Source organism: Dermacentor andersoni, chromosome 4 (genome assembly GCF_023375885.2).
Source record: "Dermacentor andersoni chromosome 4, qqDerAnde1_hic_scaffold, whole genome shotgun sequence".
Classification (NCBI taxonomy): Eukaryota; Metazoa; Arthropoda; class Arachnida; order Ixodida; family Ixodidae; genus Dermacentor; species Dermacentor andersoni.
The window spans coordinates 186,888,360-187,032,538 of record NC_092817.1 but is presented as its reverse complement, the minus strand read 5'-3'; the positions used below and the strand labels follow the sequence as shown (position 1 = coordinate 187,032,538).

The following is a 144,179-nucleotide window of genomic DNA, read 5'->3' as shown; positions in this document are numbered from 1 at the left end:
GCGTCTGACCGCCGACGTCGCCCGTTACGTCAAGACATGCCGAGACTGTCAGCGACGCAAGACACCACTGACAAGGCCAGCAGGATTACTACAGCCGATCGAACCTCCTCGTCGACCATTCCAGCAGATTGGGATGGATTTGTTGGGGCCGTTTCCGACGTCAACATGCGGGAATAAGTGGATCGTCGTGGCGACGGACTACCTTACCCGCTTCGCTGAAAGTAAAGCTCCACCAAAAGGCAGCGCAGCCGAAGTGGCGAAATTTTTGGTCGAGCACATCCTGTTGCGACATGGTGCCCCAGAAGTCCTCATCACCGACAGAGGAACGGCTTTTACAGCAGAGCTCACCCAAGCCATTCTGCAATACAGCCAGACAAGCCACAGGAGGACAACTGCCTACCACCCGCAGACGAATGGTCTCACGGAGCGCCTGAACAAGACCCTCGCCGACATGCTAGCAATATACGTCGACGTCGAACACAAGACGTGGGATGCCGTCCAGCCGTACGTAACATTCGCTTACAACACCGCGGTGCAAGAAACAGCACAGATCACGCCGTTTAAGCTGGTTTACGGCAGGAACCCGACGACGACGCTCGACGCCATGCTGCCGCACGTCACTGACGAGGAGAATATTGACGTCGCTAGCTATCTCCAGCGCGCCGAAGAATCCCGACAGCTCGCCCGCCTGCGGATCAAGACCAAGCAGCGTACCGACAGCCGACACTACAACCTCCGACGACGCTTCGTCGAGTACAAGCCCGGCGACCGCGTTTGGGTATGGACCCCGCTACGCCGACGAGGACTGAGTGAGAAACTATTGTGACGCTATTTCGGACCCTACAAGGTCATCCGACGTATTGGCGCACTGGACTATGAGGTCGTGCCAGACGGCATTTCGCAGTCACAGCGGCGCCGCTCACGTTCTGAAGTGGTCCACGTGGTGTGCCATAAACACTTTTACGGACGCTGACGGATTTCCTGATTTTGTTGTTTCTTCGCTACAAGTGCTTTTCTTTATTACTTTCGTTTGTTTGCAGCATCGGGTCGACGCTTTTTAAGAGGGGGGTATTGACACGTGTACTTATATTTATCGGGCGACCAGTTTCGCCGCCTAACAAATCTTATCGCACAGCCCGGGACGCGCCTGCATGTATCCGAAGTTTCTGGAGAGTTATCGATGCTTCTATCCGCTGTCTGTTGTCGCCGAACCTTGTGTTATCTGATTTCATCGCATGACGCGAATGGTGTAGAACTTTGTGGAAGGCACGCGGGTCCCAACGATTAGTCTGGAACATTCGATGACTGCTGTATAAAAGCCGACGCGCTGAACCCGCTGATCAGATTTTCGACGATCGCCGACCATGTTCGCCGCTATCGTTGTGCTATAAGTGTAGCCGGTTTTGTGGGCACAGGTTCGCCCAATAAAAGTTAGTTTTGTCGTTTACAGTATTGCTACTGTGTTCTTCACATGTCACTCCACGTGACAATATGCGGATTTACACCTACGGTCTTCTCGCACCTACCGTACCACGTGCATAGACGTAGCACGCCCATCCCTAAAGGGTGTTTCAGCTTAGTCGGGCCGCACTTTAAAAGAATGCAAGCAAAGAATGTTCGCTGTCCTTTTGGACAGCAGAAACTATTCCTTTTACTATAATTTTAGGTCATTATTTACCAAAAGTTAATTACGCTACAGTAAAGTAATAATTTAAACGTCAATATTTCAATGGAGTAGTTGTTCATCCTTCTGGGAATTTTTTTTTCGGGCTGCAAAGAAAGTACGCGAGGTTTGAAAAATTAACACGGGGAATACGCGCTTGCTCATGACGTCGAACATAAAGGAAGTTAAGGAAGTTAAGCTATGCAAAGGGGGAAAGCAGCTGGGGAGGATCAGGTAACAGCAGATTTGTTGAAGGATGGTGGGCAGATTGTTCTAGAAAAACTGGCCACCCTGTATACGCAATGCCTCATGACCTCAAGCGTACTGGAATCTTGGAAGAACGCTAACATAATCCTAATCTATAAGAAAGGGGACGCCAAGGAGTTGAAAAATTGGAGACTTATCAGCGTACTGTCCGTTGCCTAAAAAGTATTTACTAAGGTTATCGCAAATAGGATCAGGAACACCTTAGACTTCTCTCAACCAAGGGACCAGGCAGGATTCCGTAAAGGTTACTCAACAATAGACCATATTCGCACTATCAATCAGGGGATAGAGAAATGTACGGAATATAACCAACCCTTATATATAGGTTTCACTGATTACGAGAAAGCGTTTTATTCCGCCGAAACCTCCGCAGTCATGCAGGCATTACGGAATCACGGTGCAGACGAGCCATTTGTAAACATACTGAAAGATATCTATAGCGGCTCCACAGCTACCGCAGTCCTCACCAAAGAATGCAACAAAATCCCAATAAAGAAAGGTGTCAGGCAGGGAGATACGATCTCTCCAATGCTATTCACAGATTGTTTACAGGAGGTATTCAGACACCTGGATTGGGAAGAATTGGGGATAAGGGTTAAGGGAGAATACCTTAGTGACTTGCGACTCTCTGATGATATTGCCTTGCTTAGTAACTCAGGGGACCAATTGCAATGCATGCTCACTGACCTGGGGAGGCAAACAGAAGGGTGGGTCTAACAATTAATCTGCAGAAAAATAAAGTAATGTTTAACAGTCTCGGAAGAGCACAGCAGTTTACGACAGGAAGCGAGGCACTGGAACTGGTATGGGAATACATCTACTGACCGCGGATCCGGATCATGAGACTGAAATAATCAGAAGAATAAGTATTGGCTCGGGTGCGTTTTGCAAGCACTCTCAGATATGAACAGCAGGTTGCCATTATCCCTCAAGCGAAATGTGTATAACAGCTGTGTCTTCCCAGTACTAACGTACGGGGCAGAAATCTGCAGAAAGTTAGGTGGGCGGATGAGATTAAGAAGTTTGCAGGGACAACATGGCCACAATTAGTACATGACCGGGGTAGTTGGAGAAGTATATGAGAAGCCTTTGCCCTGCAGTGGGCCGAACCAGGCTGATGGTGATGACAGTTGCAATTCATCCTGTGTTTTTAGGCAGGTGTGCTTGACCATGTCGCTATTTTGTTTTCTCTCACAGAAAACTGCGCAGTGCACAAACACGTGTATGGCGGCGTCTTCTACGTGGACTCAATTCCAAAGACCGAGTCGGGCAAAACAAACCGTCCTGCTCTCCTCCAGAAATGTTGCATATAATAAAGTAGTTTGCCAGCCACACTGCTGTAACGCCTGGGCCATGGGGTACATATCAGCTAGACCACTAATACTGATTTTTTTGTTGTATTTAGTTGCATAATTATTTCTAACTTGTAAAGACTAAAACGAACACTCAGGCTGTAAGAGAAGCCGTAGCTAAGGGCTCGCAACAGTTTTGATGGCGTCAGCTTCTTTAACGAACGCATGAACCTAAGCCTACCAGGATTTTTGCGTTTCGTCCTGGTCTAAATGGGTCCGCTACGACGGTAAATCAAACCCAGGATGAGAACATTATAGCTAGAGAACCAGAGTGGTGGGTATTCAAACGAAATAGCAATTACTCTGAAAACAAAGCAAATTATTTCACATCTTTATGAGAGCATGCAGCGCTTAAACCAGAATAAAATATCGGCATATGCCCCGTACTGCGTGGGTACAAGCGGGAAATTGTACACATTTATTATAGACAGCGTGTGTGTCTTCTTTTATATATTTTGTACTCGTTAACAGCCCAATTAGTTGCTCGGCCTCAGCAACATAGATTGAGCAGTCGAACTATAGCAGTTGCGAGTACCACGATACATATTATGTACAAGGCGATGAACGCTGTCACAGGAAGCTGTCATGATTTCACTCATTGTGACGTTGCACAAAAGTTACTTGCAGATGACCTTGCAAGTAAAACTGGCGCAATCACTCTTCTTGCTGTCGCCTCAAAACAAAGTTCTGTTCTAGGAACATTTCGTTTCTTATTTGCACAGGAGACCTTTTGCCATTTATAATGAAACGCTTGAATCTAATTGAGCGGTTTTACGTCCTAAAACCACGATTTCATTATGAGGCACGCCTAGTGGAGGACTACGGATTAATGTTGACCGCCAGGGAATGTCTAACGTGAACCCGATGAGCGGGGCACGGGCGATTTTGCATTTCTCCCCTATAGAAATGCTGCCGCCGCGGCCTGGATTTGATCCCGCGACCTCGTTTCAGCAAAGTCTATGACGCAACTCCATAGCCGCTAAGCTACCGCGCCGGCTATAATGAAGAGTTCCTCAACCATTTCAAATAACAGTACCCACCGCAACACAGCTAGTTTCGCAGCCTGTAGCACCTGCCCATGTATCCCAAACACATTCAGTGGTCAATGGTTACCGCATGCGTTTCCGGTGCACCTGGAATGGGCGTTGGTATTCAACATATGGCTCCAGTATACGCTTCATTTTCCTGGTTGGATTGGTGAATGCAAGATTTATGTTTACTTTAATTGATATTTAGTTTTCTTCTAATTGATTTAGCAATGAATTTTTCTGCACTATCTATTTTCTCTTTGTAACCTCACACAATGTGGGAGAGAAGACTTCCATGCTTCTGTATGGTATATCGTGGCTGTACCGAGTAACCTTACTCGTGCTTGTACAGCGGAAAGAATAAAAATGACCCAGATCTTTCTGAATGGTAACACAGCTGAAAGCCCTGGAGAAAAAGAAGACGCGCCCCGTGTGTCTTATGCGTTGCTATCGTCCCTGTGTCTCGCTCTGCGTTCTCTGAAACGCACTAGCCAGAACTGCCATCCTGTATCCTACGTAAGTGTACCCTAAGAGCAAATATTTCCGTTATTCCTGAACACTAACAGTTTGTCAGAGATATTGTGAACTGTTCTATTTAAAAGTGAGAACATTCCACAAATGGCGCATTAGAACGTGACTAGCCTATGAATTAACCGCACAAAGCCGGAACACAGCCGGAACACAGTTCCGCACAAAATGACACTCAAACTTGTTTTTCTTAGCTGTGGCCATGTATAAGTACGATGGTGAAAAGAAAGCATGAAATGTTATTTTAGCAAAAAAAAAAAACAACCTTGATCATGATAATCATCATCAACCTATCAAATTGACCACCAAGTGATCTTCAGTTACCCCTATCTTGTGGCAGCAGCTCATAACATTTTCTGCCTGCAAGCTTCACAATTTTCACAATTCTCTGCCGTTCTCGACAGCCCTTCTCTTCGCTTGTCACCCATTTTGTAACTGTAATAGACCATCTGGAACCTGCGTAGGCGTTAAATGCTAGCCCTGGTCCATTCATTCCTCTTATTGTCAACTAGGGTATTGGCTAACCCTGTTTTCCCTCTATTGTACACCACTGTGTTCCTGTCTCTAAACGTTAGGCTTAAAATTTTTCGTTCCGTTAGTTCCGCGATTCTTACCTACTCAATTTCTTTATTACTTTATTACTGTCTCAGTTTCTCCCATATCTGTTAATCGAAAATCAAGAAGGGAACCGACAAATAGAGTAGCACACTTTGGCATAAAGGTTAGAAACAGCTATAAGGTGCCTCGGAAATACTGGACTACGTTTCAATAGGTGGGCCTACATACGTCAATGGCGGCCTTGTCAGACTCTGCAGGTCACTTTTACCAGGTAAGCAGGATGACGTCACATGTTTTCGTTGTGCCCGGAAGCAGGCTTTAAAGGAAGAGACGGTAAAGAAAGTAAGCGCCGTCGTCTGACGTGTCTAGGCATGGTTTCTAAGGTGAGGGGAAAGAGCGGGAGAGTGAGAACGCGACCAGAGAAAAATAATGAGCCGGTTTGGCTGCGCCAACCATCGAATATTGTGCGAAAGCACATTTTATTCCGCCAACTTGCGCATTGCTAGGCCCGACGACGATCAGGATTCGTTTTCCATACTTATTTCACACGCACGTGGGCGTACTTGCACACAAGGCGAGGCGCAAGGGAAGAGTGACTAAGCAGCGCGGCACATGTGCATGTTTTGTAGGAAGTGGGTAAATATCCATCACGTCACGCCTGGCATTGCGCGGGACCGCTGTCCAAGGAGAATGGAAGCAGAGCTGGCCGTTTCGCCCGCACAGAAGGCGAGGCTGAGACGCCCAGGGCTGTATTGAGGGGCTTATACACTGTTGCGTACTCCAGGGTACCCTATCGTACTGCTGCCTAGTTGTAGCGACGCCTGCCTATCGAAGCTCGACCGACCTTACTATTGGGTAGCGTGGGGTTGTCGGCGAGCTGCAGGCATCCGGTAGACTATGGCAACCAGGCAAGGAGGAGACGATTTCTAGTGCGAAAATAGCATGGTTTATTCAAAGGTTGGTGAAAGATGATAAGAAGAGAATGAAGTGATCTAAAAAAGTACATTTCGGAGCCCCTTAAATAGGCTCTTTACAATCGTGGGAGGGATCTTGCTTCCGTCGACGTCACATGACCGGCACAGAGTCTGATTCGCGGAAAGAGGGCCCCTCCTCCACCGGTTATACCAAGCCTCTGGTTACACCGAGCCTGCTGCAAGGAGGAGGGCGTCCCGCCTCCGGTTATACCAAGCCTCAGGTCTGGGAATTGCAGACGCTTGTCCTTCTCTTTTGGGCGCTGCTGGTTCGCGGAAGTTCCCCTGTAGAGCTTGACAGTTCGAGGAAAGGGTCCCTCTAAAGTCGCACGCACACACACACACCCACACACAGACGCACTCACACAAGAGAAGCCTTGAACCACTGCGGGGCTTCCGCCAGACCGGCAGACACTCGAGAGGACCATGGAGAATTAAGAAGTCACGCTTCGTTTAGACGAGGCATGGTGGGTGAAAGTCCTTTCTGCACGAGGTGCCAGACGCCAACCGTAACAGGAGAAGTCACGCTTCAATTCGACGAGGCATGGTGGGTGAACATCTTTTCTGCACGAGGTACTTACTAGATGCCAACCGTAACAGGAGAAGTCACGCTTCATTTCGACGAAGCATGGTGGGTGAAAGCCCTTTCTGCACGAGGTGATAGATGCCAACCTTAACAGCATCTCCGGCGGGGAAGGCAGATCCCGACGCGTAGGGACCAGCAGCCGCTGTGCGAGGGATCGGCGTTTCAGTAGCAGAATTCCCCTCAGAGGTGACGAACCCTTAGTTCGTAGCTGGTAGATTCCTGGGGGTGCTCATCATTCCTAGTCGGCGCTCTTACGACGTTTCTCCCTCGTCCGGTCCGGTGAAAGTGGTCTTACAAGCAGGTCTCGCGACTTTTCGTCTCCTGCGTGGGCAAGCAATCACCCCAGAACAGTGCCGGACCCACAACCACAAAGCAGCGAGCACAAGGTCCCCCTCCTCTAAAATACACCAGGCTCTTAAAAAAAAAAAGAAAACCCGCTGCACCTTTCCCATTCCTTACGCGCGGCCTCCCCCCCCTCCCCCCCTGAACACTAAAAACAGCCATTTCTTGGAAGCGTTAAGACGTGGTTGTTAAAATCAGCTAACAATCGACTACACTTCGGAAAAAAACGTATGAAAATGCCACAGAAACCCGGGTGAGCATGAGGCTGTCGTTACTCTAGGGGCAAAGACTCAAAGCGTCGGCATTGCCGTGAAGCTTACCCTTCTTGTAGCGAATATCGAAGGTGTACTGTTGAAGAACCATGCTCCAGCACAAAAGATGGCCGTTTTTCGTCGACATGGACTGCAGCCAGGTGATGGGACAGCGGTCAGTGTCTATGGTGAACCTTGAGCCAGCGGTATAGGAAGCTAGCTTCTGCACCGCCCATAACGCAGGCGCATCCTTTTTCTGATGCACTGTATGCTTTGTCACCAACTGAAATCTTTCTACTGGCGTACAGTACAGGGTGTTCATTCTCGTCATCTTTCTTGTGACAGAGCACACCCCATAACCCTGTCGCTGGCATCACACTGAAGCATGAATGGCTTAGAGTAGGCGGGCTCGTTCAACACTGGTTGACTCGTTAGTGCTTTCTTCAGTATACTAAAAGCCTTTTCTTTTGCATCATCCCACTTTACCATTCTTGGTTCTGTATTTCTGAGAGCATCCGTTAAAGAACTTGAAATCTCGGAAGAACGAGGGATATATCTTTGATAATAACCCGCCAAGCCAAGGAATGACCTGAAGTACCGCTAGGTGCGTAGTTGCGGGAAGTTGTCTATTGCGGTCAGTTTAATCTCGGAAGGCCGACGATGACCTTGCCCTATTACATGACCTAGATAAGCTACCTCCGCGCGCCCTAATTGGCATTTGGGAGCCTTAGCAGTTAAGTTGGCCTCTCGTAGACGACACAGTACAGTTCGCAGGTGTTGCATATGGTCCGCACATGAAGAAGAAAAGATTGCTATGTCATCGAGATACGGAAGTGCAAAGTCCTCCATTCCTCGTAGCACCTGGTCCATAAGGCTAGAGAAGCAATATGGGGCATTCTACAATCCAAAGCTCAGGACTTTCGGACGAAAGGTTCCCATCGGGGAAATAAACGCTGCAAGCCTGAATGCCCTCTCGGTCAACGGCACCTGCCAGTACCCTCTGACTAAATCGAGCGTACATATGAAATAAGCACTGCTCACTTTCTCAAGCCTTTCCTCGATATGCGGTCATGGATAAGACTGGTCCTGCGGGATTAAATTGAACTTGCGGTAGTCGATACATGGTCGCGGCTCCTTTCCTGGGACCTCAACCAAAATAAGAGGCGAGGTATAATCACTTCTCCTGGTTTGATTACACCTAACTCTAACATCTTGTTCATTTCAGCGGCTATAACTTGTCGCTGATGAGGTGAAACACGATAAGCTTTCGAACGAACTGGGTCCGGTGAGGTTAACTTAATATCGTGAACAATCGCAGTGGTCCTGCCCGGTGTGTCTGAAAATACGTCTTTAAATTCAAACACGAGTTCCCTCAGTTTGGCACTTTGATGGGGATTCAACTCCGCCTGTTCTACTAACTTGTCAATAGTCTCGTGAATTTCTTTTGCCTCCGTCACCGCTGTTAACTCTGGAACGTCGACAGGCACCTCCTCAGGTTGGTTAAGGGACATGTTCACAATGGCTTCCCTCTGCCGGTAAGGTTTAAGTTGATTGCTATGGTACACTTGTGGTGTCCTTCGTTTTCCTGGTACCGTGATTACGTACTTAGTTTCAGATAATTTCTGAATTATGTCAACCGGTCCTTCCCATTGAACCTCTAGTTGGTTTTTCAACGAGGGTTTCAAGATCATTACCTTTTCCCCAACTTCAAAGCGTCGCGTGCGAGTCGCCCTGTCATAGTAATGCGTAGCATTGCTTTGTGCCTTAGGCATTTCCTCCTCAGCAAGCATTGTGGCAGGGCTTACGTTCAATAACTTTCTCCCGCATTCTGCCTCTCGAGTCATTTCAGGCTCCGGGCTTGCCTGACCTCTTCCTTAGCTGGTGCACTTTCTGCATTATCCCCTATAGGGCTGTCCTGTTTGGTGCTGGTTGACGAATCCTCCGTCAAACCAGTTTCTCCCACCACTGGACGTTCGTACACGGCCTTGGCCGCGAGCTCCCTTGCTTTGGAACGAGTTACGGCTTGCACTGTTCCCTCACTAAACCCGATTCCCTTGCGTCGTAGCAAATCCTCTAATTTGTTCGGAAACAAATACGGATACTGCGGCGAGAGATGTGCCGAGACGGTGGCTTCAGTGGCTAGTACTCAAAAAGGGCCTTCGATACGAATCTTGGCCTCAGGGAGACAAACATTGGAGGCCTCTACGGCTTGTCTTATCGAAGCACATTCTCCTGTGAATTGGCCTTCCTTTACGTACGATGGATGCACCACGTCCATTGTGGCTGCCGAGTCGCGAAGCACTCTACATGGTTTGCCGTTTACCACGAGGTCTCGAATGTATGGTTCTAGCAAGCTCAGATTTTCTATGTTACTACTTAGTGACATCAATACTAGTTTGGGATTTCTGCACCCCACGGGGAGGAGGAGGAGTAGGAGGGAGGAGAGAAAGAGATAAGTAGAAGGCAGGGAGTTTACCCGAATAACGTCCGGTTGGCTACCCTACACCGGGGGATCGGGAAAGGGGGAGAACAAAGATAACAGGAAGAGAAAGGTGGGAAGGAAAGAAGGAAATTGCGGTGAGTTCGCTGACGTGTGTGGCCTTACAGAAATTGCATTAATAGTCACGGATGGTCGTACCCCACGGCGACATGCCCCGTTTGCTGGCAGTTGTAGCAAACGAGTGGTTTCCTTGCCTCGAAAGTTTTTTTCCTTCTGCCTTTCTGCACTCCGTTTGAGTGGTTCCTTCTCTCTCTCGCTGCTATCGTTACTAGTTTTCACCGAATCTGACCTTTCCATTGTTTTATACCGACTCCACTTTGACTATTGCTTTGGCTTGTCGGGTCTGTATTTATTCATCTCCTTCTTAGGAGCTTCGTTGCCTTGGTGCGCACGGCGAATTACGTACTCCTCAGCGAGATCTGCCTCTCTCGTGATAGTGTCTATGCCTTGCCTATCCTGAACCCAATACTTGATGTTTACTGGCAGCCGGCGGTAGAACTGTTCTAAAGCAACGCACTGCATTGTCTTTTCGGAGTCGCCGAGTGCACCCTCTTCTCTGAGCCATTTCTTCAGGTTTATCTCCAAGGTGTATGCAAAATTTGAGTATGACTCGCTTTTGGTCTTCTCGACTTCCCTGAATTTTCACCTGAATGCTTCCACTGATAATCTATTCTTTTTAAGCAGATTTGCTTTGACTTCATCGAAGTCCTCTGCTTCTTCTTTCCCCCTGCGGGCAATGATATCAGCTACCTCACGTGGCAGTAACATAAGCAAGCGTTGCGGCCACGTGTTTCTCGCGAATTTTGCCTTCTCACACGTGTGCTCAAGCTGTACCAGAAAAAGACGTATGTACCCTCCTATTGCATAGGGTGCCATGAAGTCTGTCATTCTGCGCTTGCTTTCACGTGCCTCTGTGTTAGGTCTTTCAGTATTTTGAGCTTTCTGGAGCTCAATCTAGGCATTTAATTTCGAGCTCGCGCTCTTCTTTGGCCTCACGTGCTGCCCGCTTGCGCTCCTCTTTGCCCTCACCTGCTGCACGTTCGCGTTCCTCCTTTTCTTCTAGGTGCTTACGTTCTTCCTCTTTCTCCGAAATGCTCTCTAAGCATTCTTTCAGTTCATCGTCGTCTGCTCCGGTCGCTTCGATCCCCTCAATGATCTCCGGCTTTCTCTTTGATTCGGCAATTTGGAGGCACAGCACTTTGGCCAAGGTCAACAATTCCGGCTTCTTTAGTGCCTTCAATTTCATGGCTGCCCTTAGTGCTGCTAACTCTTCACTATATAACAACCTTCACGTACTCAAAACTTCCGTCAACGGTTAAAGTAAAATCACTGCACTGTACCTTCCAAAAAATATGTAAAGCCTAGTGATATCTTAGTGAAGAAAAGCCGTGTACACACCATATGCAGTCATTAATCCAGACACCTTCCTTCCGAACGTTGTCACCAGGACGAAGAGGCTACGATCTCGTAGTTGTCGTCCAAGCTGGGGTCTTCAGGGTTGCGTATCCCAATCGCTGCCAGCCAGTTTGTTGCGTACTCCAGGGTAGCGTATCGTACTGCTGCCGAGTTGTAGCGACGCCTGCCTATCAAAGCTCGACCGACGTTACTAATGGGTAGCGTGGCGTTGTCGGCGGGCTGTAGGCATCCGGTAGACCATGGCGACCAGGCAAGGACGAGACGATTTCTAAGGCGAAACTTGCACGGTTTATTCAAAGGTTGGTGAAAGATAATGAGAAAAGAATGAAGTGATCTAAAAAAGTACATTTCGGAGCCACTTAAATAGGCTCTTTACAATCGTGGGAGGGATCTTGCTTCCGTCGACGTCACATGACCGGCACAGAGTCTGATTCGCGGAAAGAGGGCCCCTCCTCCTCCGGTTATACCAAGCCTCTGGTTACACCGAGTCTGCTGCAAGGAGGAGGGCGTCCCGTCTCCGGTTATACCAAGCCTCAGGTCTGGGAATTGCAGACGCTTGTCCTTCTCTTTTGGGCGTTGCTGGTTCGCAGAAGTTCCCCTGTAGAGCTTGACAGTTCGAGGAAAGGATCCCTCTAAAGTCACACACACAAAAGAGGCCTGTAAACACTGCGGGGCTTCCGCCAGACCGGCAGACACTCGAGATGACCATGGCGAATTAAGAGTCACGCTTCGTTTCGACGAGGCATGGTGCGTGAAAGTCCTTTATTCACGAGGTGCTAGACGCCAACCGTAACAACACATAGACGTTTTCCAGGTTGGTAGGCTGCTAGTGCTTTCGCACATAGAAAAATAAAGGGACGAAAAAAGGAGAGAGGGCGGCTTGGGATGATTTTGGGGGGAAGGAGAGGATGAGAAGCCTTCAGAGAACTGAACAGAAACGGTAGGTTCTGTCGCTGGCATGCGTTCGTCCTTTTAGAGGTCGCGGTATGTCGGTCAGTGCGGGAACAATAAAAACATTTGGCTGAAGGCTTAGCTTGGTTAAGCCTGAAAGATTGCGAAAGCAATACCCTTGGCTACGCCTTGGTTCGGCTGATGGTGTGGACATGGTTGCCCTTTGTTAAACTTATGGCTATACATCATCCGACATAGCGCAAGGCAGCGCGCCGACCACTGCGAGGAGCCGAGCTGTAGCCCCATTTATCCTCCTAGCGTGACGTCACACCAGCGTGCGCCCTCTCTCGGTAGCGCCGCAGCAGCGGCGCGCAAGGCTTCGCCTCCACCATCGATGCCGCGAGCTGGGCCCCCATGTCTCGGTCTGGCGTGACGTCACACCAGCGAGCGCCCTCTTTCGGTAGCGCCGCCGCAGTGGCGCGCAAGGCTTCGCCTCCACCATCGATGTCGCGAGCTGGGGCCCCGTCTCTCGGTCTGGCGTGACGTCACACCAGCGAGCGCCCTCTCTCGGTAGCGCCGCCGCAGCGGCGCGCAAGGCTTCGCCTCCACCATCGATGCCGCGAGCTGGGGCCCCGTCTCTAGGTCTGGCGTGACGTCACATCGTCACGTAACGCGCAGCTGTGTAAGGAGGCGCAATGACCACCGATGGGCCGAAAGTGCGAGCAGTATTGCTTTCGCAATAAAAAATGACCGCCGTTCCACTACTGTGAAGAGGGGCGCAAGCTAAGCGCAGGATCCGCGGCGCTTCGTTGTCATAACGCCTCAGCTTCGCGCTCGCTAACGGCGAGGCAGGCACGTCGATGATGAGCTGTTACGATGATGAGCGTTCATGAACCCGGCGGCGTTCATGAAACGCCGCCTGTTCTTTGGGCCAACGCACGACGCGCGGCCTGCTCCCGCTGCCGTATCTTCAACGCAGCTTGCTCTTCGGCAGAACGAACCAAACGCGGCCATATATCTGACTGCCGTGCCTGAACTGGCGGGAAACATCGGGCGCGAAGCGAACGAACACGCGACCACACCTTATCTCTCCTCCGGAAGGAGGGGAAACCTGTGATGGTCCCGTGCCTTGCGCTGTGTCTACTTCATGCCTAAAAAACCCCATCTTAAAGGACTTGCGTGACGAAGTAACAGTGGATGAATCGGTTAGCGTGGTGGTCGCGCAACCCCAAGATGTGCGGTTCGAATCCGCAGCACGCCAAGCAATTCTTATTTTCGCGCAGTTTCAGTTTTTTCGTACGGTAACACCAACACCGATTCCGACACGGGCCAGGCAATACAAGCTTGGCTCGAGAAAGAACGTGCACTGATGAGGGCGAAATGCGAAAACACCTGTGTACTTAGGTTTATGTGCACGTTAAGAAATCCCAAGTGGTCGAAATTTTCTTAGTCCTCCACTACGGCGTGCCTCATAATAAGAAATTGGTTTTGGCATGTTAAACCGAGTAATTAAATTTTTTTTAAAGAACGTGCATTGAAAGAATAACCCCACTAGCGCAGCAGCTGTGTTCCGGGAATTTCCATTTTAAGGTATTAAGGTAGCGACATGCAATCTGCGGGACAAGGACAGCGGTTGGCTGGAAGGTAGCAGCTTGCTCTTCCAAGGGACGTTACCTTCCGTATTTTGGCGTAGGCGTTGCAGAGGTATACACAAGTAGCGCGACCCGGTTTGGTGGAGGTGTAGAAAAAGACATGCGGAAACTTGGAACTTTGGAACGCGTCGGTGGCGGTCTGAAAAAAAAAATGAAGAAAATGGAAGAAAATGGCAGGGTGGAAACAGAAAAATAAGCGGGAGGGAAAGTGCAAATAGCAAGAGGACTCGTGTGATTCATATAAGCGTAGAATTGTGGGAGAAAATATTTAATTGAATGGTAGGAGAGGGACAGGGAAGACAGAGGAACGGAGCAATATGTGAGTATAGAGGGGCCCTGAAGCACCCCTAGGGCTTGTCGAAAAAACACAGTCCACCGATAGCATACGATGCTGTTAGCATGTTTCCCTCTCCTAGGACACGTAACTGCCTTCCCTGAAACGGTGCTTTCTGCAGCTGCCGGCAGGCGGCAAGACAAGACTATGCTTGCGCCGTCACGGCAACCGCTCGTATCCCCATAAGTGCAGGCAAATTTGCACTTTCTTCTTCAAGGCCAGGCAATTAAGTGTGCCGAGCGTAGTACTAAACGACGTAGACGGCGAAAATGTGACTTTTCTGCAACATTCGAGCAAGAAGAGCGCAGCGGTGAGCACAAAACCTTCTTTCAAACGTAGACAGCGAAATGTACAGGACCCTTTATTTCCTGCGGCAAAATATTCCTGAAATAGTCGATTTCAACTCGAGAATTGAGAATTTCAGGTTTAGGTTTCACCTTTTAGCGTGTCTCTGCGTCCCCGTACCAAATTCACTGCCGTCGGGTGTATGTATTCCAACTTGTGTATGAGAATTCCATATATTTCCTATCGCGCTGTAAACGGAAATTTGTTCGCAGAATACAAAGGCTTGCTTGATCGAGTATATATGGCGGTATTCTATGAAGTTGCTGGCAACTGCCCTAGGCAAATCGTTTTTTGTATCTGCGCGATGGCCATTAAGTCTTGTATGAATTATTTGTTCAACCTGATCTATGTAGCATCTCAAATGTTCATCAGGTTACAGGTAAGGATGACATTTTAGATCTTATTTTAACTTCAGGTCCTCATAACGCCGCCTGTATGAATTGCAACACCGGTTTTAGAGACTAATTGCTCCTGCCTGCTACATTCGAGATGCCTGCCTGTATACCTAACGTTGCACAGAAACATATTTTCAACTATCATGTTGCAAACATCAACGATAATATACTCCGCCTTGAAAGCATTTGCAAAACTTTCCTTCCATCATTCTCTAGACCAGTCACGGAACATTGGTCTGTTTTCAAGCCAAACCTGAGTTAGTTAAGGTACATGTAATACGTATCTCGCTTAAGGAGATACGTATTTCGCTTAAGGTACATGTAATACGTATCTCGCGTGGGTGACACGTGACAGCGATTCACAAAATCCGCTGAGGACAAATATATCAGTCGACATGCGCTATTCTGGCGCCATCTCATAGCCACCGTCAATGCACTACGCCTTTCATCTTACGCTTTTGCCATACCCTCATGCGCTTTCCGCTTCATTGTTCCGCTGTACCTTCCTTTCCGCTTTCCTCCTCGCGCTTCTTCCCTGTTGCCAAATTTTTCTTTCCCCGCTGCGCACCGCCTTCGCTCTCATCTATCGCTGTGCTCATTCGGGTGACGCGTGACAGCGATTCACAAAATCCGCCGAGGACAAATATATCAGTGGACATGCGCTATTCTGGCGCCATCTCATAGCCACCGTCAATGCACTACGCCTTTCATCTTACGCTTTTGCCATACCCTCATGCGCTTTCCGCTTCATTGTTCCGCTGTACCTTCCTTTACGCTTTCCTCCTCGCGCTTCTTCTCTGTTGCCAAATTTTTCATCCCCCGCTGCGCACCGCCTTCGCTCTCATCTTTCGCTGTGCTCATTCGCTCGGCTACGCCGGGAAGGCCGACGCTCCCGGCAGGAAGGGGTGTTTAAGGCTGCGCTCTAAAGTAAAAATAAAGGGCGTTTAAAGGGGGCAAAGCACATGTCCAAACCTCAATCTGGGGTGACGCACCAAGCTGCGGGAAAAGACTACCTTCAATCGCTTATAAATATTGATACATGCATATTGCGTGTTTCTTGTGGACGACGCACGCGGGCGCCCCGGCGAAGACGACGAACGCGCTCTGGCTCTGGAGCTGTCGGCTGAACTAGCCAGTGCTGCAGTTATCCTTTGTAAATATATTTTGTAAATAGTCTCCAGTTCCTAATCCTTCGTTCGCGTAACAATATTATTCCCATAATGTGCTGGAAATCGACCTCTCCTACTGACACTGCCGCGAACATTTCATCGGTGAATGATGAGGGATCGATCACAAGTTACTCTGGGAAATTGTGCCGCCTTTTTCAATAATTATCTTACCAGTCTCTTTACGTAGGAACACCACTCCAGCATGCCACCTACTGAAGTAGCCTATTCGACGTACATCGATCCCATAGTCATGAACCCTACCGGTATCTCAGCATTGATTAACAATCTCAAGGTATCAACATTGTGCAGTAATCGACAATATTAATGCTAAGATTATTGAGCAGACCGTCACAGTCTTTAGTACAATACTTGCGCACACCTTCAGCAATCATTATGATGGGATGAGGCGCTAATTGAACAAAATATTGGTCGAATCATACACATATTCAAACGAGGCAACAACAAATGTCTGTAGTAAGTATCGTCTCATATAATAAGAGTTTACCGTGCAAGCTACTTGAACATGTGATTGCCTACAATATCGCTGTGCACGTCACTCCTTGCCGTCTATTATGTAAACTTTCGTCAGTAAAATTAAATTCGCTAACTTTATCCTGGATGAGAAGCTTTCCTTCCGTAAACAGTACGCCGTTACTAATTGTTTTTTATATCCTGAGAGCAATGTCGTCTCCGGTGTACCCCACGGTAGTGCTTTAGTTGCCTTGCGATTTTTTGAGATTATTGACCTGCTCAGTAATCTCATAATTCTTTTAACATGTGACTCTTCGCGGACGTCTGTGTAACATTTTATAAAATTTTTGGACAGCTTATTCTCTCGGTCTCCACAGCACGTAGATCTCGTAATTGGCGGGCACGCTGGAAAATGACTCTTAACGACGATAAATGTAAGCTAGTGACCTTTATCCGTAAACTATATTTTTCATTTTTCAACTTCTATCTAAATAACTGCCACATAACTGGACTGGTGCATCTGTATGTGCTCACAGAGGAAGCAGAGTTGCACCAACTTTTTTCTTTCGCCCCCTCGCATCGCTACTCGCCGAGCGCTATCTCATGACATCAAATGACGTCATATCTTCTGCCACGCTGGAGGGGAGCGAAGTTTACGGATGCGACGCCGAATTTTAGAGGGCCGCTCTGAGGCGTCAGTTCCCGCGGCGAGTGGCGGCGTCAGCGGCCGGGCGCACGAGCACAGCGAAAGATGAAAGATCGAATGCAGAGAGGCAGATGAAAGACGCGTGCCGCGAACGGCGGAGACCCATGAGAGCGGCCAATTCAGTGACGTCCGCAGGGGAAAATAGGGTCATGCGGACCCGCCTGACCACTTGGTGCGTACACGTATGTGTTCACAGTCGGATCGCTCGTTTCGTGCTATCATCTGCGCGCGTGCGCTCTCGCTCGCGCTTGTTTGATTGGCTTGGTTTGGTCTCGTTCGCGCTTGTTTCGATCCTCATGGTTTGCGATCGTTTTGTAATCTGACTGAATTCGTGACGCGAATTTTGTAGTACCTTCTGGAAGTCATGCGGCACCAGCGATTGCACTAGAACCTTCGACGAGTCATGTATAAAAGCTGACTCTGCTACATGTGTCTCTCAAATTCTTCGCCTTAATATATCGCGAAAGGAAAGCACCTATAAAGGTGCACTAAGATTTCGCATAGGGATTACCGTAATCGTCGATGTTTTCTTTTGTTATCTTTAACGCCATCAATATCGCAACCTCTTGCAGACTTGTCCGCATCTTAAGTACTCTACTCAAGTTACTCCAGCCTACATTCTTGTCATATTATCTTGGTATCTTGTGAATACTGTGAAGGTGAAGTATTTTTGCTGTAAATTAAATACATTTCAGAGTACCTTGTCCTTATTATTTCAAATACATCGAAGGAAAATACAATGCGTTTAGCGAAATAACACGGCATAAGAGACACCTGGCCGCTACACGCACGAATCATTTTTCCATGAAAAGCAGGTGCCCACACTCGTTCCACCAAGGGGTCAGGTACCCCATGGCGTATACGCGTGGAATGGTTCCATGAAGACCCCACTACCCCGTAGTTCCCACCACCCCACTTTCCCTTAACTGCCTCCTAATTTTCTTTTCCCCAGTGTTGCTTCCCGCCACGTGATCATATATCTATGTTGTCCCCGTGATAGCGCAGGCGTAAGAATGTACTGCTACACATGTCCCTGCCTCCTGGTGGGCATGAGATCTCGCACTGAGCATGATTACCGTGCCGCTCATAGGAACAAGGGAGGACATTGTGACCGAAATTACGCTGGCAAAGCTCGACAACAACTTGGCAGAGTTAGTTGAGCATAGTTTGCAGGCAGGCGTGAATAACTTGCAGCAGTTGCGCCGCCGACGTTGAACAGCGCCGTGGAAATATTTACCGTCTGTGTGTCGCGCAGGCATTTCCAGCCATACAATACTACTTGCTCCAGTCGCGCCGAAATGGCGCCAATATTGCGCAGTGTCTGGCGGTGGTTGTGGAATGTTCGGAACCTAAAGAGTCTCATAGTAAGAAGGAGAGACAACAATAAGTTATATTTAGAATTCGTGCCAAGATGATGGTGAGGGTACAGGCAAAACTCGGTAGGTTTTGGCTACTGATGTTGAAACTGCCTCATGCTATCGTGGGTTCGTCATCAGACAACCTCCGCCAAATCTTTTCTACAGTTCTCACTTTATTACCAAACCCGGCGAAACAAGGACGTAATTATCTTAGCTTGTAGCATCATCTTAGCTAGTAAACCTTGCAGTGGTATGTGTGTCACCAGCAGCAGGTATGGGCGTCTCCGAAATATGTGTCTCTTTTTCAACATTTTCTGCGTCCGCATTTTCAACCTCGGCTTGCAACGGCGGGTAGGCCCAGGGCTAACACCGCAAGTCACTCACTACCGCCATGGAAATCGTCACCGGTGAGACAATATCGCCGGAAGACGCGAAAGACCAGGGCTGGATCGCGGCATATAACCGCAAACCACGCAAAGACAAGGCCAGTCAACTATGTAACATGAGAGAGAGAGAGAAAAAACATTTATTCGAACCATCGAGGTGGTTGCTCTTGACGTCGAGTGGGTGGTGTCCTCATTCCAGGACTCCACTGGCCATGGCTGCTCGACGTACTTGCTGGACGAGAGCTTCTTGTCCCGCCAGGGTATCGCCGGTCAGCTGTACCTCCCACCGCTCAAATGACGTGCTAGGCGTCTTTAAGTGTTGAGGTTTGCCCCCGCACCCCCACGAGATGTGGAAGAGTGTAGGGCGCGTGTCGCCGCAGCAGGGGCAGATGCCGTTACAAGATGCCGTTGCAAGTGGCCGTTATATGGCAACTTGCAGTTGCCATGTAACATGACAACTGCAAGTTGCAGCCAGTAGCTATACAGCTGTCTAATGGTCGCTAAAAATTTCTATAGAACCGCGAAGAAAATGAGTGAAAAACGTTGGAAGGGTATTCAATCTTCAGTTGAAGCCAACGGAAGGGAAAGATTTCCTGAGTGTTTTGGGGGTGAGGCAGGAGCGGACTGCACTTGTCGCGTGAGGGGAGTAGGAAGAGCGTCGCACCACAAAAAAAAAAAGGAAAAAAAAGAAAGAAAAAAAGAAAGAAAAAAAAGAAGGATGATTTACGGCACTATGTTCGGGATTGGCGCACATTTTGACGTATCGTGATGCGTAAAAATTGTTAAATAATCTACAAGTTTTAACATACCATACCTGCGACCCGATTATAAGGAAACACCGTTACTGACGAAAAGCGTCCGTGGCGTAATGCTTAAACTATCAGGCTTCTGTGCTTGATGCCCTCTGTTCGAATTTGGCCGATGAACAATTTTGTATTTACAAAATCTATATAAAAATTCACAGCTGCGCCAAAAGTGGGAAACAATGAATGCGATAGCAAGATCTTAGAATTTAACACGAAAGAATGGTCGTCATTATTGTGGCAGCATAAAATAATTGCATTAAACGGGAGAAGGAGGAGGAATGGACGTTTATCGTAAGAAACAGCGAGAAAGTGTTCTTTCTTTGCCCTAGGTGGGCGGCTCTCTTAGTCCAGAAAGCCGTTGGCTAATGCCGCAGCCCGGGCCCGGTTCACCAGACTTCGCTGATCTTCCAAGCTCTCTGTCACTTTAACATTGCCTCCCACGTTTCTTCGATCGCTTGTAGCGGTTCTGAGGCATCATCTTGACTGTTTTTCTCGCGGTGTGGGCACACCAATACCACCTGTTGGAGGGTGTCTGGTACATCACAATATCGGCATATGTATGAGAATTTGGTGGGGTGCATTCGGTGCATGATAATTCTATGGACATACGTATTCGTTTGTAGTCTGCGGAGGGCGGTGGCTTCTTCCTTGCTTAATTTTGGATGTGGTTGAGGTAGAGGATATTGTCTTCTTTCCAGTCGGTAATGTTGCAATATTACGGCGTAGTTGATGGGGATGTCCTCCACTCTCGCCGCTTTACGGGGACCGTGTGGCAGGAAATCCCGGCTGGTATGCCCTCGGCCGACAGCATGTGCTGCTTCGTTTCCTGCCAGGTGTTCGTGGCCTGGAGTCCATGCGACGTAGGTTTCGGGTAGTTTTTGGTGTCTTGTTATTTCTTTCAGAATCTTCACTGCTGCGGCAGAAATTCGGCCTTTTCGTAGGTTTCTACATGCCGTTTGCGAGTCGCTCAAGATGATTGCTGTGTCTTTGCATGTGGCGATGCCGAGGACGATGGCCACTTCCTCCGCCGTTTCTGGATTTCTGGTCGGTATGGTAGCAGCGATTAGCTCCTTCTCTTGGTTGTTGGTTGCGGCAATTGCGTACGCTCTTCTACATGGGTATTTTGCCTCATCTGTACATCTCGTGTTGGGGTTTTTTGAGCATTTCTTGCTAAGCGCTCTAACTCTTGCTTGTCTTCTGTCTTTGTGGTATGTTGCATGCATGTCGCGAGGTGTTGGAGCGACTAAGATAGAGTCACGAGGAAGTGGCGGCAATCGGGCTTTCGCGTCTGAGTGTGCTATGAAGTTTTCGCTGTATGCGAGTTTGCGAAGTACTGCTGTGCCTGTTTGAGTCAGCTTAAGCCGTTCCAGCTGGCTGGCTCTGTTCGCTTCACTCATTTCTTCCCAGGTGTTATGGAGGCCAAGTTTCAGGAGTTAAATGCTTGAGGTCGTACTGGGGAGTCCTAGTGCGCTCTTGATTGCTTTTCTGATGATGATGTTTAGTTTTTGAATTTCAGCTTTCTTGAGGAGTAGATACGGGGTGCCATATGTGATCCGGCTTGTAAGGAATGCTTGGATTAATTGGACGGTTTCTTGCTCTTAAAGTCGTCTTCTTTGGGCGGTTATACGCCGAATGAGATGGGTTACTTGTGTTAAGCTCTTCTGAAGCTTCGGTAGTGTAGCTGCGCCAGAACCGTCTTTATGTATTTGAGGCCAAGGACGCGGAGGGAGCCAACTTGAGGGATATCGATTTCATTGAGTCAGACGTTGGGATCTCGAGCAGCCTCGGCTAGAAAGAGCTACAGCGTCTTGTTGGCGTTGCCGTCTTGCGTCGGCTTCGCGTTCAGGTACTGCAGAATTTTCACGGCGGCCACGATGTGCGTCCGCTTCGTGTTTTAGGGCGTAAGCATTCCCAAGTGGCTCATCCAGGAAACCTGCCCGTTGTGTGTCGGAGCGTGAGTTACGCGTAACATGAATTCGTTCGAAGAAGCAAAAAAAGAACAGAATAAATTCAACACGGACGATTTGAAAGCAAAAACATTGGCGGTGGTGAGTTTCGAACTAGAGCACAGCACTAGCTCGAGCAGGGTAAGAAGTTGTTGGCTCAGGCCCGGCAAGCCGGGCCAAGACCAAGGAGCTGCAGGCTCGGGTTGAGCCCTGCCTCAGGCAATCGTAAAGCCCCTTAAACTTCGTAAAGTAGTGCAACGCTTTGAAGAATGCCGCCTCCTCCTCGCGCGCTCTGGCCGAGGCCTACACCACGTCGCTATTGGCCTAATTGCATCACGTGGGTCTACGGAGCGCATGTTGGCGCCGTTGCTACGCTCCAGCAGTGTAGGCGGCGCCATGGTCGAGGAGGGATCGTGAAAGAGAGGTGAAACGAGAAGTGAAGGCGGAGGAGGAGAGTGTCGCTGCTTTACGAAGTTAAAGGGGTGAAAGGGGGTTTATTGCAGCTCGTACGCGGGACCGCAAGTAGCGCTTGATCGCGAGTCCTAGGCGTTCGCCTCAGCAGCCCGAGCTCGGGTCTCGCACCGCAGCGGTGGCAGTCCGCACAGCGCCACATGCATATTGCCCACTACAATTGCCCCCGCGGCGAAGAGGAGCCATCCTGGCGACCTAAGGGGATGACACGATAAGGGGGTCGTGGTACGGTTTCAGGCGGCTGACGTGAACCGTCTCGCGGCCACGGCGGCGTTTGTCCGAAGATGGCGTCACCGGTTCGACCACATAATTCACAGGCGATGCACACGCGACGACCCGGTACGGACCCTGGTATTTCGGAGCAAGCTTTGGGCTAAAGCCTGGAGATTGGAAGGGCAGCTGAAGCCAGACGTGAGAGTCCACGGCGAAGGACTGTGTGGGCTGCCCGTTGTCGTGGCGATCTTTGTGAATTCCTTGGGTAGCCGACGTGAACGAGCGAGCCAGTTGGCGGCACTCTTCAGCATGGCGAGCAACTCCGGAAAGAGGGGTGAATTCAGAGGCTTCCGGATGATATGGTAGCACGGTGTCGAGGGGAGTGGATGGTTCACGTCCATAAAGAAGGAAAAATGGTGAGAAGCCTGTGGTAGCCTGAACGGCGGTATTATACGCGTACGTCACAAAAGGGAGGACATCGTCCCAATTGGAATGGTCAGACGGAACATACATAGTGAGCATGTCACCAAGAGTGCGGTTAAAGCGTTCCGTTAGACCGTTAGTCCGTTAGTCTGTGGGTGATATGCATTAGTGGTGCGGTGAATAGTGCGGCAAGCGGCGAGCAGCTCATTAATAACTTCGGACAGGAAGACACGGCCTCTGTCGCTGAGCAGTTCTCGCGGTGCGCCATGCCGTAAGATGAAATGCCGTAACATAAATGCGGCGACGTCGCGAGCAGCAGCCGAAGCAAGCGCCGCAGTTTCTGCATATCGTGTAAGGTGGTCTACTGCGACAATTATCCAACGATTTCCTTTAGCAGTGCATGGAAGAGGCCCATAAAGGTCAATACCAATCCGATCAAAAGGACGTGCAGGACACGGTAAAGGTTGCAGAGGGCCTGTCGTATGAGAGATGTCTTGCGTCGCTGACAGGCTACATATGACCGAATGTATTTGCGGACATAAGAATACATGCCGCGCCAGTAGTAGCGCTGGCGGAGCCGCTCGTAGGTTTTCAGGATGCCAGCAGGAGCTTGTTGTGGGTCGGCGTGGAAATACGTGCATATGTCGGAGCGCAAATGGCGAGGGATGACTAGCAGCCATTTGCGACCGTCCGGCTGATAGTTTCGGCGGTACAAGATGGCGTCCCGTAGCACGAAATGGGTGGCTTGGCGACGAAGGGCTCGAGGGCATGTAGCCGTTGAAGAACTGTGAAGAATGTCGATGAGAGACACAATCCACGGATCTTTCCTCTGTTCAGACGGCATGTCAGTAACAGCAAGTGTAGCAACCGGGCACTCTATAGATGAGGGTGGCGTTTCGTCGGATCGCATGGGCGATCGGGAGAGTGCATCGGCATCAGAATGTTGGCGCCCGGATCGATAGATGACGCGAATGTCAAATTCTTGGAGCCGAAGAGCCCAAAGTCCAAGACGGCCTGACGGATCTTTCAGTGACGCAAGCCAGCAAAGCGCGTGGTGGTCTGTCAGAACATCGAACGGATGGCCATGCAAGTAAGGGCGAAATTTGTTTAACGCCCAAACTATAGCCAAGCATTCTTTCTCTGTGACAGAATAATTGGTTTCTGCCTTCGTGAGGGCACGACTTGCATACGCAACCATATATTCCGGAAAGCCAGGCTTGCGTTGCGCAAGGACGGCTCCAAGACCAACGCTGCTGGCGTCCGTATGAACTTCGGTTGGTGCAGTCGGATCATAGTGGCGTAGAACAGGCGGTGAGGTAAGCAGGCGACACAAAGTGGTGAAAGCTTGGTCACATGCCGGAGTCCAATCGCGAAGGTCACCAGGGCCAGCCAGGAGCTTCGTCTGGGGAGCGATGATGCAGGCAAAATTGCGCACAAAGCGCCGAAAATAAGAGCAAAGGCCGACAAAACTTCGGAGCTCTTTCAGTGTAGTCGGCCGTGGAAATTCTGCGACAGCACGAAGTTTGTCAGGGTCGGCAAGGACGCCGTCTTTGGAAACGACATGGCCAAGTATGGTAATAATAATATTTGGGGTTTTACGTGCCAAAACCACTTTCTGATTATGAGGCAAGCCGTAGTGGAGGGCTCCGGAAATTTTGACCACCTGGGGTTCTTTAACGTGCACCTAAATCTAAGCACACGGGTGTTTTCGCATTTCGCCCCCATCGAAATGCGGCCGCCGTGGCCGGGATTCGATCCCGCGACCTCGTGCTCAGCAGCCCAACACCATAGCCACTGAGCAACCACGGCGGGTGGCCAAGTATGGTCAGCTGGCGGGCTCCGAAGCGGCACTTTTTCCAGTTAAGTTGAATGCCGGCGGTGGCAAGGCAAGTAAGGACTTCGCGTAGACGAGCGAGGTGAGTAGTAAAATCAGGGGAGAAAACTACCACGTCGTCTAAATAACAAAGGCACGTCTTCCATTTGAGGCCTCGCAGAATGTTATCCATCATCCTTTCGAACGTCGCGGGTGCATTGCAGAGGCCGAATGGCATTACTGTAAACTCATACAGGCCATCAGGCGTAATGAAAGCTGTCTTCGAGCGGTCGGATTCATCCACTGGCACTTGCCAATAGCCCGATCGCAAGTCCAAAGAAGAAAAGAATTCAGCACCATGTAGACGATCCAGGGCGTCATCTATGCGCGGTAGAGGATAGAGACATCTTTTCGTGTAATCTTGTTGAGGCGACGATAGACCACACAGAAACGAATCGAGCCATCTTTTTTCTTAATGAGTACTACGGGCAACGACCAAGGGCTGCAGGATGGCTTGATAACACCACGGTCAAGCATGTCTTCAACTTGCTCGGTGATGACACGACGCTCGGTGGATGACACGCGGTACGGACGCTGGCGTAATGGTACGTGATGTCCCGTATCAGTGTGTTGGGAGACGGTACTTGTGCGGCCTAATGATGCTTGGTTGCAGTCAAAAGAGGCGTGAAAATCATTTAAAAGAGTTATTAGCTGCTCACGTTGTGTCGGCTCGAGGTCATCGGCAATGGAGCGACAAAAAACATCCGGTGGTACTCGGTTAGATGGCACATGGGGTGTCAGCGCTGTTACGTTGACAGTATCTACGTCGTCGGTCATAGGGAAATGCACAATAACGTCAGCGTCCACAGACTCGATGGTACCAATAGTCTCGCCACAGTGCAAAGCCAAAGTGTACGAATTAGGGTTTGAAACCAGTATTTCTGCAGCACCATGGTGAACCGTAAGGAGGGCGAAAGGCAACCATATAGGCTGGCGGCGAATGAAGACGGCAGCGGGTGTAAACATGACCGTCGCTTCGGCAAGCGATGCGCATGAAAGAGGGACAAATACAGCACTGTGAGGAGGAAGGTCAGTATCTGAAGTTACACAGATCCTGCTAAGATCCTGAAGGTGAAAGTCGTGAGATGGTAAATCGCACAGAACGGAGAGCTGAACCTCAGCACGTGCACAGTCAATGACGGCATGATGGCGCGACAGAAAATCCCAACCGAGAATCACATCGTGGGAGCAACAAGTTAATACAAAGAAATCAATCGAATACAATTTGGGCACGGCGGCACTCACGGAATGCGGTCAGCTAACAATCCGCTTATCTTCATCCTACAGCTTGTGCCCGGACTGCTGCTCTATGCCGGTCCGAGTTTCGAGCCACCAGGACAAGCCGGAACAACACGCGGCGTGAATGCCACCGCTATCAACCTACAACGAGATTCCGTGCCGCTCAAGTCATGGGACCCCGTGCTGCATCACTCTTCATCCACCTGCGTGGACGCTGGGAGCATGGGATGTGCGCATGACCTGTCCCCAGCGCCACCACTCAACCCAGCTATAAAAGACCACCTCAAGCAAGGCCGAGCCATTGGGCACGGCGGCACTCACGGAATGCGGTCAGCTAACAATCCGCTTATCTTCATCCTACAGGTGAGGAGGCGATATGGAAAGTGTATCCACTCAAATGACCCCTGTTTGCTTGTGCTGCCGTACCCACGGCTATGTGCTGTTGTGATTGAGCATGCGATGCATGTACATGAACTCTTATTGCTTGGCGGAGACATTGAGACGAATCCAGGCCCTGAAATCAGCCAACAATTAAAGGAAATAGCTGCGGATATAAAAGAGATTAAGGAAAGTCGCCTGGCTAAAATGGACAAGAAATTAGATCTACTAACAAAACTAGAAGAAAGGGTTGACTCTTGTCAAGAACAAATAGCAAACATGAATATTATTATCAAAGACATGCAAGAAAAAATCGACAATCTAGAGAATCGTAGCAGGCGAAATAACCTGTTAATATATGGCTTACCGGAGGTAGAGGGAGAGACAACCTTGATACTTGAAAGTGCGGTGAACAAAAACATAATTGTAGATACTCTAGAATTAAAACCAGTAGCAATCGAACGTACACACCGAATTGGTAGAGGAGCACCGAACAAGGTTAGGCCTGTAATTCTTAAGCTACTTGACTCAAGGGACAAATCTTCAATACTAAAACGGGGATACAAACTTAAAGATACAGGCCTATCCATTGGAGAAGACTTTTCGAAACGCGTACGCGATATTCGAAGGAAACTTTGGAATAGTGCGAAAACAAACCGACAAAGAAATGAGAAAGTTTCCCTTGTTTTTGATAAGTTATATGTAAATAATCGAGCATATGTTTGGAGCGATGAGAAAGAGGACAAGATACCACTCAATGAAAAACGCGTAGAAGTAGCTACTGCAGGTGCAGCAAAGGCGGTGAGTGCGTCCAGCCACCAAACAAAAAAGGGAGCTACTACTCGTCGCACTGCAAAATTAGCGAACTAACACTCCTCATGCTGAACGCAAGAAGCGTCATCAACAAGACTGAATCACTTGAAAATCTGATCGTTGATCATGAACCTGACCTAGCAGCCATAACAGAAACATGGCTCACACCTGACATTTTTGATCACGAGTTCGCACCGCCCAACAATTCTGTGGTCCGGAAGGACCGCCCCACACGCGGTGGTGTTGTGGCGTTATTGATAAAAAAGGGCCTTTCCTTTATAGCCCTTCCAGAGGTACAAGGCGCAGAGGCCATTTTTTGTAAACTACTTTGTGACGGCACAAGCATATTCATAGGCTGTGTTTATCGGAGCCCAAACTGTGATGATGCCTCTATCAGTGTCATTCATGATTACATAGAACGCCACGTGTTTGATTCCCGCGTTGTCCTCTTGGGTGACTTTAATCTGCCAGACATAAACTGGAATAGTATGTGCTACTCATCGTCAGCTTCGGATGCATTGTTTGACCTCATGCTAACCTTCAATCTTCATCAGATCGTTTCATGCCCCACCCGCTCACAGGGAAATACTAAGAACATACTAGATCTAATCTTTTTCAGTAACCACTTCGACATAAATCGCATAAAAACTGATGTAATTCATGGTATATCAGACCACGACGTACCAGTGTGCATCGTGCCTCTTGGTGGCAGCATAACCACTCATCCTTCTGTATCTGTAGTAACAGACTTCGAAAACGCTGACGATAACAGCATACTAATGCACCTCGCTCATGAATTCCAGCATTTTTCAGAAATTGGCTCAGATGCTTCAGTACATGTAAATTCCCTTTGGTGTCACTTCAAATAGGTTGTACTTTACTGCATCACTCACTACGTACCTACAAAAACAAAGCGTCCTCCAAAAAATAATCCATGGATCACGCGAGAAGTTATTCAAGCAAAGCGACGTTTGAAAAGGTTACGTAGGGCAATAAAAACAAAAGGTGGTGGAGAATCCAGAATTCAGAAATTACCGGATGCCATCGCGAAATTCAAGCTTAAAGCTAAACGTGCTAAACAGCACTACTTTGATGTAACACTACCTAATTTTCTTGTTAACCCTCAGAGGTTCTGGAACTACTTTCGTACTAATAAATATGCTACATCACATTCTCTTCCCGAAGAAAAAAACTGCTAAGGCTAACGCATATAACGATTTTTTTCGGTCAGTGTTTACTGTAGATGCTAACATTATTCCCCATTTGCAACGCAACATCACGCGAAAATCGCTAAACTAGACATTACGGATGCCGGTATTTTCAATCTACTGCTTAAACTTGACCCCAAGAAAGGTAGTGGCCCCGACGACGTACCTAATACTTTCCTGAAAAGATATGCAGAGAGGTGTAGTAAATATCGTGACCTAGTTTCCGGAAATCACTTAAGACTTCACAACTACCTCATGATTGGAAAATTGCAAAGGTAATCCCGATCCACAAGGGAGGTGACACAACATTACCTTCAAATTTCAGACCCATTTCACTAACTAGCACGTCATGTAAACTTCTAGAACACATAATCTTAAAGCACTTGACAGTATTCCTAGAGCGCATTAATTTTTTCTCACCCAACCAACACGGTTTTCGCAGTTGTCTATCGACAGTAACCCAACTAACGGAACTAGTCCACGATCTTGCTGTTACAGTTAATAACCACGGTCAAACTGACTTGATTCCACTCGATTTGTCCAAGGCTTTCGACTGTGTATGTGACAGCAAATTAATAGCTAAAGTCGAAAAGGTTTTTGGTAAAGGAGAACTTTCTGCTTGGATAAAAGGTTTCTTAAATAACCGCTCGCAATTTGTGGTTTACGAAAAAACTCTTTCTAACACAGTCGCAGTAACATCCGGAGTCCCCCAAGCGTCTGTGCTTGGACCATTGCTCTTCTTACTCTATATTAACGATATCACAACTAACATCAATTGCAATATAAAACTATTCGCAGACGACTGCGAATAGTTTACAGGGAAATAACAATTACAATGATCATATTAAATTAAATGATTCTCTAGCTGACATAGCTGATTGGTGTTACAAATGGGAGATGCAAATAAACACACAAAAATCCGCGATCATGACTGTAACCAGAAAAACGGTATCATCAATTTTTGTTTACACCATTAACGGCACTGCACTTAAAAAAGTTGCAGAACACAAATATCTAGGCGTTACATTAACCTCGGAGCTCAAATGGGACAAACATATCAGTAATATAATCTCAAAGGCGCTGCGCAAACTATTTTTCTTAAAGAGAAGCCTGGCACTCGCAACAAAGTCAACGAAGCTGCTAGCCTACACATCATTTGTAAGGCCTGTTCTCGAATACGCTAACACAGTCTGGTTTCCGCATACAGACTAACATAAGTTAGCTAGAATCAATACAAAGGAAAGCTGTGAGGTTCATCCATAACAAATATAGATGTACAGACTCGCCAACACATCTTTTAACCCAGTCCGGTTTGCGAACGCTATCCACAAGAGAGAAACACGCTCGCTTAAAATTCTTGTTTCAACTACTAAAAAGTAACTACAGAATAGATACCTCCCGATATTTTTCATTCTCCGAGGCTCGACCTACACGTAACAAGCATGTGCACACATTGACAGAATACACATGCAAAAATGACACATTTAAGTATTCTTTTTTCCCGCTCGCGATAGCAGAATGGAACCAACTTGATCCTACTATCACCAACATTGAATCATTATCCGAATTTATCTTACAAATAGAAAAAACTGTGTGAATAACAGTACCTATTATGCATGCAGGGACACCGGCACAGATTGCTTTATTCATTAGGAAAATTTAATAAACACTCTAATTTTCGACAGCTTATTCGTTTGCCATAATGATTCCCTAACACTCGTAGTTTATTTTAGTTATTTCTGTTTTATTACTTGCCCTTAGAAATATCTGTGCTATGATTATAAAGCATCTTGCTCTTTTACATTTCTTTTTTTTATTATTTACTATTCCCTTTAATCTTAACATGGTCTACTTGTATAGTACTATGTATAACTTGCACTGCTTATGTCGTTTTCTTACTTTTTGTGTAATCTATACTTTTTCCTTGCATTGTACAGCTGAATTATTGTACTGCCCAACTGCCACGCTCTCGAAGGAGAGCAGCAGTATTGAAAATAAATAAATAAATAAATATGTCTCGAATCAGCACCCTGGCAGTGCACATAGCGACTGGCTGTACTTGTTGTGCACTGGCTGTTCTAAGCAATGGTACCGACGGCTTCATGGTCACTTTCCGTAATGCACGACAAAGCTTCTCACTAATCACGGATACAGCAGCACCTGTATCGACGAGCGCAAGAGATTTGATGTCATCAACGGACACTTCAATAACGTTAGCGGGGGAAAAACGAGGACTTTGATGTTCCGACGATGCCGCAGTTCGTGCCTCAGGAACTGCGGAAATCAGTTTTTCGCCTCAGTAGTACTGGCACTGGGTCTACGACGCATGGGTGAGAGTGAGCGCCGACGAGGGGAAGGCGAGCGACGAGTGCCGTAGAGCTGTGACTGCGGTGCCGGTATGTCATCAGCAGCGTAGACTTCCGGTGGTGGTCGCGAAGGCATACGGAAAGGTCGGAAGTCGGAGCTGGGTCGTCGCGGGGTGCCCACGACGTCAATCATGCGTGCGAGACTGCAACAGATCTCCCGATGAGCGGTCTTCGTTGTAGCGCGACGTCATTTGGGACCGTGCATGGGACCCTCGAAGCTGTCTGCTCTGTACTCTGTTGCGGTGTTGGCTCGGTGTTTTTATTGCTCGAGTCTATGAATCGTTAATTAAACAACTGTGAGTAAAGGCCCCTCTTTGCAATAGCTTCGAATTGCGCGTGTGGTTTAGGAGGCGTTTATCGCGTTTGGAGATCGACGCGTTTCGCCTCTGGTGCAGTGTTTTGTCAGCGTCTATTTCATAGCTGTATGCGTTTGGCGTTTCCCGTTTCTGGCTTACTACACGTTTTCGCCGACTCTCGGGACCATGTGTGCTAACGAAAGAGATCTGTGCTAGCTCTTTGGAGCCGTCAAGCAGTGACAGCGCCGGTTTCGGCGACGAAGAGTATGAATCTCCGCTTGCGTTCGACCCGCCAGCACGCCAGCCAGTCGCCCTAGCTGGCGGCCTTCCACATGACGCCCGATGGTAAGCGCTACAATTATAAAAGTGTAAAAGAGTGAAAATGACCGCGACGCGCTCGTTTCAGGTGAGCATGTACTGAAATCCGGTCTACGCATAGATAAGAGCGGTTGAACTGCCCGCGAATTTCTTTCATGCGTTATCGTCTTCACAGAGCGACAGGAATTTGTCAGCGTCGGTTTTGATATTTGTGCTGCTTAGACGGCAACTTATTTGAGGTTGCACACGCTAGGGGGAGGGGGGGGGGGGGTGCTGCGCTTACACAACGTGCCTTTGCGAACGCCAACTCAACCAGGTACCATCTGGCGAAATTTCTGGCCGTGATGGTACGCTTAGGAAGCAAACAACCCCTTGTTTGTACACGCAAGAACCACAGGTTTGACCGCTCAGTGACTACCACGTGCTAGCGATGAAGAAAGTAGATATTACATGTTTGTTCCCGAGTATATTAAGAGCTAATAAGACACCCACGGGGGGAACAGTTTTGACAGGGTTCAGCGCCTCGCGAATGCCGAACAATTGCATCGTCACTGCCCAGCCTGTTTAGCCTGTTGCATAGCCAATATCATTTCTCGCTGTACAGAGCTTCAAATACATCATTTCTTTTCTCCCCCTGTTTCTTCTTGCACTGAAGTGTTCAGAGCCCAACAAATCAAGGAAGCTAATGCTACGTAGAATACCAGAACGACAGTGTCTGGGTGTGGACCCCGATACGCCGACAAGTACGTAAACTTTTCTGACGCTATTTCCAACCCCGCAAGATCGTTCGATGTATTGGCACCCTGGGCTTTGAGGTCGTGCCAGACGGCATTTCGCAATCCCAGCGGAGCCACGCGTGACCTGAGGTTGTCCACGTAGTGCCTTTAAACCTTTCGACGCCCACAGACGAACTCCGGGACTTTGCTCTTTATTATTGTTTTTTTATTAGCTATGCGTGCTTTCGTTTTTCGCTTTTGTGTTTGCAGCACCGGGACGATGCTTCTTAAGCCTTTCTAGGTTTGTGGTTAAGTTTGTGTCAGCAGACCTGACCACCGGAGCGTCCGCCGAAGCGTCATCACGCCATATGAAGACAGATGAATGATAAATTAAAGAATGAAAAATGATTGAGAGTGAGTTAGAGAATGATAACATTATAATAGAGATTGGTAGACGTTAATAATGACTAGTAATGACTAATAGTGACTTGTAATGACAACTAATGACTCCGAAATGACCAAAATGTCTAACGACGGCTTGTAATCACCGCAATTGATTAAATATGAGTAGAAATGTCTAGTAATTAGTAGTAATGACTGAAATGACTAACAATCACTACGAAATGACCGATATGTCTAACAACTTGTAGCAACTACAATTTATTTGAAATGACTAAAATGCTTAGTAATGACCAGTAATGTCTAATAATGACTTGTAATGACTACTAATGACTACGAAATTACCAATATGTCAAACGACAAGTTGTAACGACTACAATTTATTTTAAATTACTAAAAATGCTTAGTAATGACCAGTAATAAATACTGACTGAAATGACTTGTAATGACTACGAAATGACCAATATGTGTAATGACGAATTGTAAAGACTAGAATTTATTATAAATGACAACGCTTAGTAATGACCAGTAATGACTAATAACGACTGAAATTACTTTTAAAGACTACTGATCACTATGATATGACCAACATGTATAACGACGGCTTGTAGTGACCACAATTCATTAAAAATGACTAACAATGCTTAGCAGTGAGCAGTAATGGCTGAAATGACTTGTAATGACTAGTAATGACTACGGAATGACCAATATGTCTAACAACTTGCAGCGACTAAAATTTATTTTAAATGAATAAAAATGCCTACAAGTGTGCAGTGATGATCAATATTGACTGAAATAACTTGTAATGACGACGAAATGACCAATATGTCTAACAACATGTCATCATCATCATCATCATCATCATCATCATCATCAGCCTAGTTACGCCCACTGCAGGGCAAAGGCCTCCCCCATACTTCTCCAACTACCCCGGTCATGTACTAATTGTGGCCATGTTGTCCTGCAAACGTCTTAATGTCATCCGCCCACCTAACTTTCTGCCGCCCCCTACTACGCTTCCGTTCCCTTGGAATCCAGTCCGTAACCCTTAATGACCATCGGTTATCTTCCCTCCTCATTACACGTCCGGCCCATGCCCATTTATTTTTCTTGATTTCAACTAAGATGTCATTTACCCGCGTTTGTTCCCTCACCCAATCTGCTCTTTTCTTATCCCTTAACGTTACACCTATCATTCTTTTTTCCATGGCTCGTTGCGTCGTCCTCAATTTCAGCAGAACCCTTTTCGTAAGCCTCCAGGTTTCTGCCCCGTAAGTGAGTACTGGTAAGACACAGCTGTTATACACTTTCCTCTTGAGGGATAGTGGCAACCTGCTGTTCATGATTTGAGAATGCCTGCCAAACGCACCCCAGCCCATTCTTATTCTTCTGGTTATTTCAGCCTCATGATCCGGATCCGTGGTCACTACCTGCCCTAAGTAGATGTATTCCCTTACCACTTCCAGTGCCTCGCTACCTATCGTAAACTGCTGTTCTCTTCCGAGACTGTTAAACATTACTTTAGTTTTCTGTAGATTAATTTTCAGACCCACCCTTCTGCTTTGCCTCTCCAGGTCAGTGAGCATGCATTGCAATTGGTCTCCTGAGTTACTAAGCAAGGCAATATCATCAGCGAATCGCAAGTTGCTAAGGTATTCTCCAGCAACTTTTATCCCCAATTCTTCCCACTCCAGGTGTCTGAATACCTCCTGTAAACATGCTGTGAATAGCATTGGAGATATCGTATCTCCCTGTCTGACGCCTTTCTTTATTGGGATTTTGTTGCTTTCTTTGTGGAGGATTACGGTGGCTGTGGAACCGCTATAGATAGCATCCAGTATCTTTACATATGGCTCATCTACACCCTGATTCCGTAGTGCCTCCATGATTGCTGAGGTTTCGACTGAATCAAATGCTTTTTCGTAATCAATGAAGGCTATATATAAGGGTTGGTTATATTCCGCACATTTCTCTATCACCTGATTGATAGTGTGAATATGGTCTATTGTTGAGTAGCCTTTACGGAATCCTGCCTGGTCCTTTGGTTGACAGAAGCCTAAGGTATTCCTGATTCTATTTGCGATTACCTTAGTAAATACTTTGTAGGCAATGCACAGTAAGCTGATCGGTCTAGAATTTTTCAAATCTTTGGCGTCCCCTTTCATATGGATTAGGATTATGTTAGCGTTCTTCCAAGATTCCGGTACGTTCGAGGTCATGAGGCATTGTGTATATAGGGCGGCCAACCTTTCTAGGACAGTGTTCCCACCATCCTTCAACAAATCTGCTGTTACCTGATCCTCCCCAGCTGCCTTCCGCCTTTGCAAAGCTCCCAAGGCGTTCTTTACCTCTTCCGGTGTTACTTGTGGGATTTCAAGTTCTTCTAGACTATTCTCTATCACCTTAACGTCGTGGGTGTTACTGGTACTGTATAAATCTCTATAAAACTCTTCAGCCACTTGAACTATCTCATCCATATTAGTAACGATATTGCCGGCTTTGCCTCTTAACGCACACATCTGATTCTTGCCTATTCCTAGTTTCTTCTTTACTGCTTTTAGGCTTCCTCCGTTCCTGAGAGCCTGTTCAATTCTATCCATATTATAGTTCCTTATGTCCGCTGTCTTACGCTTGTTGATTAACTTAGAAAGTTCTGCCAGTTCTATTGTAGCTGTAGGGTTAGAGGCTTTCATACATTGGCGTTTCTTGATCAGATCTTTCGTCTCCTGCGATAGCTTACTGGTTTCCTGTTTAATGGCGTTACCCCCGACTTCTATTGCGCACTTCTTAATGATGCCCATAAGATTGTCGTTCATTGCTTCAACACTATGGTCCTCTTCCTGGGTTAAAGCCGAATACCTGTTCTGTAGCTTGATCCGGAATTCCTCTAGTTTCCCTCTTACCGCTAACTCATTGATTGGTTTCTTATGTACCAGTTTCTTGCCTTCCCTCCTCAAGTCAAGGCTAATTCGAGTTCTTACCATCCTATGGTCACTGCAGCGCACCTTGCCGAGCACGTCTACATCTTGTATGATGTCAGGGTTCGCGCAGAGTATAAAGTCGATTTCATTTCTAGTCTCACCATTTGGGCTCCTCCACGTCCACTTTCGGCTAACCCGCTTGCGGAAAAATGTATTCATTATCCGCATATTATTCTGTTCTTCAATCTCTACCAATAACTCTCCTCTGCTATTCCTAGAGCCTATGCCATATTCCCCCACTGACTTGTCTCCGGCCAGCTTCTTGCCTACCCTGGCATTGAAATCGCCCATCAGTATACTGTATTTTGTTTTGACTTGACCCATCGCCGATTCCACGTCTTCATAGAAGCTTTCGACTTCCTGGTCATCATGACTAGATGTAGGGGCGTAGACCTGTACAACCTTCATTTTGTACCTCTTATTAAGTTTCACAACAAGACATGCCACCCTCTCGTTAATGCTATAGAATTCCTGTATGTTACCAGCTATGTTCTTATTAATCAGGAATCCGACTCCTAGTTCTTGCCTCTCTGCTAAGCCCCGGTAGCACAGGACGTGCCCGCTTTTTAGCACTGTATATGCTTCTTTTGGCCTCCTAACTTCACTGAGCCCTATTATATCCCATTTACTGCCCTCTAATTCCTCCAATAGCACTGCTAGACTCGCCTCACTAGATAACGTTCTAGCGTTAAACGTTGCCAGGTTCATATTCCAATGGCGGCCTGTCCGGAGCCAGGGATTCTTAGCACCCTCTGCAGCGTCGCAGGTCTGACCGCCGCCGTGGTCAGTTGCTTCGCAGCTGCTGGGGACTGAGGGCCGGGGTTTGATTGTTGTGCTCATATAGGAGGTTGTGGCCAAGTACTGCACCAGGGTGGCCAATCCTGCTCTGGTGAGAGAGTGCGTTACCGGTTCTGGTCACCGGGATCAGGCCGCACTCCAGGCCTGTTTGTGCAATTTTCTCAACACACGGTTGTTGTTTTTTTTTCGGGTATTTTCCGGTGGAGAATTGTGCGGCCCGGGATTTGAATCACGGTCCTCTTGCACGGGAGGTGGATACTCTACCGTCCCCGCAGGAGTTAAATTTAAAAATTAAATTGTGGGATTTCACGTGACAAAACCATTTTCTGATTGTGAGGCACGCCGTAGTGGAGTACTCCGGAAATTTCGACCACCTCGGGTTCTTTAACGTGCACCTAAATCTAACTACACGGGTGTTTTCGCATTTCGCCCCCATCGAAATGCGGCCGCCGTGGCCGGGATCCGATCCCGCGACCTCGTGCTCAGCAGTCTAACACCATAGCCACTGAGTAACCACGACGGGTCCCGCAGGAATTGTACGTCTCATTTAATATACACTGGTGCCCTATTTGATCAGTCAAGGTGGACCAATCTGAGCTCGGTTATACCGCACGGATGGCACTCGGCTAGAGAACCTGGTATTTATGACCTGCACATGTGAGGCCATACATAATTGAAGATATATATCTGTCTTTTTTTTAGGAGGGTTCCCGTACAGTGATAAAATAAAGGAAAAGACATTAAAAAGAAAGAAAAAAAAGAAAGAAAAAGGGGCGGGAAAAAAAAGGAACATAACAAGTGATTTGAACTCGTGACCCTTCGATGTTGCCCGGAAAGATAGCTCTGTCGGTTGGTTCGTCAGGCCCCAGGCTACTTTCAAGCGCTACAGCTCCTGCTCCGAGCCTCACACTTACGTGGAAAGGGACTCATGTTGTCCGCGATAGTCGGTTTTGGAAGGCATACTTTCTAGGAAAAATGGCCGCCCGAGGAGAAGAGCGAACTCGAGCGGCTTTAGAGACTAGGAAAACTGCCTTAAAATATTTAGATTTGAGGGAAAGCTTAGTTAACAAACTATAACACGGCAATCAGCACTCGAATACGACGAGAGGAATTATTGAGACGTGGAAAATTTCCTGAAGTAAATATGGTTTGCGAGACAAATGCTTGTAAATATTGAACCTCTTAAAAGATGAGGGGAAATTTGCGCTCACCGAGAGGGCATCGTCCGTACGAGACCGCCACCAGGCACCTTACTGAGACGTGAAGGGCTTTGCGGCCGGAACAAGGCCTCCCGTCCCCGCCGGCCAAGAGGGGAAAACGCGCTTTCCGATCGCTCAAGGTTGCGCGGACAAAGCATAACTCTAGCGTCTAGGAAAAGCTTAACCAGGTGCGATGGCGGCACGCATAGCGTGGGAAGCTAGCCGCCAGAATAACTATCCCAAGGACTGCTGCTGACGAGGGCGAAATACCTTCGTGTAATTACAATAACCCTAATAGGACTACTTTCGAAAGAAAAAAAAGGAAACGGCCCAGAGGGCTATACTACGAGAGCTATGACTGATAGTTTTATATATATATATATATATATATATATATATATATAAAACTATCAGTCATAGCTCTCGTAGTATATCTATGGGATCGCATGCGCGCGCTGTTGCTTTGTCTCTGCGTGTAGTAGTTAAGAGAACCAGTTTAAGGGCGGAGAAGAAGGAAGGAAAGGAAAGCAAAAACTGCAGCGCCGTGGTTTTAAAGCGCACCCGTGGTAGAGAAACGGAATGCGATATAAGCGTGCGTAGGCATGATACGCACACGACAAACTGCGTTAAAATATTTAGATTTGAGGGAAAGCTTCGGTAACAAACGATAGCACAGCAATCATCACTCGAATATAATTATAACCCTAATAATAATTGTAAATATTCATCTCATCTATGGGATATAATGCGCGCGCTGTTGCTTTGTCTCTGCGTGTAGTAGTTAAGAGAGCCAGTTTAAGGGCGGAGAAGAAGGAAGGAAAGGAAAGCAAAAACTGCAGCGCCGTGGTTTTAAAGCGCACTCGTGGTAGAGAAACGGAATGCGATATAAGCGTGCGTAGGCATGATACGCACACGACAAACTGCGTTAAAATATTTAGATTTGAGGGAAAGCTTCGGTAACAAACGATAGCACAGCAATCATGACTCGAATATAATTATAACCCTAATAATAATTGTAAATATTCATCTCATCTATGGGATATAATGCGCGCGCTGTTGCTTTGTCTCTGCGTGTAGTAGTTAAGAGAGCCAGTTTAAGGGCGGAGAAGAAGGAAGGAAAGGAAAGTCTCTGAAGCAAAACTGCAGCGCCGTGGTTTTAAAGCGCACCCGTGGTAGAGAAATGGAAGGCGATATAAGCGTGCGTAGCCATGATACGCACACGACAAACTGCCTTAAAATATTTAGATTTGAGGAAAAGCTTCGTTAACAAACTATAACACGGCAATCAGCACTCGAATACGACGAGAGAAATTATTGAGACGTGGAAAATTTCCTTGAAGTAAATATGGTTTGCGAGACAAATGCTTGTAAGTATTGAACCTCTTAAAAGATGAGGGGTAATTTGCGCTCACCGAGAGGGCATCGTCCGTACGAGACCACCACCAGGCACCTTACTGGTACCTTACTGGCGCCAGGCACCTTACTGGCACCTTACTTTCACAACATGTAACAACTACAATTTATTTGATATGACTACAATGCTTAATAATGACGAGTAATGACCAATAATGGCTAAAATGACTTGTAATGACTACTGATGACTGATGACCAACATGTCTAACGACAACTTGTAACAACCACAATTTTTAGAAATAACTAAAATGCTTGGTACTGTGCAGTAATGACTAATAATGACTACTAATGACTAAGGTATGACCAACCTGTATAACGACGGCTTGTGATGACCACAATTGATTACAAACGACTAATTATGCTTAGTAGTGAGCAGTAATGACTAAAAGACAGAAGACGATGAGCAAAACGAGAACAAGGTGAAAGCAGGAGCCAACGCTTCGACAAGTGGACTTCTGTTCAAGGTGTCATATGCTTTCCTCGCCACAGTATATATAGGTGGGGTTCTAAAGTGGAGAGGGCGTAAGGCGGGTGGGTGCGGCAAGGAAGGAAGGTGTGTTAGCGGCGAGTGTGTCGAATTGAGCATAAGGAAGTGCTGTGCACAATGTCAGGGACACGGCCGTCTGTCAATCACGTGTCAACGCCCGTGTGTCAGCCGGCGTGTCAACGCCATGCACAGCTACCCTCTATTAGCTCTTTCGCTGGTGGTCGTAGGTTATCGCGTCTCTGAAAGAGATAATAGAAGGAGCGGCAAAAACCACTCATGAAAAAACAAAGAAAGAAAAAGGAAGTAGTGAAATGGTATAAAGAATAAATAAATGAAAAAAAATCGGAAACCCCTTTGTCACCGAACTTTGTGTAATCTGATTGTATGCGCGACGCGAATTGTGTAGTACTTTCTGGAAGACACGTGGGAACCAGCTGCAACCTTCGGCGAGCGACGTATAAAAGCCAACGTGCTTGAGCCGTGGCTCAGATTCCGAGGATCGCCCACTGTGCCCGCCGCTATTCTCGTGCTTTGAGTGTAGCCTGTCTTTCTGGGCGCATATTCGGGCAAATGAAGTGTAAGTTTGGATTAACGGTTTTGCTACTGTGTTCTTCATCGTCCCTGCAACGTGACAATACGGTGGTTGAAATGAGCTGCTATAACACCAAAATGTGAAGTATTTTTTATGTGCATTTCTAACTCAAACGTCAAGAAAGGTATATTTCTTAACGGGAATAGATGCTGGCTGGTACATTTGAAGGGGTTCGCTTTCAGTGAAACGGCAAGGTGAGTAGCCGCACAAGGTGCGCCTTCGGTGCCTAGCATGTCTTTGCATCTCCCAGCAAAAGGTAGTAAAGCACTCGCAGCACGGTCCGCTGTGTGCCGTGATCGTTTAGTATGCAGACAGCGAGGCGCACTGTTCAAGGACGGCAGCCCTGTTGGTCTTTCCAGATTCAGTCTTGGGCAATGAGTCCAGGAAGAACACACCGCCGTAAAGGTGCTTGTGGACGGCAAAATTTTCTGCGTAAATCGAGAACAAATAGAAAAATCTTCTGTAAACGAAAACTACAAGAGTAGTATTACCGGTGTACAAACTACTGCAAAACAGCCGGCGTGCAGCAGATCATCATTGACATCCCAAGGCCTTGCGGCGGCGTAAGCCCCGTGTTCTACGATTACTCTTGAATATACAGGGTGTGTCAGCGCACACTCAAAAATTCTTAAAGGCCTGCCTGTGGCATACAGCACAGTTATATTTCGTGAGCTGGTCTACTCGGAGCGGCGGACACCACTTGCACAAAACATTCGAATGCATAATCGCCGAATTAACAAAATATCATTGCTTAAGATATAGGCTAATTGTCTTATGGCCCGTATGGTTTACAATTTATAAATTCTAGCCGTGGAGTTCGCAAGGCGTTCCACTTGGAACGAATTCTCAGGATGACACGAGTTTCAAGATATTCGCGCACTTTTGGAGAAGTGCATTCGCGTTCCAGTTACTTTTGCGCTTGAATGCATAAAACGACGTTTAATTAAGACAGTAACTGCCACGCCAATGCACTTCTCGGCAATGTGTGAGAATTATTATCTCGAAACTGGTGTCATCGTGAGAATTAGGTCCATGTGGACCCGCCTTGCGAACTTGATGGCTAGAATCTGTAACTTGCAATATAAGTCATAAGGTAATCAGTTAAAAACTTAACTAGTGAGTATCTCTTGATTAGTCGATCATGCATTTCAATGCTTTTGTGCAAGTAAAGTCCCTCTCTTCATGCAGACCAGCTCATGAACTAGAATCGTGCTGTCTGCCACAGGCAACCTTCAAAAAATGTCGAAGGAGTTCGCTGAAGCACCCTGTATACGATGTATGCCTCGGTGAGATAATTAAAGGAACTCTTCTTGTATTCTTTACCGTCAAAACTGGTTTCACGGTTTCCTCCTCACTACCTTAGTACAGAATCTTGGTTTCAAGTAGGCTGGCGCGTAACACGTCATTCAGCCTCATCTAATTCCTTTGCTAAAACAAAAGATTGAGAAAACAAAAGGACAATACGTCCACCTACAGTTAACTAAACTTGCTTTATATACGGATACTTTAGTTCTAAGTGATGTCGCAGATATTTGCGAAGAGCATACACAATGCCTGCATCACTTGGCGGGCTAGTGGGGAAACTGTTGCAACACAAGCGCGAACAAACACATACACAATTAAAGGCGTTCGTATTTATGTACACCCATGATTAGTAGTATACAGACCACCGACAAGCCGAAAGAACTTAATTTGTGCGTAATACAGATACAGAGACTAAAATGGAGGAGTGCATTGGAATGTTTGCAATGCAAAGTTTGCACTGAAGTCCACAATTTCAAGTTAAATTCATAGGTGGACGCCGAAATTGGCGTCTTCGGGAAATCTCTGGTCCGTATACTTATTCTCAGGGTAGTGCATAAGTTCGTGCCTGTGTATAATCGTTTTCCACGATCTTTTCAATAAAAATGAAACCTTCAAGGTTTATCCGTTGCTGCACGGAATCCAACCCACGTCACAGGAGCTCCTCAAATCGAGCAGCAAGGCGCTTTAGTGATCTGCGCACCGGCATGTGCCGCTCTTTAATGACACTCTTTTATATTTACTTTGCTCAAAGGGAACGTGCCGCCATAGGTCGGCAAATTCACTCATTAGTCCACTGATCACCCACACTCAGGCTCACGCGCGAGTCTGAGCCTAGATTAGCACGGGTAAGAGCAATTTCGGTGTTTCGGAGTCCGAGTAAAGCATGGCAGGGCAAACATTTCGTGAGCATGAGTGCTGGTGGGCCTTCAGTAAAAAGTACGTTTTCTGACTCAGCCCGAGTGAGTTCTTCTAATTTAGCGGACCTATGAGTACAAGCGATTATGTGCCGCCCACCACTGAATTTCTTTCTCGTAAAGTTGGATCACTTTTTATTCGCAAGCCAACCTGTTGCGTACTATCATAGTATTGGGCGCCACCCAGTACGGAGTAGCTACTGGTCATATTTTAGAGCGCAGCTCTTAGGCGCACGTTTCTGCGGCAAGCGTTGGCGTCGTCGGGGGCGACGTAACCGAGCGAATAAGCGCATCGAAAAATGAAAATGTGGAAAGCGGCGAGAGAGAAGAGGCGCGAGGCTGAAACCGGAGAGGACGCTGCCGCCGAACCATGAGGCAGAAAGCGGAGCGGGTATGGCGAAAGCCTTAGGAAAACGCCGTGCGGCGACGATGGCTACGAGATGGCGCCAGAGTAGCGCGCGCGGTCTGGGAGGTATGTTGGCCGAGGCTGGTGTGAATCGCGTCCAAGCGTCACCAACGCGCTGGCTCTAGCGATCTGCAGAATAACGAAGCAATCGCGCCACACTTAGCTCCGTGTGGCACTTGTCGCGCGATACAGATTTACCCTGCGAGCCAATTTATCAACAAATTTATCGCCAATTGAGAACACGTACACAACAGCACTCAAATATCGCTTTGGGAGTATTTTAATTGTCGTCACGCGTCGACGTCGTCATGAAAGTCATATACCCCCAATTCGCCATATCTCACTACCCCAGCAATTCCTTCACCGCTCTCGATAGCGCTTAATTTCCTCTGGCATCCACCTTGTAGCTCCGATAACTTGAAGGCTATCTGCTTTGTGCTTAGTATAATGAACTACGTTCAATTTCTAATTGTAATTGATAACTGCAAACTCCCTAATGTTGAGGCTAGAATTCTGCGTACTCTATTCGCTGCGCACGCTGTTATTTAGTTTGATTTTCTTATGTTATTGCTGAAATTTGGGCTTAGTGTAGTAAAGCTAGATTGCTTTGAAAAAGTGCCTCAACCTGTAACAAAAACGTAATCCAGTAGTGCGTAGAAGCTGCGAATACATTTCGTCCACACTGAGTAAAATTAAACCGTTTTGAAAAAGCAACCTAACCGTAAGTGGATGAACTGACCACAGACTTGTTCACGTTACAGAAAAAAAAGTAACCGATCACAATGACGATTACTTCTTTCGAGAATGTAATTGGTGAGAATTAGCAATTAAAGCTGCATGAAACTAATTAAGTAATCTTCAAAAATCTTTGATTAAATTAAAGATTATTTGTACCCTACATTTAACATTGCACAAATACAGTAAACTGAACTTGATGGACTAGCTCTTTTAATACGTCCTTTGCAGCCGATAACACGCATTTTAACTTAACTATGAATTGAATTTCAGTATTTTCTGAAGTAATCTTCCTTCGTTTACTTCTGAAGAGATCTGGCAGCGACACGAAATACTCACTTGATGTATGCGCTGGGGAGAATTCGGAACACTTTGCTCTCATGGTCAGATCTGCTAATGCACCAGTCATCATCATCATCAGCCTGGTCACGCCCACTGCAGGACAAAGGCCTTTCCCATACTTCTCCAACTACCCCGGTCATGTACTAATTGTGGCCATGTTGTCCCTGCAAACTTCTTAATCTCATCTGCCCACCTAACTTTCTGCCGCCCCCTGCTACGCTTCCCTTCCCTTGGAATCCAGTCCCTAACCCTTAATCACCATCGGTTATCTTCCCTCCTCATTACATGTCCTGCCCATGCCCATTTCTTTTTCTTGATTTCAACTAAGATGTCATTACCTCGCATTTGTTCCCTCACCCAATCTCCTCTTTTCTTATCCCTTAATGCTACACCTATCATTTTTCTTTCCATAGCTCGCTGCGTCGTCCTCAGCTTAAGTAGAACCCTTTTCGTAAGCCTCGAGGTTTCTGCCCCGTACGTGAGTACTGGTAAGACACAGCTGTTATACACTTTTTTCTTGAGGGATAATGGCGGCCTGCTGTTCATGATCTGAAAATGCCTGCCGAAAGCATCCCAGCCCATTCTTAATATTCTGATTATTTCAGTGTCATGATCCGGATACGCGGTCACTACCTGCCCTAAGTAGATGTATTCCAATACCACTTCCAGTGCCTCACTTACTATCGTAAACTGCTGTTCTCTTCCGAGACTGTTAAACATTAGTTTTCTGCAGATTAATTTTTAGACCCACCCTTCGGCTTTGCTTCTCCAGGTCAGTGAGCATGCATTGCAGTTGGTCCCCTGAGTTACTAAGCAAGGCAATATCATCAGCGAATCGCAAGTTACTAAGGTATTCTCCATTAACTCTTATCCCCAATTCTCCCCAATCCAGTTCTCTGAATACTTCCTGTAAACACGCTGTGAATAGCATTGGATAGATCGTATCTCCCTGCCTGACGCCTTTCTTTATTGGGATTTTGTTGCTTTCTTTATGGAGGACCACGGTGGCTGTGGAGCCGCTATAGATAGCTTTCAGTATTTTTACATACGGCTCATCTACACCCTGATTCCGTAATGCCTCCATGACTGCTGAGGTTTCGAAAGAATCAAATGCTTTCTCGTAATCAATGAAAGCTATATATAAGGGTTGGTTATATTCCGCACACTTCACTATTGCCTGATTGATAGTATGAATATGGTCTATTGCTGAGTAGCCTTTACGGAATCCTGCCTGGTCCTTTGGTTGACAGAAGTCTAAGGTGTTCCTGATTCTATTCGCGATTACCTTAGTAAATACTTCGTAGGCAACGGACAGTAAACTGATCCGTCTTTAATTTTTCAAGTCTCTGGCGTCCTCTTTCTTGTGGATTACGATTATGTTAGCGTTCCTCCAAGGTTCCGGTACACTCCAGGTCATGAGGCATTGCGTATACAGGGTGGCCAGGTTTTCTAGAACAATCTGCCTGCCATCCTTCAACAAATCTGCTGTTACCTGATCCTCCCCAACTTCCTTCCCCATTTGCATAGCTCCAATGCTTTCTTTACTTCTCTCGGCGTTACTTGCGGCATTTCAAATTCCTTTAGACTATTCTCTCTTCCATTATCGTCATGGGTGCCACGGGTACTGTATAAATCTTTATAGAACTCCTCAGCCACTTGAATGAACTCATCCATATTAGTAATGATATTGCCGGCTTTGTCTCTTAACGCGTACATCTGATTCTTGCCTATTCCTAATTTCTTCACTGCTTTTAGGCTTCCTCCGTTTCTGAGAGCATGTTCTATTCTTTCCATATTAGACTTCTTTATGTCAGCTGTCTTACGCTTGTTGATTAACTTGGAAAGTTCTGCCAGTTCTATTCTAGTTGTAGGGTTAGAGGCTTGCATACATTGGCGTTTCTTGATCGGATCTTTCGTTTCCTGCGATAGCTTACTTGTATCCTGTCTAACGGAGTTACCACCGACTTCTATTGCACACTCCTTAATGATGCCCATAATATTGTCGTTCATTGCTTCAACACTACGGTCATCTTCCTGAGTTAATGCTGAATACCTGTACTGTAGCTTGATCCGGAATTCATCTATTTTCCCTCTTACCGCTAACTCATTGATCGGCTTCTTATGTACCAGTTTCTTCCGTTCTCTCCTCAGGTCTATGCTAATTTGAGTTCTTACCATCCTATGGTCACTGCAGCGCACCTTGCAAAACGCATCCACATCTTGTATGATGCCAGGGTTAGCGCAGAATATAAAGTCTATTTCATTTCTAGTCTCGCTATTCGTGCTCCTCCACGTCCACTTTCGGCGACCCCGCTTGCAGAGGAAGAAGGTATTCATTATCCGCATATTATCTTGTTTTGCAAACTCTACTAATAACTCTCCCCAGCTATTCCTAGTGCCTATGCCATATTCCCCCACTGGCTTGTCTCCAGGCTGCTTCTTGTCTACCCTGGCATTGAAGTCGCCCATCAGTATAGTGTATTTTGTTTTGACTTAACCAATCGCCGATCCCATGTCTTCATAGAAGCTTCCGACTTCCTGGTCATCATGACTGGATGTAGGGGCGTACGCTTGTACGACCTTCAATTTGTACCTCTTATTAAGTTGAACAACAAGACCTGCCACCCTCTCGTTAATGCTATAGAATTCCTGTATGTTACCAGCTATATCCTTATTAATTAGGAATCCGACTCCCAGTCGTCGTCTCTCCGCTAAGCCCCGATAGCTCAGGACGTGCCCGCTTTTTAGCACTGTATATGCTTCTTTTGGCCTCCTAATTTCACTGAGCCCTATGGTATCCCATTTGCTGCCCTCTAATTCCTCCAGTAGTACTGCTAGACTCGCCTCACTAGATAACGTTCTAGCGTTAAACGTTGCCAGGTTGAAATTCCAATGGCGGCTAGTCCAGTATGATTATGCACCAGTATGATTATTTAAGATCAAGCACATGATTTTCTGAACTGTGCTGCATGTCAAAAGGCCGGATATATTTAACGCTATCCATTGCATCGCCCGAAATAGAGATGAAGAGGACGCACTGCTTGAAAACCTGCAAATGAAGGGCCTTCCGCGTGAGCAGCTTCCACACCTTGTGCTCCTTGAAGAGTCAGTTATAGCCAGCAAGGAAGCTTCAGGTCTTCTTGCAATCTTAAGACAGACTGGCATTGTCGACTCGTATTGACATTGAGCTCAATCGACATTGACGTATTGTATTGAGCTCAATCGCCAGACTAGCTCCGCCTGTTGGTATAACCCACCACCATCGCACGATTGTGGGTACTCAATGCTACGATGCTGGCCGTCTGTGTCCTCAGGAAGCGCCGCGCTACCCTCTTGATGGGGCTGGGAGAAGGTGTTGCTGACAGGGCCAATCGAAAACTAAAAATTCGCATGTAGCTGATTCCATTTTGGCATCAAAGTCTGAATTGCCCGTCACGAGGTAAAGACCCTTTCCGATTGACTCGTTGCTCTCCCAGATACGGTTAGCGCACTCGTAATTATTTGATACCTTCCTGTATCAATCATCTACCAGCAAGTGCCTTTCGCCCGAAAACTAAACCTAAACTAGAGCAAATTCTCCGTCACACTATTCTTTAGTGTTGTTACGGGGGAAGAATATATGTATTTATACTATATACAGTTACAAGATTGTAGCTCAGTAGCCAGAGTAACACCGTCTACCGACCATCGAGACACTTCAACCTCCTCTTCACCTCCCAAGGTCCTTTTGTCCACAGCGGCACAAACTCGTACGTGACAATAACCCCCGGCGGCAGAAGCATCGTCTCGATGCTTTCTAGGGTGTTGAATCAGTGTGCGAGATATTGGGCTTTAGTCGCGAAACGTGCATGATATCAGTTCTTGGTGGGGTAGAAGGCGTCGAAGTCACACATGATATCGCATATGTGAGGCTGGTGACTTGGGTATGGCCCGACGAATCTTAACCACGTGAATTGGCGGCGCATATCAGCTGTTAAGCACGAAGGCCGGCAGAGGGCACGATCACTGCTCTGGCGGTTCGATAGATTGTTAAAAGCTACAGTGGCGCCAACGTGCGTGTTTGCCGATCTTTTAAGCACGCGCAAAGGCTGAGAGGTGGGCTCTCGTTCTAGTATGTTTCTCGTGCCTAGAAGTCGAAAGAAATACGCGTGTGCCGATCGCGCAGTCGAGACTCTGCGCACATAGAAAATGAAATTACTTTTTAGTAGTCGTTCAGTGAAGCGGCAACTTGATAACAGCGCTTCAGTCAGGCTAAAACAAGAGCATAGTGAAATTACGTTGAGAAAATTGTTTTTTTCAGGTTAGTGACTCATAACGAATAATATTTCATTATGCGTTAGCTCACCCCTTCACGAAGTCACGCGCTTTTCGCGAACCGAGTTGCACAAGGTGCATGCATTGACGACGGTTGCGCTCACTTCGAAATAAGATTTGCTAGATATGACTTTAGCGAAGTGACGACCGCGCGAAATATTGCCGCAAAATGATGCAGTCGTTGATACTTACGCACCATTACTTGTCTCATTTCGTAATTAAACGCAGCAGCCTAACTATCCTTCAGCAAGTGCGTCTCAGATGCAGTGGCCTTACGAACTAATAGTTGAACGAACCAGCAAGCGAACTACTAAACGAGCGTACGAACGACCAAACGAACGAGCAACTGACTAACCGAAAATGCAAACGACTAAGCAAGCTAGTGTACTAGCGGGCGACCGCACGTCTTCTCTGCGAGTGCCCCACCGCCGCATCTGAACCATCACATGCTTTAAAGCTCACGGAAATAAGCACGTACGTCTCAAAGACCTGTGGGGCTGTTGTTGGCCGACGAATGCGCCCCGTAACTCGGTTTGGGGAGAGCGCGCACGCTTTTCCTGCGTATCGCAAATCCACCCGGCGACCGCCTACGACGAACAGGCATAAAAGAGGCAAACAAAGCTGTTTGCTTTAAAGAACGCTAGTAAGTAACCACAATAGGCATAGACCTGCTTTCCTAAGATGAGTTCTCACGCTGGAGCATCAAGTTTTCTGAAGAAGACAGGGCTTAATCTTAGAAGTTTCATAATACAGTTTTCGCACGCAGCCTCGCGTGCCCAAGAACTCAAAGCCTGTCGGCGAGCAAAACGATCAAGAGCACCAAATACGACCACCTATTGCTTACATATACAAAATACACGTCGCGTAGCAATCGTGTTAAAGCGTGCAGACAAATGACAACATGCTCAGTGATCTGTGCAGTAAGTTATCCCGGCCAATTCGATGAACCAGTGCCTTTCTTAAGCCGTCGCGCTTACGGGACGGTATCGAGAAGAGTTTCTTGCCTTTGCTGAAAATATTTTGGCGTACGAAGGCGAAGCAGTCATGGTGATGGAAAATGCCGTAAAGGGGCTTCACACTTGTCACGAAACAGTCCAGGACATTCGCCAACCAAAACACGGAAGAGCAACGGCGCCAACATGTGCTCCTCGACAGTCGGTAGACGCTTCCCATTGTCTCAAGCGAAAGTGGCGGTGGAGCGCGACTGTAAACAAACGAAGCCGACGCGAAGACCCAAGTGATGCCATTAGGCCAACAGCGAGGCGGCGTCGGCGTCGGCGTCGGCCAGGTCGCGCGAAGTTGACGTTGCATTCTTCAAGGCGTGTCACTAATTTACGAAGTTTGATGGGTGCTAGCTCAGCACTCAGCCGCGTCGGTAGCGCCGCCTAGCTCGCGCTGGGATGTCCATTGGCTCAGCCCCTTTCTTGCTCCATGTATGTCTCCTGAATAAAACTAAATGTAGCGACATTTTTTTATCTTGCCGCCGCGGCAGCTGCGAGGAGTCTAAGAGCAGGCAGAAGAGAACGTCTGCGTTTCCCGTTTAGATAAGCGCCATCACGTGGTATTTTTGGCGCTCTCTTCTCCATTTTTTCTTCTTTCCTGTGTCTCAAGCGCACTCGCTACCATGACAGTTGGCCGTCGAGTTGCTGCGGTGAGGCATTCCGAAGGGATGAGGCATGTTGTGACGAAGTTTCGTGGCTACCCGTATCATTGGAGAAGTCTGTTTAGCTTCGCTTAATTTTAAGGATTCCTTTTAAGGGTACTAAAGGTGCAAAAGTGTACGAAAAGACGGACTTTTTATATTTTGTTCACGGGGTGCGGAGCTCATGCATTTGTAAGCTTATGCACAGGTAGAATTGCGCCAGGGTTGCTTTCTCGGTTCTTGTTCAGATATTTTATTCCTGATCGCGCTGTCGTCAACAAGTGTATGAACGTATGGAGTGCGTAGGCTGCCCGCTGTGATGTATTGTACTGAAAACGTAGCACACGTTATTATTGCAATACTGAGAGAGCCTAGCTTTGTCACTCCATGCTTTTGGTAGGCGCTGCAAATATATTTTGCGAGGACAAGCTGTTCATGAGAACTGTAAATGATTGTACTATTATGAGAAAGGAGGGAGTGGCTGGACAACCACTTGCGCAGGTTATCAACCGGTATATATTTGGAAAACGCTTATATATATATATATATATATATATAAAGCTGAGGAAATCACGCTGGCCCTGGTAGTAAAATGAAGCAAAAGAGTACGACATACGTTGAATAAGCACAGTATATTTTATTGACGATTCGGCTGGTGGACTTTGCCAAAGGTCAGTCAATTATACTGTGCTTATTCAACGTACGTCGTACTAATTTTTCTTCATTATATATATATATATATATATATATATATATTATTGTCACGAAAAGACAACCGAAGATGTACCCGGCGTAGGCGAGCCAGACAGTTGTACAAGATGCGGTGCAAAAACTAAAAAAACTCAAGCCGGCGTCCTCATTCCCCCCTTCTGCAGCGCGCGTTGCAGTCCCTTCTTGCTGAGCGCTGACTCGTGACGCCTAGCGGTAATATATATATATATATATATATATATATATATATATATATATATATATATATATATATATATATATATATATATATATATATATATATATATATACAAACATAACTCGCGTCGCCGAAAGCCGTACGCTGAGATGCGTAGCACGTGCATGGATGAATGACGAAGTGATCATTGCGAACATGTGCTGCGTGGGTCTGCTTTGTAACAGTTTCTTCTTTCGACGCGACGCCAAGTTTGCTCGTCTCGATAGGCTGTGTTTGTGTATATATTCATGTGTCTTCCAATTATGTGCCTGTTGATAGTCTACGCTCGTGCTTGTCCAGTGGTTTTCCGGTTTCTTTCTTTCTTCTTTATTCAGCTGGTTCTAAGAAGTCAATGAATGTGATGCAAATGTTCTCCAAGTCACTTTTGCGACAGATTGGTCAAAAGCTGCCTTAAACATCCGGCAGAAGCAATAAACAGCACATTCGCAAGGGTGACAACCAAAGCGTTTTACACTCACGTCGCAGCGTACAAGGCCCACATCTGTAAGGACCTCATTGATGGAAACCGTTTGCATGCGTGATTTTCGTCCTTGCATGGGCTTTGTTTACAAATGAAGTAGAGTTTCCACTGTGACGTTTGCGCTTGACAGCCAGCGGTTCTAATTGGTCATAAAGGCGTATGACGAGTTTCACTACATGCAGAGATGCCGGCGTCATGACCAAACGATGAGAATAGTACAGGTGATATGCGTTCATCACGCACATTTCTACAAGACGTTCGCGTTATTCACGCGAATAGTTCACGCGCCTTACGTTCGGCGACCGTGGTTCTAACATGAGTAACTTATTCACCTGCACAAGCTCAACACACGGCAGCGCGTTGGTTACACACATACAGCGCAAACACATCGAATTATTGAATCAGTAGGTGCTACATGGTGCTACACACAAGCAAACGCATCGCCGTTCCCGTGTACCGGGGACAGCTTGACTTCATCGCCGCCCTTTCACGCCGTGCAATGCGTCTCTAGATCGGTAAATCAAGCTTCTGATCATTCACAAGAAATAACTCCCGAAGTGCCTTGATCTGTACAAGTCGCGACAGCGTTTTCGCGTGCAGGTACACTGGTTGTGAATGACACTGAACTCACATAGAGCTCTGACAGGCATACTAACAAAGTGTACATTACACAGACATTATTGCGAAGAAAAAGACTTTTGATTTTTGTGCTAGTACTAGACCATAAAAGCAATCAGTCGACGACACTAGAATCAGCAGGCTTACAATTTAAAGCAGGCCGCCAGAAAGAAGCGGCAAAACAAGTGCGCAATTGGTCGGCCGAAAAAGCACAAAATCATCTGCTTCTACCAGTATCGTGGTGTTCCGTCATCACTGCTAACACAGCACAGCGCACAATAAGCAAGCCTAAAATACAGTAAAATATGCTTGCGCAAATGCCGAAGAACTATGTTTAATGTCACCACGTGAACTCTAGGCAGGGCGAAGCCGCGTGCCCGTGAGCGAACGAGCAAGGTGTGAGGACAAGCGACGGGGGAAAGGGCGAGTGGCGAGGAGAAAGAGATGTCGGGCAAGGAGAAATGCCGCTATATTTAGTTTAGGGGGTTTATCTCCAAGCTCATGAGCGCGCTATCTCAAGCGCCCGCTCACACACCGCTACTCGCTTGACGTCTATTTGCTCCACTCTCCGATTCGGTTGTGCGCGACACAAATAATGTAGCGTGGTTGCGAAATATGAGCTGTGTTGCGCGTAGGCCTCTACAAGCAGGTACAACAGTGGACCGTCGAAAGTATGAGCCGGAAGAACAGCGGAAGAGCAGTGGATGAGTGCAAAGGCACCGTAGGAATTACGGAGGCATGCGACGCGTACCGAAGTGGCGATGAAGTAGGCGCAGCGTCGGGCCGACGACATATGCGCGGCCGAGGGCAGGCCACAGAGCCCACTGAGCAGGCTCCGGAGACCCAGCGGTCCGATTGGAGGATCGCCACTTGCAGGACGAAGACGCCTACTTTCAAAGGCGCTTTGTTGTGGACGAATTTTCTGCGGCGTGAAGTGTCTGCGAGCGCCTCTGGTCTCGATGGTACACCAAGCTATCACGGCCCACGCACATGGCAGTCCTCGAGTCAACGTTCCTCCGGGAGGACGGGAGTTCGCTCAGGCGTTGCTCCACAGCCAACCAAGAAACGCTTCGCACTGACATAGATAATCATTGAGGATGGTTCCTGCCGTAGTTCATTGTCTGTGTTTTCTTATTTTAAAACATTATGGAGTTTTACGTGCCAAAACCACTTCCTGATTATGAGGCACGCCGTAGTGGAGGACTCCGGGAATTTCGACCACCTGGGGTTCTTTAAGGTGCACCTAAATCTAAGCACACGGGTGTTTTCGCATTTCGCCCCCATCGAAATGCGGCCGCCATGGCCGGGATTCGATCCCGCGACCTCGTGCTCAGCAGCCTAACACCATAGCCACTGAGCAACCACGGCGCGTGTGTTTTCTTATTTATACGTAGGTTACTGTTCCTTGTACTACTAATGAAAATGAACGTCTAGACCTTAATTTGTAGGCATTCGCGCATGTATTGACCAGTATTTCTATCTTTGCGTTCTCTTGTACTAAAGGACGTGTTGAAATTTGTTTTTTTTTTACTCTCACTATTTATGCAATATCCTAGTGTGGGCTCTTAGCGATCAACTAAGTTATATTCGTTATGAACTATCCTTGTTAGACCTGCGTCCGCGTTTTTCACACCTTCCTTTCCGCACCCTAAAACCTGCCAAAAGCTTTGCATTTGTGGCGTTCCATATAAACTTGCGTTGGGTACTAAGAAACGCCGAACGATTTCCGTCGGGAACACCTCGCGTATCGTAGCACAGCTTCTATCACAGGAAGGTTTAAAAGGCTACACGTTTCGCTTTAAAATTGCTTCAGAGGTCCGTAAACGCTAGGCTGAGTTCCCAAAAAGCGTGTAACATATACTGAATATATGCAATACTCTAGTCGTTGAACTCAGTGCACTTTGTTTTATGTCTAATTTTTCATGATGCCCCGACAGTTCAAAATTTCCAATAAGTGGGCACATTGTGAAGAAGTCAAGATGAAAGATAACTGGACTGTCTTATAAAATCGACATCTACCAGATGTTGAAATTCCTTCTCTATTATGCGAGGGTGTGAAGGTGGAAGTGAACTTGTAAGTATGAGCGATGAAGAAGCACGAAAGCACCACAACTTGACTAAAAGCACTAGTGCGCTTTAATTCGCGCGATCTTCCATTTGATCTTTTTTCTCAACACTAGAAATGCCCGTTATTGCGCGAATTCCACTCGATGAAGGCATTTTGTCGCAGAGTTTGCGAAAACACTCATAACCAGCCTATACAAAGTGACATACGCCGTCAGCGCCTGCATTCAATGAGCCTTTATGAATAACGCTGCCAAGTTCCCGCTGTTTATTCTGCTTAAATACAGTCTCCAGTATAGCGATCACAACAATAACGTCTATCTTTTCACTCATTCACATTTAGTTGCGAATTCTGCCTGTTTTACAGCGTCACACGTTTTCCAAAGAGCGAAGGTAGCGCGCGACTTATCGGCCTCACGAAGCCCGAAGAATCTGCAGGACGCGTACCAATGTATTTTGTCACAAATACAGCTTACCAGCAATAGTAGATTTGATTCTGTTGGCCAAATCGACGAGCACTCGGCGATCCTTGCTTCGAGGCACAACGGCGGCTGCCGGTGCCTCTCCGTACTTTGGGCAAGGTATGCCAACCACGCAGACGTCCAGAACCTCTCGGTAGTGCTCGTTGAGCAAGACTTCTTCAAGAGCAGCGGGCACCACTTGGTTATCCATGCATTTGATCATTTCTTTGAAGCGCTGAACGAAGTGTATGCGTCCTTCTTCGTCGTAGTAGCCGGCGTCTCCTGTGAAAAGGCAATGTGAAGTTTGAAATGCATTATCGTGGTGGTGAAAAATTATAATCAGAACGCGTCTATTCAGCGTCACAAAAATACCTGACTTGCACCATCCTTCGGTGTCAAAAAACTCCCGTGTTTCCTTTGGTCGCTTGTAGTAGCTCTTCATTACAGTTGGAGCGCGATAGCGGATCTCACCCGTTTGATATGGGCCGAGTCTTCTTTCTGTAGACATGTCGACAATCTACAGGGAAGGACAGAGAGAGAGAGAGTAGTTACATAAGCGATTGTTTTATTTAACGCGCTATTGCAGTGTGTCATCGATTGTCTCTCCCCATTCATTAGTCTAAAACTACACAGCCGTGGAAATGGTTGCTTCGGTTTCACACGCACTTCAAGCAGCCACGCGCATGCTTAGGGCGTGTCGTGAAAGTAATTACACCGCTTTTACGGATCATTACAGTTATCGCATGTTTTCTCGCATTATTACAGTTATCGAGCTACTCTAGGGTTGTCAACAAAGAATACAGGGACTTTTAAGGGTGCGAAACCTTAGCACTTCATATTCCCGGCAAACAACTACCGAACCGGTACTTTCAATATTTTAATACCTAAAAAACAAATACGTGCAAACTTTTCATGTCTTTTCAGTAACACCAGTTAGGACCCTACTTGGCATTCTGTCGGTCGTCCTTACTTGTCACTTATCTATATGTCTTTCTTACCTACCTGGTTGCCTAGAAGTACTTTCCCAGCAACAATGCAGCCCGAAGAATACTAGTGACAGAAACGATTTTGTTCAACATTTGTCTGATCTCCATATTGCCTGTGATTTCCAATTAGTTATGTCCTTTTGTGACAGGTATTCCACGCTATCAACGCCTAGATTCCTTCCGTCTATGCCTAGATAACGGACTGCGCACACAAGAAGAAATTACACTTCATTCACAAAAACAATTAGGATCATTCATTTATGAAGCAAAAGTCGATTACAGAAACTCCGCGACCCCTAACTGCCATAGGGGTAACGAATGCAGCCGCAAATATGTTTGCAAGTATGTAGGATTGAAATGAGTATTACGTGAAAGAAAAGTTCATTTTGGGGGCGTGAACCAGAAGGCAAGAAGGTGTTTTTTTATGCATAGTTGCAGCCATCGCTCCTGACGGAGGCATGCGTGGTTGCTTCATGCTAAAGAAAGACAAAGGAACGTCTAGCCATGGGAAACTCACAATTGTATTATGTGGTAACGGGATCATGAAATATATCAAAAGATACTGTCTTGAAGCGCCTGATCGTTGATGTACAGGCAAAGAGAGCATATAATGCGTTGTTCTGGAAAGAGCGCAAGTTCTTTTTATTTGCCTGTGGCAGATAACAAGATTCTAGTGCTTGAGCTCTCATACTGGACGAAGTGGACAATATTAGCACGAAAAAACGAAAATGCATATTTGACTAATTACTCAAAATTAGTAAGCTTTTACTAATTACTTTGTGGCAGGTATTGCAATACACAAATTGTAGCCGGTGAGACTCTAAGGCATGTTCACTTGGAAAGATTGCTATGGACGGCATCATTTTTGAGACCTGCACGAACAAATTACTTGCAATAATACCAAATAAACTTGCAACTTGCATTAAAAATGCACGGTCTTTTCAATTACCTTTTTAACAAGACGCCGTTTCATTCATTGAAGCACATGAGTATCTGGACCTGCAATGCGTCTCTTCGTAAGGTTCAGGAAGGAATGTCTCGAAATAGGTTTTCCGCGAGCATGGTGTAATCCTGAGTTTACATAATTAAATATACACGACCAGGAATTAGGGAGAATGCCAAACAGCGTCTCTAGCGGCCGCCCCTGCCAACACGCGCGTTCTTTATAGGAGATCGCCGTTTTTCTCAAATAGCTAATTGCAGAAACAACGTTTCGAAAACGACCTCAGGAAATAGGCTCTACACGCCTAGTGCGATATCTCATGCATGTGGTACCATTACATATGACAGAAGGCCTGTTCCAAATTTCGTGCGAAGTTAGAAGCGTGAGGTAAGGGAGGTTATGGAAATATTGACATTTTCCAGGCTTCTTGGCCAGTAGAAAACGATTTGCGATGCAACTATTGCACCGGTTGGTATATTTCCGGTGTTATATCGACTTCAATGACTCAGCTTTCAGCTGGTTGCAGCTGCAGCTTTTACACTGACAAAAAAAGCCGTTCCAGTTTTCATAACAAGGTTGGCGAATTAATTGTGGTAGATACATAAATGTGGTTTCGCCTACAACAGCACAACGAAGCGATAGCCGAAAAAAAAAAAAACGCTATAACCGAGCGCTAAGAACGAAGCCAGATGAATACCGCTGGTACCGCAAGTGCTAGTTGGCAGGTTCGAGGACGGCTGCGCTTTTTTTTTCAGGATTATTTTCTGGTGTTTGCACACTGCGAGTAATTCCTACGGCGTTGATTCCCTTTGCTTGGCAGGCTGCTTGGTTCGAATGGCAAACTGGTTGCAATCGTTCCTCCGTGGTTTTGCTTCCTTTCGAGTGCGCAGCGTGCATGTTTTCGACATGGCAATATTATTTTGTGCGTGTGAACTTTGCTTTAAATGTCCTGTCAAGAAGCTTACTTTCTTTATTTTTCTCGAAATTTTTTTTGTATGCGCAAAGGGCTTTATTGCAGAGTGTTAAACTTTATCCTGATATATATGTGCTCTGCGTGGAAAAGTTCATTTATTATTTTACTCCTACCCTGGCGGATATGCTTCATTTCTCCTGGAGGTATACGTGCCTGTGTACAGTGGGCATGTTTTAAAATGCTGATGTTTTTTTTTCTTTAAAACACGATTGTCTCTCTGTAATGGCCACTTGCTATGCTCTCCCCTGAGCGGCAGTATTGAGAATAAATTAATAAATGAAATGAAAGTACCAGTCTGAAAAGAGATAGGCAAATTATATTAAGAAATAATCCGCAATTGAAATATAACTTTGAAAAGATCGTTCATTAGATTGTCATTTTAGTACTGAAGACGAGAAAATTTTGTGCAGAGACAAAATCTGGGACTCAAAATGACAAGATTAGGTTTTTCGGAATGGAAAGCTTTGAGTTTAGCTATTAACTGTGTAACTACGCAGCTGAGAAAAATTCGCATGTATTCTGGGTCGGAGGAGACCACCAAGCACCGAAGAAATGCTTTTTAGAGTTTATTTATTTATTTACGGCATCAGTGTTGGAAGGAATTACAAAAGGAAGTGGCTTGAGCGGGATAAACAAATATTGTATTGAGTCAAAAGTAACTTTCTTTTCATAGAATTTCAGTTCATTGTAAATGAAAAAAAAAGTCAGTGCGCACCAGGAAGGAAGCTTTACAGCTATACAGTATTGCCTGATAGTAAAAAGAAATAAAAATGAACGCACTCAGCAATGAACGCATTCAGGTTGCAGAATGCACGATAGTTAATGTTGCGCGAAAGTTACGTTTATAATTATTTAGAATTTCTGCGAGAATGATATTTTATTCAAGGAATATGCAAGGCCAAATAGAGCACAAGAAAGTTGGCGTCATTAGATATGATGCCTACTTTATTAAGTTGAGCAATATGATGCGATACATTTTGCAATTGAGATATCATTTAGGGAGAAAACAAGAAGGAGAAGCGGCACAAGCTGCGTGTTGGTGCCGCTTCTACTTCTTGTTTTCTTTTTATTAATAATATTTGTGATGCCATGGAAACCGGGATGCGATTGTTGGCGGATGATTGTGTACTGTGTGCAAATACATCTAATTTGATATTATTTTCGAAATGCGGACAGCTTGAAGCGCGTAGAAGACTGGTGTGTCACTATTAGCATGTCCCGGAACCTAAATAAATGTCTACACGTTAGCGTTGCTAGAAAAATATGACAAAGTAAGATATTAGTATTTATTAGGTGGCCAACAAATAAAAAGAGTTGATCGGTCAAATATTTAGGTGTCATGCTGACAGAGGATGGCTCTTGGTCATAATATGTTTGTGCCATAGTTAGAAGTGTAGGGCCCTTGCTTCACCGACCATGATCACTTTTTCACTCACTCCTCCTTGGCTTCTTGCATCAAAGTGCAAAACACGTAAGCACTAACGTAAAAGAAGCAGTGTATCAAACAAGTTTTACCAATTTGGGAGTAGGCTTGCCCTGTGTGGGATCCGTCTTGTGGTGTGCATAATAATGCATTAGAAACAAATTCTAGCGACGCTTCACTTCGTGAACCCAGGTTACGCGTAAACGTATAAATGCGGTTTCTGAGCCTGTAAGCTATGTAATCTTGCATGACACACCCACATTGTCACAAGCCGTCTAGAACCTTCTACAGAAGTCTCATAGGAATGCCTAGCCAGTGCGTTTTCCTGGTCTTATTCAGCTCGTACCCGGCGCTTGCCGACGACCTCGGGGTCGGTTGACTCGCAATCGGCTGGCCAGCATTTGCGTTGCTACTCCGTCCTTCTAACTCAGCGCTTGGCCTTTCGATCGCCAGACAAACCTGGTGCATCCATACCTAACACAGTCTGTAGAGACTGCCACAGATGGGGAACCAAGCGCGCCTCCGCCTATCGTCCACCTCCAGGCGCCCTTCTTCACCGACGCTCACTTCGCTCTCCCAGCTCGGAGGCCTCCGACATGATCTCGCCGATTTCATAGGCGCAGTATGTACGCTTGCGTGTAAAGATGCAACCCGTCGCAGCAGGGTCTGACCTGACGAGATACAGCCGCTTTCTAAGGGTAACAGCAATAAAAAAAATCTTCGTAGGATCACTTTGCTTGAACAACGAAGCAAGTCACGCATTAGACTGTCTTATTCAATCTTTTGTAATCGTAGAGGAATCTGCTCACTCTATCCGAAGGCCCCTTGTTGGTTTGCTCGTGTAGAGAACATCTACTTAATTTAAGCCGTACATTTCCAAGATTGATCGTTTAATAGGATTAACATCTTTGGAATTCAAGAGGCGTTTCGAAGCTACAGGTATCTATCTATCTATCTATCTATCTATCTATCTATCTATCTATCTATCTATCTATCTATCTATCTATCTATCTATCTATCTATCTATCTATGTATCTATGTATCTATGTATCTATCTATCTATCTATCTATCTATCTATCTATCTATCTATCTATCTATCTATCTATCTATCCTCTTACGCCGATAGAGTGCCCCAAGCTGTCTACCAGCTTGGAACACTGTTCACGGTCATGATGCCGGCATAGTCATTCCAGCTTTCTCCTGTCTTTCCTCTTGCCGTCGTCGTCGCGCCTTCTGCGCCGACCCAGTGGGCCAAGTTGTCCAATAGCTTACGGCACTACGCACGTGCCCCTCGTGGTGATGCCGTCGTAGTCGTCGCAACATCGTCATTTTAGGTTCGCCTCTCGTCATGCCATCGTCGTCACCTCATCTTGTTCGCCATACTCGTCATATAGGCTTCGTGTTATATTCGCCGTCACGCCATTGTCGTCATACACTCATCTTTATCCGATTGTCATCGTACTGTGGCCGTGCCATCGGCGTAATCGTTATGCTGCCACGCCAGAAAATGCGTCAAGTGCGACGTAAACACAAACTGCAGATATGATAGCTTCGGATTGCAATATGAATGTTCGAGAGAACATAATTCTATTACGGGGCAACTGAAAGACAAAGCCCTGTTGCGGCTGCCGATTGAGGTTTGTCTGAGCGGCCGCTAGGTGACGGTACTGTTGTTGTGCAGGGTTTGCCATGATTTCAATTATGGCAAACCCTGCGATCATTGCGGACATTGCGATCTTTGCGGAAGAGTTGGCTGGCCCCTTCTGCCACGCCAACTCCGGCATGTCTGAAGAAAAGAATGTTCGGTTCTCGATGCGCGGCGTGACAGAAAAACCATTCGCCAGCTTGACACGGAACCCGCCAAGACTATCGCTCAATTTGTTTCGGAGGCCATAATGATCGACAAGACGCTTAAAACGCGTACCAGATAGTACAACCGCCGTGCGCTGGCAACAAACTGCACCGCATTTCAATGTTGCCGATGACCTGCGCGAGACGATCAGAGGGGTCGTACGGGAAGGGCTGGAGAAGGTGCGCCCCAGGTTGCAGTCCTCAGGTGGCCTCGATCGCTCACATAGTTAAACAGACGCTTCAGCGGCCAAGGGAGGTACTGGAAGTTCTGGCATCACGGAAACCCCTGCCGGAAGCGATGACCTACGCCGCCATACCCCACCGTCAAGGTCCCCTTTCACTACCACGCCAGGCCCCTGTAACGCCGATATCCCGTCGCCCACCGCCGCCGCCAGTACGCTCGCACGTTGCCCAGCGCAGATACCCGAGAAAGACGGGCATTTCGCGCACCCCCGACCACCTCCCGCTCTGCTCTCACGGCAAGGATTCCAGCCATATCTACCGCCGATGCCCATACTTCGACTTGGGACTGCATGAGTTCACCGTCAAGGCGCGTCGCCATCAGCAGCGTCATCGGCCCCTAGATATCGCCGACTACCTTGCCGCCACTCAGTGCAGCCCCAGTTCACCGTCATCCGGCCGCTACCTGTACGCGCAAAGTCGACCATACAATTGCCTAGCCCGGGGCCGGTCTGCAAGCCCATATACGGGAAACTAAAAGCAGCAAGCCATAGAGGTGCGATTGCTGTTCGCCGAATTGACGAAGATCCCCTGTTGCCGACGAAGACACCGAAAAGTATGTCTCGACGACATATAAACGAGATGCCGCCATTCCAACGAAGCCTGGAAGCAAAGAATACACCGATAAAAGAGCACCTGACAACGCGACGTTACGGCCACAGGTCAACGCGGCATAGCGGTGATCTGATGCCAAGACCAAACTGTAACGCACACAAAGAACCACCGACGTTGCAGTGCTTCTCGACAACCCCACAGAAGCCGACTACACCGTCATGAGTACGTATTACCGCCCACTTGAAAGTTAAGACTGCAGGGGAAGGCCCGCAAGTCCGGACAGCTGGAGTACACCTAATAGCTGCTGGAACCTGCCCAGCGAGAATTACCGCTTGTGAACGAACCCACCGTGCCACCTTCGTTATCCTCCAACAGTGTTCACGAAGCGTAATCGCGCGATAGGGCCGGAGCGGTCTCGTAGTCACCAAACCTTCAGTCTGCTCGAACATCAACTTAGCATCCAGCCTCGCTGCAGCTTTGTAATTTCCGTCGGCACTGGAGCACCCGCAGACGCAGAAGGCGTCATCGAAGGCGACCGACGTCTGCTGCTCGATGATGCCATTTGCGTCGCGAGAGGAATAACTTGGCTACACGGCGGAAAAGCGAAAGTGATGCTGACCAACTTCAGCCAGGAGTTCAAGAACGTCAACAAGGACACGACAATCTCATACCTCGAGGAAATTCTGAAAACCAGCAATGCATTTGTTCTTTTGCATTATGTCTCATCTACCTCGACGACCATAGTCCCCGAAAGAGTCTCCGACATAAACCCAAGCTTTCTCATGAGTAAGCAACAGCTGCAAAGTTTTCTCAGACAACACAAAGACTGCTTTTCTACGTCAACGAGGATTGGGCAAGCACCACTTGCAAAGCGCTGCATAATAACCGAAGAATCAGCTCGACGACTTCGCCAGAGCTCTTACCAAGTGTCTACACGAGAACGAGAAGCTATAAGGCAACAAGTCAACGAAATTCTGCACGACGACATCATTCAGCCGTCAAGAAACCTGTGGTAATCACCTGTAGTCTAAGTGAACGAGGATGGATCGATAACCGTCGCTTGAACATAATAACTAGGAAGGACGTATACCGCTTCTCACGAATAGACGACGCATTAGAACGACTCTACAATGCTAAGTACTTCTTGTCGATGGCTCTCAAGACTTGTTATTCGTAGACTGAAGTTCATTAACGGGATCCAGAAAAGAGCGCGGTTATCATGCCAGACGCCATTACCTAGCTCTAGGTGATGCCATTTAGACTTTGCTATGCGCCTGCAACCTTCCAGCGTGGGATGGACACAGCCTCGGCAGGACTGAAGTGGCAGAATTGTCTCGTCTACTTGGATGACGGTGTAGTCTTTTCCACTAACTTTGAAGGTCACCTGAGGAAATTTCTGTCAGTAGTAGAGGCCGTCAAGTCATCTGGAGTCATCCTGAAACCGGAAAAGTGCTATTTCGTTTACTTAGAACTTCTGTTCCCAGGCCACGTCATCAGCAAATCTGGAGTCCATCTCGACCCGCACAAGAGAACTGTCATCACTAAGTTCCCGTGATCCGTCGACAAACAGGCAGTGCGCAGACACCCTGGCCTGTGCGCCTGTTACAGGCGCTTTTTAATATACTTTTCAAGCATTGCGGAACCATTACCTCATCTCATGAAAGCCCACGTGGACATTAAATGAGAAAAACAGCAAGCTGATGGATTCGAAGAGCTGAAACGACGGCTGCAGGCACAGCCGGTGTTTTCACATTTCCACGAAAACGCCGAGACGGAAATCTACACCCACCCATATAGCATAGGCCTCAGTGCCGCGCTGGTTCAAAGGAAGGACGCAGTTGAAAGCGTAATAGCTTCCGCTATCCGTTAACTGTCTAAAGGGGAAGCAAATTATTCTACAACGGAGAAGGAGGCCTTGAGATCATTTGCGCTACGGCGAAATTTCGGCCTTACTTATATGGCATGCGCTTCAAATTAGTAAGCGAACACCACGCCTTGTGTTGGCTGGCAAACTTAAAGGATCCTTCCGGTCGCCTAGCACGATGAAGTCTCAGTCTCCGGGAATTGGACATCACCGCAGTCTGAAGTCCGGACGGAAGCTTTCTGATACCGACTGCCTGTCGCGCACCTCTGTAGAGCCGCCATCGGAAGGTGAGCTGGATGATCACGTCTTTCCAGGAACAATAAACGCAGCCGACTTTGCCGAGCATCAGCTAGCGGACCCAGAAATAAGAAGCCTCCCTGAGTACTAGGAAGGCAAGACTGACTTTGTCCCCAGAGTACTCAGGTGCTGATTCCCGTTGTTCCCCTTACGAAACGACATCCTGGTGAGAAGAACATTTCTCCATCCCATGCAAACTACCTCCTCGCTGTGCCCGCTGGACTCCGGTCAGAAGTCCTACACGCCTTGCACGACGATGAAACAGCCGGGCACGTCGGGTTCCCTCGTGCACTGGGAAGATTACAAGAGAAACAATAGTGGCTGCGCCTGACCGTCGACGTTTCCCGCTACATCAAGATATGCCATGACTGCCAAGAACGCAAAACACAGCCGGCAAGGCCAGCGGGATTACTAAAGCCGATAGAGCCTCCTTGCCAACCGTTTCAGCAAACAGGAATGAATTTGCTGGGACCCTTTCCAACGTCGACATCCAGAAATAAGAGGATCGTTGTGGCGACGGACAACTTCACCTGCTTCGCTGAGACGAATGCTCGGCCGAAAGGCAGTGCAGCGTAAAAGGCGAAATTCTTCGTCGGGAACATCCTGCTGCGACATGGCGCCTCAGAAGTCCTCATCACCGACAGAGGAATGGCATTTACAGCAGACCTCACCCAAGCCATGCTACAACACAGCCAGACAAGCCAGGGGAAGAGAACTGCCTACCACCAACAGACGAGCAGTTTACTGAGCGGTTACGGAACGGCTAAACAAGACGCTCACCGACATGCTAGCAATGTACGTCAACGTCGAGCACAAGACATGGGATGCCGCCTTGCCTTACGTAACCTTCGCTTATTACACTGCTGCACAACAAACAGCGCATATGCCGCCATTTAAAGGGACACTAAAGACAAATACTAAATGACGCTAAAGTGACAGTTTACTGATCGAGAATCTCTAAGGCGTCAATATTATCGCGAACAGAGCCTCAATAATTGAAAAATTGAGGTAAATTCAAGACATGATTAGAGACTCCCTCCGGATATTCAAGCACTTGCCGATGACGAAAGCACTCCTCAGTTAAATTGTGTCACTAGTAGTCTACTACTTGATACGAACAACATTCTCGTGTTGTATTATAATATGAAATAAAATGCGACTTGTCTAGTTTCATTTCGGCTTTCACATTTTAACGAAGTTGTTCTGACCCTTGAAAAGAAAATAGACGAATTGGAGAACCACAGTAGAAGACCTAATTTGATTATTTTTGGCCTAACAGAACCAGAGAGTGAAAACGGCGAATCATTGGAAACAGCCGTAAATAAAGGTATCTTTCAAGAACTTCTCAAACGGAACCCGATAGCTATTGAACGAATACATAGATTGGGTCGTCCGTCCACAAATAAGAAACGACCTGTCATCCTGGGATTGTTCGATACAAGAGACAAAGCGTTCATTTTTAAACAATGCCACAAGCTGAAGAACACTACTATATCAATAAGTGAAGACTATACGCGAAAAGTTCGAGAAGTTAGAAGCAAGCTGTGGGCAAGTGCGAAAGAAAACCGCGAGAAGGGTGATAGAGTTTCCTTAGCTTTTGACAAATTATACATCAATAGGACAGCTTATATTTGGAGCGAGGAAACAAATCAAAGAATTCCTGTTCTAAAAAACGACGCAGAAAAACCCTACCGCCCCATGACCCGTCGTCACGCGCAAGCGCAGAAATAGGCACGAGAGTCGCCGATGAGCCAGAAAATGTATCAGAACTTTCGTGTTTAGAAATCTACGAACCCGCCATCCACTGAAATTCAGTTTCAGCCAAGGGGAAACGTCTGCATATCGTGAATTTTAATGCTCGTAGCGTGGTGAACAAGATAGATTCCCTAGAAATTCACTTGCTACAACACGATCCTCACATCGCAGTCATAACGGAAACCTGGTTGCGTAGCGATATAACAAATGAACTCGTTTTTCCACCCCATTACAAAGTATTTCGTAAGGATAGACTGCGCAGAGGCGGAGGTATAGCGGTTCTAGTTAAAGATCGAATCGGAGCCACGCTTATCGGTGATACTCCCGAACTAGAGTACCTATGCGGCAGGTTATCGTGCTGGGGTCAATGCTTTGTGCTGTTCGCATTTTATAGACCACCTGGTGCTACACGAGATTACTTGAATAAATTTAAAGAGCACATGTCTATCTACCAAAATAAGAAAATTTTTCTGATCGGCGATCTTAACTTGCCTGGTATCAATTGGGAGCTCCTCCAAGCAAACAATAAGGCCGATGCAAATGCTAACATTATTTTTGACATTATGTTAACACATGATCTTATTTAAGTGGTTAATGAACCCACGCGTGTGCAAGGGTCATCATGTTCTATATTAGATGTTATTTTTTTAAACCGCACCTTTTCCGAGCATACCGTGTCAATCGAAGATGGCTTATCTGACCATTACCTTATTGCACTTTTCTTGCCTATTGTCAAAACTACCGTTCCTAAAACTTCCAATACCAAATCTTTTAAAGATTACACCAGAGCGGATGACGCCAGCATAGTTGGCTGCATGGAAACTTGTCTTACGCGCTTTGCAGATAGTGGTAGTAATGTGTCTGCACTTTGGACCGCGTTTACTACAATGTGCAGGCATTGCATAGATACATTCATACCCATTAAAACTAAGAAAGTAAATAAAAGTACGCCTTGGATGACGCGTGGAATAATACAACTAAAGCGCAAAATCAAACGAATAATAGAGAAGCATCCACGCACAGTCGTTATCACGGAACACCAAAAACACCTGTCATGCGCCGTGCGCGATTCAAAAAATTTTCATTTTTCCACATTTCCCAACTTTATAAAAAACACACCGGATAAGTTTTGGGGATACCTTGGCAATAGCAAGAAGACTATTACGGAAACTGCAGTTAATGGAACCATTCTTAACGACTTGAATGCCATCGCACAACATTTTAACACTTATTTTCATAGCGTATTCTCCTGTGCGCGATCAGGCCCACCTTTGAGTTCTGCAGTTTTTGAAGAGCATGAGGCGAACTTTATATCTTACCGTGGCATTGTGTCTATGTTACTCAATTTAAAAACCAAAACAACCCCTGGCCCTGACAACCTCCCGAATGTGTTTCTTAGGCGATACGCCGAAACGGTTGCCAAATTCTTAGTTGTATTATTCAGAGCATCTTTGTTAAGCGCGAAAGTGCCTGAAGATTGGAAGATGGCTCGAGTTGTTCCGGTCTTTAAGAAAGGCGATCGATTATTGCTTGAGAATTACCGCCCCATATCATTAACGTCATCTTGCTGCAAACTTTTCGAGCACATAATCGCAACTCGCATTAATGAAATTTTAGATGAACACTCCATACTAACAAGTGCTCAACATGGCTTCAGAAAAGTTTGTTCCACTACCACATTATTGGTAACAATAATTGATTCAATTGCCAAAGCTTTGGATGCCAACGGTCAAATCGATGCAGTATTTTTGGACTTCATTAAAGCATTCGATAGGGTAATTCACAGAAAGCTAATTTTGAAATTAAGGAACATTAATCTTCCGGACATCATAATTACCTGGATTACAGACTATCTGGATAATCGCCAACAGTATGTTTCAGTTGATCATCACAACTCGGGATATCTACCAGTTACTTCAGGTGTTCCCCGGGGCAGTGCCCTGGGTCCATTGCTCTTTCTTTTATATATTAATGACATTGTTACCGTCGTCAAACCAGTAACACAAATAAGGCTGTTTGCAAATGACTGCGTTGTATTCCCTACTATTAAGTTCGTGTATGATCAGAAGGAACTTAACTCTAGCTTGAATAATATATTTTTGTGGTGCGAAGAATGGGGCATGGCTGCAAACATAGATAAAACTGTCTCTCTTCGCATAACGCATAAAAAGAATCCCCTGGAATACACGTATCAAATGGGATCTGTTTCATTAAAGCAAGTTGAGAGTTACAAGTACGTTGGCGTAACGTTCACTAATAACTTTTCTTGGAACCTTCACATTGACAACACATGTTCTTCCGCCTTTCGGAAGCTAACCTATCTGCGACACAAACTAAGAAATGCCCCTTCAAACGTTAAGTTACTCACTTACCTAACCTATATCCGGCCAAAACTTGAATATGCTTGCGTTGCATGGGATCCCTATACTAATGTCAATGTTAACAAACTTCAGAGAATACAGAGAAAATCTGTTCATTTTATTTATTATAAGTTCAAAAGCTCGGATTCTCCGTCAGAGTTGATGTTGGCTAACCATATTCCTTCGCTTGAACAAAGAAGACAGAAACACAGGCTAGACTTTTTACATATCTAATTATTCACAAATTAGCTCTGGACCCTTCACTATATGTAAGTCATCTCTCCACTAGGTATACACGACACCATCGTCCGGACACACTGACATCTCTCTATGCTAGGACAGACAGCTATAAGTTCTCCTTCTTTCCCCGAACTATTTCTGAATGGAATTTGCTGCCCGCCCCTTACAACATGTGACTATGCTTTATGTAAGTTTTTATTGTCTTGTTTTTTTCTGTATAGAATGTGTTCTTCCTGTAGAATGAGCGGGGCAGGCCCTCGGCTCTCAAACTCCCTTGCCTTTGATGTGCAATTCCCTTGCCTTCTTTTTTTACACAGTTCTGTTTGCACCATTATTTGATTTAGCTATTTTGTTTTGATCTTTTTACTAAATGTTTCTGTGAGCTATATATCATTGTAAAGTCTATATATTTTATGAATGTTTACGAATGTATCTTGTATATGTCTTGTACTCAATGTCTGCCCGTCCTGCAAGGACCACATTGTGGTCTGCAGTATGTACTAAATAAATAAATAAATAAATTTCATGTTTAGAAAAAAGAACTCAGAAATTACCGTCGACAACGACGTGGGCGGTCGAAAGGTTTCGTTCTTAAGCCTGTTTCACATGATGCGATTTTCGTCGTTTGCAATGAAAATTGCAGTCGCAGTGCCGACCCCCCGATTTTCGGCTGCGACGAACCGGTTGGTCGCACCGTCGCAGCGATCGCTGCGATTTTCCGTTGAAATTACGCGGAGAGCTATCAAGGAGCTATTTCACCGGTTTGTTTTGGAAAATGGCGTCTCGCACAACAAGTGCATTGCGCGGAGACGTGACTGCCGAATTCGGTACGTACGGGAAGGGAGAATAAAAAACTTGTACCGCAGATTCCATTCTCCCGTTTCTATGCGGTTGTTGACACGCTACGCAGCAAATGAAGTGCATTTTGACGTATGCTTCGTATGCATTTGCGAGTTGTCAGTGCTAGGTGTTCGATCCCCACCAGACGACGAGGTCGTCACAATTTTCTTTTGTTCAGTAGCATGCAAAAATCGCGCTTACGGAGCAGCTTGAATTATTTCAACCTCGGTAAGGGCAAATGACAAGACAGCAAAGTACCCGAAGTTTCAACGTTGTGCTGAACGCGGTACCGTTCAGTTGCATTTTCTTGTCGGTTTTCAAGCATGAATTTCCCGATGCATCTTGAAAGCTTATCTTATCTCTTATTAAATTTGACAGAGCAAAAATGTAGGTCATCATAATGAATTAGCTACGATAGCGTTAAATCCGTCCGTACATGTAAAATATTACATGCACGTTAAGTTGCACCTCTTCTCCGGAGAATGTTTTGTTCTTGCACAGAAATCAATAAACATTGATTATGTTGCGGACTTTGTATCCTTACTGCATCTGTATTAACACTTGCTTTGAAAGGCAATTAACTCTACAGCTAGTAGATTAAGTAAATTACTTGCTTGCTATAGTGGCACAGTGACAACGTACCATCCTGCACCGTCATGTAAAACCCGTGCAACAATGCGCAAAGCAGGCAAATGGCCTGTTCTTGTGGGGATAAAACAGTATAAAACGACACGCCGAAGAAAAGTAAATCAGAACTGGGCAGCGAAGTCAGCCAGTACAAGCAGTTCTTGCACGTTCACAGCTGATCAAGTGTGTAGAAACGCTCATGCCTTACATGTTTCCAATAACTTCGTGATCACATATATTAGTGCGTAAACCCATATAACGATATCAGCTGTGATTACTCTCTATAAGTAATGAAATACCATGGTTCTTGCAGAAACATATCATCCTAGGATTTTAGAACAAATTTCTGCATTTCAACTGTGCACAATATGTGGTTTATTCAATCAAGGAGAACAACTTGGGATTTTTTGCAATGACAAACTTATTCCAAATTTTGCTTTCATATAGGCAAGAAAAATATCTATAGACAAAAATATTGTGCTTCAGTTTATTCACCTGCCACTGTGGCTATAGCATTCAGCTGCTAACACAAGGCGAGGGGTTGATTTGCCATCCATGGAAGTCGCATTTCGATGGGAGTCATAGATAAAAAAAATCTCTTGCACTTAGATTTAGTTCATCACCTTTTATTGAACCATTAAACTTCAAAATACTATTGCACAGGGGGCCATGCTTATGCAAAATCTAACACCAATAGAAAGCAAAGGGCAGAATTGTTACACAACCATCTTTCGTAATAATTGGAGTGCGTAAATATTCATTGCATAAATATGTATTGTTCAACAGCACTGCACAAATAAGCATAATCAGGTATAGCAAGTACTCTGTCGGGAAGCTGGTTCTACAGATGTATAAATGTCAAGGCATGAATGCTCATACTACGTCGCAAACATAGCATAAAAAAGAACATTTTTCAAGAGTTGTCCTTTCTGGCAGATATGAGTGGGCCTTAAGCAGCAGAAACTTTATTGCAGGACATTGTGTAAAACCGCTTATGAAAGAATGAAGAGAGTGAAGAGGCCTTTAACAGCAGTGCTTCATGCTACTCTAATAAGAGGAACGATGAGAAAACATTTCTGGTAGAGCACTCAAACAGTAACTTTCTGAAAGACAGAAAATTCCAGGTGAGCGTTGGAGGTACATTTGGCCAACCCACACCAATAACACAGGCATACTACAAGAAACACTACAGCCTATGGCGTATTACAGTCTATGGGAAAGCTATCTTATACAGAAATCAAGAATGATCCAACAAGCCCTCGAAAACACTGCAGACTTTCTTGGCCAGTCTGGCCTCTCGCTTTCTGTTAAGTCAGCTCATATCGACGTCGGAAAAGAGACTAGAATCAAGAACTACTCCAGATTGCACATTGTGCTCCCGATAGCTGGAGAAACATACCCGCAAGTCAACATCCACAAATCCTCAGCTAGTGTAAGACCATGACAGCAGAGCCGGAATGTGGGTGAGACAATTATGCCATGCCTGGACGCAAATTCTACACCTTATGAAAAGAATAATCTTGAAATCATGCGGGGTGGACGAGCGGATACTATGCAAAATCGCAGATGCTGTGCTTGTGTCCAAGGTATGGCACGGTATGAATTACCAGAACCACACAAAAAAGACAACTCATCGAATGCAGGCATCGGGTAAAAATAGGTATTTCCGACTTTACCTTGCTTGAAGACTTCTATGAGAAAAAACAAAATGAACAAGCGCCTAGACAGAGTAGAGTTGCAACCTGCAGCACAAATTCTTTGCCTCAACAGCTCAGAACCTGGTCCCAAGATACTATACCAGCTAGCACATGAGATGCAAGGACGACTACCCCTCCCTTCAGGAACAACCTCGGGAGCACGTGAACTTGACACACAACAGGCCATACCGTGAAATATGGGGTCAAACAATTAGGCCAGGAGACTATGCTACTGCTAATCACACAGAGCAGGTTCCTAATAATGAATATGCAAGCAAACATGAGGCCCACATAGCACACTGGTGCGGCAATAGCAGTGTAACCGTAGTATGACACTACATAAAACTAAACCCCATATAAGTGCGTACCATTCCAGGTCATGCTACACCTAGAAAAGCTGAAGTGAAAACAATCAAAGCAGCACTTGTAGTGCAGATTACACCCTGCACATCACCCTGTATGTATTCACCAGAAACTGTCTGGGTCTGCACATCACACAAGAATGTCAGGAAAATCAGGAGATTGACACGCGATTTGTAAGCACATGGCCAGAAATTAAATTGCAGGATACATAGCCATGCAGACATTCCAGGACACAAGCGGGCTTATAAGCCTGACATAATAGCTGAAAACTGCATGAGTTTGTGTGTATTCATTATTAACTAAAGTGGAACAGATAGACAACAGGCAAGAACGAAGCGCTCTGTGTGTCCACTTCGTTTTTGCCCATCGTATTTCTGTTGCACTATAGTTAATGAATTCATAAGGCAGCACAGAAGAATAATACCTCTGGCCCAAGGGCCCGATTTCACGCACGCACGCACACACGCACACACACACATACACACTCACGCACACACACACACACACACACACAAATGTTGCAAGAGTACATAGCATGAAGCAGTATCAACAGGATGACACTAGAGATGGAGAAAGAAAACTTAACTCTGTTCCTGGAACAAAAGCACATTGATAAGCTTAGAGATATAGTCATTGCTTAACACTTTCGAAATGAATAATTATAGCTTGCTATCGACATTGAAGCAGCCTTCCGACAGTAAGAAAAGGAATCAGTTTTTCCAGCTCTGAACACTGAATTGCAGGAAATGCAGGCAGGCATAAAATTCTGCCAATATAATCTGTTTAGGAATACCAGATTCGAATAAACATTGAGACTTGCATTTGTACTTTCTCTGGCTGAGCAATCTAGCTTGAAATGACTCCCATAAGCATGTCGTAACAATGTTGATCTAATACAGGTTAAATGCATGACTAGCTTAAGAAATCTGGATGATTGCTATAAATTGCAATGAAGACACTATAATATTTAATAACATTAATAATATAATAATAATATTTATTTCCACAAAACAGGCTAACTGTGAGCGGCGTGCGAGGCTGAGCGGAACGCTGAAAAATTCTACGGCAAGTGCGCCTGCCGTGGGCCTACGATCCTGCATTATGGGTAGCAAGTATTGATATCGTCTTTTTGTTAGAAGTTCCGAGTATACTACCAGCGCGAGATACAGGACACCAAAGTGGACGAGAAGCGTGTCTTTTAGAATGCTATGTTACAACGTACAGGTTTCTACTAAAGTGACGGTAACTGCTCGAAACATTTGATACGTCAGCTTTCGCGCCTTTAGAAATATTTATAGAGGGCTGCCATACATATATTCCCAGCGCAAGCACGGCGATGGACGAACCAGGCTAGCGCTAAGGTTGAATTTCACAACACAATTTTCATTCCACGTCGTAATCACACAGATCATGTGAGGCTTCGTTCAGGGGCACTGCGGGCTTTCGGGTTGGCGCTTCTTGTTGCGGTTGGAGTAGGAATATGGCTAGGAGAAGGAACCACATATGCGCAATCATGGGCAATATACACGCATCATTTTTTGCAGAAGCTGACGCCGAGCACTGGTAGCGCGATGATCTCGTTGGGCTGAGACGACGACTTCGTGGCAGCCGAATTCCGAATACTGCATATGCGGTGAGGGTAGCTATATGAACTTGTCGATAGATCATCTCGTAGATTGTTGTAGCACAGGCAGAACGAAACGCTCATAGAAGGTAGATGAGAGAACACGCTGCGCTGAACCACCTGCGAACAGCCGTTTACGTGCGCCATGTCGCACTGAACTACAGAAACCGCCGTCGCGCACTCCAAGAGAAATCGTAACTAACGTTTTTAAATTAGTAAACGTACATATTATTGGCCTCTAATCAAAAAGTCAATAATATTATAATGTAAACTTTTTATTCATTACAATGAAAGAATTATGCAGTGTGTGCCACGAAACCTGGCAGTACGCAACCCTGGGCGTCGCACCAGTCGCATTGTTGAAATCGCAATAATGTGAAATGAGCCCTGTAAAAATCGCATTAGGACGCGTGCGACTCCACCGATTTTCGCCGTTCCAGTCGCAGCCTGTGAAACAGCCTTTACTCGACTCTGCGCCGCCCACGCTTTTGCGTTTCAGTACTTTCCTGATCGCGTAGTGCTGCGCTGGCTTTGCTGGCTCGCGGAACTCGCACAAATTGCAAGTAGCAGAGAAGTCAACTTTCATGTAATGTCGCGGGATGCCCGAACGGTCTACGCCACTTGACCAAAAAACACCTGCAGTGGCGAATCCGCCGCGCTGTCTTGGCTCGGTGCTGCCCTCTGTCGGGCGCCTTTTACTCACCGACGGCAGCAAAGGACGGTGATGGCGTATGCAACGTCACCACTGCCCCAGTTAGGTGGCAGGAGATTTGAATTTCGAAAAAGTATTCAGACCCTTCAGATACAATCTTCTCGTAAACTAGGTCTTTTCTTGGCACTATACAAGCGTTGCAAGGCTTTTTGGAAATGTATTTAAACAGTCCACGTCGACTTAGCATTTGCCTTAAGTGTTCCTTTAACTTGGTTTACGGCAGGAACCCGACGACAATTCTCGACCTCATGCTGCCACACGTCACCGACGAAGATAATCTTGACGTCGCCACCTATATCCAGCGCGCCGAAGAAGCCCATCAGCTCGCCAGCTTGCTGATCAGGAACCAGGAAAGGACCGCAAGCCGGCCCTACAATCATCGACGACGCTCTGTGTAATAACGCCCCGGTGACCGTGTTTGGATCTGCATTCCAATTTGCCGACGAGGACTCAGCGAGAAAATGATATGGTGCTACTTCGGACCTTACAAGGTCATCCGACGTATTGGTACGCTTGACTATGAGATCGTGCCCGACAGAATTTCACAATCATATCAGCGCCGCGTACAATCTGAAGTCGTCCACGTGGTGCGTTTAAGCCTTTCTACGCACCCTTTCGAACTTAAGAACTTGGTTTCTTTGCAGCTTTGTTGTTGCACTTTGTTATTTATGCGTGGTTTTGTTTTCACTTTCATACTTGTTTGTAGCATCGGGGCGATGCTTTTTAAATGGGGTACGTTGACACGTGTAATCACTTATCCTTTTCCCGAGGACTGCATTTTTCCTATTAACTAAAAGTTATCGCTCCGAGCACAACACGCGCGAATGCTTGGAACTTACTGGAATGTTATCGAGGGTTCTACCCCTTGTCTGTTGTCACTGAAGCTTGTGTAATCTGATTGCATGCACGACGGGAATTGTGTAGTACTTTCCGGAAGACACGCGGGCATCAGCGACTACTCCGTACCCTTCGATGACTCATGCATAAAAGCCGACGGCCTCAACCGGCAGATGAGATTTTCGATCATGGCCGACGGTGTTCGGCGCTGTCATTGCGCTTTGAGTGCAGCCTGCTTTTCTCGGCACCAGTTTGCCCAGTAAAGGGTTAATTTCGCCACAGTTTTGCTACTGTGTTCTTCAGCGTCACCATCACGTGACGATATGTTATCGGCAGCGTTTAAGTAACGCTATATTTCATTGCCAAGCGTTGCATGACATTTGTTTAAATTTGTTAGCGTATAGCTCCGCGCTACCTTAACAGATGCGCGACGTGCAAATCGGAGCGATGTCTTAGTGAATGTTCAGTTCACCTGAAGAATTCCGGCTGAGCGCAACTCACGAAGACGCTCGAAAATAATGCGATTTGCTTTCAGGCAAAGTAGCCAGAGGCCATATTGGTAAAGAAACATTTATTTACAATCTGTATTATTATACGCATGCGCCACAAGTACCACAACTTGCACACCTCCAGATGAAATAAAGCTTCACTATACGCGGCCTCTCAACCGCGTCCAATATTTTTCCATCAGAACTATATGATATAGGATCAGCCTGTCGAACTTCTAATGAACGAGAACGCGAATCAGGTACGAGAGCCTATTTTGTCTCTTTATTCAATCGGACATGAACCCGTGGAGTCCGCTCGCTGCATCTGAAGAGCACATTGAAAGTTGTTACATACCGGAAAGCGCCTTTCAAATACAAAGAAGGCCAACCCCATTAGAATTGTACGGAGCACGCTCACAATTCCGGTCACTCACTTTTATCTGCGTCATTGGCGCGGGAAATCCCATATCGATGCCGATGGCCCCCTTCCGTGACGGCGAGCACAGCAGGCTTATGGCTTCGGGCATGCCGTAGATGTTCGCCAAGCATTCCAGCTCACTGCCGAAGGCCTCCAGGGCGGCGTCGTATTGTGGCTTGCTCAAGGCGCTTCCGCCAGTACAGACGAATCTCAGTCCACTGATGCGCTGGCCCGTACGCCGAATCTCTTCCACCAGATATTGGAGGTGCGATGGAAGGAATATGGCAGCCGTCGCCTGGACAATAATATGCAATTATTGAATTATTTATTTATTGGGTCCACGAACAACTGCGAGGTCCTGGTGCTGGTACACAAGAAAAACAGCAAAAAGAAGGTAAACATGTAATGCAACTATGGCTAAAAGTTGTGAAGAAGAAATTGATTGAGAAAACAAGAAATTGCGGCACAACACTTCCCGCGATGACTGTCGACAGTAATGCATTAGCAATGAATCAATGTCGCGCAAAGCTTATTACCACTGCAGAAACCAGTTATGTATGAGGCCTGTACTGCAGCGGGGCACCTCTTTCGCGCTTCCCTAAAAACTCTAGGCGCCACCTAGCACCGCCGCAGCGAAGCCTCGCGTGACATCCAAAATGCATGGCGCGCCAGTGTGTGCGAACGCTGAGAGCATAGAGTTTCTGACTATAACACCTAGAAGGAAATTTGGCGCCACCGTCTATGGCAATTTCTAAAGGGCGCTGTGACGTCATGGGAATGACGCTATATGTGTCTGCGAGGTTTGTGTTGGCTGGTATTGTAAGAGGCTTCGTCTAAAACGTGGAAATGGCTACACAAATAACGCGTCCTTAAAGTAAAATCTTCATAAAATGTTTCGAATCACGCAAATTGCATCTTTACTCACCTACAATGCATGACGAAGCGAAGAAAAGCAAGAACAGACGACAAACTGGGCTGCTTTCCCGTGCTTTATTCTAAACGCGTTGCACCATCTATTGGCACTGCTGAAAAGTATATGCGCGTGGAGTCTCAGACAAGAAGCATGGCGCGCCCATGCCTGTGAAAGCTGAGCATTGTTCCCTCACTTGGCGAACACTTGGTAGTATTCAGCAGCGTACCTTTTTGGGCTGCTTGGTGCATGATTTCAATAACAATTACTAGCACGCCAAGGACGAGACAGTAAAATTCAGACACACACGAACAGTGGTTGGAAGTTAGCGCTCGTACTGTTCGTGTGTGTCTGAAGTTTACTGTGTCGTCCTCTGAGCACTATTAATTGTTATTCAAAACTTAGTGGCACAGTGTAAGTGAGCCAAGTTGGCGAGTCGTTTATTCAAGAGAGGCGCACTTATGCCCAGTGCATTTGTGGCACAGCCTGCAACTGCATCGAGTTGCTGTCCTTGAGGAACCTTTGTGACGTGGGTTTGATCTCGCTCTGCATCAGATAACTTTGCGCGATCTTTTCCGTCATTGAAGAACGGCAGACACTTACTGTCATGTACCCAGTGACCCAAGTTGGCATCAAAGAGATTAACTGTAGACCAGCATAGACCGAATGGCAAATATCCAGCTGTCCAAGTCGGCGTCGAAGAGTTTCTTCGAACTGCGGTGCCTAACCAGTCCCGCGTCTACAGTGGCTCATGGCGCGAAAGAGGTTCGTTGAAGAGCGGTACACATGTACCCATTTCCAATTACTTAGGGACCTAAGTTGATTCGATGGTTAGTTTCGATCCCTGTTAACAAGCACACCAGACTGATGCACTATTGGACCCCTGACTAGCTAGTGACCCTCGTAGGCCGGTAACACGTCAGATACAAATGTAGATAGATAGATAGATAGATAGATAGATAGATAGATAGATAGATAGATAGATAGATAGATAGATAGATAGAAAGCCCCCGGAAATTACGTTAATTATCCAAAGAATACTAATGCAACGCATTAAAAACAACTGGATACACTGTTACGTAATAAACAGCAATAGAAGAATAACGCACAAATGAAACACGCAGAATAAGTAAGGAAGGAGGGAGAAACAATTACAAGTCAGGATTGGAGCACTGCTGGAAAGAAGCCTCAATCAAAAGTGCGAAGCACCGAACAGAAACATTATGCGTGGTTCTGCTATCGCAAATACCGGTGACCAGCGGAGCCGGGGAAGGCCAGTAAAGTAGTGCCAAGCCGCACACTTATGACATCTTCGGCTGGTCGTTTCTGAAATGGTGATATTGATCTAAAGAAAGGAAAGACGCTTGATTCGTTTCTGAGCGCTCTAGAGCGTTCTCGCGAGCGGCGTTGTCTTAGGCTGGTTGAAAGATGGGGCGCGCCCTGCTTTCGGCTGGTGCTTCTAGATTGCTTTCCTCCATCTTCGAGCACTCTGAGGCGCTCCGAGCCCTGTCGTCGAAGCAGTCGTCGAGATTGAAACGCCATCACAGCGCCGCGTCGCTGCTGTTGGCGGCGTCCCACCGTAACCTAGGCAACCTAAACCGCTGCATGCTGGCGTCTCGGCGAACGCTCGTCCCGCCGGCGCGTCCGCCGGTTTTCCCAGCAGCGCCGGGAGCTTTGGATAGGCGAAACATCGGTCGTTGGGACGTTGGCAGTAGTCACGTGGTTTCGCACCTGCCCTTTCCTCCTACGAGAGCGAATCGCACCTTCGGCTTGCGCGCTTGTCTTCTACCTCTGAGCTCGGGGAACGCCGGATCTGCCCGACTCTGCTGTGGGGGATGCAGGCGACGAGTCGAAGATACCATTAGCCTAACTTTTTCTGGGCTTCTCTCAGCTTCGCTGGTCTCTGGTGTTGGCGATAGCAGAGGCACGCTTAATTTTTCTCCGTGTTCCTTGCCTACGGAAGCTCTCGCCTGCGTTCTGACTGCGCCGAGGTGAGGCGAAATGAAAGCGCGCCAAGCGTCTCAACGCGCTGGTTTGGCCGCGAGGAGTCCAGAACTCAAAGGAACACTCTGTGGCGTTCGATTACACACTCTTGCTTTTTTTTCTGCTGCTAGAAAAGAGGACCGACGAAGCGAACGCGCGGGTTTTTATCAGAGACCGACGCAAGAGGGAACTGCGTGCGAGTGTGCCCTCAGACCCACACCCACTTCCAGCGAGCCTTCCCAGGTCGGGGCAGGTGCTGCTGCATAGGCTCCGTTCCGGCTTCGTCCTCACACCGGATGTGCTGGAGCGGTGGCGGCAGTACCGGCCACTCCGGGAAAGACGCTTTCCATCTCCGTCTCCCAACTCCCTTCCATTGCAGGAACCCGGCACTCCCACAGCCTCCGCGGACCAAGAAGCGCTCCAGGCGCCACACAGGTGCCCTGACTGCGGCATGGCGTCGTCCTAGGAGGAGTGGATTAGACCGGCAACTGGCTCGATGGAATGATTCCGACAGGGTCATTCTGGACTCGCTCTTGGCTTTCGCCAAGGACGCGCACCTTCTAGGACGGCTCTGAATACACCTCCCGCCTTCTCTTCCTACACCCCATTATAGGCCTTCGCGCCACCCCATAATAAATACATTTTGTCATCATCGTCATCATCGAAGAGCAATGACGTCACACCACCTGTGTCCCCGCCGCGCCGCTCCTTCTTCCCCGTTAGAGGCTCCACCATCCTCGCCGTGTCGCTATGCTGCGCGATGCTATTCTTATATTCTTGTTTCAGTCTCTCTCATTTCTCCTCGCCAGCTCGGTGAAGCTGCGGACGTCAAGCCCAGCGAGGTTCTAACAGCTCCACTGTAATAGGACACGAGGAGAGCATGACACTTGTAAAGATTTTGGCATTTTGTGGAGAGGAGAACCTCTGCTGAGAAAGGCAGGAACATGGAAAGGCCTATTTTCCTTGGTAGTTTCTGCGGAACCAGAGTTGAAACAAAAACTAGTAGGTCCGATCATGTAATAATTTAAAGGGTTAACATCGCGCACAGCCCTGTGTCCTGTTGTTCCTCACTCTGTCTGCGTCTGTGTGTGCTGTCAACACTTTAAGATGCTTTAGCAGCTAGCCCACCGAACCATCCATGTAATATTTGCATGAATAATGTTGTATAAAAAGAAAGTGTCGTTGCGACTACGTCTGCAGTAAAGTAAAAGAAGGGCAGGATGATTATTCAATTTTTAAAAGTCGTTGTGTGAGGTCAGAAAACAAGCGCGGACTTTTCTTGCACATACACATTTAAAACGCCATTTGCATTACTTGCGTTCTTTTATACTACTGAGACAAATTAAAATATTGGGAGACCAATTAATGTAAACAATTTCGGGAAGGTAAGTGTAGTACCGAAATCTTTTGAAAGTCCGTAGACGCAACCGAGCACGCGCAGTCTTCGTGATGCTACGGATTTGATACGCAGTATCAAACAATTCAGCGAGCTCGCTTACTTCAACAACCCTCGTCAACAGTACATGATCAACAGAATAAGGAAAGACGATATTCCGAGTGTTACGTGAATTAGACTAAATTATGGCTTTTGATGAGCATGGAGGGAGCCTACCACAATTGAGAAAATGAATACGTGTCGGCCTGCAGGTGGGCGGCGTCTTCGGTAATGTGTGTGTCCTTAAATGTTTTGGTGTAAGGAAGTGTAAAGAAGAAATGCAGACTTCGGAATTTCTGCGGAAACGCCAACGTCAAAAAATTGCGTGTGGTTTAGTTCTGCTTAAACCTAGTTGAATTGCGAAAGGAAGAGCTGCATGGCTACACTTGTGGTGTTAGTTTGTGGTTAAGCGCTTGGTTTAGCTATATTGTATAGACACGACAAGACACACTGTTCAGGTAAGGACTAGGCTAGGTAACGACTAGGTAACGTCTACGCAGCGTTCCATTCCGGCGCTCTCGAGAACTCAAAACGGTCTCTTCCGCAGTTGAAGAGTCACTTCGGGAAGTGGCACGACTTCTTCCAGCCGCATCTTCGTTACGACCCTTCTCCAGCCGTGCGGCGCGTTCTTCGGGCGTCTCTTGAGCGCGTTGTCCCTTCCTCGCTTCCTTCTGTCGCTGTTGCGTCTCTTTCGTGCTCTCCATAACTACTAAACACGCTCCGGCAAAGCGCAGATATATATATATATATATATATATATATATATATATATTGTCACGTGGTAGTGACGGTGAAGAAAGCAGCAATACGGTGGAATACAAAACAAGCTTTTATTGGGCGATACTGTGCCCACAAAAGAGGCTTCACTTATAGCACAAGGATAGCGGCGAACGCGGTCGGCGATCGTCGAAAATCTGATCAGCGAGTCAAGCGCGTCGGCTTTTAAAGAACAGTCGTCGAATGTTCCAGATTAACCGATGGGACCCGCGTGTCTTCCACAAAGTTCTACACTATTCGCGTCGCGCATACATGCAATCAGATTACACAAGTTGCGGTGAAAGACAGTGGACGGAAACATCGATAACATTCCAAAAACTGCTTTTACATGCTGGCGCGTCCTGCGCTGCGCGATAACATTTGTTAGGCGGCCAAACGTGGTCGCCCGATAAAGATAAGTACATGTGTCAATATATAGACCTCTTCATCGGGCGAGGAGGATAGGGCGCGCGCAGAGCCTTTCCTCCTCTCTGGCTTGAGCGATCCGGTGCGACGCTGCTTGAAAGTATTGCTGTCGCGTGCTACGGAACGATTTCGAGATGTTTTAGATCGTACTTTGTGAAATTTAAGCCATGTTCGTTCATATAAGGTCGTCAGGGAAGCTTTTCGGTGCATCGGTAACTACAGTAGGCGGAAATACCTCTTGGGGGCGCAAAAATGCGACGCGCTTTATCAGCCGCGGTGTACGCACATTATCAGTCGCGGTGTGTCTATGTGTTGTGAACCATTTTGCTTATGTCGGTTTTAATTCAGCAAAGAAAACCGGTGTCTCTATTAGCAGCATGAAATGGTAAATCTGCTCACTATCTGATCGCTTGGCGTAGGGAGTAAAACATAGAGCATACAGCGCATGCTCGTGCACGGCCAAACTAAGTCAACCACGAAACATCTAAGCGGCAGGTGCTATCAAATATTTGTGATGCGCCGCCATCGTTCTCGCGCATTTCAAGTCTAGTAGGTTTCAAATTAACATGTCTACGCTAGCCTTCCTGTATGAGGCCGATGGCGCTGCTCAACAAAGCGATCACTGCAGTTGGTGAACCAGCACGATACATATGTAAGCTGTGCGCTTCGGCATTGCCTTTTTGGCCTATATACAGCCATAATATATGAGAGGGATCGCATAAAAAGAATGCGATGCCTATTTTTGAGAACAAAATTTTCGTTATAAGTGTGAGTGCGTCGTAGAGAACGGAACGAACACAACCGAAAGAAAAAATTATCTTATCATCCTCTTTCTCGAAAAAGCAAGAGAAAACGGGCTAACGCCGCAGTACGACCTCGCATAGTCACGCCGCGCAACGTTTATATATATATAACCGCTGATGCCGTATGCTTGGACCATGCGGTATATAGAACAAAGATATCTGTAATCCAGCACCTACCACTGCTTAGGATGCCTGCACGTTTGTAAAGAGTCCCTTTGCTGGACAAGCTTAATTCAGGCTGTAATGTATGCTACTATTGCTTGCCAAAACTATTTTATTCAGGGGCGGAAACCTCATCCATCGAACGAAGTAGTCACGCAATGTAACCTTCAGCGAACAGTTTGAACGCTTGTCAAAGTATACCATCACAGCTCCTATCGTAGCAGAACGTTACCCACGCTGGTACGGCCGTGGCGTATGTTTCATGGCTCCCAAACCGCAGCTTAGAAATAGAGGATAATACTGCAATAAGGTCACATTAGTTAATGGAATTCAGAAATACACAATTGATCTCCGAGGCTGATTGTAGGCTCAAATATGCGCGCAGGCATCGCGCTGCGTGTTCCGTCCACCTCAACGCCAGCAGAAATTCCGGCCATGACGCATCAAACCACTTCAGCACGTCTCACAGAACCGTTTACCACGAAGAAGACGCACGTCATACTAAACAGACCGCACGACCGCGAAAACAAACGCCAGAACCTACCACCGAGCGTATACCTGCCATGCAAAAGACCGCTTTCTCCCAAGCCAGTATGGTGCTGCTCATAGGCGGCGCCACTGCGTTCACAATATGGCGGCGCCTACGAAAAAACCAAGAGGCCCTGACGTCACTCTTTGGGAAGCTAAAGTGAAGCCGGAAGTTGGCGTTGCTCATGGCGTTGCTCCGCCTATCGGACCAGCTCTCCTCTCTTGTTTACATTTCTCGCGAAACCACGCCGCGCTGCGCGCAACCGTGCTGCTCGGACCCGCGCGCTCCGCAGCAATACTAAACAATCGTTAGCACGTTAGCATGATTCCGCCAAAGAGGGCAACATTTTCCGCGGATATTCCTTCGTCCGTTGCCATTGCCGTGGCGCGGTACATTGCGTAAAGCGTTGCATGCGCGTTCATTTCACGAACTTTAGTTCCTCCTGTCCCACCTAGCCACAGCAACATCCGGGAGAGCACGGTCCAGATAACGCAGCGCAACAAAACACGGAGACCAACGCAAACCTGCCCGCCGGCGCCTTTGCCACGGTACGATACCTACGGAGCAACACGTGTGAGCGCACAGAACCAAAACAGAGCCGCCATTGTGGCCCGAAAGGCGGGCTCGCTACGGCAAATAAATAAAATATCAGCAATAAAGAGGAGAACCTATTACGTCACTTCCTCCACACTTTTCTCCTAGCGCGCGGAGGGGGTAGGGCACGGAGGAAGGAAACTAAGGAGAGGCCCTGACGTCACTCTTTGTGAAGCAAAAGTGAAGCCGGAATTTGGCGTTGCTCATGGCGATGCTCCGCCTTTTGGGCCAGCCTCCTCGCTTGTTTACATCTTTCGCGAAACCACGCCGCGCAGCGCGTGGTGTCGCGCGCGGAGCGCGCGCGCTCGCGCAACATCTGGCAGAGCACGGTGCAGGTAACACAGCGCAACAAGACACGGTGACTAACGCAAACCCGCCCACTCAGCGCCTTTGCCACGGCCCGAAACCTACCAGAGCAACACGTGTGAGCACTCATAAACCATAACAACGCCGCCATTGTGGCCCAAAAGGCGTGGCCATACAACAGAAAAAATAAAAAAAGCAGCAAAAAAATGAGAACCTACTACGTCATTTCCGCCACACTTTTCTCCTAGCGCGCGGAGGGGGTAGGGCCTCTCCTTAGTTTCCTTCCTCCGTGGGGTAGGGCCTCTCCTCAGTTTCCTTCCTCCATGGAAAAAAACGCTCTAAGGGGATGGTGGTGGTGGTGATAACTTTATTGCACACAGGGGAGTTGCGGACACGCAGGTCCTTGGGCCCCCGCACGGCCCCACTGCACTCAAACGTTCATGTCCCGGAGGCTCATGACGCTGGCAGCCCGGCCTGTGGCGATGGCTTGCTTGGCCGGGTCCTCGGAGCGCAGTAGGGTTTCCCAAGCCTCCCAAGTAGTAAGGTGCTCCAGGCCCCGCGGGGGAGGATCCGTCGGGCAGAGGAAAAGAATGTGATCGAGAGTGGCTTTGGGGTGGTGGCAGAGGGTACAGGAGGGGTCGGTGTGGACGTGGTGATAGCGCGAGCGTATATAAGGGGAGGGTAAGGTGCGTGTTTGGAGCCGCCTCCAAAGTGTCTGGTGATAATTGTCGAGGGAGGGATGGGGTGGGGGGTAGAGCCTACGCTCAGTTTTGCAGGCTTGCGTCAATTCAGTGAATGAATGCATGCGCTCCCGTGAGAACCCTGGATCGGAGGCCGCCGCTGCCCGGTTGAGAAAACCTCGGGCTAAAGCGTTGACAGCCTCGTTTCCAGGATTCCCAGAGTGGGCAGGCACCCATATGAGCTCCATGTGGCGGGGCGGGTATGCAGCGAGAGAGTTCAGTATGCGAAATGCAGGGACGTGAACTCTCCCGCGAGCAAAATTTAGTATCGCAGTTTTAGAGTCTGATAATATATACCGGGCCTCCGTGCGCGTAATAGCTAGGGCAATGGCAGCCTCTTCAGCCTCCTCCGAAGTGGCAGTTGGGGATATGTGAAGGGTGGTAATCGGTTGTAGGGAGGGGTTCGTGATGGCAACAACCGCGTCCTCACCTTCTAAGGGGAACCAGCGCTGGATAGGCGGCGCGTCGAAAAGAGTGCGTTGCACGCCGCCCTGGCGACGAAACGCGGCATATTCCAGCCACACAACCAGACGACACACATATACGCAGCCGTGTTATACACCAGAACACCGTGAATTCAAAGCGCGCCGCCATATTGATGAGCGCCGGTCGCGCCATCTATCCCAAGCGCCGCGAAGTAGCAGGCCTGGGCTGCCACGCCGGGAGATGCAACCCGGCGCGAAAGCGAAACTTGGGCTTTTTAGCTGGGCGGAAGGCGTGTTTCGCGTTTTTTCTAGCCTGTCATTTTCGCTGTCTCGATTCATTCAAACTTCAAGACCTCATGCAAGTCCGCAATGGCCACACTGAGTGATGTGCAGACTGCAGAAGCGAATACATCGGGTAACCACGTAAGCACGTAACCTGTGAAGGATTTTACAGCACTGTGTTGGTGCCACATTTTATTAAAGCACGCAGAACATTGTCCTCTGCACTTTCAGTTTGGTCTTGTTTGTCATGGTCACTACTGGGTTGGCCGCGTTTGGCAACCAACTGGCGAGGTCGTTTGACTGCCTGATTAGCAGACGCCTGCCCTTCACCACCTGCACATTGAAAACAATATATATGTTATAGTAAGAAGGGCTGTAGTTCTTTCCCATGCCATCACTGTTGCGAAGACATAAAGTCCTCTCAAAATGAAATAGAAAATGCACCAAGCCAATTGTATCGTGCAACCCCTTAAGAGTACAACATTAAGAACACAAGCCTACAGTGCTCGAACAAGCAGCATGTGATGCTAAACCCGCACTCATTGGAAAATGAGGAACTACAGTAGTTATAATGTTAAACTACATGTGCAGTCAAAGCCCATATAACAGGGCGAGCATGACGGATGCAGGTTTTGTACAGTTGCACAAACCATGACAGGGCACATAAAATTACCATCCCTACTTAAAGCTGCATCATCAGGGAAGCCTTTGGTACAAGACAACAACCGCACCTGCATCCCAAAAAATTAGCCCCACCAACTGCAGCTAACTGGTATCAGACCTGTTTCGCTTGTGCGAGGCCATATCGGATTGTTAGCGCTCCCTTAGAAAACAGTAAAAGAAACTGGTGAGAACGAGCAAAATTTTGTTACAAAATACAACAATAATTAAGCACCTTATTTTCGTCGCCTTATGAACGGAAAAATTTTGCGCTTTGCCCTGCATAACAGCCCGCACGCAGTTTATAGCTCAGGATGCTCAAATGAATCCGTTACGAATGACACCTGCAACACCAGCTCGTAAAGACAGGCGCGCTGCAAGAACGCCTTCGGCGACGAGCAGTCGTTGTTTACGTTTTTGTCGACGCATGCTACGTGACGAGCAGACTTCGTTTTACTTTCATTAGCAATAACACTCACCAGCAGGGCAACATACTATCGTTTACAACTTGTCGTTCACGCTTAATGGTCATGCCGTGCAGCAGCTGCAAGTATCGCTAACCGCAAACTCAAATGTTCCGCTTAACCGTCGGGAGCTCTGCCTGAATGAAAACACGAAAAGGCTTGCCTTCTTGTTATAGCCAAGGCGAAGCACCGGCGCGGGATTCTGCTCTGTGGGCTTGTCCAGAAAGTGCTCGGAGCAAACCTGCGTGTTACACATATTACGTTCGTAGGGCGCAAAGTTGAACGTGGCACCAAAATATACACAGATCGAATACTCACTCGTGCATTTTCACTGGGTTGGTAGTTCTTCCTATTCACTGCAGTTATCCACCGGTGGCACAGCTTGTCATTCATCGTTGCGGATGGAAATCGGTGCAGGCTGAAAACACCGCCCCGGCACGATTCCCTACATGTATTGTGCTCTTCGCAAACAGCGCTAAGCAACCTGCTCCTTTTCCGCTGGTTATTTTGGCATCCAAACACGACACAACGATGCCCAGATGACTTCTTGTACTTTGGATTCGCGTGAACGGGCACATTTCCGCACTTTGGAGTCCTAGAGCTAGCGCTAGCCATGTCTGCTGGTCGCCGGCGAACACGCTTTGGCAGCCCAGAACAAAATGGCGCTGGTCGACCGGGCATACCGGGTGCGAGAGTATGCGTTCGATTAGCCTGGGTGCGAGGCTAGCGTGTTCTGGTCTATAGGCCGCGTGCACCGCCTATAGAGGCGCCACTGATAGCCACCTAGCGGGCGCTTCCAACAATACGCGTGGGAGCAGTAGCATACGACAACGCTTTGCAGCAAGGGTGACTGAAGTTCGCGGCTGCGATTTGTCCTTGGTTCGGGCGCCAGACTGCTTCTTCTGCGGTGACAGCTGTAGGGAAGACGCAGACCTCTGTGGGAGCGGGTATGAACAAGGTGTTACCGGTGTTTGGGGCAACATGGTCCACATACGCGCCAGGTGCGTCCCGCAGACAAACGCCATGAAGACCATTTACATGAAGTGGAGCTCATGTAAACTAGCCGACAAATTTTGTTGACTAATGCGATGTCTCGACCGTTTTTTTTTTCTTTAATTCTACCCTTGCCGTAATGCTGCTGCTGTACCTCAATAATAAGCACCCGTCGTTAGTGCAGACTTAGATAACAAATCCGCACGGTGCGATGTATGCATATACCGTTGTGATTTTTCTGCCGATGAATACATGTGACGCCGCCGAATAAGTGTAGTGAAAGTCGCCTGAAGTAGAATAATTGCGAATTTATTGATAGAAACGCGTACACTATAGTCAACGAAGCCACCAAACGCACGGGTTAATAAAAGCGCGTGTTAGCGCTGTACCGCCGATGAACTGCCGTTCGCGCTGCAGTTTTTGCAATTTTAAATTCCCTAAGGGAATTGCTTGGAAACGTACAAAGCTATAGTGTGACTAACGTTGCAGTACTTTTTTTAAATGTTACTAGAGAGAATGGCCACATGATATATTTAAAGGCAGAGCAGCGCCAGTCAAATTAGATACAGCGCTGGCGGCAAGGCCGGGTTTAGTCCTATGCGGCGTAATCATAATAAGAAATAATTCAGCTGAGTGCAAAATTCACTTGCAAGAAGCGACTACGTTGTGAAACAAACAAATCACTCGGCGTGTTACGTCTGCTCAGACAGCATCAAGGTATGATGATGTGACGCGAACTACTCAGCGAAAAATGAATCAGCGAAAAATAGAACAAAAATACCATATGCAGTAACTATTAGCAATTCTCGCCCTGAGCTACCTATTTTCTAAACACATTTCCCAAAGAACCACAATATCTAAGGTGCCCTCGGGCGAAATGAATAAAGCTGTTAAAGAATCACTTGCTTGGTGTCATTACGATAAGACACAGCGTGATTTATACCCTTTACAAACGAGGCAGGGTGAAAACCTCGCAGCTCAAAAAAATCAAGAGTTATGCATGAAGCAACTAGCAACAGTTAAACATGGGCGAAGCCACGCATAAAATAAATGTAAAAACATGAAGTGCGCGACAGCTGGTGCGAGGATTTACCGGGCCACATAAAACTAACAATTTCAGTTCTTGCAAACTTCTGTAGCTTTAACATGCAAAACAATGCGCTCATGCAGTCGTGCTGCCTAGCTAGCCCAACGCGGTAAAGAAGCGGAAAACAATATAAGCGGCAAACGGCATTCCGAACTTTAGCGAAATGCCTTTCAACCGCAGGTTGCACTGCAGACGAACTTCGTCGCTTACCCGTCTAACTACAATTGAGTAAAAAAATAATAAAAAAAAAAACACCGAAGCGACAAAGGAAAGGATGAGAACAAGAAATTTCGCGCCGAAGCTACGATCCATTGCCACCGTTGCTCCTGCTGATGAGGCTTTGCGGGGAATAATTAGAACCGTATCACCGGCACATTTTCGCAGGTATTTGAGCCGCCCCACCCTGCAACAATTCTTCTTCGACATTCTTCGGAAGCTTTGGCCATCCCACACATGCGAAGGGTGTTGCTTATTTTGCTCTGAAAACACAAATAAGACGGAGAAGCACTATCAGCGACGCAACAAACTACGGCGTGCTACGGCGCGCGGCTCGCTCCTCTCCCATGCGTTCTGCGCAAGGCCGCCACCAGTGGCGCGGCCATCGGCGTGCACGCCGCGTATAGTTCGTATGTTTCCGTTTTCGCGCCGCTTCAAGTGGAGTTTTTGTAAAGAAGCTAGCGCCATCAAGTGAAGAAATGACGAAAGAAGCTTTTTAAGCTTTATACATTTTTCACAGTGCGTCGCGGCGAGCGCGTGTGTTTCTTTAACGGTTGCGTCGTGTATCGATGCCATGCTTGCGTGGCTGCCTGCCTCGCAAATCTAGCAGTTATGGCTCCGGTCGTGCTGCGCTATGGTTTCGTAAGTATTAGTTGGCCTGAAGATATTCCATATTTCTCTGGCTAGACATAAAAAATTCTGATGTTACTTCGCCACAGCAGTCAATGGAGAAGAAAGCTTTATCCCGTCAGCTGACGCCCGCAAGCAAAGGTTTGAGTGCTCGGCTGCTTATCCGTAACAATCCTGGCTACATTTAGCACTAATTACATTAATTTGCCGGATGCATCTCAGCGCCGAGTCCTCATCCGCATGCGCATTTTTATAAACACATAGGTGGCTTAGTCGCGCGTGCGCCGGCACTATGCGCATACAACTCGTATTACAAGACAGCTTCCCTCCTACATAATTCTTGGCAATGAATGGATAATTTTTACCTTTCGTATCGTTCACTTGGTGCGGTGGCGTTGGAAGGGGCTTGGCGGTGGCATTGCGAAGGAAAAATGGTACATATGCCGGATGGTGCATGCTATTGCTCATTTTGTTCCCGACGAAATACCGACAGCAGATTCTGCTGTTTGGTACTGTCTGCCATGGCTGACCGTCTTCACTATCGAATAAGCCAAGGATACACGCGAAATTTGATTTAGAAACCAGCCTGACACCGCTTGACAGGGCGACAAGACGGGAGCTTACTCCGCTCACCTGACTGCTTATCCAACGCCGCCTCCGTTCTTGTTCGTAGGGTTTAAATGGAAAGACGCGGAAGGATACATCCTCCCTCATCCCGACTTAGTTGTGGCACTTTTATACGTAACAGTATCGTCGGCGCGCTTTTGTTTTCCTTCGACTTTAAGGGCACGCAACGCAATTTTCGTCCGCGGGGGAGGCTGCATTGTGCACGTTCTGACCGCCAGGGTGGCGCTGCAGGCGCCGTGAAAATAAAGTCCCTTGATAATTTTAAAGTAGCGACACTCTTTGAACTCTGCCGCCGCCGCGCGACCTCCTCGCCTCCTCCTCGCCCCTTGCGCGTTCCATCGCGGCAACCAGTTTTGCCCCCGTTTTTCTGCACGACGATTGGTCTCCCTGCCGTTGCCCTTGGAAACGCGGGGATCTTGAGTTTTGCTTGTGTTTTTCTTTTTCGTTCGCGCCATTTTCCTCCTGAGCACGGCTGGCTCGGCGCTTTAGCTCGGCGTAGCGAACGTTGTACGCTGTGTTTCTGGTCTATGTGCTAGCGCTATGCCGGGCTGTTGCGTATATAACTGCAGCAAGAAGCCTGAAGATGGTTATGCCGTTTTTATGATACCACAATGAAAACGTGACGGCTTGCGTAGGGAAGCAGTGGCTGCATGACATTGGCCGAAAGCACTTTGTTCCGACAAAGAACAGCGTTGTTTGCGAGCTGATGAGTCTTTCTTATAGCTCGTAGCAAAGCATCTCGTAATGCGGCATTATTTTTTCATGCTCCCGGCCTGCTTACCGTCCGGAGAGCTCACGACATCGGGAAGGCCGTTGGCCTACCGGTGCCTACGTGGGCGGAGCCACCGACTTAGCCTGGGGTCTTGTGCCCTCGGACCCTAGTTTCTCTGGACTAAAATAAAGTTCTTGCCACGCCATGCCATGCCGGCCTGCTTACCAGCGTTTTTGTTGCGGTTGTCCTCAGTATGCTTAATATTCTGGGGCGGCTCCATCACTTCGCACGTCGCTAACTGTTGTTATTCAGTCGTAAGTGCAGTATTATTGATTCTGCTTTGCGCCCTGAAAAAATTAGTGGCAAGTATGCCCGTAGTATTGCAGGTGATGAGCGTTAACTAGTCAAAATGGAGCTTTTTTTAAGTTTTAAGGCGAAAGCCTTTAGATCTTTATGTTTCAAGGTCGCGTTGTAAACGAAGTACCACGTCACCCAAGGAAGGCCAGGGGGGACCCAAAGCATGTCCACCCCTGTATAAGAGAATGATTACCCAAGTTAATTAATGAATCATTAGTGGTTGACATAAGGTAGATTAGGGAGGATTAAGGTTGATTAGAGTGTATTAAAGAAGATTAAGGTGGATTAGAGTGCATTACGAAGGATTAAGATGCATGAATAAAGGTTAAGGTGCGTGGAGGAGGATTAAGTCGGATAATGGTGGATTAAGGTGAAGTGTTGATGAAGGAGGATTAAGACCGCATAGGGTAGGCTAAGTTGCATTGGGGGCGATGTAGGTTGATTAAGGTGGATTGGGAGTATTAAGGTGGATGAAGGAGCATTAAGGTGGATTAGGGTGGACTAAGGTGAATTGGGGTTCATTGAGTATTAAGACCGCTCAGTCTACCACAATCCTCCTAATGCACATTCATCGACCTCAATCCTCCTTCATTCACATTAATCCACCGTAATCCATGAAAGTCCTCCTTAATGCACCCTAATCCACCTTCATCGACCTTAATCTACTCTATCCCTCCTTAATGCACTTCAATCATCCTTGATCAACCATAATGCTTCCTCATTAACTTTGATACACCCTAGCCCACCATAATCCACTTTAATACACCTTAATTCCTCTTAATCCACCCTTATCCTTCTTTATGCACTTTAATCCACCATAATCCACTATGAGCGTCCTCAATGCACATCAACGCACCTTCATCCACCCTAATTAATTTCATCGACCTTAATCCAACCTAGTCCTCCTTTATGCACCTTAATCCACCTTCATTCACCCTAATGCACCTTCGTCGACTTTAATCCACCTTAATCATCCTTAATACACGCGAATTCATCTTAATACAATCACTAATCAATCATTACTTTGCTAATCATTAATCATCTCTTATACGCGGCTGCATATGCTTTAGTTCGCTTCCCGCCTTCCTTCGGTCACGTGATATTTTATGTAGCTCACAACGGGACCTTGAAACAGAGGTCTAAGGCTTTCGTTTAATAAGCCACACACAAAGAGATGTGTCACAAGCAATACTAGATCAGAAGCACGAAGTAAAGCGTCTGATCGTGTGGCAGAAAAATTGTCTGGAGTATAGAACTCGCCTCAAAACTCCCTTTAAACCAGTATACCCCGCTCATACGGCTTTAAGAAAAAACCAACCTCCTCATAAACGTTGCCTCCAGCATTATCGATGCTGTTATTAGCATTTCTCAAAATTTTCAACCCCACTGGGGCGCGCAACTGGCCCAAAATAACACACCTCCATAGAATTCTGCGGCCCGTCCGCGGGAGCCGAGGAGGAATAGCGTGCCGTGCGCAGCCGGCGGGCGAGGAGAATCGAGGAGGAAAGCGCCGTGAGGAGGAGAGTGTCGCTACTTTCAAATTATCAAGGGGTTTTACGTGAAAACTCCAGCGCTGGTTCCCCATACCCCACGCGAGGCGACGCCTCCTCTACCTCTACCCCAGCGGAGCACATATGGTGCAGCGAGTGGCGACGGCAGCGGTTACGACGGCGGCGCCATCTGTTGGAGCGCGGCTGCTTCGTTGCTAGGCAACGGCGGCTCAAGGTCGTTCGTCGGCCACGGCTTATGGCATACGGCTGCCTTCATACGACACACGGCGCGACGAGCCGAAATGGCTCGCTGGCTAACGTAGTAATGCTTTCGCTTTAAAATTACGAAGTGAAGCCCGCCTAACTGGGAACCTTGGTGCACACCACCAAATATCGTATAGACAAAAGAAGATCGACCGTTCACGCTCACGAAGCACGACCTATGGAATTGAGAGCATCGCAGTAGAGATCCGCTAACAGCTCCGTAGTGCGCTTGCTGCTCTACAAGTGGGGCATGATTGACTGAGTGAAAGGCTTTGCTGAGGTCGCAATACACAGCATCAACTTGCGCCCTTTGCGTAACGGGCGTGGAAACCTGCACCATAAAGCTGACAAGGATGGTGGCTGTTGAGCGGCTTGAAAGAAAACCATGCTGATTTGGAGTAACAAGATTTTTTTACACATATGATGATTATTACGATGATGAAAAATTTTGCGTATCGTGGCGCAAAGGCCAAGTACGGCCAAAGAGCACCAGGCCATTCTTGATCTGTTGGCGATGGAGGAATGAATAACATGAAGTAGATGCGGCGTGGCTATAAAGGGGCCTGAAACGGTCGCAGTACAGTGCGTAAAATGTATATTGACACGCATACTTCGTTGTTTTTCTTTGGTGACCCCTTTTTACACGCTCAGAAATGTTAAACTGATCGTTTGGCAAAAAACGCGCCTGCATGTATCAGAAATTTCTCGAATGTTATCGATAGTTCTATCCGTCGTCTGTTGTCACTGAACCTTTCGTAGCGTGATTGCACGCGTGACGCGATTTTTGTAATCCCTTGAAAGCGCGCCGGCATCAGCGATCACCCTGGAACCTTCAACGAGCCCTGCCTGTATAGAAGTCGACGCGCTTGACCCGCTGATCAGAATTTTGACGATCGCCGACTTTGCTCGCCACTATCGTTGTACTTCACTGTTGCTTGTATTGCTTGTATCGCTGTGCACAAGTTCGGCCAATAAATAGTTACGTGATTGACAGTTTCCGCTATTTTGTTCACCTTCACTGCAACGTAATAATATGTAATAAGATATGGCACGGAGATGTACGATGAACGTGGGAAATACATGGCGAAGGGATGATATATGAAAATGTGTCCGTGATAATGTCTGCAAGAAGCACAACTGCCTTAATTGAGTCGTTGAATGCAAGGGTCCGGAAGGGTACGCGCTATACAAAACGACACTATCACAGCAACAGCCGGTGGTGAGAAGGCACGGTCTGCATTTATTGGTATGATAATACCTGAAACAACATCATGCAAGCTCTTTATTAGCTCAGAGAGCTCTCAACAGTGGCACTCAGAGCGATGCGTTGGGATAGGCTCTGGTTTAACTGGGTCACGCAGTCATGCTGGAACACCACCAAGACAAAGCCGGTAGCAGCATGATTACCAAAAGCTCTGCAGTAATACTAACCTGACCGAATCCGTTCGTATTTGGATTAAAACGCAGCATGACCAAAACAAGAACACGAAGAAATGCCAAAGAACATGACAAGCACTCACTGTTTTTTTTTTTTTTGTTGCACTAAGACTACATTATTATGCGCAGAGGTTTGCCATTTCACACCACCAGTTAACGGACAAAGATGGTAACACATGTTCAGAATATGTCCAGATATCATTCTTGCACAAACAATGCTTAATCACCACCAACAAGAAAACAAAACTCGTTCATCGAAGTTTTCGTTGTTAACTATCATCTTTGAGAAAAAGAGTGTCGGTAGCATGTTGCCCTCCTCTAAGACGAGAAGGCGAAAGTCTCCGTGCAAGCAACTCATATCTCTTTCCGAGACGTGGATGAATCCCGATGATCCCACAGAGACACCAGGTTGCCGGTGCTTGTGTGGGGCTCGGAGGTAAGGCAACTCAGTCGACTGTCGCCACCTGTTTTTCTTAGACTTTACGGTGCATCTCGTCTACAAGTACTCGTCTACAGCAGCACTCGCGATCTATCGCCTTGCTCTCGCCAGCTCGGACGTCGCACCTCTTTCATCGCTCGACGAGTATCCTCGGACGGGGCCTACTTCCGAGGCCTACCGCGCAATACGCTAGGCCCCGGGCGGGCCTGCTACATCGCCGTCTATGTCGCTTCGCAGTGGATAGTATTTGCTCGTCTTCATATTATGTGAGTATGAGCCATTTCTATTGATCGTAGCTTTTAACCACTCGACTAGAAGCCACTTTTTTCGGGTACGAACCATTGCAAAGAGCCACTTAAGGCTTTCGCCCTAATATAGTGCTTAGCTGAGTCACTGTGCAGTAAAACAAAAGACTGAAGAACACGGAACGTCACAAAAGAAAACTTTCCATTTTGACATGTTACTTGAGCAAGCGTCTGAGATGAAAAGATTACCAACAGAAACGCAACAACCTTTACATGGAAGTTAAACATTTCAAACATAAATAAAAACATGAAGACAACCAGTCTCAGCGTTACTCAGTAAAACAGATGGCGGCAGCATTTAGATGACGGCGAAATGCAAAAAAGCCCGTGTAGCGTGCACAAGGTGCGCGGTAAAGAACCGCAGGTGGTCAAAATTAATGGAGAATCCCCCACTACGTCGTCTCTCCTAATAACATCTTGGTTTTGGCACGTAAAACTCCAGAAAGTATCATTATTCGTGCAAGTAAAATAATTTGACAGTCAGCGATTTTAATGTAGCTTTGTGTTTTGTCTTGTCCTTGTCTCAGTAACGCTGCGTTTTTTAACCAAATGGTCGCAATAAACATGGAGAAAACACGCAGTTCTCGTATGGTCAGCTGCCGCACTCTAGAGAAACGAAAATTGCGGACTAGTACTGTTTAATATTATGGTAAAAAAACGTGCACTTGTAGCATAGTTGTGATCGCTTTCCTGTTTCATTAGTGTGGAGGGGTAGTACGGGCTGTTGCACCGAATTCGATATAGTCTGCCTCCGACTTTAGCACTGCTCGGAACAAACGCAATTATTTTCCGTAGAGCGAGGAGACAATTACGCGAAAGCACTCATTTAGATTGCACGCACATTCTCACGAATTCAAGTGAATATGTGTTTTTTACTCAAGTAGCAGTGTGGATATTTGAAATTAAGTATAAGAGCGCATATGCTGGAGGACGAAACGTAGTACGCTTACGGAGGTTTCCATTGAAAGTGTTCGGGTATTGCTCTGCGGCATTTTATAAGAACAGGGTTGCACTTTCAGCGCCAACAGCATCTCTTAGATTAGTTTTGTGTCTATTACAGATCTAGGGTATCACGTGGTGCTGTATATGTCTGGTATATTGAATTGCGTAAACAAAACTGAAAGTTTAACCGGAAGGGCGAAATATTTACAGCGGTAGCGACGTTTAGGATTGCTTCGCACGGTGTTGTAACTGTACGCGGGTGCGGCATGGCTTGAAAACAGCACGCGACAAACTTCTGCTGGCTAGAAGGAAGCGTGCCCTGGGAAACGCGCCCTTCTCAGATGTCCATGAGCCATCCGTCGGAGAAGGTTAGCTTCGTGAGGGCCGCTAGTGGCGCTGCAGGGGTCGCACCTCGAGGCCTGCCCACCTACCTTCTTTCTTTTCAATACATAGAAAGGATATTAGGTAAAATAAAACCAATAGCTTGGTGGCGGAACCCACCCAGCATCCATGCATCCATCCTCGACGCTGGGTGAGATAAGACCGACGGGAATCCATCGGCATTAGTGAGCGTCCGGTGAAATATTAGATTCGTAAGGAGCACTGCCGCCAGTACCAGTGAATTTTTATCATTTGTAGATCGTGAGTCGAAATGTCATTTTTAATATTTTTATTGCTTTATATTAAGAGATATACAATGCGAATAAAACTCTTTATAGCGGCTCTTTGAGCTCTGCTGTTATCGAAATTCTGACAAACAAATCTGTCAACTCCTTAAACCTGGTCGGAGTAACTTTGGTGTTTCAATAAAATGGTATATATCTAGAATATCGCGAACATTTTTGGACCACCACACCAACGCTGACAGTGATTACTACGGCAAAAATTCCACAGGAGTGTCTATAGAAATGACATCGCATCAGTATAGCGCACACTCTTTTTACAAATAGTATTGCCCGGGTATCAGCACACAAGAAGTACACGCGAGCTTACTTATCATATTCCTTATTCCGTCATCTTTGACGTCCAACATCTAATCACTTGCTAACTTTACACAGTCTACAAACAAAATTTACGCCCTAAGAATTGCTTTATCCGTGTTACATTTTATATAAATTATGGGGTTTTACGTGCCAAAACTACTTTCTGATTATGAGGCACGCCGTAGTGGAGGACTCCGGACATTTCGACCACCTGGAGTTCTTTAACGTGCACCTAAATCTAAGTACACGGGTGTTTTCGCCTCCATCGAAATGCGGCCGCCGTGGCCGGGATGGCCGGGATTCGATCCCGCGACCTCGTGCTCAGCAGCCCAACACCATAGCCACTGAGCAACCACGGCGGGTGTGTTACATTTTGCTCGTGCTTTCATTCTACCAAACCTTATGGGCATGCATTATTATAGGAATAATAAGTAGCTGCGTTGAACTTGCCAAAGAAGCGCTGCGGAGCATACAATGGCACTTTCTTTTGCGATTAGGAGTCACCCGATAGCGCTAAGGACCCCGTGTCGAAAAAAAAAAAAAAAAAAACCCGGCGACGACGTCGTGTCTCCTGCGTTGTACGCCGCTTCGGCCATTCGTCCCGCATAGCCAACCACATGAGCCCTCTATGTGGAACAAGGAAACTACTAAACTAACTGAATTTCTCAAGGTAAAATACGCAGAAAAATCGCCAAGTACGACTTACACATAACCTACAGACTTGATCGCGTCATAGTGTAATCTGAATATACGAGAATACATAATTCTGCTACACGAAAACTGAAACGCAAACGCCTTTTAACGCGACAGTGTTTTCAAGCTGCTGTTTGCGGTCTGTCTTAGCAGGAGCAGCGCGGCCCCTACAGTTCTTTGCACACCATCAAAAAATGAACGCGAATGCTCGCCTTCGTGCGTCGCGTTCGCCGCCAGCATTTCTCGGCGAACAGATGGCGGAAGAAGAAGACCACAGTGTCAACACCGGCTCGCGTCGGGCTCCGTAGTTTCGTGAGTTTTTGATGGTGTTTCCTAACGTTATAAGGACCACATCGACACCACTCCCGTGGAAATCCGACCACCGAGGACCCCAGGAGGATTCCTGAAAGTTTCGTCACCACGGGTGAGCCGCTAACCCTAACCAGCGGCGGCAGCCACTCGCTTCGCCGACGGGGATTTCCGCGACGGCACTTGGCCTAACCATGGTGAACGAAGCGACTACGATCGTTGACCGCTCCATACAACTTCCGATGGACTCGCAGAAGAACGCATGGACCAGACTACCGAACCGGTGAGCCAAGAAACTCTGTACCATAACACCGTGAGAGAAGATCTCAATTGGCAATCAGTACGAACACAAAAGCAACGCAAGCAAGAAGCCTTGGAGAGGCGACGCGGTAGTGTAAAGCCCCAAGACCCCGCAACTACTACTAAGACATCAACAACGCGGAGAGTCGCTAGACCTCCACCGCTTCCGAAAAATGACTACAATATAATCATTCGTCCAAATAAAGGACTACCATTAAGAAACGTGCTCACTCATACACTTGCACGAGCGATCATCAACGCGTGTTGCAACACGTTCACGGACGACAAATTCATTCTGAGAACCAACCCGGGATCCAACATAGCCATCCGATCGACTCAGTATGAAGAGGTCGCCGAAAAAGCAAGACACATCCACACCTTAACACTTAGCGGCATAGTCACGCTGTGCGCGCATACACCGCCCAAGGAGAATGGATCCTCAGAGGAGTGGTACATGGAATACCGTTGCACACAACTACCGAAACCCTCATGGCCCATCTCAGAGTGAGAACACAAGGCGTGGAAATCCTTACAGCCAGGATGATCGGTGCCACTCAAACTCCAGCGCTGACCTTTATTGGTCCCCATCTACCACGATTTGTGTACTACTACGGAGGTGAACTCCGTTGCTATCCATTTAGACCGACGCTCCAAGTCTGCAAGATCTGCAGGGAAAAGGGCCACCGTACCGACGTGTGCCCGAACCCAGACAGGCCCATCTGTAGATTGTGCGGACTGCTTAATCCAACCGACGGACACAAATGCGAGATAAACTGCGCCTCGCGCGGGGAGGCCCACCCAACCGGTGACCACTCGTGCAAACAGCGACTCAAACCGGTTCGACCCCGACCCACAACATCGTCAGCACCGATGATGTCGAAAGCCCCACGATGGTTCGCCTCGGAAGACGAAGAAGAGACCTACAGTGCGGACATTCGCGGCCGGCCGGTCAATACCGAGCAACGCTCCCGCTCCCAATCCTGCTCCCGCTCTCGGTCAGCGAGCCGCGAGCATCGGGCACCACCGACACCCAAAAGGAACCCGTCGCCTCCGGCAAGGAAGCAGAAGCCTTCACACGAGGTAAGCTGGGCAGAAGTCGTCTCTCCCAAGCCACGAAACACATCCACGCCGATCGCACAAAATCCAGAACACCAGAGAGTCACTGAGGAAAATAGACAGCAAAAACAGCGTTTAACCGACTACGAGCACAAAATCGATACGTTAATGAAAAGAGTGGCCATGCTTGAATTGGCACATGCTGCGACCTGTGAGCGACCGCCACAATCTCAATTACCACAGCTAAGCACTCTCACCGGACATCCGCCACTAGAATCACAACCGCCCCCCTCCCCCCAAACAACACAGCCAAAGCAGCCTCAGGCGCACTCACCGTCTGGGAGCAACCTGGTAACCCAGGACCAATTGCAACATGCACTGCAACAATCACAACAACAAATAATACAACAAATACAGCAACAATTTCAACAGTTGTTTGCGGAATTCCAAGAATTAAAGAAATAAGTTAACGAATCCCTAACCAATGAACCCAAGCGTAAACCCAAGTAAAATGCGCTCTCAGACAGATGACGGTAGCATGCTAACTTCCGACACAGACAGCACAATAGCTTCTAAGTCCCATCATGGCCCGTAAACCTCAAATGGAAAGCGAAAGCATCATGATCTGGTCTTGGAACTGTAGGTACATTAAAAGCAAGCATGCATCCCTCTCGCTATATGTGCAGGCGGCAAGGTACCCCCGGATATTATCTGCCTTCAAGAGGCGGGAGAGCAACCGAAGCCAATTATGGGGTATAAAATACAGTACGACCCCAACTACCGTAGGGTGGCCACGCTCGTCCGCAAAGATTTGGCAACAACCGTGACAGTGCTCCCTGGTGAGGAAATCCCACATCTCATCACCACGATATGGCCTGTCAAGAAGGGGAGAACTAAACAAGTCGTATGCAACGTATACAGTCCCCCAGCGACAGAAAGGCTGACTCCGCGTCATTGTTCCGGCACCTACAGGGAATGCTGGAGCACCGCGATCGCCTAATTATAACCGGAGATTTCAACGCAAAGCACAACACATGGGGCTACTCGAAAGCAGGCACCAAGGGCGCCAAGCTCCTAGAAGCCATAGAGCGCCACGAATACACACTAATTACTGTACCAGGTACGCCTACTCGAATAGGCAGCAGCGCCAGCAGGGACACGACTCCTGATCTCACCATCACCAACGATACCGTGGGAACAAGCTGGAGGGTCCTAGACGACTCGCTCGGTAGTGATCACAACATTATCGAAATCACCAGCGCCTCGGCCACAGTACGTCGACCCCTAGGGAAGGCCAAAATTACATATTGGCCTAAGTTTAGGGAGAGGCAACAGCTCGATTTAGATACAAGTCTGCCCTTCCCGGAACATCAAGGCCGCTTAACCACGATCAAGGAGTGGGCCCAACGCATCAAAGAACTATATGACGCCAACACTAAAGTGTACCAAACCGATACCGACACGCCGGCAATCGACAACCATCTCATACACTTATGGGAAGCATGCAGAGGCCTCACAAGAAGATGGCGCAAACAGAAGCTAAATCGCAAACTTAGACTTAGGATTTCAAAGGTCACTAAACAGGCCAGCGATTATGCCCTGAAGGTTCACAGGGACAATTGGCGCACGTTCTGCGATTCGCTTAAAGGCACGCTAAGCACCAAAAAGACGTGGAACATACTCCGCAGCATCATCGATCCTTCAAATACGAAAACAGAAACAAACACAACCCCACAAAAACTCGTTGGCGAATATCCGGGAACCCAGGATGAATTCATAAAGGAACTCCAGCAAACATACACGAAAATCCGGACCGGGCATCCGAAACCATACCCTCAATATCCGGGAGCTCCGAACGACATACTTGATGCACCCATCACGTATGCGGAGGTATACGCGGCAGCACAGAGCTTCAAGAAAGACACGGCACCGGGTCCCGACGGGATCACCAACGCCATCTTGAGAAACCTAAGCGATGAAACCCTGCGAGCCTTTACGAAGCAGCTGAACAAAGAAATATGGACACCAGGCGGAACATTACCCGAGGAATGGACTACAGCTCACATAGTCCTTATACCCAAACCAGGAAAACCACGCAGGCTCGATCAATTACGACCGATCTCGCTCACGTCTTGTCTAGGCAAGCTTCTTGAACGAATTGTACTCACTCGAATAGAACAACACTAGAAGAACATGGACTACACCCCAATTGCATGTACGGATTTCGGAAAGGCATGTCAGCACAGGATGTCTTCCTCCTCCTCAAGGAAGAGGTCCTCAACCCACAACCGGGCAGCAACAACAACATACTCCTAGCCCTCGACGTAGAAAAAGCATTTGATAATATAGCACACGAAACCATCCTAGATGGCCTCGCCGCCACAGGATGCGGAGAGCGAGTATACCATTATGTCGTCGCTTTTCTCAGCCACCGCAAAGCCCGCATCGGCATAGCAGGTCTACAATCGGACATATATGATCTACCGCAGAAGGGTACTTCGCAAGGATCAATAATATCTCCTTTGCACTTCAACATCGCACTTAGAAAACTTGCTTTACAACTGGAACTGGAAAATATCCCAAACTGGAAACTTACAACTGGAAAATATCCCAAAACTCGGATGTGCCTTCTATGCCGACGATATCACTCTATGGGCAAACAAGGGTTCATACGGCGACAGAGAAAACACATTACTCACAGCTATCGGATACATCGAGTCATACCTAACCACAGCAGGAATGAGGTGTGCCCCCACACAAGTCGGAGTACCTTCAAGTCCGGCCTAAGCCAAATAAGGAACATCGAGCCCCGCCAATACATGTCGAGATTGCCGGGTAACCTATAAAGCGCGTCCCGACCGCACGCATACTAGGTATGCACGTCCAGGAAAACAACGGCATAAAGCTAGCCTCAGAGAAATTAAATCACGTTATAAGAAGCACCGCATCACTCATCGCCAGAGTAGCGCGAAGCAAAGACGGTTTAACAGAGGACGAAATCTTAAGACTGGTACAAGCCCTGGTCATCAGCCGTGTCACGTACGCACTACCGTATCAAGTGAAGCGCTAAAGCGAGACAGAGCGCATGGACATTCTTATAAGAACGGCGTACAAAACGGCCTTGCAGCTACCGTCAAGCACAAGCACAAAGAAATTACTAGCGCTAGGCATATACAACACCTTTGAGGAGCTAGCAAGTGCCACGCTCAACAAGACTCAACAGGGAAGACACCTTCTTCAACGGCTAGGGTACCCGGTGACACCTCAGTACTGCAAAGAAGAAACACAACTCTTGCCTAACCATATTAGAGACAACATTGTAGTAGACCCTATCCCCAAGAACATGGACCCCACCCACAATCAAGAAAGAAGAGTAGCGCGTGCCCGCATGTTGCACAAACGCTGTTTCAGAGACCCGGATACGTACTACACGGACGCTAGCCCGTATCCCTCGTCGCCACGTTGCGGGTCCAAATACACACTCGCCGTTGTCAATCAGGGGAACCTGGTAGCCTCAGCCTCCATCCGCGCCACATGCAGCGCAGCAGCAGAAGCATCAGCAAACGCTCTCGCACTTCGCGACGCCGAGAGCAAGGGAAGGTCCGCCCGCGTCCTTACGGACTCACAAGCGGCGTGTCGTTTATACATGAATGGTACACTCCCTATACAAGCCATTCGAATCCTGGGTCGCACACTAGAATGGACCCACGGTATCGTCTGGTGTCCCGGGCACGAAGGCCTGCGGGGCAACAAAGAGGCGGACTGCGCAGCTCGAGGTCTCACTAGCCGAGCGGCAGACCACACCGTTCTTCAGCCCCCGACAGACCGACGAGCGACCCACGAGTTATTAACGACAGGTCAACAAATACTACAGGACCAACGGCTCGGAAGAACGCAATACGCTCCCCCACACAAAGCTCTCAATAAACTCCAGGCAAGGGACTGGCGCCACCTGCAAACTAACACATACCCACATTTGTCTCGTCTACACGCACTCTCCCCAGACAGTTATACGTCCCGAACATGTGCCTGGTGTAGCAACCACATAGCGACACTCGCGCACATAATACACGAATGCACCGACCGTCCGGGCGACGCAATTTCGCCACGAGTCACAACACACACACTCACTACGTGGTCTTGGGAGGCGAGACTCTCCGAACTGGACCTGGGAAGCCAACTGGCGACCCTCGACCAGGCCCGGCGAGCCGCGATCGCCAGTGGAGCCCTGTCAGAGGGAACCACCCAGGAATAAACCGCGCAACGGTTTCTGCAATAATAAAGTTCCTCCTGCTGCTCCTCCTCTTCCTCCCGGCGAACATTACGTTTACACAAGCTGCAGTAGCCGGGAAGCGTTCCACTCTTAAACGAGAACCTTAAGCGCCCTCAAAATTTTCAATGCAAACAACCCCTGGGAATTTCTGCAGTGCTGGTGGGCATTTGAACCCGCATAGCTCGTATTCGTTTTTCTGAGAAGCAAACTTTGTACGCACAACGGAAACGTCCGAATCGCTCACCTTGTGCTTGCTGGCCGAACTAATTACGCTTTGGAAGCTGGCGTTCGGAGGCATCACTACAGTCTTCGTGCCCAACAGGACGCTAAATGTGATGAACAACAAGCCGGAGCCATGCGTGATGGGTGTTGGCGAAAGTAGCACGTCCGAGTTGTCGTGAGGGAAAGTCCACCTGAAATGCAGCGAGTATGCGAACTTTCTGTTAATTCGAAATGCGAGTGGTCAAGACATTTCCGCTCCGACTTTAAAAATAAGCAGCAGTGAAATTCAAATTGACTAAGTACCTCAATTCGATATATTCAGACAGCGCGTAGATTCATAGACTACAGCAGAAAAGAAATGGAGATAGGTGCTTCATGTTTCGGAAATTAACAGCGCAAAACAGACGAAAAATAAATCTTCAGTTGTGAGTCAGCATCAGCGTTGTGTTCTTCTTTTGCTTCGTCCTCGTCTGTCTTGCGCTGTTAATTTCCGAAACATAGAGCACCACCAACTCGCCCAAGTGTTTCTCTTGTAGTGGAGATAGGTGCGCAGAGCACATATTAGGAAGCATGCGGGTAGGGAAAACAAGAATGTTTGGCAATCTATACGACTCCCTATTCACAAAACTTGTACACGCACTCGAACGATCAGAATATGCGTACCTCGCGCGATAGATTTCACTTCCGGCAGCAAGCTTACACACACGTGTACCGATGCCGAATATATATTTATTATCACAAAAGTTACGGCCAAAACTCCCTTGAAGAGAATTATCGTGGTGCGAAGCGTTATGCAGCGGCTCTATATGGGCGCGTTTGCGAGCTAAACGTCCTCGCTCCTTTTCTTTAGTTCGATTAGAGTAGCGCGGCTTAGACCTGGGTGTTCTAGCGCATGACGCTCACCTTCCTTGGTCGAAGCACGTTCGCAGTGCGAAAGGAGGAGTAACTGCGCAGAGGAGTCAGCGGCTCCGTGTTCACAATATTTGCACCAATGATTGCACCAACGCGCCTCCGCGCCAGGTGCCAGGCACTTGCACGACGGCTGCGCCTCTAGCGCGTGAAGGGTGCGCAGCATAGAATTTTGTTACGGGTGATGTGGCATTAGGGTGCAGAGTCCCCCGAGGCCCCCTGAATACAGGATGGTCACGCGGCTCACCTACTGAACCTATACTGCATAGGTAATATAGGTTGGTTGCGTGGAGCTTATTTTCAAACTGATAAGCTAGCTCATCCCTTCAAACACCTAATTTCGCTTGTCACTTGACTCCCTTGGCAAAACAGAATTCGAGATTTATTTGAAAATTAAGTAAATAACGGCGGGGCGGCATATATCCTCAAGAGTTTTCGACATCTCTGGCTTAATTAGGTCTAGTTCAAAATTATAGCATTATTTTGCCGGATGTGTAAGCGAAAAATAAACTTCGAGGGCAAACAGGAAAAATAAAACTGACCTTTTATGACTTCGCTAAGAGGTTCTTACACGTGGTGATCATTTTTTTAATTGTTAATTTTTTTAATTGTTAGTTTTTAAATTTGTTTGTGGCACATAACGTACTTCTCGTCCTCGAGCTGAATTATTCCTAAGAGGCGGACATTACAAATGGGAAATATCTAAGCAAATATACACCTTACTAACAAAAACTTGCTAGTCACCTTCCTAATTATTTACCTCACGGCAATTATTGGAATTTACGAATTGTATCTGGTAAGCTTGCAGTACCTTGGCATTTGAAATGAAGTTTCCGGATGAACCGAGTTTCGAAATATTATTTCTTAAGGTGAGGAACGACATACAGGGGCGTTCCTGTTACTCTCGTGCATTTTTACGGCGACTTTCATTGTGTATGTCTCCCAAGTGGTTTCATTCTGGAAATTCATTGCAAGTCAATACGCCTTGCAAAAGAATAGAAAGTTGGGTGAGTTGCTATGGTAACATATCCTTAGTTTATAGCGTTTCGTTATATCGTTTCAATAATGAATATTCCTTGCAAACTCACCTTCTAGAAATCATATATGGCAATATGTGCCGAAAGTAATTAATTAGGAGGGTAAGTACTGAATTTGTTGTAATTACTTGATGTTTGGGTTTCACGAGCAACTTGTGTCCGCTTCTCTGAATATTCGGGCCCAAGGTGCAGAAAACATTATCTCCAACCGGCGATTTTTTACACATCATCGGATTTGTTCCTTCGCGTTAAAATTCCTTGGTATTGCGGCAAAGGCGCCCGTAGAAATTCATTTGCAAGTGATAAAATATCTTCTCAAGAAGCAAGATTGAACCATACCAACGCGTTTTATGAGGGCGAACACCTGCATAACATGTTATACAGACTTATGGTGGCGTGTGAACTCACTTAATTTAGCCCAAACACTCGATTTCGGTATATTTAATTATCACGAAATTCGGCAGGGACGCGCAAGACTGCCCAGGCGAGGGGTGGGAATGGTAAAGCATCGTATCCTTTTTATACCTAGGAGTGCTCTGAACGCACCCACGTTATAGACTGATGACATGACACCACCTCCCCTGCACTGGCTGCGCCATCCCGTGCCCAATGACTCACGCACTAGACCACACCTCTAGCCAGCCAGAACCGTGGAGCCACCGTGGCGTAGGGAAAGCGTCTCGCACCCCGGAAGCCCGCGATCAATTCCCACCCAGCCCGAAATTTACGAAATTTTATTTTCAACGTCGTCAAATTATTTTGTTTAGGGAACTCCCTGAAAATTTTGACGTCAATCCGTGGATATTTGGACGTGTTTTTACTCTTTGGGCCGTCGGCCACTTTTGGTGCCCTCATTCGGTCGCGCCGACGGATTTTCGCGTAAGGGGCCGTATAATGCTTTCGTATTAAAAGTGTTCGATGCAGCGCTTCCAGATACCTAAACAGCGCAATATATTATTTGACACGTGGTGCACTTGAAGTGCGATTAAACATAAGGCCGGCATGGGACATCACCACAGAATCAGCCGCAAGAGTTGTATGGTTTCGCTCAACATTTAATATAAAAATCAAAAACACAATAATAAACACTTTTCTTCAAGAAGATACAACAGATGACTAATCAATGCAACAAAAAGAACAAAACTTGATGTTTCTAGACCTGTACAGGCGTCACAACCTCACACAAAACGTATGTTGTCGCATGCTAAGAGAGTAAGTGGTGCTATGTTCTCGCGTAGTTTCCTTGCTTAACGAATAGAGAATATTGCAAAGTTAGCAAAAATCATAAAAATGAGGGCAATGTATGAATCCATTCGATGGCACTGTGAAGGAAACGGATTGGACACTTTTCATCATCCCTAACCAGCTTCAAATCCAATAAGCTGCACTTTTTAAAAGGACGGCAACGTCTGAACATGCAATGCAGTAAAATTGGTTTTATCTGTCACGAAGCGTAACCACTCTAAGAAAAATTATTTCAATGAAAGATAAAGTGCACGAGACCGCGAATCATAGTCGCGCAGATTGAAGATGAATACCTTGACATTCCAAGGTTTGCCAGTAAAGCGTAGTGCGTCACCTCGACACCCTTGGGCAGACCAGTGGTGCCTGACGTGTACAGGATGCAGAGGACGCATTCTCGTGGGTCGTCCAACGTTGTTTTCTGGAACTCCGTCTCATCCATGTCCAGAAACGTCAATGTCGATACAAAGCCTTTCGCCGCCCCAGTGGCGAGGTATCCCTGGTTTTGAAGGACAATATACTTCAGTGCCATAGCAAATTATTCGTCCGTATTTTCGAACTTTTCTTTCTGGCTACGTGGGAAATCTCGAATAGTACAACCTCAAAAGAGTGCTATCATGGGATAGGTCCAACCGGGTTATTGGCTGAGAAAAATGTCGTGCATGTGTATTTGTGATGTTTGATAACTTGACCGAGAACGATGGTGCGACCACTGTGCCTCGTTTGACGACACAGAGGGTGCGGTTCACTTTGAAGGGCATGTCAGGAAGGTGAAAGCAGTGCAACACAGCCATAGAATGTAATGCTAGCTACTGGGTGTTCAGACTGTGACGTTGAAGTGAAGGCGCCGCACACTTTCTTCTTTCAACAACTCTTACCACCCCATGCTAACCAGCTGATCCTAAAAAAATCGCATGCTTCCCACGTCGGACAAGGTTACCGAATCGCCTTTTTTTATGCAAGAACTGATCACGGCTTTTAATTTCGTCAAAGCTAAAGGTGCTCCGGGCAAAGATTTTATTGCCTGGGTGTTGCTGCTGAACCCCCTGCAAACCAGGAAAACAACAGTTAAATCAACAGCTCAACAAAGTTTGGTTATTTATTTATTTATTTCAATATGCTAAAGGCCCTAGTGGGCATTACTTAGGGGGGGGGGGATTTCAGGTGTGTACACAAATATCATTTATAAACAATATAAATCGAAGACTAGAATACTAACGACAAAACAAGAAAAAGGAAACAGCATGTTGATTTGAATCAAGGTGTTCAGATTACCATCGTTAAAAAAATTAACCGAATGCATTCAAGACTGGTATCGTATTTGGTTGAGTTTTTACCAGCAGATATCAACAGTCATAGAGGCATTACGTAATCAAGGAGTCCAGACTACTTACGTAAATGCCTTGGAAGATATCTACAAAGGTTCCACAGTTACTTTAATTTTACACAAAAAAAGCAGGAAGATACCTACAAAAGAAAGGCGTCAGACAGGAAGACACAATCTCTCCAATGCTCTTCACTGCGTGCTTGGAAGAAGTATTCAAGCTTTTAAAACTAGGAAGGCTTAGAAGCAAGGATTGACAGCGAATATCTCAGCAACCTTAGGTTTGCCGATGACACTGTTGTATTCAGCAACAATGCAGACAAATTACAACAAATGATTGAGGACTTTAACAGAGAGAGAGAGAGTGAATATTCAAATGGGGTTGAATATTAATACACAGAAGACAGAGATAATGATGAATAGTGGGGCGAGGGAACTAGAGTTCAAGATCGCCAGTCAGCCTCTAGAGTCTGTGAAGGAGTACGTTTATTTAGGTCGATTAATCACAGGAAACTCTGATCATGAGAAGGAAACTAACAAAAGAATAAATAAAAATGGGTTTAATCGCATACGGCAGACATTGTCATCTCCTGACTGGAAGCTTACCATTATCATTGAAAAAGAAGGTGTACAATCAGTGCATTTTACCAGTGCTGACATATGTGGTAGAGACTGGAGACAGACAAAGAAGCTTCAGAAAATGTTAAGAACCACGCAAAGAGCGATGCAACAAAGATTGCTAGGCGTAACGTTAAGAGACAGAAAGAGAGTGGTTTGGATCATAGAGCAAAAGGGTACAGCCGATATTGTAATTGACATTAAGAGAAAGAAATGGAGCTGGGCAGCTCATGTAATGCGCCGGTTAGATAACGGTCCGACCATTAGGGTTACAGAATGGGTATCAAGAGAAGGGACACGCAGTCAAGGATTGCAGAAGGCAAGGTGGAGCGATGAAATTAGCAAATTCGCGGGCGCTAGTTGAAATCGGTTGGCGCAGGACAGGGGTTACTGGAGATCGCAGGGAGAGGCCTTCGTCCTGCAGTGTACGCAAAGCAGGCTGATGATGATGACATTCAAGACTAGTGTAGAACATTTGGTTAAATAGCCATTAAACACTGATCATTAATACATTCGAAAGAACACTGCATACATATAGCGTGCGAAGACTGTATGTACAACGAGGACAGACAGATACGGCTGCAATTACTGCATCATTCCTTTAACCTTGAGCGATTAGATTGTAGTGCTGCGACGTCGGCCGTGCAAATTATTTTCTTATAAATAACACAATCGTCCGCGAAAAGATGAACTGACGAATTTATGTTAGGTGCTATGTCATTGATGCTTACTAAAAAGAGATGAGGACCCATCACAATACCATGAGGCACCCCTGATGTTACACGTGCTGGATTAGATATGTAATCGTTAAGTTTCACTTACTTACACCACCTGTTTAGAAATTATTCGATCTAAGCAGTCGTTCTCTCGTCGAGATGCAGATTGCGTATTTTTACCATTAGTCGATTATGTGGAACACGCTCCAAAGTTTTTGAGAAGTCTATGAAACTGGCATCAACGTAGGCGGACATATGTAGTGCGTTCTGCAGGCCTGTCACAAGTTCTAAAACAGGCGAAATTCCCACCGAGTGGAAGCAGTCTGTGGCGAGCCCTGTTCCAAAATCAGGGAAACGCGCAAACGATGTTGTACGGCCGTTGTAGCAGGAAGCGACGGGGCAGGCAGAAGCTTCCTGGCAACCTGGTCGTCAGCGGATCTACGTGAAGCATTAGACAGCCTGACGCACGAAGCCGTAATCTCGGCACTCGAAGAAGCGTCCCGGGAATGCCAATTGGAAGCATCGTTAAATCCTTTCTGGAGCATCGAACACTCGACATCCATGGTAAGACATATCCGAGTGGTAAGACATATCCGAGGACATTGACGAACAATGTAGGCGTTCCTCGGGGCGCAGTTTTACAGCCTGCGCTGTTTGCTCGTCATGCAAGGGCTGGCTGTGCATCTACGAAAGGCTCACGGCATCCGAGTCACTACATATGCAGATGACGTGACATTCTGGATGGAACCTGGCGGCCCTATGAAGACAGCAGAAATGGCAACTAGAGCAATGCGGAATGCACTCGACACCTCAACGCATAATTTCAAAGAAACAGGCATGAAATGGGGTCTCCAGATAAAAACAAAGTAAGTTTTCCCCGGTGACACAGCTCATAAAAAGGAAGAAGTGGAGCTTTACCTATGCTCCGTTTCGGACATAAGGTGCAACGTTGTGGAAGCTACGCAAGAAGTTCGGTCACGGTAATGTGTGTATCACTGAGCGCTTTCCGTCTACGCTTCGCTGCTCGCTAACAGCGTTTGCTCACGCGAGCGTGCATGTGAGGCTGCGGCAACGGGCTGTACACAAAGATCAAACCTGAAAAGCAGCGAAAACCAAATTAGGCTAAAGTGACACGTTACTAGCCGTATACCACAGCTTGTTTGCTTATACAGATTTAAACACTTCTCATTCAGTACTGAGCCTATATACATAACAGTTCTACAGAATTGCCGTAAAGACACATCGAACTATTTCTAAGTGCGGTCGCAGCCACTGCAAAGAGTCTTTAGCTTCCAAAGCATTGCACCTGATGTCTCAAACGAAGTATAGCTAGCCAAAAACTTGAAACATCTCCGGAACGCCACGTCAGAGTACTCGGCGTTCCAATTCACGAGTCCGGAAGGGCGGTTACTCGGCTCAAACAACTGGAGCATGCGTGGGAGAAACTTCTACATGTCATGAAACGCATATAGCAGAAGCTCGAACGAGCTGGCACCCATACAGCTCGCGCTTTGACGTCGGCAGTGCTTAGGTTCATGGCTCGTTACGGTGACATATGCTTTGTCCTCACCAAAGCGCAACACAAAAAGCTCGAAAGGATGCACCTGGAATGTCTTCGAGTGATCACGGGTCTTCCCGACCACAAACGAGTGGGGGACCTGGACAGGTACGTGGGACTTACTCCACTGAAGAAAAACATCTTGGGACGCAACGAGGGACATGACCGCCGTCGCCGCTACACACACTCTGGGCAGCAGCAGATTTGTCGGACAAGGTGAAAGTGCCTCTTGGTGTCGTTCCTTGGGACGATGTGCAGGTTTGAGCCACAAATCCTGCGACTTGCCGGCAGACGAACAAGCATCACGGCGCTTATTTAGCCAAACTCGTAGAACGGGCTGACCTGACAGAAAATGTCCTCTTCACAGATGCGGCCTGGGATCCTACCAACTCCCGAGCTGCGCTGGCAGTGGGTGGTGAGCAGCAAAATATCCGGATCCGCCAACACCAGTAAGAATCGACAGTTGAAGCACTTGAACTCCAGGCCGTCCTTTGTGTGCCATAGAGAGGCTGACGGGAAAGGCTGAAAAAATTGCGGAGACCACTGAAGCAAAGAGTTGACATATGACAGACTTGTTGGACCCCGTCAAAGCACTTACGGGCACACCTAGATGCAGAACGTGGCCGCATGATATCAAGGTCGCATGCGTATTCCTTCGCTGGACTTATTGCAGAGGCATGCGAGTAGAATGGACCCAAAGACAGTCAGGCAGCATCGGTGATGGTGCGGCCCGCAGTGCAGTGAGCGAGCTGTTATTTTGCCACACATCGCCCCTGGACCCAGTCCCTATCACTCATGTGCGTCCGGACGCGGAGGAGCAGAGCCTGAATCTACAAGCAAAACAGCAGCTGAAGGTGAAGGCGCCACACAAATGTGCATCCTTTGCACAATCCTTGGGGCGCGCATGTCCTCGCGCAGGAGGCCAGGACGGGCGCAGCACTCACCGCACTCAATTAAGACGCGTATGCCGCTTCAAGGAATAGGCGAGGTCATCATCAGAGGCAACTCCTGGACAACGAGGAATAGGAGCAGACAGGGCCGAACGCGATGCAACCGCCAGTGCCATGCGGTATGCACGACGTCGGTGCTCGTCCGACTGTGAGACACCTAATGTAGGGCTCATGATAGGAATAAACACGAGGAACGCGACAATACCTCACTGGAGGCAAGGACCATGACAGCCCCTCTGGCCAATACCCAGCGAACTAGCAACTCTTTAAGGTAGTTGTTGCGCGAGGGCCCCTTGACCGGCAGGTTATGAACGCGTAGTTCCTTTTATATTTCTTCGTTTGTTGCATGATCCCCGCCATTGCACGTCACCCCTGCTTATACCACTGAACAGAGCCATCCTTTTAATTCAAGTTCATTTTCTCTGTCTCATCATTAAAGCATCATTGAAACACCACACCTGTGTGATTTCGTTGTCAGCGTCCATTCGCTGTGCTGCTACATGGTTCGCGCAATCTAACTTCCCTGTTCTGTTATAGTGGAATAAATGTATCTACAGCAAGCAGCAAAATTTAAGTGTCTGCGGGATGAGACATAACACCCAGATGAGCCGTCTTCTAATGTTTAAAGGAAGATTTTTTTTCAATCCAATAGCTGAAAGTTCTGCAGACTGCCAGCTTCCATGGCTGAAATTCCCCTGTTTCGAATATTTATCTTTTTTTGCTGAGAAACCCGTACGTGTTTCGTTCGTAGTTACGGGCTATACAATGCTGTGTAGGACTTGTGTCCTTTCACAGAGAAAAAAAAAGGAACAACAATATGTTTTTCAGCCAATGGATTGACTGTGGTGTTGTCTATACAAGATCTATACGTCCTGAAAAACCTTCTGATTACTCCGATCGATTCAAGGCGTCCACCATAATATATACGCATCTAACCGATTTTCTTGTCCTTTTTCCTCACTGAGGCCTACGACAGCGGGAACAGCTACGTGAAATTGCCAACAGTTAATGAGGTGGTAATGCTAAAGGAAGAAAGTTCCCGATAAATCACGGAACTTCTGGCTTAACCTGTTTAGAAAAAAAAATTTTTCGAGACAGCCACTCGTAGAGTTTTCAAATAATATGGGATCATATGCATGAATAAGCACTTCTCAACTAATTATTGGCATATACACTTTCTCGACGCTCCTCACCTTGATTTCCAAAGCGGACACTGTGTTTAGCGCCTTTTCGGAGAGGTCTGGGTCAACCAGAAGGTGCGTGCTGTCGCTGTCGGTGATCTGAAACAGGAGCTCCCCTGAAATACCGGCATGGCATGTAAGTCTTCATGTCGAAACAATCTCCATATCGCTAGATTTATTACAGGCTGCTATACAATCACATCATGAAAATGTAAATATAGTAAGTAAACTTCACTATGATGAAAACGCGGAAAATAATGTTACTCAGATTGCAGGTTATGCAAAAGGAACTCAAGGCGAGTTTTACACAAGTAGTGCATTCAAATAAAAACCTCAAAGGGGAAAGAAAACTCTGGCAAACTGAACAATTTTTTTATCACCATGTTTTACGTGCCAACACTACGATCTGAGTATTAGGCACGCCGTAGTGGAGGAGTCCGGAATAATTTCGACCACCTGGAGTTCTCTAACATGCGCCTATATCTAAGTACAAGGGAGTTTTCACGTTTCGCCCCCATGGAAATGCTGCTGATCCCGCGACATCATGCTTAGCAGCCCCAGACCATAGCCACTAAGCAACCACGCAGTGTCAGCTGTACAACTTATTTCGTATTTGGCAGGTCTTGATTATTACTGTCGTTCCCTGAAAGAATAACCGGTTTAAGCACGTTGCTGCAACACAGTAGAAGGAAGTAGCGTCTGCTCAGGGATGTCGGCCCCATTCTCAACATGCGCCGTGTTACAGTAGCAATGTCTGATCTGTTGTGTTTTTTTTTGGGGGGGGGGAGGGGGGGCAGAGTAAAGTTCACGAACCAGTAGAAATTTATCGTGCGACTACACCGCAGTACATTGATTCGAGAGTACCCGACCAGGAAGTCCAAGAAATTAACGAGAAACTTTAAAAGCGTAATTATTTCTGTAGAGCTCGCGCCGATACCCATGGCGAACTGGCCAGGCACACCACATTGTGACGGACGAAAACACTGCCCCAATATGTCAGCAGGAAATATCATGCTTGCTGTATTCTCGGATGTTTCTGAATTAAATAATGAACATTGGAGGAAGTGTGGAATAACGCCGACCCATACTTGTTATTCAGATCTTCTCGATCTAAACATCCGCCCAGTAATTAGGAGTATACGACGACGACTTCTGACTTCAGGTTTATTGTTTATCCCTTTGTGGTACAGTGGTACAAATATGCACCACTTTTTGGGTACGTTTCAAATGCCCGTAATGAAACAACTGTTCAAATTGGAGCCAATTTTACTAGTGCTGCCGTCTACCAAGGCATTTAGAAAGCTTTATGGGCGTTTTTATTTTATTCCGTCATGTGGCGGCAAGAGTAACTTAGTTTTTGCAAATGTCTTCATTGCGGTTCAGTACGTGCTGCTGTGGCGTGGGAAAAACTCGTTCAAAACGCTGCTTCAACATGCCTACTAAGTGTATCCTTTTACCCGTTTACTAAATGGAACCTAGTGATTAATCTGCAACCATATACATACATTGAGGGCGCCCTAATTGTTCATCGTTTTGAGTTGTCTGTTCTGGGCTCGCTTTTGGCTGGGGTTGTTAGGCCTAAGTGGACGGCTATCGCACCGGTCAAATCGCACAGGCCGTGCATTTGCATTCTTTCTGAAAGCGGAGGTAATAGCAAAGGATTGTCGCCCGTAAAAGCAAGAAGGGGACGGCAAGCATATGGTAGGAGTTCCTGACGACATCACACTTCTCAGCCGAGATCGTCACCCGTAGCGGTCGGCCTGTCGACAGAGGTGTTGTTTGTTTGTTTGTTTGTTTATTTATAGTGTCAGTCCAAGGATGGACCATTACAGGAGTGGATAGAAATACAACAACACATATACAAAATATCGGTACATGTTGAACAAAGAACAATGCAATAGCAGTATCTGTAAGAAGTGACATGCAGTGATGAAAGACAAAACACTCGTAATATGCGCATCAGAAACAAATGCTATGATGCTGTCATATCCGGAAAAATAAGATTCTCTAAACCAGCAGTAAAAGCACTGACAGAGGAACATGTGACAAGTGGATTGGGTAATTCGTTCCATTCCTTGATCGCCCTAGGAAAGAAACTATACTTGAATATATCATTCCGTGTAACTGGCGGGTGTATGTATAAACTGTGCTTGTGTCTGGAGCGTTGATCTGGTGAAATTATACAGAAATCAGTGAAATTAAGTTTAACCTGGTTATGAACAATTAGGTAGAAAAATTTCAGCCGGTCAAACTTAGTCCTTAGTTCTAAAGCGGAGAGGTTTGCGCGTCTGCATAGTTCAGTAGGAGAGTGCACGCGCTGATACTTATTAAATATGAATCTGTGTAGGTGGGGCTCCACGACACAGCAGCAAGTTCGAACGATCTTTCTGTGCAGCAAATGCCAAGCTCCGCTATGTGTCGAATGTTTTTAGCCATTCCACAAGTGAACAGCAGCATTGACTTTGTAAATATCGTTCCTGTTACACATTGTCTCTTCATTTTAAACCGCCTGCGGACAGCGGTACAAATGTGTACCACATTTCATTTCTTCTACTAAAGTCAGTGGTACATATATGTACCACTTTTCTTTCGAGAACTGCTGCACCATGTTTCTTGAAAAACGTGTCAAACATTTTCTTTTGCCCTGCTGAATGCTATTCTTCAGATTTTATGAACGAAATTTCAAGGAAAAAGTAGCACCTCACAAAGGGTTATGGCATGGTGTAGTATGGTCCCATAATTTCGCTCCACTGTTAGGACATTTCTGGGGACGCTATAACGTAAAACTATTCCGAACTTCTCTATTCCAATTCTGTGATCAGCCCTCCGCGTTTGGTCAAAAACGTTTTGGACCACCCCCCCTTCACCTGTCTGTCACGTGACGTCACGAAAGCCGCGATAGCTCCCCATCTGATATGACGCGTACAGACTGATTGTGCATGATTTGACCGAAAAAAGAAAAATAGTTATTCCTGATTCGACGCCTTTTCGCCATTAGCCCTCGGCTATTGGTCAAAAGTTTTAGGGCTGCACCCACTTCAGTTGCCTGTCACGCGACGTCACAAAACCGCAAAAACTCACCGTGTCAAAGTGACGTGTTCGTGTTAAAGGTACATTAATATACCGAACAAATCTGATTTTCTTCGAAATAGCCGCAGGATGCCCCGTTCTGAAAGGAATAAAAGATGGCTGCCGCCGATCGCTCAGGGCCGGTATTTTGTAGCGATGCCTTTTTCGATTCTATGCTTTTTCAGGCTTTTCGCGCTTGGCCAGTGGTCAGAGCGACGGTCTGCCCGCATTATTAACGGGATCAAGCGGCCGTGTGTGGTGGATGATAAGAATAGCATAGAATAAGGCATAAGGCATCGCTACAAAATAGCGGCCCAGGCGCTTGCTACTCGCAGAGCATGGGTTTATTTGCGTATAATAAAACTTCTTGCGTGGCCGTGTAACCTCTGCGAGCACTTTCGGCACGTTTACGACATCATTCTGCCAATTCTTCTTTGCTGAAGATCCGTTTTAGCGTCATTCTTAAGCCTTCGTTGCATGCCGCCGCGATTTTCGAGCAGACACTGCAATCTAAGAAAGGGAACGCGAACCATTCGCAGACGGCGGCACCACCATCTTCATCCGGTTATCGACTTTCAGCGCAGTGGCTCGGCCCTATCGAATCTCTCTCCACTTGAGCGTGCTCCTCGCCTCTTGTCAGCCAATTAGATAAGACAAGCCGCTCAGTGTAGGCATATCATAAGAAGCCAACACTGACACCAAGGACAACATAGGGGAAATTACCTGCGCTTAATAAATGAAATGAAGAAACGATAAATTAATCGAAATTAAAGTGGATGAAAAAACAACTTGCCGCAGGTGGGAACCGAACCCACAACCTTCGCATTTCGAGTGCGATGCTCTACTAATTGAGCTACCGCGGCGCTGTTTCCCCATCCACTTTCTTGGGTATTTATGTGTCCTAGTAGTACCCTGGGAGTGTTAGCCAGCGCCACCACTCACAGACCTTGGCGGCGGACGTGGAACGTCCTTCTTGCCGCAGGCGTCACGAGAACGTGATCTTTTTGGGTGGAGGCAACTGGTCAATAAACCCACATATGCTACCTGAAGGCATCAATGTTGCCGGATTCGAGACCCTCGTTATGTAATAAACGAGAAGAAAGGGGGTTAACCGAGAGGCCCGATTTTTATTGGTCACATCATAAGAAGCCAACAAACACTGACACCAAGGACAACATAGGGGAAATTACTTGTGCTTAATAAATGAAATGAAGAAACGATAAATTAATCGAAATTAAAGTGGATGAAAAAACAACTTGCTGCAGGTGGGAACCGAACCCACAACCTTCGCATTTCGCGTGCGATGCTCTAGGTTGTGGGTTCGGTTCCCACCTGCGGCAAGTTGTTCGTTTTTCAAGCAAACAAAAGTGACCTCCCTCGAACGAGGAGAGCGTTTGATTGGTCTGTTCAGACAACCCTTCGGGTGACCGCCCGGTGCTTACGTTGGCGGTTACGCAAGTTTGACGTCAGGAGATTGGAATAAAAACATATTGGAATAGCTTTAAGTATAGTGCCCCTGTATATGAAATATGCAGGGTGACCCAGCTAACTTTAGCCAGAGCTTAAAAATATGCGAATGCCACGTAGCTGGACACAACCAAGGTAATGTAGTTTACTGTCGCTTAGAGATACTCAAAATACTCTTCTCATTCCGCCTAATTAAATAATTAGGCTTAATTAATCAGCTTTTTTATTACCGCGCGACTGGCTGCTCCAGGCACTTCGCGCGTATTCGCGGGCTTATTTTAAGCTCGGAAAAACACTTTTATGTAGCACGTATTCAGCAACAGAAAGCTGCATCGGGAGTTTTTCATATTGCTCCATATATTTCTCATTGACCGTTTTCATTTAATTATAATATTTGAGAAACTGCTCAATTAATAAGGACTAATCACGTAATTAGGTAAAATGAAAAAGAAAATAACCTGAGTATCTCCAAGCGATGGCAAACAACATTAGCTTGGGGCTCTCCAGCTACCTGGCATTCGCATATTTTTAAACTCTGGCTAAAGTTAGCTGGAACACCTTGTACATGTCTCACGCATCCAACGAATTCATCAGATCTCGGCTCGAGTGATTCTGCATCTCCAGACGGCTCAAAGATTTGCGACGCGGCGAGGAGACGCAGACCGCGGTGCATGAGTGCATATAGTTAAAACCAGAAGATTATTTCCCACTAGGAATTCATGGACATGCGAAATATCGCAATGCATGCGATGAACGTGAAGAAGCCTACTTTGCAATGTGATGCATGTATAATAATTCTGTATTTTCTCATTTGCCCCATAGTAAATAAGGTTTTAGATAATTCATCTTCATATACATGAAATGAACATCCTAATGGAGATGCCGCAATGTTTACCAACTTCAAATTATTCAACGACGTACTTCGACAACGCGCTGATGTGTTCATGTCTGTTTATTTGTATTTTAAAATCCCGAAAGGTGCCTCTAGAAGTGAGTGTGAAGGCTTCACCTAGTTTTGGCAACTCCAGAATCGGTTACTTGTGCTGGGAACACTGTACAAATAAACAAAGATGGCTACAACATCCAGCTTCATGGCGGCTCTTTCGTTTGTAGTGCAAGGTTTTCGTTTGTGGCGTAGGTTCGAGGCGTTTCAAGGAACCCGAAAGGGTCCTTGCTGTCAATTACCTTGTAATTCAGCGCCGAAACTGTGGAAATTGTTGCGCTGTGCTTTCAAATGTGCGGCCTGCCAATAGAGCCACATTATTATTCTTTGATTACAAAGAGCTTTTCAGGCGAGCTCTAGCGTAAAGAGAGGAGTGTTTTTGCGTCTAGAGTCTTGAAAAGGTGCAGTCATTCGTTCGTGGCTTTGTTTCACTGCTACATGTATGATTCTCGACCGTTTTCGACCTTCATAGGAAACTCCGTACTGTGACTCGTTTTGCATTCCCGATATATTGGCCGTAACGTCTGCTGTGCTTTCAGGAGGTGTATAGTATATTTTGCACGGATAGAACAAGGCTAAAAACTTTTGGGATATCTGGTCAGTGTATCCTCAGATAAAAACAAATGAGAGTTCCGTTTGCCATGAGAGATGAACCTTTCTTTTTTGCTGATCCTTTGCTAAAGGGAATGACAACATCGCCATAATATTGTTACAGGGATGTTGGGAGCATAGAAAGACTGCATTTACAATATATATACAAGCAGAGTCAGTGCAGTTAAAAATGGCTGACCAGCAACAACACGCAGCAGCCAGCGTCTTGCCATCTTCTTCTTTTTTGTTCTTTTTTTATCCTTCCGTAACAAGACCCTCGGGTACTGAAGCGCCGTCTCGGCGCATAGTAGGCGAAGTATTGCGAGCGACGTACGGCTTCAGCCGCGCAATGTGGACGATGTCAACAGGCGTCGGACTTGAGGATGGATCAAACTGTAACGGCAAGATCTCGTAATTGACGTCGTTAACTTGACCTAGTACTTCATGAGGCCCTGTGTAGCGAGAGAGAAGCTTCGAGGAAAGGCCAACCCGACGACATGGTGAGAAAAGGAGCACCCGAGTGGCCTGGGGTGAACTTAACATCACGATGGCACCGCTCATAATGCGCTTTTTGCATATGCATCGAGACTTATAAACGAAATCGGGCGAATTGACGCGCCATGTGAGCGCGATCGATGACTTCACGAGCGTACTCAGTTGCAACACGTGGCACATCAAGGAGGATGGTGTCAAACGGCTATGTAGGGTCGCGACCATACAAAAGATAAAAGGGTGAATATCCTGTGGTGTCATGTCGGGACGAGTTATACGCGAATGTCACGTAGGCCAGCGTGGCGTCCCAGTCGCTGTGGTCGTTGGAGACGTACATCGACAGCATCACTGTGAGTGTTCGGTTGAGACATTTCGTAAGACCGTTCGTTTGTGGGTGGTAGGCGGTGAACAGCCTGTGCTCAGTTGCGCAAGAGCGAAGGGGGTCGTTCATAACTCGAGACAAGAACGAGTGGCCGCGGTCTGTTAGTAACTGTCGAGGTGCACCGTGGTGGAGAATAACGTCGATGAGGAGAAAATCGGTGACGTCTGTTGCGCAACTAGTCAGCAACGCGTTTGTGATCGCGTAGCGTGTCGCGTAATCAGTAGCAACAGCGACACACTTATTCCCTTTAGTTGTCGTCGGAAAAGGGCCAAGCAGGTCAAGGACTACATGAAAGAAAAGTTCAGAGGGAACTTCAATTGGATGGAGTCGCCCGACAGGTGGAAAGGCAGGTTTCTTCCAGCGCTGACACAATTCGCAGATTGCATCATAGCGACGCACAGAGCCGTATAGACCCAGCCAGAACTGGCGTCGTACGCGGTCGTATGTACAAAAAACTCCAAGGTGTACCGCCGTCGGTGCATAGTGAAGTTCTTCGAGAGCGACGGATCGCAGATGACGAGGAAGGACAAGCAGCAACTCAGGGCCGTCAGGGTTGATATTGCGGCGGTAGAGGATGCCGTCGTGCAGCATGAACACGCAGCACGTGCCGTCAATGCCGCCAGATTGCACTCCGGCGACGATGAACTGTACGGATTCGTCGCGTTGTTGTTCAGCGCGCATATCGGTCATTTCAGTGAAAGCCATCACGCAGGTCACCGAATCATGCGCAGCAGGATCAGGATGATCCACGGGGTGACGAGAGGGGCAGTCAGCGTCATTGTGGAGGCGTCAAGACTTGTAAGTGGCAATAAATGAAAATTCCTGGAGCCGCGAAGTCCAGCGACCAATCCGTCCTGTCGGGTCCCGGAGGGAAGACAGCCAGCAGAGTACGTGGTGGACTGTAACGACCGAAAACATGCGTCTGTACAAACATGGCCGGAACTTGGCGACAGCCCAAGCATAAGCCAAGCATTCCCGCTCGTTGATGGAGTAATTTCTCTCGGCGGGTGACAGCAGGCGGCTGGCGTAAGCTATCACGCACTCGGCACCATTCTGTTGATGGACGAGAACAGCGCAGATGCCATGGCTCATTGCGTCAGCGTGAACTTCAGTCCATGCAGATAAATCAAAGTGGGCAAGTATAGGAGGCGTAGTCAGAAACTCCATGAGGGCGGCGAACGCATGAGCCTGCTCAGGGCCTCATGAGAATGGTGTGTTCTTCTTTATGAGATCTGTAAAATGTCGAGCAACGTCGGCGAAGTTTTTGACGAAACGGCGAAAGTACGAACACAGGCCGACAAACAGCGCTCGTTAGAAACAGAACGCGGCACAGGAAAATTGCGAAATCCGCGAAATTTTTCCGGATCGGCTTGCACACTGGAGGCGTCAACGAGGTGTCCCAACACGGTAATCTTAAGGCGCCCGAATTGACATTTCGTGGAGTTCAGTTGAATGCCGGCTTTTCGGAAGACCGCGAGAATGGCAGCGAGTCGGGTAAGGTGGGTGCCGAACGTGGGAGAAAAAGCAATAACGTCGAAAAGGTAACACACACAGGTGCTCTATTAATAGCATCGTAGAAGAGAATCCACCATACGTTCAAATGTCGCAGGAGCATTGCATAGGCCAAAGGGCATGACTTTAATCTGATATGAACCATCCGGCACTATGACGGCCGTCTTCTCGCGGTTCATTTCATCAACTGACACCTGCCAGAAGCCAGATCGAAGATTAATGGACGAGAAGTATTTAGCTCCGTGCAAGGAGTCTAAGGCGTCATGGATGCGTGGTAGTGGGTTGACGTCTTTTCGCGTGATAGTGTTTAAGTGTCGATAATCGACGCCAAAACGCCAGGTACCATCTTTTTATTTTTCAGAAAGACGGCAGGCAAAGCCCAAAGCCTGGCTGGTGGTTCGATGACCCCGTTGCGGAGCATTTTGTCCACTTCTGATTAGTTGACTCTACGTTCAGCGTGCGATACATGATAGGGATGGCGACGAATAGGATTCGTGTCTCCAGTTTTTAGACGGTGGTGAACAATAGATGCTTTGTCTAAAGGCCTGTCGCCGAAATCAAAGATGGCACTGTACGATTGGAGCACGAGACAAATGACCATGGCCTGTGCAGGGGTGAGGTCAAGTGCCGGCCGGAAGCACATGCCGGCCGGAAGCACGTGAGAGCACAGGCTGAAGTTCAGAAACGGTGGAACGACGTCGTTACTGGTAACCGCGACCAGAGTATGCGGGACAGCAACGTTCCGGTTCAAAATCACGTCGACGATCGGGCGAAGCACATATTCACGCTCAGGAACCTGTGGCGGGGCGGTCACAGTGACGTAGCTGGCTCGGGTGGCAGATGCACATCGTGAAGCGAGCAAAAGTGCGGGCGGTGCTCGGAACATACGCGAGTTGACGGAGTTCTAACTGAGGAGCGCCGCTTGCGCAGTCGATGGGAACAGAATCACTGGATAAAAGTCCAATCCGAGGATAACGTCCCGAGGGTAGTTGTCGATCACAGCAAAGAGAACAGAAGTGGGACGGCCGGCTATACGTAAATGCGCAGTACACATTCCAAGAACAACCAGCACGCCGCCGTCGGCAACACGAAGCACTCGGGCAGCTGGTGGCGTGAGGACCTTCTTTAAACGTCTACGTAAGCTAGCACTCATCACGGACACGTGGGCTCCAGTGTCGCCGAGTTCTTGGATAGGTACGCCGTCCATTTTAACGCCAATTACACTTCACTTTGTGGGCACAGACAGAGTACTTGCTGCAGTAGTAGGCAATGCAGCACCGCCTCCAAGGGCTGCATTTCTTAGTTCTCCGAAAGGCTGCGACCAAAGCCAACAGCCGACGAAAGATCGACGTGGCTGCGGCGAACGGGACGATTGGCGACGTGTTTGTGGTGAACGAGACTGGTGTCCGCGCGGCGATGGTGAGCGAGTATACCAGGTATTCTTAGCAGAGTCGTCGGCGCTGTTGGACTAGGCGGTGGGCGAAACATTGCGGGCATTTCCATGAAAACGGTTCAGGTTGATTGGCGTGCGATGTGTTCAGAGTCACGAGTTCCCGACAATGTCTGGCGATATGACGAATGTGGTGGCAGTTGAAACATACCGGCTGGTCGTTCGCAGTTCTCCACTCAGTCGGGTTGCGATAACGCGGAGATAAGCGTCGGGGAGGAGCGAAAACAGTGGAAGGGCCTTCGTTGGTTCTCGGGTTGGCGACACAACCGAAGGAGACAGCGACATAGCTGGTGACGGTGACGTTGGAAGCAGCAACGACGTTGACACCGCGTGCTCACCGTCAATCATGGAGGGGACGGTGATGCGACGTCCACTGCGGAGCTGCGTTTCCAACCGTGGTACCCAGAACTTGCCACCAATATTTTACAGGGATGTTGTGAGTACATAATGACTGTATTTACAATATATATAGAAGCAGAGTCAGTGTAGTAACAAATGGCTGGCCAGCAACAGCACGCAGCCGCCAGTGTCTCGGGATGTTCTTCTTCCTTGCACTTCTTTTATCCTTCCGTAAAGCTATGTTGTGAAAATTGATGGAAATGAAATAGCCTTGGCTTATGGTGAGAGAATCGAGCACGGTGTGTGCAATTTAATTATGAATTATAATTTCAACTTGGAAAAGAAAGTCTCAAAAACCAGTTAGGTTGCAATGTCTGGCGGTGAAATCTTTGTACTCCGGATGTAGCATAGGAGATTAGTACACATAGGTTGGCTGTTAGTAAGTACATCTTGCTTTAAATACAGTTCGTATGTAATTTGAAGCTTGCGCTTTGTTATATGCGTAAGTAAAGAAAGCCCAGGCTACCTGGCGACACACTCGTCCCACAATCCATGCCGGCGCATATGCTTTGGCCGTCGCACATGTACGCGTTAGTATTAGCGTTCCAATGTAGCGTAAGTGACCAGAGTTGTGTGGTCTTCCCGTGAGATACAAACTCACATCGATTAGTTGAGCCGTAAATAAGCGCCAGCAGTACAACGCTAATACATGCGTGGCTACGGCAACACGCTGAACTGAGAACTGCGTGTAAAAGCGTCTTTCGCATTCGAGAAATTGGCTTGGCTATGAAATAATCTTGACTGGTTAATGACCAAAGCGGTTGGACAGGAAACCACCAAAACGAGTGGCTGTTATTGTAGAACTGATTTGCCACTTCGAAGAACATGAATCGCAAAAACATCACCTAGATAAACAAAATAATAATTTATCGCAATTACGGCCACAGTTGTCATCTGCCTCCCACTAATGCCGGCGTATAATCGCTACCGGGCTTACGTATCAGTTTTCAACATGGTTCCAATGAACGACTACATGCTCACTGCAAATCTAAAAATTCTGACAAAAATGGTACACGGTGCTTTCCGCCTTACCATTTCAGGATTAGGCACTCTAGCGGTAAGTGAAGATAGGTACCATGAAAATTCGTTTTCAGTCCCTTCAAGGTATTAGTAACACTTGTGCTGTGCAGAATACTTCCCGAACTAAATCAAATAGAGCTTAAGCCTACATCACTAATTTATTAAAGTGCCTGCCTAAAGAAAACAGTCCGTGATCCGAAACGAACGCAACATATCTATGGTATATAAAACGAAAACAATGTTCTACTTGCCGGAAATAATGTCGTCCTGAGTGAAGCGTTTCGAACAAACCACCATAGTGTTTGTCATCTTTTTTCCCAATGCGCAAATTTCTTATCCATGTCGCCCTCCGTTGTGCGTCGTCTGCTATACTTTCGGGGAAGATAAAATGATTAATTGCTGACTTTCCGCAGCGACGACAGACACATAATGATACCCAGCCAAATTCTTTCGACAAATCTTTTTCTTTTTCATCTTATTTGGATATGCGCGCGGAAGCCTCACGATGATTAGAGAACTACGAGGCGACGTTGCACCTCACGGTTTTGTGTTCGAGCGCACGGCTGAACCTAGATCAGCTGGTTCTCGGCGCGGCCGCTAGGGGCCGAGCCTTTAGTAGGTGTCCGAATCGTAACAGCAACTACGACGTACTCTGAGTGAGTGAAGGCTTGGCGAGGACTATGGATGCTCCAGCCGCGACGCAGCCCCACATGGCGATAATGCTGTCGATGTTGTTGCCGACGTGGACGCAGACACGAGCGCCGGTCCGGATTCCATGCCGCTGGAAGCCAGCTGCGTAGCGCCGTAGCCGGGATAGCAGTTCTTTCTTGGTCAGTGTGACAGAGTCGTCGGCCTGCGCCCACAATAGCCCCATCGTTAAAGTAGCTGTTATGTCGAGGTATATTACCCTCCCCCAAAAAAACGTGTTGCGCAAGAGAACAGTGCTAAAGCGCGCAAATCATTTTTTTTATCGGGTATGGTAGCGCGCTGTAACTATTTAGCTATCCTGCAAATGTGCATTCAGTACACTAAAAGCCAGTTGATGAAGCATATCCAAGTAAATATTGCCGCAATGTTTTTTTTTTCTACCAGTCAGCCTTTCAAAAGAAATTTTCGTTTGCTACTGTTCCTAAATGTGCGAAAATAGAGGATAATTTTCAAAGCATTTTGGTTCCATTACATGTATAGCCTAGCGGGAATATTGATGTACACTCAAATTTGTCTACTGTTGTTTCGTGCCACTGTGTTTCTAAGCACTAGAGAATGATCCTCTTTCACTAGTTCTATGTTGCCAATACCAGCTCATGGTGGTGGTTGTACTTCTGAACTATCGTTGAAGTTATTATCCCATATTGAAAGCAAACTGAAGGGAAGCTCATGCTTTCTATTTAAAAGCGGTTTGCAATTACGTTATTTCGTCAACTTTCCGAAACACGTTTATGACTTGGATATTTAAATGGTTTGAACAATGCCTTAGAAACAACACTTTTAAAGGCATCTTAAATGTTGTAAAGAAAGGAAGATGTCGGTATGTTATCGTGAACTGAAGCTGTTTTTCCGAACACCAGAAGTCTTTCCTGGCCATGCTCGCTCTTTCTGCTGCTATCTTTCCGAAATGCTCCCACTTAAAAAAAAATTGACTCATGTGTCCGATGGTTCTCTAGTACAGAAGCCGAAACAGAAGCCCGATGCTCCACTCAGTTAAGCTTACAATGGCACGCATGATTTTATCATGCTTACTCCAACTAGCTCTTTGAGATAATCGGCGCGCGTGTCACATGGTGTAGCAAGGATATGCGAGAGCACACGTACGCGAGCCAGTTCCCTTTACGCCAAAGGAACAGGAATGAAATGGACAAATTTATAGCATTTGAAAAAGGGCTTCACGCAAGCTTCGCTTCACGCATATTCCAAGGCGTGCGTTGGAGCTCCGTAATATTTATATGCACAAAGAAGACCCAATTATGCCTGTGTTGCCAATAGTCACAAGCGTCCACAGCAGCGCAAGGAAAAAAAGAACTATCTGGAACTTAACTGAATAGGAAAGTTCTTAAATAAGATATGATGCCTGAGGTGTGAGAAGTGCGAAGCGTCTAAAACCAAATCGCCATACCACAAAACATTGTTACATTTTAGACCATTAGGTCGGAGGTGAAGTATCGTAACAAAAATATTACGAGCGTTTTCTAATGGCCCTAGTTCATTGCCCAATTTACCCTGTCATCATAGTGGAGGCATTCATAAAAAATATTCACTCTTATAGAGGTTATCACCGTTCACGCAAAAAGAAATCCATAAATTTAAGTGTCGAGCAGTACTGAATAACTCAACAAGGGAAAAACCAAAATTTTACAACATATATTCATCGTCTGGAGGAGCTTCAATGGCAAACAAAAAATTGCAGCACAACCCATTCCCAGCCGACGGCAGCGCGTTAGCACTGAATCAATATTGCGACACAATATATTGCCACCGTCGAAACTAGTTATGCATGAGCCGTATACTGCAGCTGGAGTCGACTTTCGCGCTTCCATAAGAACACTTGGCGCCATCCAATGCTTTCGCCGCGAAGTACATGCGTGGCATCCAAAACGCATGGCGCGCTGGTACGCGCGCACGCCGAGAAACATGTCATTCAGGAACCGGGATCCTCTCTTGCGCTTCTTTCCGGGCGCATCCGCCATCTTGTGACGTTGCCGACATGTTCACTCATGGCATCCGAGACAAGACGGATGGCGTTCCCTCGCCCGACGCACAGTCAGTGGCACAGACACAGCGACGCAAGTTGGCGAGATGTTCCTTTAAGAGCGGCACATACCCACTGCATTGTGGCGCAGCCTGTTAATCCATGGCGTCGCTGCCCTTGAGGAGCCCTCACGACATGGGCTCGTGTCCGCCAAACAATGCACACATTTCAAGGATCTTTTTCCTGATACAAGAGCGGCACATTCTCAGTTACATATACCTAGTTATCCAAGATGGCGTAAAAGACATTCAGTAAAGAGCGGCACAAAGCTACCGGCACCTGCCCAGTTACGGAAATTAGCAACAACAAGGTTCGTTAAAGACCAGCCCAGACCGAGTGGAACATACCCAGTGCTTCAATTCGGCTTCAAAGCGTTTCTTCGCTACCTAGCCAGTCCAGCTTCTATTGCCACCCATGCTGGCGTGACAGAGCTTCGTTGAAGAGAGGCCTGCCTGTATGTACACATTGCCACACACTCAGTGAATCAAGTTGGCCCGGCGGTTGGTTTACAACTCTGTTCTCTCAGTAGAGCTACCCGATGCTCTAACCACTCGACCACGGACTAGTCAGCTACCCAGGTTGGCGGAAAGCAGTTACACATACACATACAAATACAGTTGCAAACATGGAAACGCAGTTACATAGCCACCGGAAAGTGCGTGAAGGGCTCTAAGAATCGTAAGGCAATGAGTTGGCAAAACAACCAATCCACAAGAGCGCATTTCGAAAACACATCACAAGTTCGAGGAATGCTTACCACCGCCTGGTAATGATAGTTTGCGAAAGATCACTGACGATGTCTTGAAAGGTAAATATCTTGTATGTCATTTCTGCATGTAAATGCATTCGATGCTCACTGTCCGGCCGCGACATGCTGGGCATGTTGGGCACTAGCGGCGGCTCGAACAAAGCTCCACGAAATGCACGTAGCAGCCAGACTGCGGAAGGCCGAGAAGCACCACCACTACTTATGACGTAGCAATCAGAACGACACTTAATCAGCCCAAAAACGCGGCGGAGAGTCAGCGCAGCCAACGATGGTGATGTTGACGCCCAGCCGATGAAGAAAGACAAACGTACGATGGTGATAGTATAAAGATGAGCAAGGTTTGCCCAATAAATGTCCACAATAAACAGGGTGATTCAGAGAACCCTTCTGAAAATTTTTAGATGTTTCCTGAGGCGAAGAACACAATTCTAGTTTATGAGGTACTCTGCTCGAAGAGGCGTACATTACTTGCACACACAAATTGATATGCATTATCGACTATAACAAAAATTCCCTATTTCAGTTTTAACTAATTAACTTATGACCCATATTGCAATTTACAAATTCTAGTCATCGAGTTCACAAGGCGGATCCACTTGGAACAAATTCACGGCACGAGTTACGAGACAATAATTCCCGAATGGTGCGGACAAATGCATTGGCGCTCCAGTTACTTTCCTACGAAAATATCGTTTTCTGCATTAAAGCGCAAAAGTAACTGGAACGCCAATGAATTTCTCCGCGAAGTCCGGGAATTAATATCTCAAAACTAGTGTCATCCTGAGAATCGGTTCCATCTTGAGAACGTTCGCTCTTGTAAGCTAAGGCACGAAGGCGGCCTTGTCTCAACAAAGCTAATTCAAATTCTTTTCACATACAAACTACAAGCTGACTTAATTTCGCGGCTGAGAATAAGCTCAATTTCCCACGTTGTTCATTAAGAAATGGATACGGCTAAATTCGTGCCGCGGAGCGTGTGCGCACGATTGGCTGGATTTAGAAGCTATCTTTGCTTCAAATGAAGTTATGGGGTCTTACGGGCCGAAACCACTTTCTGATTGTGCGGCAAGCCGTAGTGGAGGAATCCAGAAATTTCGACCACCTGGGGTTCTTTCACGTGCACCTAAATGTGAGTACACGGGTGTTTTTCCATGTCGCCCCCATCTAAATGCGGCCGCCGATGCCGGGATTCAATACCGCGACCTCGCGCTCAGCAGCCTAACACCATAGCCACAAAGCAACCACGGCGGGTGTATCTACCTTTGCTTTCTAAACACAGGCGGCCTCTAATAGATGTCGCTCTGAATTTTGAGCCTTTCACAACTTCTGCGTAAGCGTTATATTTGATGACATGTTGATAATGATGACGGTTTCCGTACTATGGTATACACCTACAGTGGGGGATCGCTCAAGGAGTATGAACACGTATTGATAGCAATGATGACTTCCATAGTATGGCACGTACCTACAAGTGGGAATCAGCCAAGGAGCGTGTTGGTGATGCTGATTATCTCTGTTAACGCTTTAGCATTCTTAGGATAATTCTCGCACTTTCCAGGGGCTGTCTATGCATGTTTGTATCTTAGCGTTTTCCCGCCTGCTTGAGTCAACATGTAATCAGTGGGGGAATGGGTAACACATCGGGCAGCTATACTGAAGATGGTTCGAAAGCAACCGTCGGTCCAACTTCGATCACTTGGAATGTTGAAATGTATGCATACGTGCCGCCATTCAACGAACCTGTTTCACGTCAACATGTCACACTGTTGGCGCAGGCCTGGTTAGCACCGCTACCCCAAAAGCTCTTTGACGTCGACTTTGAATACTGGAATGTGCCACTAGGTGTGTGCTAGTCTCCAATAAACCTCTTTGATGCCAGCTTCGGTTACGGGTTCAGTGTCAACAAGTGTGCGGCGCTCTTCAATGGCCGCCTTTGGTGCCAACTTGTGTAATTAGGTATACGCAAATAAAAATGTGCCGCTCTAGAATGGCGAATAGGATTCCTTCAATTTCTCCGATGCTAGCGGAATCGAAATAATGTCACAGGCGTTCCTCAAGGACAGGAACGCGACGCATTAGCAGGCTGCCGCACAAGGTCACTATATATGTGCCGCTTTTCAATGAACGACTTTCACGCCAATGTTTTAGCGAGTTGTCCCTTGAATGCACTGGGTATCTGCTGCTCTTCAATGAACATTTCGCAAACTTGGGTCACTGATGATTGTCGCTGGGTGTGAGGCAAGCGAGGGAACAGTTCTGAGCGCTCGTAGGCAGCGGCGCACCACGTTTCTCATCACGGAGGCCATGCGTGGACTTCGCGGCTGTGATGGTGCAGCGTGTCCAAAAAGAGGCGCGAGATGAGCGCGGTTGCTACTTGACGCGTTTGTCAGATGCCATGCATTTCGGAGGCCACGCGCACGATTCGCGGTGGCGTCGCTAGATGGCGCCGACTGTTTCACGGAAGGGGTGAAAACGGAATCCCACTGCAGTACATGCCTGGTACATACCTCGTTTCGAAGGTAGCAATACGTAGTGTCGCTTTAAAGATTGAATGCCAACGCATTACTTTCGAAAGTCGTGTGATATTGGTTGTGACACATCTTTGTGTACAGCCCATACGGACAACGGTGGGTGGGCCAACAAGCCTGTGGACGTCTTGATTGTGATAATCATATTTCCAGGGTATTGCACATCATAACCGGGTAACGTCCAAAGAGCGTGTCGACTTGTTGATTCTGACGATGATTGCTATAGTCTGGTACATACAACGGAGAACCGGGTAAGAAGCATGTTCACGTGTTGATTTAATAATTATGTCCACCGTATGACACATACCCACAGGGCTATCGGCCAAGAGGCGTGTCCCCGTGTTGATTACCATGTTGATTTTCAACGTTTGTCACATGTTCACACCGAGGAATCTGCCAAGGAGTCTGTTCATGTGTTGATTATGATTATGATTTCCATAACATGGCACATGCCCTCTACAAGGGATTGGAGAAGAAGGGGGCGGTACATGTCGTGCCAACGCCAACTCGCTGTTTGATCGCTGGGACGCTATAACGTAAAGCTATTCCAAACTTTTCGATTCCGATTCTCCAATCAGCGCTCCACGATTTGTCAAAAACCATTTTGGACCACTCCCACATCGCCTCTCTGCACCGTGACGTCGCGAAAACCGTGACAGCTACCAATCTCATATGACCTGTGCACCTGATTATGTGTGATTCAACCGAATAAAAAAAATAATTATTTCTGATTTGACGCTTTTCGACAATAACCCTCTGCTATTGGTCAAAAGGTTTCAGCTGCACCCACATCACCTGTCTGCCAGTTGACGTCGCAAAACCGAGAAAAATCATTGCGTGAAAGTGACGTGTACGCGTTAAAGATGCATTAATACGACTAACAAAACTGCACTTTCTTTCTGAATAGCCGGATACTGTCCCGTTCCGAAAGGAATAGAAGATGGCTGCCACCGATCGCTCAGCCACTGGCTACTGGCACGAGCCGGAGAGCATGGGTTTATCTGCGTGCAACAAAACTTCTTGCGTGGCCGGATAGGTTATCGACCAGTTTCAGCAAGTATACGACACCACTCTGCGAACTCGTCTTTGATTAGTATCCGTTTTAGCGGCATTTTTTAACATTCCGTTGCACGGCGCCGCGATTTTAGACAAGCCACCGCAAGCTAAGTAGGGGAAAGGGGATCAATCGCAGAAACCGGCACCACCCTCTTCATCTGGTTATCTATTTTCAGTGCGCTGGCTCGGCCCCTTCGAAACCCTCTCCATTTGAGCGTGCTTCCCGCCTCTTGTCAGCAAATTAGATAAGAAATGCCGCTCAATGTAGGCAGTGCGAATCGTTTTGAAAGCAAACAACAGTGACTTCCTATAAACGAAGAGAGCATTTGATTGGGCTGTTCAGGCAACGCTGCGGGTCACCGCCCGATGCTTGCGTTGGCGTTTACGCAAACCTGACGTCAGAAGATTGGAATATAGACATATTGGAATAGTTTTACGTTATAGGGCGCCAGCACCAAATAGGCCTGCAAGTTTATATATTATTTCAAACAGAAGTTATGTCGCTTGGTAAGGCACGCGAATAGAAAAACAGGACTGTTGGAGTTGATTTGAACGTGGTGATGATGATGATATATGATTTACATGCTAGGACATACCTACAACGGGGAATCCGCCAATCGCGGGTACGTGTTCACTTCAGTGGTGATTTCCGAGTATTGTGCACACCACCCATAACAAGGCTCGACCAAAAAATCGCTGCCACATTTAAATTAAGAAACGCAGGCCAAGATAAGATTTGTCACCTTTGCGTAGCACGGGCGCGCCAGAGCATATGTGCTCGCGAGTTTCATTTAACCCAGAGACGCAGAAATCCAGTGAGCAAAGTTGTCGTATTTATATGCTTGCTGTACGAAAGCTCCGCTACATTCAAACATGTCCGTTGGATATGCAGAATATGTTTGGCTGTGTTTTCGAGATCAAACATATTTGGTGAAATTTCGAGACTGCTAAGAAATTAAGAACGCAAAAGCCGCCTTGGTATCGTAATGGCTATGGGGTTGCGCTACTGAGCCCGATGTCGCGGGATCGAACCCCGGCCGCTGTGGCCGCGTTCCGATAAGGGTGAAATGAAATGCCCGTGTACGCTGCATTGGGTGCACGTTAAAGAAATCTAGGTGGTGAAAATTTCTTCGCAGTCACTGACTACGGCGTGCCTCTTAATCAAATCAAGGTTTTGTGACGTAAAACAAGCGAATTTAATGTTTTATGAACGTAAAACATCACGTACCGAAGACCCAACTTCGGTGTTAAGTTCTTAGTGGGTAAGTGCACATTCTGCAGTGTCTTCATGAGTACTTCTTAGTTCCCGGCGAGGCGCTTATGATCTTTTGTGATGACCGAACCGCATAGCATTATTGGTCCGCACCAAGCCTGTAAAGTAGCGTAAAATCGTATTGCTGCCGAAAGCTGTGCCACAAAGACGACTGAGTGCACGTAGAGCGGATATTGGTGTGATCTTTGCTGTTTGGTGTCGCGAAGTTATGGCATGTGTTGTGGCTTTCCACGTGTTAGAAGTGTTTCTGAAGCTATCAAGCTTCAGAAAAGCTGAGCACGAAGAATGTACGACCCGCACGGCGCGGTCCGTCACTTCCAGCGAACCTCGCCTTCCGCGCTGTTCTATGCTTTGGCATGAATTACCAACTCACCTAAGCATCTATTCTCGTCAAGGGCTGAAGCTTCCCTCATAGAATAATGCGCGTTGCGCATTCCATTGCAGCAGATTACTTTCTTACCTAGCTATTACCGACTCGCTCACAAGTAATTCCGTAGTGATTATTTTTCTTCTGTTACGTTCATCTGCTCTGCATGTTGGCTGCGAAGAGCCAGTGCACGAGGGATGTCGTAATTCTCACGTAGGCGTGCAGGGTCGGTTTCCTGTTCCACTCTGCTTCGGTCCTAATATGATTTTTTACACGCAGCCGTCGCAGACATAGCGGGTTGGCGAAAACGATAGCTTTGCTGTGCATCGCGACTTAGTTTTTGCGTTAGCCTACGTTCATGCGCTTTCCTGAGTTCTCAATTATCTCAATTCTATGGGGTTTACAAGCTACTGAAAATTTTGCCTGTGCCAGAAACGCTATGTCTGATCTTTAAAAAATTTTATGTAGTATTTATTTCATTCCGCTCTAATTTTTCACTTTATTGATTGCAATGCCAACGTAGTTCTCAAAAGTATTGAAGTGCGATTAGTCAGTTTAGTTCTGCATCTTCTTAGGCTTATGTAACAGGAGATGCGTTTATCTGGAATTCATTTCTGGAAGAAGAACTTGTGCATGAGCTCTTTATTAATTTTCTTACAGTCTTTTGCATGGTACGAAGCAGCTGCTAATATTGCAATGTCAACAGACTCTGAGGCAACGAATTGGTCCACATTCATGAGTGCATAGCTGTACGCGCTGCGCTTTCAACAAGAAACTCATGCGTGAGAAACACATGTCACGTTGGTACAATTTGTAAGGTTACTTTGCTCCATGATCCTATATGTCACAAAATGGCCAGCAACGACCGACAAAGAGTAGTTACAAATACACAGCACACCGTTTGTTCTGTTGAAGATGCCTCGTGTAACAGAAGACGTTGACATTTCCTTCTTCTGATGAGATTCTGTCATGTTTTTCATGAAATTTTTCAGATTCTGTCATGAGATAGCGCATAGAGCCGACAACGTTCATAGCTAGTTCGGGAAGGCAGTTCACGAAGCAAATTCACGTGCAGTGTCATTGAAAACTGGGGGACTTGGCCTTGGTTCATTCTCGCAACAGCGCGAAAAGACGGGACGTGACGAAAGAAAGGAAAAGAGAGCGCCAACTACTGATTGATTTTTTCATTGGAGAAAGCAGGCTATACAATCTGCCTCGGCTAATGCTAAAAAAAGCTTTAAAGAGCATGGGTGCACGCTACGATCCAATATACGATGGTCTGTCCTAGCCGTCTTAGACCACCTGAATTATTTTTATGCAATATTTACTTGACTAACTATTGATAAAAATGCAGTGTACTTATCGAAGGGCGTGAATTCTAATGGGAAAGTTGCCATTGTGCCCTAAAACATCTCGTTCCGTCGTGTCCAGCGCGCTATGTCCTGCGTAGTTATTTTTTCGGCGCTTAATCGTAGCAAGAAAAATACAAAAGTACCACCTGATTACGCAAACTCGTTCCGTCCCTCCATTCAGGTCAATATGATTCCAAGGAAGTGCTTCATCTTACAGCCCGACTCGGCAACCACCTCGACGGGACAAACACTCGGTGTTCGTTCCTTCTAATCTTTGCTGATCGGAAGGTACGTGTACAGCATTAAGATGTAGCCTACGCATTGATTAGGCCGCTGCCGAGTCAGGCAAACAGCGGAGTTACTTCCTTCGCCTCAATTTTGAGGCTGATGATGTTCAGGCACGAGGGTGCGTAATTACGCTGCAGTTATCGTATGTCGCATCCTACGAGTAAAGCATTGAAAAATAATTATCTCGCAGACGGCACACTGCAACCGATTGGATCAGGTATTTGAGATTGCAATGGCCGCTTTCTCATGCTACCTTATTTTTAAAAAAATCACAAGTTCAATATATATTATTTCTATCGAATAAAAATTATCCTTGTGTAGGGAGAAGACTGATGATTGAACATCGTAGACCTTATAATCAAATCATGCACCATATTTTTTTAGAGCTTGACTATCATTAGCTGAGACGTTCTGTACATAGGGCGTTCCCCAACGTGGTGGCCTTTAACTAACGCGCAAAGCCTCCGCAGACACAGAAAAGTGACCCTAGCTTCAAGTCTCTGATACGCCTAGAAGCCTTCTTTTGTCTTTCAGCGGAAGCTACATCGCTAGCTCATAGAGAACTCGACTTCATTCTGACTACCATACGCCCCAATGATTTCCCTCGTGTCTTTATCGGGATATCTGCATAATGTTGCGGCATTATCACAGGAAAAAAAAAACAGAGATCTTCTCGGCTATGAGAAGGCTAGTCCAACAATCTGTTTTAAATCATACCTGCAGGCTGTTGTCTTGCACGAGTGGTTAACAGCGGATATGATAAAAGCAGTTCTTCGGTATATTTCTAACTGAGGTGGCCTGGGAAGGAAGATGATGCACGTGAACACGAGTGTGAGCTCCAACCCGAGCAAGCCAACGTAGTCGCTGCGTTGTATTCTCACAGAAGTCGTCATACCATCGTCTTCGTTCCGTTGCCGTCATTCTGTCACCAATGTTCTACTTTTGGTATCGCGCTGTCGTCATGCCATCATCGCCGCGCCACCGCCGTGATATCACCGTTGTCATTCTTCGGTTTCATGCATCAGTTACGCATGTTCGTGCGCCACAAATTCTTGTTGAGCTAGCCGTTTTTCCTTGGTCGTGTGATCTATTCTTCCAAATGTTCACTGAACAAGAATAGTGTTCTTGACAAAGGTAAATTAACGCTTCGCTTGTACTGATTCGCACAGCTCGTGCCATATAGAGATATATCTTACCGCGCTTTTGCATTCGTTAAGAGGCGCATTCACAGGTTTGTCTTTCCTGCATTTGTATCGCCACTCGACAATGGCATTCTGTACAAAGCACGCACAGCAGAAGGAACAAACTGACATTTGTAGCTAAACACGATCCTTGTCGGGTGTAGCCTTCGTGTTTTCGCCCCCTAACCAACCGGTATATTCTTCGAGCCCGACCACACGCCGAAAACACTGCGTTCACGCCAAGGCGCTCTGGAACCTTGCTCTTTTTCCTGTCTGCCACTTCACTTTCACTCACTTTGTTAACCTTTCGCACACCTGCGTCATCTGGTAGGCTGGATAAGAAAACACTCACAGCCGGTCCATATTTTATTTATATATTTATTTATTATTTTTGATTGATATATCAAGGTTTCGTTATACCCGCGAGAGCTGACCTCACACAGAACGTCGTACTACCACGTTTTGTTAGTTTTCAGTGGCCCTTCAGGAAACTCAAGAGCGGATTTGCTGCCCTGGGGATTCGCTACCTCCAGAAATGACGCCCAGGATAGAGTCCTCAGGTCAAGAAACACCAGCTCGTTCCCCTTTATAACCTTTAATATGTGCAGGGACCTGCCTGCGTTACGATCACGGCGCATGCTTTCGGAAAGTTAGAAAAGGCGATAAGAGGATAAATATGGGCCGTTTTATTGTTCTCTAAAATATACTTACATTATTCTATGCTGCGATTCCCACGTACACATCCTGCTATAATTCCTAGCTTGCTGTTCTATATGCAAACCCCCATACGGCTACCAAGAAAGCTATGCGGTTTGTGCGGAATAAAAACCTTGCAGTGTAAGAAAAAATTATAGCTGCCACGTTATACAACGCCTTTCTGGTGCTGTCGCTTTATCATCTGAGCAAGCCAGTCGGTTAACAAGTCGCACGGCGATAGCGTAACATTGGACACCTTCGCTTCGAGTTGTCAGTTTTTTGTACCCTAGTCCTGCAGAACGTTGATGGTGTTTCATATCATACTTGCATCAGTATAGAAACTGACGTTAAGACCTGAAGAACCAGACTGCACAAAAATGCAAAGCAGCTGACCAAAGTGGCTCTTCATTGATTTTAGCAAATCATTGATGTTGGGAACTTCACTGGTGAACGCTTTCGCCGGTCTCCTCTCTGAATACTTTTTGAGAATTCCACCGCTTTATGATGTTTATTGCTTTTTGTGCTATTGCTACATATATTCTTGAAGCATGAGCTATCTTAACAGTAAGAAACAATTGTCCAGACAGTTTTCAACCGAAATTGTAAGCAATGTCATCCTGGATTAAATGCTTTACTTTTCGCAGTTGCCCGCAACAATAAAGTGCGTCTTTTTAGTTCCTGGAGATAATGGTGAATACTAAAATGTGGGCAACCAAATATAGAAATCTACTGCCCTACAAAAAGTACGCTATGTACATCGTACTCACCAGAATAGGCTTGTCCGAATCAACGAGAAGTGCCCTCTCGACGGCTTCATAGAAGGAGCAGTAAGGAAGTTCCACGTCAGGAAACGGGGAATAGACAACGCCATCTTCAATCCTAGCTTTCATTGCGAATGTAATCTTCAGCTGAAGGACAAAGGTTCAGATGACTGCCCATACATTTGCTATAAGTGAAACAGGCAGGAATTCTGTGCTCGATAACAATGCTTTGAGAGCGGTGTGCGTTTTTCTACCAGCCCCACTGCGATATACTGTCACGATGCTCGCAAAAACACGCTCAGCCACAAAGTGTGCAATGCGAGAAGCAGAGGATGTGAACGGGAGGATCGGAAAGAAGCGGGGCTGCTGGCAAAACAGGCTTTCCTGCTCGGATAACGTGAACAGGGGAAAAGTTGAGCCGTGACGTTATCACTGAAAACTTTCGCCCACACACGGCTTATGCCAGATAATTCTAGGGCTTCCGTCCACTCGAAACTCCAGCTCCAGTCAGCAGTGCGGCTGGCATCGGATCGGCCTCTCGACTGAAGTAATCAATGCAGTTTATTGACATTCCACCCCACTTTGTTGAAAGCGTAGCTTCTTGTTCACTGGAGGGGCGGAGCTCTGCACAATAGAAGAGCTTCCAGCCTAGGATCGCTTGATAAAACGAGGCATGACATAGGGCGTTCTCGAGGCCTCGCCCAAAGATAAAGTTGTTCGTGTGTGTCTACGTTTTACGATATCGTAACTGATAACCGTTGTTCACTTGTGCCTGTCACGTCGCTACTTTCATTCTTGTCCATTTTTTTCTTGGGCTGATGCGAGGCATGGCGCTATTGTCTTATATTGCTGTAACAAGCGGATAAAGTGTATTGCGCGTTTATGATAGGGTACCCTTCACTGCCGCCCCACAGTGACTCTTGTGCTGCTGAAAAAAAAAAAAGAGACGAGGCCGTGTCGTGCATGCAGCGCCGAATGAGGCTAATACGCTGCACTATATACAAGCATCATTGGGTTCGCTTGTGGAACCGTTAGTGAGAATATCCATGAGCTTGTTATATTGAAAATCGGCAACAACGCCAAGCAATTCTTTTTTTTTCTTTTTCTTCATAAACTTTCCACAAGGTGTTAGGATAAAAATATGGACTTGTTGGCTTGGAACCTTCAGACAAAAGGCGCGAAAATGACGACACACCCAAATTTGACGCACACATTTAATGATCGAATCAGGCATTTATTTACAAAAAGTACACGATGTCCATAGATTTGTTGGAAGTCGCATTTATCTGCTGTTACACGCCTTGTGTGCGTGTCGTTCCGTGTGTGTCGGCGTATCTATCGCGCATTTTGCCTGAAAGAGAGCGCGGTGCTGTTTTCAATTTGTAGTGGACGCGTGGATCGTGCGCGCAAGAACACGACGCCTTCGTCAAGAATTTTGTTCATGGGCGCCATATAGGCCTCCCTACACAGTGCTTCCATTAGAGCACGCTTTAAGTATACCAGAGGTTCTGTGCTTTGGTGTGCCGTAATCAGTAATTTCTAACGAATTCAAATTATTCCAGATACTTTAGTAACTCAACTTGTGACTAAACTTACACACTGGTACATATATAATGAAACCCATGAAATTTGTACTGTACCATGTTTTCTTTACCTTGAATTTCGGCCACAGTCACCTCAGTGATTTCTAATCACCTCTAATTATTCCAGACACATCAGTTACTCAACTTGTTACTAAACTTGTGCTTTGATATCATATATATGATGAAACCCGTGAATGTTATACCATACCATGTTTTTCTGTTTCTTCTTATTTATTTTGAATTTCCTCCTCGGTCGTTTCAGGAGGTGAACCGGAAGTGCTGCGAAAGAAACAAGAGTGTCACTCGATGCTCTTGCCACTAATAACGTGACACTTATCCACCTTCTGTGAACCTAATGTGCGCTAAGCGGCGAATTCATTGTTGCTGGTTATTGTTAGGTTGTTAGGCAGTTGGTTAACAATTAAGAAGCAGTCACCAGAGATGCAATTACTAGGAATTATAGCGTTGCGTAAATGACGAAAAGTGGCGGGAACAGTCGCAATCATATCTTACCTGTGCCACGCAACTATGTGCAGCGTTGGTGTTTGTATTTATTTCAGGCGTCTACTTAGGCATTGTGTGGTGAATACTTGGGGTGAAAAAATAAGTCGCGAAGGCTGTTAAAGTTGTTAATTTAGAGTGTCCAGGAAGTTTCTGAAGTGGCGTCCACGTGCAATATGCTATACAATCGCTGACTGGCGCTAAGTTCCTGCGACGCCTTCTCACATCTGTGGCAGACACAACACGCCCTTTCCAAGCCTATAAATAGGGAAAACAGGCACGAAAGCTAGTGTGAGGAGCTTCTTAAATGGATTAGCTTGAAGCTGGCTGCAATCTTGCGTTTTTGTTTCTGTGTTACGAGATAACAATCAATGAGAAATGCGCCTTAGGCAAATTTCTTCACATACGGACGCACCAAATATTTTGCGTTAAAAAAGTGGGTGATCCCTATATGCTTTCACTTACTTTTCAAGTATATAAAGTATATGTTACCTTGTCTGAAAATTCATTTATGATCTATTTATTTATGAGACTATGAAGTTTAGTTTTTACTGCGATAGTAATTATATGGACACTCCAGGCGCATTTCTGCGGCGGGCAGCACCGTAAAGTCCTAAGGCAATAAAATTGTCACCGCACGCCGTATGCTGTACGTGCGAGTGAGCGGATGCTAGGGTGAGCCGGTGGTCGCGGCTCACCCTTGCATGCGGAGGGGGGGGGGGGGGGGGGGGGCGAGAGGAGGGCGTATTCCGCTAGGCGCAACCCGGACGGCCGCGCGCGCCCGCCGGATCCGCTCTATCGCAAGCCATCTGTGACTGGGACAGAGTGCGCCGTCCGCTGTGTTTTCGCGGCTTAGTTCGCGCTGATGCCAAAAGCAGTACGAAGGTCAATTCGCTCACTTGTGCTGCCGCGCTTCCTCACTCCAGCGTTTTGTCAGCGATATTCCGCGGTCATCGAGTGACATTGCTCATGTTTGCTAGAGCGCGTGTAACACCATGCTTGTTAATTTAGTTAATGTGCCTATGAGTCGATGCTCGCCCCGATGTCAGTGAGGGAAACTCAAACTCAAACTCAAACCCAAGGCATTCCCTCATTCTGAGGGAATGCCTTGGGTATCCCACGGTCGGTCAAGTCAGAGAGAGGGCACACCCATTTAGAATATTCAGGAGCATGATCGCAGTAATAGGTTACAAGGCGGAGTCCCGTTCTCAGATCCTTCTTTGTTTCCAGGGCTTAAAACCTGGACACTGTGCTCCTCAGCCTTTGCTTCGTTTCTTCCTCATACAAGGATTCCTCACTCGGTGTGTCATTCACGAGTTCTAAATCTCCTGTCCTTTCGAATTCGGGCAACACCAATTGCTTCTGGATTTGGCCATTAATTTTGCTTTCATGAAAAGCCAATCTATCCTGCACATTCCTTCCGTGCGTACTTTCAACTGCTTGTGTACAAACTTCATGCAGCGAATCATCCTCTTTCTGTTCTGCCCTGAATCTAGCCACAGGCGTGACATCATCTGAACCCACAGCTTCATTTCCAGCTAGGCCCACCGAAGCACCGATATCTTCCTCCGTCTCCTCATTGAGCTCTGTACCCCCTGCCGGCCAGTTGGCGACCGCAATATCTGTGGCGGTAAACACTTGCTCGAGAGTGGCTTTATCCTGCGCTTCTTCATCCAGCTTCCTTTTCACGCGTTCCAGAAGTTCATGTGCCTTTGGCGTTAACAATGCGCCGGCCCTTGTGACACCACCTCGGCTCCTACCAGCTCTCTGTAGCAGCAACTGCTGATAGTTTTGCGGTGCGAAACTAATCCGCAACCTTCGAGTTTTTTTTCCAGGCTGCTCACTGCTCTCGAACTCCACGTCGCCACCGCTACTATGCCGCCCTCGACATCACCTGCGCTCCTGCAGTTCACCCCGTCAGCCTTGCCGACTCGAACTCCGCGGCGCTGCGGCGCTGTGCCACCTCTGACGTCACCTGCGCTCCTGCGATTCACCCCGTCAGCCTTGCTGACTCGAACTCCACGGCGTTACGTCGCTGTGTAACCCTTGACGTCTTCTGCGCTCCTGCGGTTCACCCCGCCAGTCTTGCTGACTCGAACTCCGCTGCGCTACATCGCTATTCCACATGTGGCATCTCCGGCATTCCTGTGGTGTGCTTCTTCGAGATTCCTGCAGCTCCGCTCAGCAACAATGAGCCTGCTGCAGACTGTCCAGCTTCCAGCCATGCTCGTAGCTTTCTGCGCCGTCTTTCCGATGCTGATATCGTGTCCTTTCTTGGTGCCTCCCAATGCTTTCCCGCCTGCTTGTTCTCCGCCCAAGCAACCAACACATCACTTGCCTTCAGTAGAAAGACTTCGCGATCCTGTCGACTGCGCCAGTTGATGTTCGCCTCGATGTCAGTGAGGGAAACTTGAAGATTTGGGTGTAGCGAAGTCACGTTACAGTAGGCATGCCAGTGACGCTGATTGCAAAGGGGTTAATTGTTTATTAAGATAGAATAGTGTCGCAGTACAACGCGGACTGTAGACATGTAGACGTTCAATAGCCGTAGGACAACTTATTCAAATACAAAACAGGCCAGAGACACATCTTCTTCGTCCTCGCCGAATCCCACTGACCCACTAGACGAAATCCGTTAATGTCCCTATCTTCGTTGTCGTCTGCATACAAGAACAGACGCACGCGTCATTTGTCCCCCCCCCCCCCCCCTAAGAGAGCATCGTCCCGATGCTAGACCAGAAGTGTCACTTGCGGAGTTAAGGGTGTCTCGTATAGTTATTCGCTCACATACGGCTTCATGCGGAGAATGTGCACAAATTCAGGACGGTGCGTGCGGCGCCGCGTACAATTGGGACTATCGGGGACGACTTCGTACGTGACGTCACTGAATCAGCGCAATACTCGATATGGTCCGAAGTATCGCCTTAACAGCTTCTCGGAGAGGCCTCGTTTTCGTATGGGTGTCTAAACCCACACTCTGTCGCCGACGTCATAGATTACTATTCGACGGTGACGGTCATAGCGCCCGGCGTCGTAGTCTTGCTGCTGGCAGATCCGCAAGCGCGCGAGTTGCGGAGCCTCTTCTGCGCGTTGCGTAAACACAACGGCGTCCGTATCAGTGTCGTCAAAGTCATGTGGAAGCATAGCATCCAACATCGTTTGTACATCCCGCCCATAAACAATGGTGAACGGAGTCATGCGCGTCGTCTCTTGTTTCGCTGTGTTATTTGCAAAGGTGATATACGGTAGGACGTCGTCCCAATTTTTACGTTCAACATCCACGTACATGGAGAGCATGTCTTCAATTGTTTTGTTTAGGCGTTCTGTTAATCCGTTGGTTTGTGGATGGTAGGCGGTTGATTTCCGATGCGCCGTTCCACTTAGCAGCAAAACGTGATCTAAAAGCGCAGCAGTGAATGCGGTTCCTCGGTCTGTTTTTACGACGGTTGGTGCGCCGTGTCGCAACACAATGTGCTCAATGAAAAAGCGCGCCACCTCTTCCGCTGTGCTTCTCTGGATTGCCTTTGTTTCAGCGTAACGTGTGAGATAGTCGGTTGCTAGGATAACAAAGCGATTCCGTGCAGTAGAAGTAGGAAGCGGACCCAATATATCCATTCCTATTTGGTCAAATGGTCTTCGAGGAACCTGGACGGGTTGCAGGAGGCCGGCTGCTTTCGACGGAGGCGACTTGCGCCTCTGGCAGTCGAGGCACGTGCGAATGTGATGTTTCACGGTGGTGTTAAGTCTCGGCCAGTAGTACCTCTGCTTCACTCTGGCCAACGTTCTCGTGTAGCCTAAGTGACCAGAAGTCACCTCGTTGTGACAGGCTTGAAGTACTTCCGCACGAAGAGCTGCAGGAATGACGAGCAGATAGGGGGACCCGGTCGAAGAAAAGTTTCTTTTGTAGAGGACTTTGGCCCGCAAACAAAACGACAACAGGCCTCTTGCGAAAACTCTAGGCGGTTTCGCAGATCTGCCCTCTAAGTAATTGATGAGCTCAAGCAATTCAGGGTCGTCCCGTTGTTGTTGGGCGATGGTGGATGTGTCCAGGACACAAAGAAATGCCGAGTCTTCTTCGGGTGGAGCAGATGACTCTATCGGCGATCGAGACAGGCAGTCAGCATCCGTGTGTCGTTTCCCCGACTTGTACTTGACAGTCATGTCAAACTCTTGCAGCCGTAGGCTCCAACGCGCCAGTCGTCCCGAAGGGTCTTTAAGGTTTGTCAACCAACACAGTGAATGGTGGTCGCTGATAACTGTGAAGTGGCAGCCATACAAATATGGGCGAAATTTCATAACAGCCCATACCACGGCGAGGCATTTCTTCTCAGTTGTGAAGTAATTGGCCTCTGTGCGTGAGAGTGTTCTGCTTGCATAGGGAAGTACTCTTTCTGTGCCCTCCTGCCACTGCACAAGAACATCTCCCAAGCCAACATTGCTGGCATCAGTGTGGCGCAATGTAGGAGCGATCTCATCAATGTGAGCAAGCACTGGAGGTGTCTGGAGACGTTCCCGCAAGTCAGTGAATGCACCTTGCTCTTCGTCGCCCCATACAAAAGCAACGTCGTCTCTCGTCAGGCGATTTAACGGTGATGCATTGCGAGCAAAGTCCGCAATAAACCGGCGGTAATAGGCACAGAGGCCCAGAAAGCGCCTGACAGCCTTTTTATCGGTTGGTACTGGGAACTGTACTACGGCCGCAATTTTCTCAGGATCTGGGCGAACACCTGCGTGGCTGACGACGTGACCGAGAAACTGTAGTTCCCCGAAGCCAAAGTGGCACTTATCCGGCTTCAGGGTGAGGCCGGCGGCGGACAGGATGGACTGCAGAAGCGCTTTAAGCCGTTGGAAGTGTTCTTCAAAAGTTGCGGAGAACACGATTACGTCGTCCAGGTACACTAAGCAGGTTTTCCATTTGAGACCCGAAAGCACAGTGTCCATGGGGCGTTGGAATGTAGCAAGGGCAGGGCACAAGCCGA

General features: G+C 47.1%; 3 protein-coding genes, 1 long non-coding RNA gene and 1 other non-coding gene across 5 annotated transcripts in view; 1 reads left to right on the top strand and 4 right to left on the bottom strand.

The window, feature by feature from the left end:
* Positions 1-3,253, top strand: part of LOC129384734 (probable 4-coumarate--CoA ligase 1) — an 18,898-nt gene extending 15,645 nt beyond the window's left edge. Inside the window, exon 3 of the mRNA XM_055070340.1 lies at positions 3,128-3,253. Within this exon, the coding sequence (XP_054926315.1) occupies positions 3,128-3,243 (116 nt within the window). The 3' untranslated portion in view covers positions 3,244-3,253. The remainder of the gene's footprint in view (positions 1-3,127) is intronic.
* A 36,929-nt stretch (positions 3,254-40,182) lies between these two features.
* LOC126530457 (luciferin 4-monooxygenase-like) lies at positions 40,183-106,964 on the bottom strand. The gene is made up of 6 exons (XM_050177738.3): positions 106,724-106,964; positions 103,262-103,430; positions 75,446-75,724; positions 54,708-54,852; positions 54,351-54,617; positions 40,183-40,532 (listed from the first exon to the last, which is right to left on the bottom strand). Exons 1-6 carry the CDS (start codon positions 106,957-106,959, stop codon positions 40,405-40,407), a joined length of 1,224 nt encoding a protein of 407 aa, XP_050033695.2. The 5' UTR covers positions 106,960-106,964; the 3' UTR covers positions 40,183-40,404.
* On the bottom strand, positions 84,960-86,337 carry LOC129384954 (uncharacterized). The gene is made up of 2 exons (XR_011893712.1): positions 86,068-86,337; positions 84,960-85,113 (listed from the first exon to the last, which is right to left on the bottom strand). It is a non-coding gene; the product is annotated as an uncharacterized lncRNA (long non-coding RNA).
* A 5,695-nt stretch (positions 106,965-112,659) lies between the features above and the next one.
* On the bottom strand, positions 112,660-137,657 carry LOC129384864 (long-chain-fatty-acid--CoA ligase-like). The gene is made up of 3 exons (XM_072287994.1): positions 137,123-137,657; positions 124,751-124,952; positions 112,660-112,890 (listed from the first exon to the last, which is right to left on the bottom strand). The coding sequence occupies exons 1-3, from the start codon at positions 137,243-137,245 to the stop codon at positions 112,745-112,747; spliced, it is 471 nt and encodes a 156-aa protein (XP_072144095.1). The 5' UTR covers positions 137,246-137,657; the 3' UTR covers positions 112,660-112,744.
* On the bottom strand, positions 116,634-116,706 carry TRNAS-CGA (transfer RNA serine (anticodon CGA)). Its single transcript has one exon. It is a non-coding gene; the product is annotated as a tRNA-Ser (tRNA).
* Positions 137,658-144,179: the final 6,522 nt, after the last annotated feature.

Excerpts from the sequence above, each read along its gene's own strand:
- LOC129384864 (XM_072287994.1), bottom strand. The coding sequence starts at position 137,245 with ATGAAAGCTAGGATTGAAGATGGCGTTGTCTATTCCCCGTTTCCTGAC. Across the intron at positions 124,953-137,122 it reads ATTCGGACAAGCCTATTCTG|GCCGACGACTCTGTCACACT; the intron begins GTGAGTACGATG and ends TTGTGGGCGCAG. Across the intron at positions 112,891-124,750 it reads CAAGCCTTCACTCACTCAGA|GGGAGCTCCTGTTTCAGATC; the intron begins GTACGTCGTAGT and ends CCGGTATTTCAG.
- LOC126530457 (XM_050177738.3), bottom strand. The coding sequence starts at position 106,959 with ATGGCACTGAAGTATATTGTCCTTCAAAACCAGGGATACCTCGCCACT. Across the intron at positions 103,431-106,723 it reads GCAAACCTTGGAATGTCAAG|GTGGACTTTCCCTCACGACA; the intron begins GTATTCATCTTC and ends GCTGCATTTCAG. Across the intron at positions 40,533-54,350 it reads AATCAAATCTACTATTGCTG|AAAATTTTGCCGTCCACAAG; the intron begins GTAAGCTGTATT and ends CGATTTACGCAG.